Raw genomic sequence first — 121,896 nt, forward strand, 5'->3', positions numbered from 1 at the left:
GTAAAACACATTTTCTATTATTACTCCTTCAGATTTTATCCAAATTTCACGCAAATCGCTACACATGATCTCCATAGTCATGTGATCAAGACAGGTTTGTTTGATTTATCATATTCCATCCTGATTTGCCACGATTGGCTCCTACAGTTTTCAGGAGTAGCCCGCTTTGTACAAATCTCCACAACTCCTCAACGCAGCGCCCCATTGCGATGAAACTGTGCACGCATATTCACACTAGGTTGAGGAAGAAATCCTGGTGGAGACCTGTGCCCAGAAGGGCACTTTTTCTAGTTTTCTTTGCACTCGTTTGTTTATGTCCTGTGTATGCAAGACTGAGAGTGCTATGAGCAAAATAAATGTCATTGTATTTATACTCCATCTATACATATGACAAATAAACCTGAACCTGAGGAGGCCTTTGGATATTTGTCACTTTTTTGTGCAGACTTAATGTCATCCCCCTACTCTATCCACATTTCCAGTCTGTCCAAAATAGGCTAAAATGCCCCAAAATATCTAAAGATGTACAGTATACAGGTACATTTAAAAACTGTATGTGGTTCTGATAATTGTGCCTTTTAATGTTTTGAGAACCACAATTGTATCCACTCTTCCTCAACACATAGTGTCCCTGTACAAAGACACTTAAACTTGCAGTTTCTCAAGCAGAGTTAAAAGTACTGGTTGTACTGGGCAAAGTTGCTCATTGACAATGTTGGAACATTAGCACTGTCATTGTCTAAATAAATGGTGGAGCATCAGTCAAAGAGCTGCCTTTATGATTATATCTGTGGGCTGCCTTATGCAGTTTGGCTCAGCACCAGAGAAAAGGATTTGCATAAGAACTGTACTGGGCAGCACCCAGGAGTGAATTTACGAAACAGAGTGAGAAATGGGGCATTGCTGTTACACAGGGCAGTCACATTAGGCCAAACATTTATCCATGGACGAGTCAAGTCACCTCCAGTTCCATCTCCTCTGGTGAAGTCTCCTCCCTGAATCATGAAGTCTTTGATGCATCTGTGGAATTTGCTGCCTTTGTAGCCAAATCCTTTCTGTTCAACAAGTGGAAAGGGGGGAAATTAATTGTTGAGATCCAAGACACATTTGAATATGAGCCAATGAAATGCACGAAATGAGCAGAGAAGGCGTATGAAAAGTATAAAAAGTACACAGTAATTTAACATTGGGACTTGGGAGTGTAACCAAATGGACCTGGTCGTTCCATTTTGTGGTCTCGAAACACCTTCAGGCTACTGAGAAAGTGTGTGCATCACAGTGCATGTGTTCATGATAACGCTGCCAATTCCTCCGTCCGGGACAGGTGGACTGGGACTTGAATAACCCTGTTGCACGTCTTTTTTTAAAGGATATAAATATGGCGCATAACGGATAATTAGCCTGACGGTAACCGGTTAATAAAATGTCTCCCTCACACTGGATAAGAGCGATTGATAAACTAAATTTAAACAATTGTATTGTTCTATTCTACTAACATCCAATAATACTGGACACAGTATGTTGCCTTTTATACAGACCAAAGACCCTAAAATATCATATAAAAGTGTTGGATTGGGGGCAAGAACCTGTGACATACTAGCCTCATGTCCAGGTGGTGTACTTGTATGTCATCAAGCTGCCTCTCACTACAGAAATAAGAGATAGGCTCCTGACCTACAGTACAGCATGTTCCGCATGGCTCAGAGCCTCAGGCTACTTAGATCATGCCATGGTCAGACCGTCAGATACAGTTGAAACTACTGACTGGAGGTGGGTTATGGAATTTTTATAAATAAAAAGATAAGTCTTAAAAAGAAGAGAGTGGCCACACACTGATAGCCAAATCGACAATTATTTATTAGGACGCAGTACTCTGCATCCTAACAAATAATCGGCACTTTGGCTATCAGTGTGTGATAAGATTTTAGATGTTTCTGCCGTGAGCTGGCACCACTATTAAAACACATTTAGTGCCGGAAGTGCATCAAAATAGAAGCTCCGGGGTGCCAGAGTTTTCTGATCGCTCTTACTCTGAAAGCCATGAACCGGAAACACTTTCCTAAAAAAAGTTGACTTTACTAAGTGACTTCACATCCGATCATCTTAATATATTTTTTTACTCCAAAAAGCGTTCACATTTTGCGGTAGAGACGGATGAGGAGCAGAAATGAAGCGCCAGCATATCGATCCATTCATCACCACGGAGAGCGCCTTGGATTAGGAGATACGAGTCATTCTTTCCGCCGCGCTAACATGGGAGTCAATGACAAGCTAATTATTGCACTGAGCGTTAGCATACGGAAAGCGAAAAGCGAAATGCCAAAAAAAAAAAAAAAAATCTGAATATTCTTATCTCGCCCCGCGTCGCTGGGACGTCGCTAGGACGTCCACAGACGTCATAGGCACTAATATTTCGGGATCCTTATGACAGTCTCACACGTCGTACTGAAACGGTTAAGACTGGTGTGTGTATAGCATCCTCCTGCACAGTCTTATGGAAGTTTTATACCCTGAAAAAGGCATCTTAAGCCAAAACATTGGTCATCTTAAAATAAAGTATTTGCATCATGACTACGAGTTGTGCGAACTCTCCTTTCTGTTCAAGTTCATCTCCCGTGGTCAGCACGTCCCCACTATTGGTGTGCGCTCCTACCGCTTTTCTTTTTGGCTTATGGAAGTTTGAGAATAGATTTGAAAGGATTTCTAGCTTCTTACCTCCCCCGTCGCCAACTGGACGAAGTTCTCAACTGTTTTGGGGACAGTTTTCCCAAAAAGTCCAATAACGATTCTGCCAACTTCTTCATCTCCAATCCTCATGTCAAAATAAACCTAAAAGAAGAAAAAAATTCTTGCTTAAATGAGAAAATATGGAGTATAACTGCATTTTACTCTGAAGAAACTTTCCCTGTAGGTGTGCAAAAGCATTGTAGTCTTAAAACATGAAACAATTTTGCAACACGTTCCTCTGCAGGTTTCCAATGTTTAATTTATTACCATATGGGTTTCAATTAATGCAGAAAATAATCATATCTATGGATGAACCTAAAAGTTTCTTGTAGACTGAAACTTTATTGGTGTCAAAGTAAGAGAACAAGACACAAAGAAAGTTTCACGTTTTGTTCTTTGACCCGTCAATTATAGAACATTTGAAGCTCTCACATGCTTTTTCAAAATAATTTCAAGTGGTTCAAATATAATTTAAAAATCAGTAAAATGGTCACTCATGCAACAACAAAAAATCATTTAAATCTTCAACGAGAACCATGGATTTGTAGGGCTACAAGACGTCATCCCTGTAGCCACTCTATTGGATAACTTGGAATAGCTCGTAAAATGCTGGACCAATGGGAGTAGTGCACGATGCAGCTTCCTGCATTGTAAACGTGGCCAAAATGATTCTCCCCTGTAACCCAAATAACAAGGCAGGTTTGAAAACAGTTTAAGCGTCTGTATGCAGGGAGGATCATACTCATTCCAAAAGAAAACATGTTAAAAATTAATACAGCAGCAGCTTCCAGACGTGAAGCTGGTGAACACTTGGCCCCTTTCGGAAGTTCGGAACCCTGTGCATACCTTTGTATTTGGGATACCGCTAGCCGAAAGGGGCTACTGAACACTCTACACCGAGGGGAAAATAAATGTGTTAAGTGTATGCAGCTGGATTGGGATGGAATTCCATTCCATCTAAAGTAATTGATTTTTGTATTTGGTTTGCAAACATTTTAAATATATATATATATACACATTTTATATATATATATATATATACACACACATTTTTTTTAAATATATATATATATATATATATATATATATATATATATATATATATATATATATATAAATAAAAATAAAAGAGGGGGGAGAGAAAGAATTACCGGTAACCGTCCCCTTCACACTAGTGCCACGAAACCTAGCCTTGGGCTAACGACTTCTCGTGCCTGCAAATAACTAACGTCAACAACAGTAGGGTTGGAGGCATTAAATTGTTAATTTAGTCAATTAGCTTCGTCCTGACCATGACCATGGTCCGGACTCCTGACATATTAGCTATCATCTCACCAACACACAGGCCCTGATGTTAGCTAGCTAGCCTAGCCTCGTCAGCTGGACACTGACGTGGCTGTTGAAATGCTAGCGGCTATGGATGGCTTTCTAGCTCTTGATATGTGATCGTAATGTACGATTAGTGGCTTCAGCTGGTTTGCTGCTCCTACCTTGGCCGAGACTTTGGGTCCTTTCTTCTTCTCGTCGGCATCGGAACCGCTCGGGAACAGAAGGAAAATGACCGAGCCCACGATCACTGTCACGGCTACCAGGAACTTCATCCTCCTCTCGCAGATCCGAACCATTAACAAGGGCAGGGGGAAAGACGGCCTGTTTATTCTGTACGTTTATATGTGCCGTGTGGATGATGGGGAAGAAAGAGGAGGCGTCCCCTCCGGGGTACAGACTAGGAAGAAGATACCAAGGAGATATCAGTGACGTTGCTGATGAATAAGGGCCCATTGGCAACAAAGCACTTCCGTATGCCGATGACATCCCTGATGAATCCTTGACATCTTTATTCTGCACTGCAGGGGCTCACACCACACGCAGCTACGTGGAGCGTCAGAAAGAGATTTGATTTGTACTGTAGTCATCTGTCGACAGGCAGGAAACCACAAGGCGGAATCATATAGTACTGATTCCGCCTTGTGGTTTCCTGACAGAGATGACTACAAAATAAATTGACTAACAACTAGTTTTCAAAGAGATACCTGCCAGCCTAGTCTCCTGCCAGCCAGACGAGTAGGCTACAAAGGCTGAAAGGCATGCATTTACTTTACATCGCGCTCTCTAAACGCAAGTTCTCAGGTCTGGTGTTTGTCCTCGTCGTATTTTCAAATGGATTTGGCCAGGCCCGGCAGGCGGCAGGCCGCCTGGCATCGCCTTATTATCAATTACAATTGATCACCCCCCCCCCCCTTCCCCTCACTGTATATGTATCTTTTCCCTTTTTGCTTCCTATATGATGAATTCCTGTTCTGTTCTTTAGCTACATAGAAATGTCTATTTGTATGTCTCTAATTGTTTTGATGAATTGAACAATGTGGACCCTGTTGTAAACAAGTGTAATGCTTAATTGGGTCGTCCACTCACAGTTAACAGTCTTTGTATTGAGTTTGTGCTTGAAATGTACTGTAAATTCTGCAAACTGTTAATAAATATTTCAATCAATCAATCAATCATTGTTAAGTAAGGACCTCCCTCCTCCCCCTACACAGGTGGGGATGATCAAATTGGCTTTAAAAGAGGGACCTGCATCCCCAGTATGACTTTTTAGTCTCCTCTGAAAGAAGGCTACTGCCGAAACGCGTCGGCGTTCTCAAATAAAGATGAGAAATTGCATCTGAGGCTGAGCCATTTTTACCAGCTGCCATGTAATGGCTGCCTCGGATTGCCTCGTCTCCAGCAAAAAGTCGCAAACTCCGAGAGTCAAACAACACACTGGGACTGGGAATTTGGCCAACAACAAGAGTCACATTGACATTAACCAAGTGATGATCGACATTGACCTGCTTTTGCTGGACTTTGAAGAGCCCAACACTAACACGTACCAATCCAACTTGCAGGTCAGCTGGGACCTCAACACAGCTGACAAGTGTCAGTCTAGTCATGGTTCCTGAGAATGGCTACGTCCACTGCATGAGCAAAGAAGATCTGGAAAACTGAATGTTGGCTGACAGTGACTGATGCACCTCAATTGTATTTTGAAGAGTGATGACATGATATAATGGGACACACTGACACAAGTAAAATGCCAAATATACACAAATCTTGATCTTTATTCTTTAAATAAACTTTCAGTTCACATTTTCAGTTGTTCACGTGTGTACTAGAGAGAACTGACGTGACCTTTGAGGTATAATACTCTATGTAATATCACTTATATATCCTATAAAATTGGATTGGATCATATGCCATACTGTATCTCATTTGGTTGACCAGTTGAAACACCTTTAAATAAATTTTCATTACATTTTCAGTACAATAAAGAATGGGGAAACCAAGCCAACCATCTAACAGAACGGTTTTATAAGATGTGAAGGAATTATTTGAAGATTCTGGAGCATTCTGATTGTATCAAACATTTGGATGGCAAGTGGGAACTGAGCTGTAATTTGATAAATGTGCTTGACTAGCTCTGGTCCATAGCCTTCTACTGAAGCAGTAGAAGGCTATGGACCAGAGCTAGATCTAGAACAGCCATATAGATTGGCATGTGACACCATAACTACTAGACTAGTTACACCATAAACCTCATGTTCTATAAATATATATCAGTGCATACAGCTTTAAGAATGACACCAAGTTCACTGCAGCCAAATACTATTTTTATATACACTTCATATATACATCAAAAAAAGCGAAACAAGGAAAATGAAATGATCTGACTGTTACAAATGTTAAAATCTACCAAAAACATCAGTAAACTTTAATTAGATTGTACTTGCCAATAACAAAACATTGGGAGATGAGGCTACATTCACTTCTGCAGATGCCTCAAGCACAACTGCCACTTACTAGTGCAAAGAAACCATTCTGGTAAAGAGAAGATGCCATAAAACGGTCTTGTGTGTGTGTATATATATATTTGTTACATTATTAAGACTATTATTGCATGCCTTCAGTGGCTGTTTGAGGTATACAAACATTACTGGCAGTCGAACCTCCTACTGAATTGAGGGCATAATTTTATAATTTTAATCTTATATTGCAATCAAACCATCTCTGTTAAAGGATATTTACCTTATTACTAGCGCAATTGTTAATGATAGGGGAATCTTGTATCAATTACTCACGACAGACTTGGAGTGCGTTTGACATTATCGTGGAGTGTGATGACATTTTATTATTCATTCAATTTACATTTGTAGGAAGCACATGGAAACTTGCTATGCTACTCCCGTCCTCCGAAGCTAAGTGGAAGATTAAATATACAGCTTCACCAGGTGCTATTAAATAACTGGCCCAAGATTCATGATTTGAAACTGTTATCAGGAGAACAATTTTGTTTGCTCCATGTGCACTGTGCAGTTCATTAAAATTAACAGTAGCTTGAGTCAGAATGTTTGAAAGTTAGGATAAACATCAAGCATTCATTCCTAGTTTGCCTTTTCATCCAAAAGGTAGATTTAACAAACAAAACATGACAGGTCAAGTATATTCAAGGAGCAGATTCATACTGAACGCTCCTAAAGTGGGGAGTACAAGTTCCACTAGAGGAAATGTTCATTCTAAGCCTCCAATAAAAGACATTATTAGAGTTAAGATACCCGTGTGAGAAGACTTTTTGTGATAATATATTTCCTCCTTCATCCAACCTTCCTAATGCGCCAAAAGATGTACACATGAGCTATACAGAAAACAATTACCGGTAACACCAACATACCACTTAAACCCCTAGAAAAATCCACTGTATTACATTGTTTCTTTGCCATATTCTTCCAGCAACCCGGGGTTAATAATGAGATGCATTGCATTATCCATTAAGTGGTTGGATTTGAAATATGAATAAGCATTTAACATATGCTATAGTCATTTCACAACAATTTCTTTCAAGGCACTGCATACTTAAAATATGCCAGTCAAAAAATGGAATTAGGTGACCCAAATAAAAGTTCTACTCTTTGGAGTTGTGTGGGAGAATGGCTTTAGAACTACTGCCCACTCGGCCTGGGCCGGCTTAGCTGTCCAGGCACCTTGGCTGGTAATCTAGCATGACAGTGTCGTCAAGTTACTGTATATCTATCAATAAAGGCAAAATAGCCCCAAAAATATAAAAAACTGCCCACTCTGAATAGTTTCTGGCCAACATTCTAGAATGTTCATCACCCAGTTGTAGAATGTCTCTCATCCACATTCCATGTATGTCCACATAATTCCAGAAACGGGACGAGAGAAGGGAGACTCGACCAAGAGATCAAATACATGTATTGTGAAAGAAAATGATTGAGAAAAAGATGAAACACTGATCCAGAAATTGAGATGGAATGGGCGAGAATTCCACAACAGTAATGAAACCTACAGCCCAAACTTCAGTGAAAGGGTGGGGGTCTTCACTGGCTTGTTAACTTTGCCTGTTAATGTACTGGTGTGGAAGTTAAGACACGTTGTCCTTGGAGACAGTCTGGGAGTCGAACACCACCAGAGCTCACTTACTCTCCTATACTTTCTCCCTCCCAGTCCTCTGTATGGTCTCAATAAAGGCAGGGGGGTGGGGGTGGGGGGGTGTGTGTGTGTGTGTGTGTGTGTGCGTGCGTGTGTGATAGGGATGACAATTCTGAAACTCCTGCTTAATAAAACAACAAAAAAACAGCTTTGTTGTTTGTTCGGCGGGAATCACAGCGCTCTGGGGATTCAATGCAACCCTTGGATACTCTCAAAATCGCTGTTGTGGTTTTAACTCGGAGTAGACGAGTCCCTCTGCCGAAATGGCATCCCCCAGACCCACGGTCCGCAACGGCTGCTTGCAGACCAGCACCGGTGTGAGGTGGAAGACGACGTTGCCGCGGTGCCACACAGTCACGGGTTGTGCGGGGTCGAGGGTCAGCCTTGCTTTGTCCTCGGCATCGAACGAGCTTTGGAACTCCATTGGCGCCTTGAGCTCCACCTTGCTGGCGTCGACTGCAATGAGGCCGCAGGCCTGGGTGCTCGCCACTCGAGCCCCGGCCATCACGGCGGCCGCCTGGTTCCCCCAGTAGCCGTCCACGGCGGCGATGATGTGGTAGGCGAGGGTGTGGAAGTGTATCCGCGTCAGGTCCGCTTCGGACGTGGGGTCCACGCGGCCGTGCTCGTCCAGGATCCAGAGGAGGATGTCTGCAACTCTGCCCACGTCGGGGATGCCCTTCCAGGCCGGGAGGTCAGCGTGAGGACCCCCTCCGGCTTGAGAGAGGAACAACAGTTCCTGCTCATTCAGACCAATGGAGCTGACGATGGGCATGACCTGCTAACAGGAACACAACAGCCTTGAATGTTGATTAATCATTAGCAATGGGACTTCAATGCTTGTTAACAGAAGAAACAGGAGGCAGTCAATTAAATATGTTTTAAGGGCTTTAGTAAAATATGTAAAAATATGATTGGCATGACCTAACCTGGAAACCAGACAAATCCACTCTGTTGTGATTGGATTCCCCATGGGGCACCAATAGTATGACCAGTATGCAAATATGGGGCGGGTTTATCACCAGAGGCATTTTAGGAATTTGCCCCTTGGAAATGCAGGTCCCACACATAGCTCCCAGACTAATATCTACGCTGTTCATGCCAGGCTAGGCATGACCTGCTAACAAAAAGGTCAACTTAGAGGTGTGCATAGTTTAGCCGCATGGCTCATGTTCTTGAATGAATGGCAATGCAGTGGGGGATTGAGAGACAAGCTTTCATATGCTATCAATCAGTATCATAATTCTACAATAAACAGTTTAGAAGTCATATACAGTACAACAAATGTATTATTAATCCATAGTTGCTGAGGACCAAGCAAGATTTCTGTAGTACCGTGTTTTTGGTACCCTAATCATGCATTTTCTATAATTAGTACTATTTGTAATAGTATAACTCCTTTTTTGCATCTGTCCCTTGTTTGATAACTGCTGTAATGCAATTGCAACTGGCAAATTCCCCCTGCGGAATAAACAATGGAATGCTTAATTAACCAAAACCTGTTTGTAAGCTTGTTCTGAGACACCCAGACCAGAATTAATTCTATAATAACACTATTAACACAGCAATAAACCTATCCACATGTACCTCCTGCATTATGGTGTTCATGTATTCCCTGTCTGTCATGCTGGCCAGCTCCAGGTGAACGGGAACCTCTTTACGGATGTCTGATATGATCGTCACAGCCTGACAAACAGGAAGCAAGATGAGGTTAGACAAGACACGCAGACATTTCACAGCATTTCCGACTTTAGTCTCTTATGAAGCCCTGCAAACTGACACAGATTTGTTTGCTGCAAACATGGATAGGTGTCATTTAGGAAGTAAACATGATGCATTCGGTTGTTTCGCTGGGACTCATTAACTCTTTTGACTACAATGTATAGGGCATAGCAGTGGCGGCCATTTTCGGGTTCAGTCGATCCAGACCCCATTCATTTTCCCCATAGAGATTTCCAAAAATATTTATATAATTATTTTAAGTCTAGAATGAAGCCATCTAGGATCCTGGTTCACAACCATAAATCATTAGATTCTGTGGAGAGAGAGAGAGGAGAAAAACAAAAATGAAAAACGCAAGACAAAGGGTATTTATTAAATATAGTATTATCAAATAATTCAATATTAATACTGATAATAATCAGTAAGGTAATAATAAGAGTTGCACTTTCCTTGGTGCGTTCTTCTACACTAAATCTCTTCACCAAAAACAGCCGATCTACAAGTTCACAACGGAGCATGTACTGTAGATCTGCTATTGGACGATGGGGTTCAAGTGGTTAAATGTCAAGAATAGTTATTTTCAATCTGTCCTAATGAAAACAGATACTCTCCAGTTTTACTCGTGACCTACTGTATCTCAGGGGGTCACGAGTAACACACACACACACACACACACACACACACACACACACACACACACACACACACACACACACACACACACACACACACACACACACACACACACACACACACACACACACACACACACACACACACACCTCTTTAAGTCTGTCCTCCCACAGCCGTCTTCCTCGTCCCTCCATCATGTGAAGTCCAGACAGGACCACCAGGTCCGGCTGGAAGTCCTCTAGACTGGCTGCGAAGGACTCCAGGGAGCTCATGGCCCCGTTAGAAACGTCATGGGAGAAGATGAAGCGGTTGGCCTGGGGAGCCTGTGTCGGACCCCACTGCTCACCTGGAAACCAGGAGAGATGTCATCCGGAAATTACACAGCGATTCACTGCCCTTCTGAGCAGCGTTCATTTTGACAGCAAATTTAGATTTAGTTTTAGTCATGGTCTTTTGAATATAATGTAATTTAGTTTTAGTCATTATATTTAGTTATCTGAAAACTTTCAATTTTAGTCTAGTTTTAGTCGGTTTTGTCGTCATAAAAGTATTTTGGCAGGCTTGATGGCGTCGTTATGGCAGATTGTACACTTTGTTGCATGCTGAAAATTGCAGCTCTACAAGCTCACAACCCGGCGCACTGTGAAATGTTGTGAGCTTGTTGATCTGCTATTTTCAGCAACCAAACCTAACATGATTTGTCTTAGCCATCATAGCTTGGTTTTTCTGAAAAAAAGGTAGTCGACAAACAATTCGACAGAATTTTGACGATGAAATTTAACACTGCTTCTGAGAGGAATTTCTATTGGTAAAAGGTAAATGGTGCATTTATACTGCCTTTATCCAAGGCTTAACATAGTTCATTACATTCACCAATTCACACACACACATTCATACACCGATTGTGGCGGAAGCAACCAACACGGCAACCAACACAGGGATCAAATTTGGGGTTCAGTGTCTTGCCCAAGGACACTTCGACATGTAGACAGGAGGAGCCGGGATTCGAACGGCCGACCCATGGATCATTGGACGACCTGCTCTACCTCCTGAGCCACAGTCGCCCCTATTAGGATTCTTATTTCAGCTTACCAATGTTCTTAGGCGAGCTCAATATTTGCATGGCACATTTCCATTATTTTATCTCATCATAAAACCTTGAAACTTCTCTTATGAGTTTTAGCTCTTGGATCTCAGGTTCGCAGCAACACAAGAGGTGGTTCACCACACAGATGAACTGGTAAACAACCCAGTACTGTGCGTCGATGCAGACTATGGTGTTGGTTTGGTTTTCACCTGCTTTGTACTCCAGGATGAGGTGGTATTCGTCTACCTCCTGCAGGGAGCCTGGAGGGACGTGGATCTGCTCGTCTAACAGCTCATGGAGTTTAGGACCAATCGGGCCACATAACAACACCTGGGGGAGGAAAGCAGCTCCACATTAAGCATGCTGCCTTCAGTAATAATCCAGGCAACAGAGACACATTAATATCATGTTTGTTTAACTACACAGAAAAATGAATTAACATTAACCAACATAACATGTTAGTTAATATTTGCAGTGATTTGTTCATTTCTAGACCCACCATGGCCAGGTGTCTATGGCTTAGCCAGTTGGTCGTTGTGTCCAACATTTTGGTGTCAAACTTCTGGCTGTATTGCCATGGAATTAACTGTGCACATTCATGCTCTCTGAAAGTATGACCTGATGATTTTGGTGACCCCATGGTCTCTCCTCTAGCACTCAAAAACTGGTCTAGAAGTCACACATCTTAAAAAAGGTGCTCGTTGAAAAGTACAGAACCTTGTGTAGCGTATTTCATTAGAAGCAAAATGATACTGAACATATGGTATCATGTGAGAATGTGTGCAGGTTGTTTTCCTCTAAGTGCCATCATTAGGCCAGAATTTCCAGTTACACAAAAGATATCTAGGAGCCCGATGGAAACAAGCTAGGCTTTCCTGTGCTTTGTTTTAAAACTGTAAATAAAGTATTGACTATTCAATCAATCAATCAGAGGTAGATTGTATGATGCAGCCTCTATAGCCGTTACCAAAATGTCCACTTTAAAAAGCAGCCTGCTGCTAGTGAGGCTTCGTGGAATAATGCATCTTCTGATAATCTCTGTTCTCTGTGGTAAAGGTCAACAGTAGCCCCTTTTAGACAGCCTGTTCAAGGCGGGAATGTTGCACCATTATCCCGCACCACTGTTCTGTATAGAAGGTATGGACTATGGACACAGAATGGGAGAATAGGGACGGTGTTGCCATGTCAGCTTATTATTATTAAAAGCAACTTTGGGCTTATTTTTCTGTAAAGCTGCTGGTAAAATAAATGGTAATTGTGGATTGCAAATTATTATTTAAACCAGTGGTTCTCAAATACTTTCATGAAAATGTTTTGTGCCTGCGAGCATATGTGTTGAACGTTTCTAAAATATTCCAAATAATCCACATTTTATTTCAAGAGTTTTTGAAAATAGCAGATCTACAAGCTCTGATGCATATGGGTCTAAAGTGCTCATGTGGCCTACAGTAGTTGCTTCTTTTGGGCGTTTTCCTAGACCTGGTTGCTCATTTCTCTCACAAAATATTTGTTGTAGGCTTATTTCTTTCACGAGAGTTGGCAACACTGAATGGGCGTGGCATTGTTGTTCCGCTGTTGAGCCACTAGTAGAGGTTGTCACAGAACCTAATCAACATCTGTGTAAAAGGCACGGTTGGCAAGGTGGGACAGCGGTGTGGCGTCTAAGGTCCACGCAACTTTCTACGGCAAACCGCTCCTGGCTTCTATCCACCAATTTTATTGGCTTCTATCCACCAATTTTATTTCTGATCCCGCAAAAATTCTGCATGCAAAAATACCTCATTGTAATGTTATGCATTAACATGTATGTGAATGTGTGTGTGAGAGAGAGATCGAGCAAACAAGAGAAAGGGAGAGGGTGCAATTATGTTATGAAGTGGGCTTTGTAACTTAAAATTTTAACTTTAACAACAATTTTAGCATGTTCTGTTTATTTGGAAAACAGCTCTATGTCACTCAGTAAAGGAAGATGCTTCAGAAACGAAGCTCCTGGGACTTTGGTCTGCTACATTGTGAATTGTCAGCACATTTCGTGTCTGCATTTGTAAAATAAAACACATAGGCTTTAGTTGTAATTGTATATAATCTATCGGCAACATCCAAGTATAAGACTAGATGCTGACCCTATTGTGTCACTCACGCCTCTGATACTGGAATGCTGGCAGGCCACGTAAATACGGTAAATGTATACACACTATTACACAGGTTGTGGTTTGCTTTGGTGTAAAAAAAGAAAAGAAAAAAAAAGAAAAGCAAAGCAAGCAAATGACAAATCTTCTTTACATCACAATTGAGGGATTTATTTAAAAAAACGCAAGACACGTACCGAAAGTCTGGGGTAGGAGGCCAACTTCTGTCCAATGAGAGCAGCATTTCCACCAACATACAGCTGGGAGAGGAGAGAATGATGAGGAAGAAAAAGGACATGTAAATATTAAAATGTAGCTATAGAATGGCCTGAGACACCACCAGGAGACTTATGGGACTGTAACATCACTGAATTTTAGGTTCACCAGCTTCAAACCAGGAAAAGTATAACCAACTACCTGCGAGAAAACGCTAATGTTACTGACGCCGAATTGGTTACATTTTCACCAGGAACGGACCATATCAAATATGAATGACTAACTATCGGAAACGACACAGAGCCACCTCCCCGACAATATCGCGCTGGGTAGTATTTTTGGACCACAACTCATATATGAGACGATTCTAAGATGACCCAATGTTATTCTCCACAGAGAAATTACTTCCGTGAACCAGGGGATGAACGAGTGACGTCAGGACTTCGGTACGTCTAGTCTAAAGGGAGTATAGGATGCTTAGTAGTAAAACTGCTTAGTCGTTAAACACAGTATGTAAACTAGATCAGCGAAAAGGTTCACCATGGCACCGGGGTACTCTGCCGCCGCTCGTGCAATCCTCTGAAAAACCTCCTCATCGCTGAAGAAACGCTCTGCAGCCGCGCCCCTTTCCATGTAGTGGATGAACGCCTCCTTCAGGTCCTCTTTGGAGTGCAACACTTCATGGTCCATGCCAGCCCCTGGGTCCACCGCCATGGCCTGCAGGAGGCCTACTCCAGACACTACCACGTCCACGCACGCATTCACACTGGAGGAACGATAGGAGAGAGGAACTGCATATGAATCACTATCACATCACAGGATTCAACAATTTTACACCAGGCATAACGGTGTCTGAAAGGTTAATGCAAGCTTCCCACAAATTGTAGTTATTTAAAATAAGAATAGGAGTAAAAATGTAAAATATCAAATACCGTATATGTACCATATTGTGCTGAATATAAGACTAAGAATACTCTTTACCTGTAACCTTAGGCTGCTGTGCTGCCTCTGGGAGACTGATTTCCCCCGCAGGAGGTATCTAACAAACACTGGAGTAACTAAGAACAGTAGAACACGATCAACTCACCCCACGGCCACTTTACTCCACTGTCGAGTGGGCATGGTGATCAGAGCGTCCCAGGCAGTGGCGATGGCTTGCTCAAAGCTGGGCATGATTTTCTGGTTGGGAGGGTCGGACTGGAAGGGTGCCATGGTGGTGATGTACTGCAGGATGTCTGCTGGCAGGTCCGGGGTGCCGTTGTAGAAGTAGCCCACAGTCAGAGCTAGCAGGGCAGCTACCGAAGCCTGCCTCCACATGGTTCAGCCTCAAACACACTCCTGGAAGGAAAGGTTTTCATGAACAGGCAACTTTTTGCTCATTTAGACACAGTGTTATAATTTTGTCGACTAAAACAAAAACGAAAAATGTTTGTCGACTACCTTTTTTCACTGACGAAAACGAAATAAAATAATAAGCTAATAATAAGCAAACTAAAACTACGACTAAATAATGACAATTTAGTCTTAGTCACACTGCGACGCGTGAAACTAAAACGTTTCAGATGACAAAAATCGGACTAAAACAAAAATGTTGCTGTAAAAATCTATACTATTTGAACAACTAGGCAGATGCCTTGGGATGCCTTGGGAACAAAACAATGCCCATTGAGAACGTATACCCCTCCGGTTATGCAATACTCATGTATCCATTATCATATAGTACTTATGCCCCATCGGGGATCATATAGGCCTGTCTATTATGTCAGTGTACTATGACGTTGATACCATTAGGGATCCATCCACATGTGAATTTAGACATTTTCAGAGATCCACTGATCCAACCGACTTCACACGAGGCACAACCACTCTGTAGGGTCCTCAATGATACACGTGACTTTGAAGCTTGGCTGGTTCTCAAGATATGTGGGGAAAACACGGACACGCACGCAATGATGCATGTTATATTATATACGTAGCTAGTGAAAATTAGAAGTGAGAATGAATGAAGAAAAAAAACAAATACCAGTACCTATAATTGCCTAATAATTAGGAAAAAATTTGATTTTATATATTTTTTTTTACCTTTATCATATCATTTATTATGAGGAGGGCAAGTGAAACTCTGACGTTGTGAATGTGAATAGAATATATTTTTAGAAAACCTTCACTGAACCTTCACCTTCACTTACGTAAAAACATGTCCAAGCGCGTTATGTAATCCTTAAAGTGAACCAGAATGAACTAACTGGTTTGCACGATGTCAGATTTTCACATGTACTGCAGTGACTCAACACCAAAAGCTTCAGGCAAGCATTACCTGCCGATTCCAATAATTATGTGTCTTTTTGTTGAATAGGTAATCTAACACAGATTACATGTGGCCCCCACCTTCACTTAATGTGGCCCTCAGAATACCGATATATTATAGATCTGGCAGTGTGAGCAGAGAGAGACAACTGGAGGAGCAGAGCAGAAGGATTATTTATTTATAAATATTGCTTAATTAGTTTCTATTGGATGTACTAACTAATCCCTAATTTTTGGTACTTCAATTAGTATTGGGGCAACCGTTATACATTATCTCACAATTCTCAATATTAAGTTTTGATATTTTTAAATAAAATAAGTAAATAACCATTACTTATTTTATTTCATCTGAACAGTTTATGTAATGGCAGTAATCTAAAGCAGAACAAAAAAGTAATAAGGGACAGGGTATGGGTTTTCAATAGGGCCCCTAACTCTGTGTGGACCCACTGCTGTCTGTCTCTTACTACAAGAGCAGGAGGGTTCGCCAATTATGTGTGATAACTACACATTTATTTTACACAACGCTGATGGTGAAAACCATCAACGTTGTGCAACATCACTAGGAGGCAAACCATCAGCTAAATATGGTACGTTTTGTCACTTTGAAAGCCTCTTATGTTGCAAGGAAGTTGCAAGGAAGGCTTCCTTGTCTGTCTCTCTCTCAATTCAAAGGGCTTTATTTGCATGATAAAACATTAACATGGTAAAGGACAATGGGGAAAGAGCATCTATTTCCTTCCCCAGAGATTAGGCTATATTATTTGGTACATTTTCTGGTTGGTTTACTACTGATAACATATTGAAAACTGGCCAAAGATGCCAAACTGACTATCAATCCTGGACCATGCAGGAAATGTCCCCAAAAGCTAAACATGACACTCATGGTCACTCCGTCCTTCAAAGATTGCTCATCAATGTATTCCTTTCATTCATTCAATCATTCACAACTCCTACTGCATGCATGCCTGATGACACGAGTTCACAACTTTAACTTAAATTATTGTGCCTCTATAGACTCTAACGTTGGGACCGGGTCTCCCAGTTAACCCAATAGGCTTAGGCTACCCAATACTAAATAATAAATACAACACAACATATATGCATTACATGTAATTACACGCGCTCTCTCCTTTAAATTGTCTTTACATGATCTGACCACTTTGCATCTGACGTAACCATGGTTCACATGTCATGATTATGAAAGTCATGTTTCAGCCAGGGCTATACATCTAGTCAGTCGACCCCAGGCCCAGTACATGGATCCCACACAACGGTATAATGTTACAGCGAACGTGGAAGAGCCTGAATGGCTGCCCCCCCTAAGCTGCGTTGCAGTTCACTGAGGGCAAAATCATAATACTTGTGGCTTTAAACGAACCACACACGCCGGAATAGCACGGATCTAATTTAGAGACGATCGTTACAAGTAGCCCACAGCTTCATAGTAGTTAAGAAGAGCTTGGTAACCAACTAACCATTAACCAACCATCAAGGATGACTATAGTTTAGTTAGCAGGCAGCAAGCAGAACATACCGAATTCAAGCTGTTGGTAGTCGGGAGAAAGGGGATCGTAGTTGAGAGATTATGTTCTTGCAGGATCAGTGTTTTTATCTGGTTGTTGGTTGGTAAAGATGAACGGGAAGCAAGGCATTGAAGTGGAGAGAGGCATGTAGAGACAGTCTGTCCCAGCAGCAGCAGGCAGGCTGTCACTTCAGTGTGTGTGTGTGTGTGTGGAGATTGGAGAACAGAAAATACAGTCGCTTCCGCCTACCTCGCAAGGCGCATGCGCCCCAGGCTAGTGGTCGGCCGTGTTGCCAGATTTTGCGAAAGAAATAAGCAACCAAGTCTATGTGGTGGAAACAGAGCTACACTTTCTATATAAACCACTTGCTTTTACCACAAAAGCACAAGTAAAGGGTTTCAGATAAATTAGAAGCTTGTTTCACAAACAGCGCAGCTGTTGGGTTTCTCTTATCTTATGTAGGCCTACAGGCTGTACAGCCGTACAACCAAAGGGTCTCTTTTCCAATTTCGGAGTGTTGCTTGCTGCTGCTTGTTGCTGTGTATTATTGATTAATGTAAAATAAAAAAATAAATCACACCTGTGTGAAGTGAGTGGTGCAACTCTGTGTGGGGGTCACCAGGGAGTTCACAGAAGTTCCAGACCCACAGGAACAGGCCCAGGGTGCTGGCCCGGTTCCGGTGAGCCGCCCGCGTCCGAAATGGTTGAGAAATGACAGTTACCATGTGGGGGCCCCCGGAATATCCAGACCCCCAGGAACGCGCCCAGGGGGCCGGCCCAGTTCTGGCGACCCGACCTGCGTCCGAAACGGTTGAGAAATGACAGATTTACTGTGTGGGGGTCCCCAGGGGGTCCCTCTACTGTACTGTACTGTACAGTCACTGTACTGTACTGTCACACCCGAAATCACGTAATGGCTGCTAAAAACTCAGCTTCCCATCATGCACCTGTGCACAGTGTGAAGCTCAACAGCGCCACTTCGTCACCTGTTGGTGTTCTAAACAGACACACATATATACACGTATACAAAGGGACACACATTGCTGGGCATTGGAGTGCTGCATCCTATGGTTGCACCACTCAAAAATGATGAATGTAAAATGTCCATCCATCCATCTTCAACCGCTTATCTGTAGTCGGGTCGCGGGGGCAACAGCTCCACCAGAGTGGTCCAGACTTCCCTCTCCAGAGCAACATTAGTGACTTGAAGTCACTGACTTCCTCCTGGGGGATTGGGGGACTCCGAGACGTTCCAAGGCCAGTGAGTCGATGTGTTTCCTCCAACTGCGCCTTGGTCTGCCCCGGGGTCTCCTCCCAGTGGGACGTGCGTCGAGGAACTCCCTTGGGAGACTCCCGAGAGGCATCCTAACCAGATGCCCGAACCACCTAAGCTGGCTCCTTTCCAGGCGAAGGAGCAGCGGTTCTACTCCGAGTCTCTCTCGTGTGACTGAACTTCTCACCCTATCTCTAAGGGAGATGCCAGCCACCCGTAGAAGAAAACTCATTTTGGCCGCTTGTATTCGCGACCTTATTCAGTTATTCTTTCGGTCATGACCCACACTTCATGACCATAGGTGAGAGTAGGAACGAAGATTGTTCGGTAGACAGAGAGCTTTGCCTTCTGGCTCAACTCTCTTTTCGTCACAACAGTGCGGTACAGCGACTGCAAAAATGTAAACTGCACATGAACCGCAAAAAAGGAAGAAAGTAGACCAAAGCCTGAGGCAGATAAACCGTACATAACCGCAAAAATGACCTTGCTTTTGCTGAATTGACCCCACGACAAAAACTCCCATAGTTCATACCAAGATTTGTGAACTGTTGTGATCAAATTAAAAGGTTAGCCAATTGACTACAACTACAATTCTGTACCGAGTAGACTGCCTAGATGTACTACTAAACAGCTGCTATACCTTTAAACACATTTTAAATATGAGGCTTTTGTTGTATAGCCTACTATTTAAATCATTTAGACTAGAGAAAACATTTGTCCCAAAGTTACTGGAAAAGATTGGTGCTATTTGTTTCAAAACGTATATATATATATATAACTTGTATAAACGACGTAATGTGACATAATATAGCTCTGTGTAACACAATGCTGTACCCCCCAACTGTATCATACTTTCCCCATTTCCCCTGTTTTTATTATATTTCGACACTTGCTTGCTTTAACAATGTAAATGTATGCTTTCTCATGCCAATAAAGCACATGTCACATGTTTTGGGCTTTTGTTGCCCAAAACATGCGTCTAATACATGAGCACTTTAAACCAATAATGTGCATTGGCTATTTTCAAACAATTCTTGGGAATAAATAAATAAAAATAATATTTACAAGCTACTTTACAGAAAAACAAGCTAGAAGTCGTTTAAAATAAGCAGACGTGGCAACACTGGTGGCCGGAGTCCAGGCATAGGGTACTTTCTTTTTCCTCATGTTATGTTGTTATGCACAGTCTAATTTCATACAAACTCTTATGGGGTTTCATTGTCTGCAAGTCTTCAGCTTTTTTCTCTTTCTGGTGTCTTTTGCACTAACTATTATTTTTTACTTTTGTTTTATGCATGATCCTAATTTTATAATTGCATTTGTTCTCTGTGTAAAGAACATTGAATTAATTGCCTTGTTGGAATGTGCTATAGTATAGCACATTATACAAATACAACTGCCTTGCCTTACCTTGCCATGCCTTATCAAGGAATGCTAAATAACATGACACGGTATTGGATCTAGGCTACTTGTAGATCTGTATGTTAAGAGGAAAGCGCTACATTCACAGTACTATATCATCATAAATAATCATTTGGATTTTGTGTTTCACTATCCTCCTCCTACATGAAACGTCAAGTAACATATTAATCAGTTAGGCCTACCAAAACCAGAGAGAGGAGCCTTACATGATAGATTAACAGGAGCATGGTGTAAGTAAATAAACATGTAGGCCTACTCAAGTACTGTACTTGAGTAAAAACCAGAGGAATACTTACTTTAGTCAAGTGGATTATTAAAGACATGCTGTACTTTTTTTTCTACTCCACATCTCAGTGGCAAATATTGTACTTTTACTCCACTATAATTATTTGAAAGCTTTAGTTATACCAGTTAATTTGTAAATTTTAATACAAAACATTGCATCAACCACGTTATACCGCTACTTAAGCCATTTGAAAATAGCCTATAGCCTACAACGTGTCACCTTGTGAGCTTGTAGTTTTCCAAAGATTATTATACATTTTGAACACTTGTTAAAGTATATTTTGATGCTAATTCTAAAAAGTACATTTTCAATACCAGACCTTTACTTGTAACAGAGTATTTATTTCTGCATTGCAGTATTGATACTTTTAGTAAAACATTTGAGTACTTTTTCCACCACTGAAAGGAGTAATATCTGTAGTGAACCCTGAGTGAAATTCTGTGCATTATTGGCCCAGCAGATAGGCTTGCTGAGGAGCTTGCTCAGGATCACTCAACCAGGCCAAATACACGAGCCAAGAATCAAACCAAAGGTCTTCTCATTCCCAGACGTTATCACTAAACTACAAATGCTTTGCTTGAATTATTTTCAGGCTTGTCAGTAGTACAGCCCAAGGCTGTTCTGATAAGTGTAATGGTTACACTTACATGGGTGACTAAAGTCTGGGCAGTCAAGTGTAACTGAACCTTTCATTTCAGCTGCATTACATTACACAAATCTACCTAATGGTGTAAAATTATTTTTGCCAACTTTTGTCAGTATACTAATAAGGTTTGAGACTTGACATTAATGATCCAATTAAATTATTGCATAATTTACCTCCAATCATGTTTTGCGAATGAACAGAGGATTTATTTTGAATGTGCATTATGGTTCAACATATCAGGGTTAATTACAACAAACAACCCAATATTCATCCCGAAGTTCATCTGAGGTCTTGAGTGTGGATTTTGAGTCGCCCAGAAAGGCAGAAAGGTCTATGAGTGGTTCACAGATGGAAGTCAGGAAGTGTCTTCATTTCCATTTTATTATTCTAACACTCACAATTATTCCACAAACATACAAAAAAAAGGAAGCCATTGTCAACATTGAAGACGCAAAGACATTTTGCTTGGAACTGCTTAAAAATAGTATGTAACATACTGTGCCCCTGAAACCTACTAAAAAGGGACAGACTGTTGTAAATCACCTGTATTATATAAATTGACAGCACCTGTAGTGTCGTCTATGCTCTGTGCCCTTTTTTGAAACACATCAATGACAAATACTGTCCCAAGTGTCTTCAAAAGCTTAGTGCGCTCAAACACTGACAAATGCATCCGTTGCTCTTTGAGTGTGAGAGTTGTTATTTATAATTTCTATAATTTCTAAGTATATAATTAATGCTTAGTGCATCATTATCAGTCTAAAATGTCAAACAAAATCTTCTAAAAGGAAGTAAAGCCCCTGTCTCTTGTCTTCCTGCTCGATAAAATGAATAAAAGCTTTTAACTTGGTTGGCTGCATGTCACTACCATCTCTTCGTGCGTGTTCATGCTTCAGAAATCCAACAGGCACAAGCCTGTGCAAGATGTTTGAAATGTTGCTCCAGTAGCCAACTATTTATCAGTACACACACTGACTAAAACACCTAGCTGCACATGAGTCATATTTGCCTGACCCCATTATTACAATATAAAATATAACATAAGCGGGTAACGTTCAGCTTGCTCAAGGACACAAACCACTTAACCCTAAATTGACCGTGTCCCATGGTGGTCTATACTACACTGAGCAAGCCAGTAGGACCCCACACCTGCTCCATATATGATCCAGGGGCATCACACGTTGCTGCTTGTGCACGGTGACACCTCTGGTCAATGAAACCTCCTCATTCCACTGTGTGCAAATGTAAATGACATAATTATGTCAATTACATTGACATTTTGTAAACCGCGTCTTTAAAAAATAAAAAAGCTCTATAGGGAGGTACTGGGGCCAGTCTGGGACAGAATGGGAGAACTGGGTTTAGTGCAGGTGGTGAAGCTGACCCTGACGTCCCTGGGATAGAAGCCCTGGAGAACCCCGTCCACCACCACATCAGGAAGGTCTGTGGAGGAGAAAAATGGTTCGTCTACATTACAACACTGGGTCAAAACACATTTTTATGGGTCCTTTATTTTTTGTTTTCCTACATTTAATTACCGGTATTATAATTTCAAAATACAACTGTAGATTTAGTAGACAAAAATCTTATATTTAGTAGATTAAAAAACTTGACTAACTAAAACCTTTTAGATGACTAAAATGTGACTAAAACTAGTTTTTATTCAAAAGACTGACTAAAACAAGTCAAAGGCAAATTCAGCTAATTTTGAAAGGCATTGGCATAGCATGGTAATGCGACATGCATTGTGTGTACAATTACGCGTTTCGCAGGAGAAATGCACAGAAGTCCCCCTTTAAACTAAGAGTATTTTATACCTGATATACAGTCCGACAGATATGGGTCCCGTACATATCCCACCACACGCCGATGCTGTTGCTGCCAGCTGGAAGAACAAGAGAATGACTGTCCACAACATTGTTCACAAAAAGAGGGCATACTTCTTTCATATGGCGCCGTTTAATAATAATAATAATATCTGGGACTTATAGCGCTTTTCATGACATTCATGTTTATACTATTTTTAAGTGGTGCAACCACTTCAAGGAACAGCAATGTCTGTCCCCATGTATGTCTGTCTGTTTAGGGTACCAACAGGTGCAAAAGTGGCGTTGTTGAGCTAGAAACAGAGAGAGAGAGAGAGAGAGAGAGAGTATTGCCTGCTAATTACAATGTGGAGAAAATGCCTGCATGCGAGAGACAAAGAGGGAGGTAGAGAATACCACACTCTTACTTGTTTAGCTTTTTACCCCCTTTTCTCTCCAATTTAGTCATTATGCCAACTAATTCCTCCCCACACAAATTTGTGTCTTGTCACTGGCACTGCTGTTGTATCCTACTGACTCACCTGCCAGTGAGGATCCCCTCAATTTGATTCCTTCCCTTATTTTTCTCTCCACCGCCCCGAACACATTCCTTGTTTTTTTGTTTATTGATTATGCCACCTCAGAAAAAAAATCAGTAATGCTTGTCTTGTCTTACCTGTAAGTGTCAGAGTCATCTACCAGAGACCTGAAATAATAATGTCCCGTTTAGTCATTTTTCCTGTCTCAAAGTGTCATTGTTTATTCATATTTTGGGCCATACATTGAATAAAAAGAAAGAACATTTTCCTGTGAAAGATTTCGCATGCATTTCCATTTTTTCATTATGAGAAGATATCTACACAACCAAAACCTTGGAAAGTACACAATCAAAACATCTACCAAAGTGTCATTGCGCTTTAAGAAGTAATGGACATTTCTTCCATAAATCATTATGTTCCCCAGGGACTATTTTAGGATAGTTTCCTAATCAATCTGTGCTTTTACATGGATGTAAAGGGCTTTGCATCAATAAATGCCTCCTCATTTCCATCTCAGTCTAGAACATGAAAGGCAGCCAATAGAACTGCATAAATCTAGCAAATGCTCTCCATCTACAAATAGACAAGCTAGATATAGTCCTGGGATGCATCTTAAAACTTTGGTTGGAGTAGGCCATAAGCGTGTGCTGCTCTATAAAGACAAGCTTCAGGAACTACTTTTTAAAATGTCCTGAAAAAAGAAAGACCCGGAGGTTGACCGATCAGTGTCAAAAGGCCAGTGACGTTCTCAGTTGTTCTCATACTGTTCCAAATTTGTAAGGGACTGACCAATATATGAGCTGAATCTTATACAGGAAGCTTATGTTTATAGCATTTAACTCGCTAAAACGACACCCTGCAAATGTTCCATCCCAATGTCCTAATGTTGCAGATAAACCACCCTTATGTGAGGGCTTACTCCATGCTGCTAAAGGCTAATAAACAATACAGTGGTTTTGTTTATGGTACATCTGGTAGAAATTTTGAGGTAATTATCCTCAGTTTCTTAGACTACTTTCTGTTACCATTTGTCTGAGCTGTTTTTTTTACTCAAAACAAACCATCCAGTTCTATGTTGTTGGTACTGTACTTCTATTTGGGACATGACATGAAATAATTTCCCGTAGCACTACAGTACCCGTTACTGTTCAATCTGTGTGTTTATCGAGTCGGAGTGAAAGACTTACTCCAGACTGCTGATCTTGGTGCCTGTGTGGAAGTGTTTTACGTGCAGGAAGTCTAACAGCACTTGAGGCACATCTTCATTCTGATACAGGATGTCCTAGACAAATTCCAATCACAAAGAAGTTTAATACAGAGCATGCATTAACTTTATGCGACACTCGATCCACAGCATTATCTCAGCCATTAAACGTCATATCTACTCAATGTCTGACATATGGGGCTTTTTCATGGTCAAAGGTTAAGTCAAGAAGGTCCATTATTAGTTAATACATTGTCATAGATCAAATCACACACTAATCATTACAATAGTTCCACCTCACTGCTAAACTAATAACATAAGTCTTACTTAATGCGTTGGTAAGGTTTTATCCAATAGCGTCTCCTGTTCTGAGATCCTACTACCTGGATGTAGTCTTCAAGTTCCTGTCTCCTCTGCTCCAACGGTTTGGTCCTCAGATGGGGATTCCTTTTACTTGGGAAGTCTGGAGTCTGGATAATCTTCCTCAGCTAAACAAAAACACAGAAACCCTTCATATACAGTACACCTTACTGGAACCTACAGACCTTTAATACGTGTACATCTTATTGGAAACCTTAAAAAATTTACACCTCACTGGAACCATTAATACATGTACTGTACACATTACTGCACAGGTGGGCAACATTTTTGGTCTCTGGTTTCCAAGGCTGACGATACCTACCATTGCAGCCAGACAGTGAAAACCGCCATTACTTATGTCTTATTAGGCTATGGAGAAATGTAAATTATATTTTACTGTCAACACATCACTGTTGAGGTCTACAACACATGTTCTACAACAACACATGATCTTGTCTGAATACAAATCATAAATGAAACTTTGGCTCTTTAGAATTCAGGATTACAAAATAATGTTTCCCAGTTATCAAGGTTTATTCACACACAAAACGATCTTCTGCGTCATGGCCTTAGTCTGATAGTGTGAGAGTTGACACTGGGAACTAGCTACCAGGCCATCATAGTCAGGTTTCAGTTCTTACAGATGCAACAAGGCCGTCGTAATATGACACTGCTGATTGGTACTTTTTACTTTCATGTAAGAAAACAGAATAGACAAAATTCATGGCAACTCATGCACTCATCAAACACCATTCTGGTGAAAATTCACAGCAATCAGCAATGTCTGTTGACTCATCCAACTGAGTCAGGACAATGCAGTGGTCACATTAACTTTACAATCAGGCTTTGTGAAAACAGCCGTGTTGATTCCGATTGAGATTTCAGGTCCTTCATCCTTATAAAAGGAACTGGTTGGAAAAGTCTTGTCAGATGATTCGTAGTTTGTCACTGTGCAATTGCTACAGATGAGATACCATAAATACATTTTCCATTCTTCCTGAAGTCATTCTCAATACGGTTGTCTCGTCTCGTTAGCCGTGTTCGAAATGTAGCAGTAGCCGAGTACTAAACGGGTTACACACCTGGACAACTCATGTTTTTTGACACGGTCGTTCCAGGTTCATTTTGCGCTTATGGATCACACTTGACCAATCATAGGAGTTATGGTAAATGGTGCATTACATTCACCCATTCACACACGCATTCATACAGTAAAAAGTAACAAAGCTCTTAAGATTCTTCCACTTTCAAAGTCAAGTGCAGCTTCCTTGTTAATGTGTAGTTCTGCTGACACTATGACTTGATACAATGATAGCTACACCAGCAGAGTCAAGGAAGACTGACACAGTACACACACACACACACACACACACACACACACACACACACACACACACACACACACACACACACACACACACACACACACACACACACACACACACACACACACACACTTTTCGTTTCAGTGAACTGTACATGTCACTTTTTTTGCTTTCGTTTGGGTTTTTTAGCCTAGGGGAGGGGGGGGGTTGTATATGTTTGTGTGTTTTCATTGTGTACATGTGTAATGTCATGTGAAGAAATGTAAAAATAAAGTTTACAAAAAAAAAAAAAAAAAAAGACAGGACAGGACAATAAACAGTGACCATACTTTTCTGTGGAGGGTCTGGAACTCGCTGGATCTTCTGAGCACATAGTGCTTCCTCCCATTAAACAAGATCTCCACTCTGAAAAGCTGGAGAAGCAGACAGACGGAGAGAGAGTGAGAGAGAGAGAGAGAGAGAGAGAGAGAAGAGAGTGTTTTCAAGTTAATTGCTGTTGTAACCTCTGTGCCCAGAGACACATGTGTTGCGATGTATTTCAATTATGATGTGATTTCTTATTTTCTATTAATCTGCTGATCTATGTTCTATAAGAAGCCATTGAGTTATTATTTCATGTTCATGATATGGCTGTGGTGCATATTATTGCTGTGAGTATAGCAGTGATTGAGAAACCCCGCCGGCCAAGACTAACCTATCAAGCTAGACTGATTGAGTGATTGGCACTCACAATGTTTGTGGCACCTGGAGTGTGGATCTGGCAGTTATTGGGTTATTTCCCAAGTCTTGCTAGTTTCAATTGGATCTTATTGGATACTACCACTGGATGAAGTGAACCTTTCTATTGTGGATTATTGGATTTCTTGGAACAAGACATTCTATTAAAGGACGAACTGTGCAAAAGAGTTAAAAGGTGGTAAGAGGAGACTAACTTAGCACACTCACAGCATAGACTGGTTTGCATTTTGCCCCTTTTGGAACCCTCGGTTACCTTTCTGAATTTTGGACGGGGTCCCTTTTTTTAATAATGGGATGAAACTAGCCCCTCTCGGAACCCTCCATGAAGCTTTTCTGAAATTTGGATGTCACTTTATGTAGGGTCCCTGTACGTATCTATATTTTCGTATGGGAATGTTGGAACGCGGACATAAATATGCTCGGTAACATCGTATCTGCGGCGTTTGACGGCCTTTTTTTGTTTGAGTTATTCTGAATTTGTGAACTATAAGTAAATCTCTTTGTTTGACCGATTTGGTCGCTTTGATTCTTCTTGTTTATTTACCGTTTATTGTACCGCCTCCCGGTGTGTGGTTGGCTTGTGCCGGCTACGTCCCTGCCTCTGATCTGCTCTGTCATAGCTATAGCGCCACTAGCTAGCCAGATAGGCGGTACAATGAGGTGTCAATAAACAAGGAAGGAAGAGAAGAATCAAAGCGACCAAATCGGTCAAACAAAGATTAAAAATACTTAACGGCTTCCGCGCCACAGGAGATATTCGCAGCGGTATTTATAGGTACTTTAAAGTTCACACATTCAGAAGCCCTCACAAGAAAAAAAGTCCTCAAAGAGCGCAGAAGGACTTATTCGAAGGTGTTTACGTGTATTTATGTGTGCGTACCCGGTGGCAGGGTGGAGGTGGAGCAGGATCCAATGCTATCTGGGTCGTCAAAAATGTCAGAAACTTCAGTAGCATTGGGTTCTGCTTGTAGGGCTAGGATGAAACTAGAGTTACAATACCCTTCATTGACTCCCCATTCATCCAATTTGCGTTTGCGATCTGCTTGTATTAAACTACGTTAAACTTACCAAAATTGCAGCTCTAGGCCAAGCTTGATTTATCCTCTTTCAATCTGCCAAGCTTTTGTTTCATAAAAATCCACCGTAGACATGTTATGAGCTACTTTCTGTCAAGAAATCCTGTGTAGGTGATTCTTTTTCTAAGTTTTGGTGTTTGGAAGCACTCGTCGAAGTCACTGAACGGCCCTGCGTACCACCTGTTTCGAAATTGCACATAATGCAGGAGGCAGCAGTGCGACCCGTTAATAAAAGCGAGTGCTTCCAAACTCCAACACTAGAGCTGTGATGTTGGTTGAGTTTAACGTTGTTTAAGCTTTACCACTGTCTGTTCACGGACTTGAGTGTTGATGAAATGTTTCAAAGATGCATAAAGTTGCAGTAGGAGACCGCGGAAACGTGTGCGAAGCAGCGTTGCCGTTAAGTATTTGTAATCTTTTTTTGTAAGTTTTGGCTTCTATGAAATTCTATCTTCCTCACATCCCATGTCCCGCCTCCCAGGCTCCCACAACACAACAGCAATAAAAATCCAGCATGTATTGTACGTGGTTGGCCAATCAAAGGCAGTAAGTAGGACATGCACCTAGCCAGTCTCAGTGCGGGAGGCGGGACATGGGAAGTGAGGAAGAGAGAATTTCAGAGAAGCCAAAACTTTGCGTCCTATGGAGAGTGGAATAACTAGGTACCGCCATCCAAAATTCAGAAAAGGTAACCAAGGGTCCCAAAAGGGGCTAGGTTTGCATTTTGCTTTCTTTTGGACAGTGCCAGGAGGACACTACTTGATTTTCAGTAAACCTTTTTAGGACTGTTATATTTTATTTCGTTTAAGGGCATATTGTTATTCAAAGCTATATTTAGTTTTTGGGCTTAATACATTTAACCTTATTTACCATTTTATTCTGAACTGACCCACCACCTCCCTCATTTTTGCTATATTGGCACTTCAATTATTGTTGCGAAATTATGCTGACTTTCTGGCCTTGACAGCCCATACATCCAAACAGAAAAACTGCGTTAAACGACGTTAAACTCACTTTGCCACTCATTTTATGCATACCCTCTATAATTGCAGTGGTTCTCAACCTTTTTCATATCAAGGTCCATTATTTATTCTGTATTTGAGGCGATGGACCATTCGAGATTTTAGCCTCTCAGACCTAAAACGTAGAATATTTAGTTGTCGTTGGATAAGCCTTTGTCCACAATTCCATGCTGTATTGACGGTACCATCAAAACAATAATGTAACTCTTGATTTGGTTTCATGTTAATGCTCTCAAGAGTTAACTTAAAGATCTATAAGGGTCCATTTGGTTAAGAACTCTCCATCTTTTAGCTGGGGACCACCTGGAACCCCCTCAAGGATGACTGGTGGTCCCCAGTCCTAGACCGGACCACTGGTTGAAAACTAAGCACTGCTCTGTTGTGATCATCACATCCATTAGGGGGAGACAGAAAGCGGCACAGAGCCACTTAACTAGGAATTCAGTGTTGTCTTGGATACAAGACTACCGGTACACAAACTGAAATGCACTGAATGGCAAATATGATACAATATAAAGCCACACGGTGACAGACCCCCATTCCGAAACACCGCCATTCAGAAACACCGCCTTTCAGAAACCCGGTTAGGGTTAGGGTTAGCCACACTACGGCACACGGGTTGTCTTACAGAATCTATTCGTACTCCTAGAGCTTAGCTGTGTTGTTGGGTTAGATGTTGCGTGTGGCCATGACATCACTCACACACACACATACTCAGTCATTCAATCATTGTCTGTGCTAATTCTCGGTCTCTCCTCCCCACTCAGACTGACACACCCAGACTGGCATACCTGCAGCAGATTCCCCTAATTGTCCTCTGCTGCAGCCCTCTCTATAAAAGCCAGCCAGCTCAGTGTCATGGCAGACACAGACCCAGCAACAACTCAGTCCCACACTATGTCAATACTTGTTTTGAGTTTACCTTAATTTACTTTAGTTTGGCCTGGGGATGGCCGGCAGTCTTTGTTTTCGTTATTAGTTAGTTGGTTGTAAGTTAGGGGAGGGGGGAAACAGCTTCGACGTCCCTACAGGGGGTGGCCTGGGCCCCCCCTCATTCTCCTGTTTTGGCCCGCATCTCCAGGTCTTCCTTTGTTCTAAGTTGGTAAAGTACCACTGAAATGTATATTGTTTGATATTTTGGTTGCTCACATGTACCCAGTGATTTGATCCCTCTGTGGGGAAGTTGGTTAATAAAAACCGTTAAACTTGTGATTTTGTGATGTCCTTCCTTTATGTTGGGGTCTCCAATTCGAGCCACTTGTGTTTCTTATATACTTTGTTTGGAGACCGCAACATGATGGGGGCTCGCCGAAACTATAGATCTGTTTAATTTCCCTAACTTTGAAATTAATTGAATTTGTTGGTGTGCATATTTGAATTTTTTGGATTTGGTTTTGGTTTGGATTTATTTTATCCACCTTAATCAATTAATTGGCTTTAGGCTATCTCTTGTTTGCAAATTATTTTCAGTAATTCATTTCAGTGTTTAACTTTATACTGAGTTTCTGAATTTTGTAACTTGCCTAAGTTGGTGCACATCCCTAATTAGGACATCACTTGTTGAGAACTGGTTTGAGCAGGTTTTCTTTTCTTGCTGGTCTGTGTCTCATCGTTTTGGCTCATTTGCCTTATATTGTAGTTTTGCGAGTGTTTTGTGGTGGTCTTTGACCTTAAGCCTACACTGCTTTTTGCAATCTTATTTTGCGCTTTTGTCGCTTTGCGGTAAAATTTTCCATACAATTGGTAAAGGCCATAATCCAAAATGGAGTTTAAATTGGAGGATTTTGTTAAGCAGCCTTCCCTTGATATTTTCCATATTTGCACAAAGGGGGATTTACTTGATATTGCTGATTGCGAACGCAGTGAGCCACTTACTATGACAGCAAGGGCTGAATGTCTGTGTGTCTGTGTGTCTGTGTGTCTGTCCCGCTGTTACACCACCCGCCCGCCACCAGAGGGCGCAGCTGTAGCACACACACACACACACAGGGCGCAGCTGTAACACACACACACACACACACACACACACAACCACACACACACGAGCTGCGTTCGCTTCCCGCGTTTGCGCGTCTTACTTGTCACTACAATATCAAAGTCCCAAGTACTAGAGCAAAAAAGACAAAGCCTGAGTTATGGGCAGCATTGTTTGACCAAGGTGTTTTGCCTGACCCTGGTATTGCTGCTTCGCCAGTAAAACTAACTGAGTCTGATGAAAGCATTAGGAGGTTGGAATTGGAGCTAGAAGGGCGCCGCCTAGACCTGCAGTTTAAGGAGCAGGAAAATGCAGTTTGAATTAGGCAGATGGAGTTGAATTAGGCAGATGGAGTTGGAGGAGCAGACCAAACGAGAAATACGGTTGAAAGAGTTAGAGCTTAACCATGCCTCTCCTCGTGTCATTGGTGCCCCTGATTTTGATGTTAACAAATGCATCCGTATGATTCCTCCATTTAATGTTAAAGATGTGGACAAGTACTTTACTCTTTTTGAACGTACAGCTGATACTTTGAAGTGGCCCAAGAAGGTTTGGCCATTATTGTTGCAGTGTGTGCTAACTGGGAAAGCCCAGGAGGCCTATGCCTCGTTATCACCAGATGACTCTCTCGATTATGAGAAGGTTAAAGGTGCGGTACTCAGGGCTTTCGAGTTGGTTCCCGAAGCCTACAGGCAGAAGTTCTGCAGATTAAAAAAAACTGACCATCAAACATTTGCAGAGTTTGGCCGAGAGAAGGAGGCCCTATTTGACCGCTGGTGTCAGTCATCAAAGGTCACAGAATTTGATCAGCTGCGTGAGCTCATCCTACTAGAAGAGTTTAAGAACAGCCTATCAGATAGGATTGCAACCTACTGTATGTTAATGAGCAAAAGGCTACTACTCTTTCTGCTGCAACTGTCCTTGCGGATGAGTATGTGCTCACCCACAAGGACAGTTTTGACAAGACTAATGTGTCCTCGGAGCGTGGTTACAATCCTCCATGGCGGAAGCCTAACTCTTCCCACTCAGACAAATCAGACTCTTCTCACACGGCCTCAGCAAAATCCTTTGCTAAACGGGAGAGTTAAAAACCGTTAAACTTGTGATTTTGCGATGTCCTTCCTTTATGTTGGGGTCTCCAATTCGAGCCACTTGTGTTTCTTATATACTTTGTTTGGAGACCGCAACATTAGACAAGAGAAGAAACATCATAAACCAGCTTGAAGACATTTAGGTTTTTCACTCTCAGATTTATCGACAGTGACTGACAGGCTTGTGACACTTAATGACAGACACTGTGGGTCAATGTCATGGTCAAGTTACTGACTTAACAACCATGATGCCTTAACACTGATCAGTGATCATGATGCCTGGCTTTTACAGTATGCATGCACAAGAACTACTCTGCTGACTCTGCTGATCTCATAGTGACACAAATGTACAGACGGTGTACTGTGTACAATCTGTACACAAATCTTTCTTATTAACAACCAAAATGTCCTGGTTAATTAAACCAACACAATGTATCCATTCAAAATTCAAATTTGTAAAATGTGATTTAAGAATTTATGACAATTTATTTTAGAGACAATTTCCTGTTTTGCCTACAGGAAAAGGTATACATTATGTTTTATTGTAAGGCAGGCTTATTAATTCCTTATTTTAAAACAAATGAACCAACCAATATGCCATAGCCAAAAAAACACCAGTGATTTGAAGACCAGACAACCAAGACTTTTAGTATGTCCCTAGAGTGCAGTATGTGTGACATCCACAGCAAATTCCACAGACTTCTGTGAATTCCTGTCATTTTTGAGTCTAGGTGTAGCTGCTGCAGTACTGCCTAAACATGGTTTACCATGAGAACTTGACAAACACACGCTTGTGCCCTGCAGGCTGCATACCATTACAAATATGAAAAAAAGAAAATTCCGTTTCACTGGGCTCATCATATTAGAAAGCTCTGGATTTAGAAAGTCTGTTTTCCCCTGAAGATATGCCCAACACTTGAACGGTCCAGGCCAAAAACTATACTTTTTTCAATAGTGATCACTGATCACTAGCTGATCAGTCAAAAATATGCTATTTTTTATTAAGCTTTATTACAGTTCAGTTCAACTGAGTGACATATGTTTAGTTCAACTGTCCAATAAAACTATACCAAACGTTATTCTACAATGTGATTATTTAATTTTAGCTGGCCAGCCAACTCCCGTAGCTTTCCTCTATGCCTGCCAGGCTGCCACAGTTGTCAACAAAACTTACCTTACCTGTCGAACCATTAACTGTCAACTATATCACGCGTCGTGGACACGTCAACCTTCACATTGCGTGTCTGTCTACAGTACACACGTTAGAAAGTTTCAATAACCAGAGTCAATGTGGGATTGTGGGGCATTATATATCAGAATCAGATCATATTCGCCGACAAGACATATGAGATAAAATCACACCGCCGTGCGTGTCCTCACCTTTCTCAACTTTCCAGAGTCATCAACTTCCCTCTCCAGCGCAGGGATCGAAACCTCTATCATGAGGGAAATCTGCTGCAGCATCATAAGAAACCTTAACAATGAATTAGCTACTATCTATCCGTGTGAGATCAAATCTGACACCACACCATAAGGGTGTCTTTCCTCGCTTTAAGCACTTTGTTTTGTGTTGTTGAGGAACTGAAATGGAGTGGTTTGATGATTCTCTCTCCGTGAGAAATCCTCCTCGGCTGCAGCAACACTGTGTTCCAGCTCCACCTACAAACTAATGAATGGGTGGGCAGCTGGCACGCCCACGCTCCTCCTGACATGTTTGACAGGAGAAATACAGTGGTTCTCAGTATTTATTTTTGTCAAGGAAACCTTGCGGACCACCATTTAAAAAGATTTTGTGCCAGGACCAGGCACCCCATAATCCCATTAGACATGTGTGTTGTTGTATCAGATCTACAAGCTCACAGTATCTCATCGCAAAGTAATACATTACTACTTTATTACTACTTACTACTACACTACATTAAATGTAGACCTATGCTATTTTCAAATAGCTAAAGTATTATAGGATTAAATAGCTTTAACTGAGTTTATGCTATTTGTTATTAGCTGTTTTTCTGGGCTTATACCCAGCTTTGTGTGCGTCTGTACCCCAGTCCCCAGTCACTAAGTTACACAAAAAAGAGAAATAAAGCTATATAATATAATATATCATAATATAGACTATAAAAAATCATACAGAATATATAAAACAGAAAAAGTTTGAAAAAGCAATAGACCGGGCACTCGGGAGTAAATAGAGGAATAGCCTTTATTTAATTAAAAGACAACTGCCAACATGTTTTGACCATGAAAGGCCTTTAGGGCAAAAAGACAGAAAAATAACAGAAAAAGTTGACTGAAAAAGATCAACTCTATTACCATTAAGTTTCAGAGCAGGTGAAAAGTTGATCGTTCAACATTATAGAAAACATGTTAGCCTATTGCAAATATGAGGTTTTTAGGAATTTGCTTTGGAGCATCAGCAGTGTCAGGTAGCCCAACAACATAAAGGAACAATAGTACAATACACTAGCTGGTTTACTGACAAAGTACATGTCCATACAGGACTTACACAGGTACATTGAACAGACACGGCAAACATGAGACAAGCGCTTCGGTTTCTTCAACATTACAGAGACTGAATAGGCATACAGCATGAGACAGATAGAGCATGGAGAGCTTTAGTAACGGCTTATAATAAAGCCTTTGTTCTGGAACAGACAACATCACAAACCCTTTGAAATCTAAAATCACTTCCTGATGTACAGGAACGCAAAGTAAACCCATCATCCATATACAGAAATACGGATGTAACACTGAGATCTGGTTCCCAAACTTTTTAACCCAAGACCCAAAAGAGGAATTAGACCCAAACTAGTGAAAATAGCAGATCTACAAGGCTACAACGTGTCGCTTCACACCACGTAGATTATGCTACTTTCACAAACTTCTTAAAATGTTTTTTAAATGTTGTGATTTTGTTTGTTTAAACTTTTTCAAATCTTCTAAATGTATAGGACCGAAGAACGTGAGTATTTACCCGTGACCCATAAAAAACACAAAAATCTGTAGTCTGCATGTTAATTTACAGGTTTGACTCACTGGTGCAAAGTTTCAACCTGAATGTTCTCAGGAAACGTTTTGTTTTGGAGTCAGATTAGTTTACAATCCCCTTGAGGGTAGGACCAGTTGTTCTTTTTTATCCTTTGTGCATGTAAATAAACAAAACTTAAACCTATACTGCACACTCAAACTTGTATTACAACTTTTAAAACATCAGATTATTTTCTTCTGAGTTTAGAAACATTTGTTTCATACTGTGGTAACACTGGTAATTAAAGTCCCTACCATGAAACCAAATCTCCTCAAACGCGAGACTAATTTGCAGTTTACAGTCTCACTCACTCTCTACCATGAGAGAAGGATCACAACCAACACGTTAACAAGGCACTAAACATGTGCATGCTGAGCCACAGCAGTCACATTGCTGTCGTCATATGATGTGATTTACAGAGCACTGGTTTCTTTAACTTCTGATGGATTGAGCGAATACTTTATGAACCGTTTTCAAATAGTACAGTGGGACGATTATACAATGATGCTATTGTTTCCATTGTGGTCCTGTGTGTATTCCCTATTCAGTGTATCCTGTGTATTCAATTCAGCTGCTAACTTCAACTAACAAGTTTAGCACGGTTTCAGTCACTCTGCAGAGCAGTGGTCTGCAGGTCTCGATCAGGGTGTGAATGGAGGATCTGTCTGTCCAATAGAGTTCATCTCCATGGTGACACAGAGTCACATGTGCTTCCTGTGAGCATGTGACCTGTGATTTGTGTCTTTGCTTCCTGGTTGATTCATGGTCTGTGTCTTATTTAAGCAGCAAATAAAGCAACTCAGTCAGCACAAAATGTGTGACCTTCTCGAGTCACAGTCCAGCAGAGTAAAAAAAGAAAATAAGTCAATGTTGATGTATGAGCGTGGGTTGCTTACGTCATGATGTGTGTGTGTGTGTGTGTGTGTGTGTGTGTGTGTGTGTGTGTGTGTGTGTGTGTGTGTGTGTGTGTGTGTGTGTGTGTGTGTGTGTGTGTGTGTGTGTGTGTGTGTGTGTGTGTGTGTCAGTTGCACACGTGCAACTAGTGTGTCAGTCTTCCTTGACTGCTAGTGTACAGCTCTAGTGTATCATTGTATCAAATCATAGTGTCAGCAGAACCGCACTTGTACACATTAACAAGGAAGCTGCACTTGACGGAGTGGAAGAATCCCCCCACACACACACACACACACACACACACACACACACTGCAATAACTTGCACGGACAAGGACATACATACTGCAAGACTACACATATACAGTATGCTCATACTGTAAAGTATCTCTCACACATATACACAAAAAATTATAAACATACAGTACTTTACCATGACGTAATGTGGACCAAGAATTATGACATGAATTTGGGGCACAATGACACATTGTCCAGCAGCAAACTCCTTGGTCAGCATAACTCCTACGATTGGCTGACAGGGACAACACTGGGCCAATCAGCAAGGGTCAGAGGCTGTCCTCTCTGTTGGCTACTGACAAACCCATCAGCTCTCTCTCTCTCTCTCTGCACGCGCAGTGCCATGCTGTTGTTAACTTGACCACAGAATATTTCTCTCTAACTTCCTCTCCGTTCAGCACACAGTGTCCAGTTAAGGGTCTAAACTGAGCCTGGCACAGGACCAGAACAAAAGAATGTGCACGCTAATACAGTTAGCGACAGTGGACACACACACACACACACACACACACACACACACACACTAATCCTAACACTGACCGGACACTGACCCGGCATTCACCCATTTCCAACCTATCATCATGATGATGAGTTCTGGCATTGATAGAAAGCCAGTAGTTTCTATTAACTTGGATTCCCAAGTGCTGATGTCAGTATAGGTGGACGTTTCTGAATATTGTACCATATTATAATGAGGCAAATGAGCATTAGTGAGGACCAATAAGAAGATAGGTTGAAAATGGGCGAAGTCGTCCTAACAACTATCACAATCTAACCATTGGGGTAAAGACATACACATAACACAATGTATCAATAAATGCTAGAAATAAGCAATACTCTAATAAAAAAAGCTCTAAATGCCATAACAATATTCAAAGCTAGAACTAATAGGCCTATACTTCCATCACTGGAGATATGAGAGGGGGTTGATGGGCTTTGATCTCAGAGCAGCAGCAGTGGAACATGGTATAAACATAGTTTATATATATCTTTAATGATACTTTATAGAATCAGTGCCAACAAAATGGACTAGAATTTCAACTTCCAACTTCAAGCTACTGTCCGACTCCTTGTAAATATATATTTTGGATATAGGCAACACAATAAGCCTATGGTTGGAAAAACAACCATAGGCCTATTGTGTAGCGGAGCCTATATCCAAAATAAAGATACTTCTAACTTGAAGTTGAAAGTTGAAATTCTAGTCTGGTTTGGGTCGAGACATTATATATTGTACACTGACATGTATTGTGGGGGTCAGACAGATCCACATCCACATCTTGACTTGATGTTTGTTAACATCATTTCATTGCTATGAACACGAATCCATTAAGGTACCTGCCTAGATTACCACCTAGTGGTCATAGTATGTAACTGTAGGCCTACCTGGTCTGGAGAGAAACTGGTAAACTAGACTAGAAAAGACAGGGAAGCAGGAGAGCTGAAGAGGGAGAAGATTAGTTATTGTCCTCCTATGTTTCATTTCATTTGTTTTAACACCTTTTACTACCGTTTTGATTTGGACACTAAAGCAATTGGGTAGGGTTAGCTTTGTTTGGTGGCAAGCAACGTAGGCTAATTACAAATCAAACCAGCAATACAAAATCATTAAAGGACAACATTTTTAATACGGGTCTATTTTATTTTATGTGTATTTATCTCACAGTCACAGAAGAGAACATGATCATAAAAAATATAGGCATACTACAAAACTAGACTAATACCAGCTTACAGGCAGCTATTTGTCAAAACGACATATTTATCTATACATTTCCAGGTGTTTCTACTTGACGAAGATGATCTCACAGTATAGCCTATAGGTTTAATATTCCTAGAATTGTTTAGCGCAAGTGCAACTTTTAATCCATCCATCCATCCATCCATCCATCCATCCATCCATTCATCCATCTCACATCACATCACATATTTTATAGTATCTAGTAACCCCTGTCCCCTGCCTAACCTTAGGGAAACTGAGGTCACCCCTGTAGCCTACAGGCCTACTATCACGGTTCTGTGCATATGGTGGCCAAAGCATCCCTGGAAGAACATTGCTACCCTGCTGTTGTTTTGTTCTGTGTGAACGATACGATGGAGTCAAGAGCCCATAGCCTGGGCGGATGGTCATACTGTGATTGGCTTGTTGGTTATTATCAGAGGAGGAGAGGACACGTCACATGTCAAAATACCGCGGTATGTTAAAATAAACCAAGAATATTGTTTTTGCTAACGGCGAGATTAATTGATTAGACATAAAATGTTTGTTTCGGTAAACAAAAAAAACATAAATATGTTGTCACTTTGCATGACGTCACAAGATTCACAACCAATTAACCAATGAGCGCGGCCGTCCAGGCCGGCTATGGGATCTAGAGAGTCCACACAGCACTGTTCTAATTCTCCATCGTTGTGAAGGAGATTTCAGTCCAACAATGTCTGCCAGCTCCGCGTTCAACGATGAGAAAGGAGGCTCCTCCAGCGTCGGGGAGCCCGAATACGGCCACGACCCGGCCAGTGGGGGGATTTTCTCCTCCGACTACAAAAGGTCTGTTCTCGTTTGGTTTTTATATCAGGCCATGATTTTGTATGTATTGTATCAGGGCAGCTTATGGGGGAGGTGCCGCGAATGTGTAATTTCCTGTCCTGGCAAGATGCATTAACATTATATAGGAAATGGGCTCCATTCATTACATGGCTCTAAATGTTATTATCTAAAAATAACAACGGCCTAAACTTTCTCAGACCTCCCCGTGATTGAAAGACGGCGGTCAACTTCAGAGCCTCAGCCAACGTCTGAGCCGTGATTTAATTATTTGCACACACACAGAGGGGAGCAAATAGCCTAAACCTAAACATTATTATTATTATTAGTAGTAGTATTATTTATGCTATCAATTGGTCTGTTGTTGCCATGTCTAGATTATATATGGAGACTTATTGACGTCAGTATAGGCACTGCAGGCAGTGGATCTTGCGTGATTCAGGAGTAAGAACATTAAGCAGTATAGCAGGGCGGCTACTGTCGTTTGTTTGTATTCAAGCTGGTGAAGCTGCTGTAGCTGCACTGCATTCCAATTTTGTATCGTTTGTTTGTTAATTTAATAAGAGGATGTGATTTGACTGTGTGTTGTTTTTCGGTTGGTTGTAGTAGTAACATTCAAACGGGCTCGTGATAACAGGCCTCGCGCTAGGGCAGCTCGTGCCGTTTCAGCACCAACCCTGTTGGACAGCGCGACTGCATCATAACATAGACTAGAGTTATAAGCATCAGACCGATTTAACCGAAGGCAAGAACTGAAGGTTTCATTTGGAATATTTAATTTGGCTTTTATTGCATCAGGCTATGAACATTAAAATGTTAATTTCAACAGAGGCCTGGCCAAGAAAAGAAATAATAGACTTGGCTACTGGTTGCAAAAGTCACCTCCAGCCTTGGTCTTGGGAAGTCACACGCAGCACCACATGGTTTTGGACTAATTTAGAGTGAATGCACTGAACTGCACAATCATCAGAGAATGTAAAAAATCTATATATCCTTAATGGATTACAGGGGTATATATATGTTATCCCCATGGGTCTGCATTGACCAATTGACCTATTGATTCAATAGAAAGATGTTATTGACTTTTTATTATATTACCATATTACTGTGAATCTTGCCATTATTCAGGAGGAGCAACACAGAATCATTGTCTTTCTTTACCTATACGTGTATATATTTGGTTGTTGTTTTTGCTGCGAGAGTGAGGTCTAGCCAACACCAACTCGGGATTCCTGGATCGCTGCCCTCCACAAATTCCTATCCAACATCAGGTTCTTGAGCTCTGCAGTGTTGTTAGCCCATAGGGTCAATTTACTTGCCTCAAGTTCTGGGTGCCTGACACAGTGCCCTGCCACCCTCAATATTCACTCTCTGACTTTGTCCGTGACCCGTGGTAGGTCCCCATAGAGGTCCACATTTCTATTGCAGTCCGTCCATGTGACACCTAGTGCCATTCATATTCAAACTAGTGAGTGAATAATGCATGTCATATCTGTCTTTGACAGACAGATATGATGTGATTTGACGGTGTTGTTTTTTTCAGTTTGTCCTGCCTGCCAGGCCTCGTGCTACATGTTTCAGCTTCACCCCTGCTTCACTCCTGTTGTTACACTAGACTAGATGTTGCTGTGTGCCTGCATGGTAGATTAGAACAGCAGTCTGGTGGTGAGGGGGTCAGCTACAGCACAGCAGTGCTTCTCAACCTTTTTAGCTCAATACCCAAAAGAGAAATGTGATGTCTCCCTAGGGGCTGGGACCCAATTCCCAATTCACCAAAAGTGAAAATTGCAGATCTACAAGCTCACAACACGTCTCTTGCTATTTTATAAATGTGCTATTTTCACTATTAAGTGTTTTAAAAAATATATATAATGTAGGCTAATTCATGACATTTATTTGATTGCTGCATTTATGTATGACATTCTTTTGTTTCATTTCATTTTTTAATTTGTTTTTAATTCATGAACTTTTGAAATAATAATAATTCTAAACAAAATGTAGGAAACAAATGAATGGGTATGCCATCACGACCCATACAAATTGGTCCTCGGCCCACATATGGGTCCCGACCCAGTGTTTGGGAATCAGTGAACTATACACAGCTAGTGAGACAAAGCCTTTTGACCAGCAGGGGGCGCCTGCTCACTGGATGTCCGGGGCATCAATGGGAGTGCTCTTTATTTTTTATTGAAGATTTGTTGGTTGAATCTAGCCTGGTTAGGTTGAATCCCCATCAGCGGCTTGAGATCAAATGGTGAACTTTGTGGCGCTCGGGTGGCACATGGGTAAAGTATCTCCCCTTCCAGTGCATCCGGCTTGGCTGAGCATCTATATTTTCCTTGCTCGGTGGAGGGAAGCGGGCGATGCACTAGTGACTCCTATATGAGCTGCGGGGTGGCACCTGCGGGGTGCTATGTCCCCCCGGTGTGGTGTGCCACATGCACTGGCAGGTGAGCCAGTAGGTTACATTAGCAGCATGCATGTGGCAAATGGCAATGCAGAAATGTGTGTGGAGGGTCCACTAAGGCGTTTTTAGTTTTAGTTTTAGTTTTTGAATTGTTTTCAATGGGAACTGTGTTTATTCTGCGCTGTGCATTCAAGTATTATAAGTGCTATCTAGAATTTTTTTTAAAAGAGTAAATGCTGAGTTGTCTCTCAACTACTGTTTCTGCACTTAAAGGATAAGTGCTCTGTTTTTCAATCCAGACCTTTTATTATTTATTTAGTCATGCCTGGAACAACCTCGCGATAGCATTAGTGCTGAGATATTTACCACATAGCTGCAAATTCTCACAGTCTGACTGTGTTTAGGCCTTCAGAATCTATGATATGTATCCTTAAAAAACAAACAAGAAAGCAGGAAACTCCCAATGCATGTGTGTATTTGTCTAGAGTAGTTTATTCAGACCATGTCATTATAATAATTTCATTTGGAAATATTTGAGAAATTGATGTTCCCAACCATTAAACTTCTGTGCTAGATTTCTAGGGAGGAGGAATGTCAAACCATGCAACACTGATCAAACCAATAATTTGAATAAATCAATAATCTTGTTGCTATAGCAACATCTAAAATGACACAGATGCTTTCCAGGTTTTAAAGGTTTAACAACGTATAGGCTTTCCTGGTCTTAACACTACGACGTCGGAGCAGCCGTTCTGACCGGATTTGAGATTTAAAAGTTTATTTTCTTAGCCCATGGAGTCCAGAGAAAGTTCCCCTTGCATGACTTTGTCTAAATATTCGATTGAAATCATCTCTGTTTTTTTTTCCATTTGAAACGTTTTGTAAATATGATTTTAGGCATATATCTCTTACTCAGTCTGGCTATAATCGGCACAATCGACCGCCGTCCCCCTTTCTCCCCCACTCGCCTTTTGTTTGCGCTGCTTGATAATGGTGTCTTTTATAAACCGATTCCTCGACATTTCCTTTTCACTTGATATCGTTTCGTAGAGAGGGCCTACACAACCGTTCTATATACCAAATGAAAGCCCCAATTCCGTAGTTTACATGGTATGTTGAATTTTTTTAAATGAGCAAAAAATGAGCGAGTTATGATTTAAAGAAAAGAGGGGTGGAGAAAAAAAAAGAACACACAACACAGACAGCTGGAGACGGCATTGTTCAAGCCTGCATTCCATGTCCAACGAATTAAATCATATACGTTTGACTGGTTAATTAACTTGGAATTTGTTTATTATTTTGATAAGATAATAGGAATATGAATACAATGATTATTATCCATGATGAGGGTGGGATGTTATTGAATGCATGCTTGGTTAGACTCGACCCGACATTTACTTTCCATGAAGCGAGAATGCTTGCCGATGCGCGATACAAAATAAAAAGTGTTTGAAATAATTCCAACCAGATAGACCTCCCGAACCTCTAAATGTTAAAGGTTATCCGTTACTATTGCACAAAATAATTTCACAATAACATACTGTAGGTACATTAGTAGACCTCCCTTTCATTTGTATTACAAAAACAGTGATGTGCGCATATTTGTGCGTCTGTTTGTTTGCTCTGCGGTGAGATGTTTTCACGAGCTGATAATGTGGCCAAATTCTCCCGAGACACATTGAGTACAATAGTGTCACTCTGCCCATTAATTCTGCCAGTTTATTGTTATATGGAACAGCTGCCAGGCTGCCTCTCCTGGTGACATCACAGGGTGGACTAGTTGCCCTATTGTTCGTGTTGACAAATCAGACAGCCAGAACTGTACCACTGTCAACACTCACAGGAGCAGAACTGAGTAAATACTGCTTCAGGCTGAGATCTCCCTTTAAGTCAACATAGACGGACAGACAGACAGACAGACAGACAGAAAAAGAGAGGAGTAAGAGATGAGACAGGAAAAGAGAAGGAGAGACAGTGAGAGAGGGAGCAAGAGAAATGAGCTTAAAACACAAACAGAGATGTATGCAAGCTGGTTCATGTCAGAACAAAATAAAGATTTGAAAGGGGTGCATAACTGGTTTGTATGTCCACTGTGTGTAATCACACAGTGCATGCATGGTTCGATTGTGTTCGGACTCGGAGTGGGAGTGGCAGATGGATGGCGGATGTGGCGAGTGCTAACGTGGTGACTGGGAGGCAGCTCTGCGTTTATGTGTCATCACTGCGAAAGAGAGAAAGGGGGAGAGGACAGAGACAGAGGAGGGAGGTGTGGGTGGGTGGGTGGAGGATGCGTGTGTGTGTGTGTGTGTGTGTGTGTCTGTGTGCGTGCGTGCGTGCGTGCATGCGTGCGTGCGTGCGTGCATGTGTGTGTGTGTGTGTGTGTGTTTGTAATATGTATGTGTGCGTGTGTGTGTGTGTGGGAGGGGGGATGCTAACGTGGCGACTGGGAGGCAACAATGTATTTGTGTCATCATCATCATCACTGTAGCAGAGATTAGAACACATACCAGCTCCGCAGAGACAGAGAGAGACAGGAGTATCAGAAGGAATAGCACCGCCTCAGAGGAGAATGCATGGCAGAAGAGAGGAGACAAACAGAAATTCCATGCCCCTCCTCCTCTCTCTCCTTCTCAACCCCCAGTCTCTCCCCTCCTCCTCTACTCACACTGAGCTCACCGTCGCCTCACTGGTTCCATTTCATCTGATACATTTCACACAGCTGGCCGGTGCCGTTGTCCAGGGCGACTAGGAGCGAGAGCGACCATAAAACAAGCTGCAGTTCCTGGAGCAGTTCCTGCAGCCACAGTCCTTACGCGGCTCCACTGCGGTCTGCTGACTGACTGACGAACCCTGCTGTCAACAGGCTCGCAGCCACTCAGGCACCCTGGGAAACGTCACCGTATAGAAGGCAACATCAGCGTTGAGAAATTCACACACTGGATGTGATTCAGCCAAAGGCAGAAGAACGCTCATAGCAGGAGACAGGATTGGATGTGTGACAAAGTGTGTCCGTGACGGAGCTGTAGGATTTCACGCATGAGACGTCTACACATTTCTTGGATCACTGGAACAGCTGCGAGATAAGACTCAACAAGCTTCACTGAACTGCTGTCCACTCCTTCCCTGGATTCTACAGGTTGCTATGTTTTTAGATGGGGCCCAGATTAATATCTTGTTCCTTCCTCTCTGCATTATTGTTTAATTTAGACTGTTCAGTAAGAGGCAAACAGAGAACGGCGGGCCCAGGAGGAAGGCTGTGACGATATCCGATAGGGTCAGCTAAGGTGGCCTTACGTGTCAGCAGGAACCCTCCAAACCCAGTTTAGAATGATTCTGGATGTGTGACTCTGTCTGTACACGGCTTGCTCGAGGCGACTTCTCCAATGAGCTTCACACATGCCTTTTCTTTTTTCCTGTATACCTACACAAGTCTCGACTACATGACCCATCGACGGATAAAACTTGTTTTCTGAATCGAGGACCAAGCTTTTTGACACATTTCAAACTTCAGTTAATTTGGCGGTAGAGAAAGTTTCAAAGATGACTCCCATGCAGAGGCTGATGCAGCTGCCGGCCAGCGCGGCCAACATGGTGAAGACGGTGCAGAGCCACGTCCAGGGAACGGACGAGGACAAGAGCCCCGTTCTGTCCCCGGACAACGCTCAGCAGAACTGGTACAACGCCATGCACGAGCCCGACGAGCTACGGCAGCTCCGGCCCGTAGGAGGAGGAGGCGGAGGAGGAGGTGGAAGTTTCGGCGGCGTGTTTGGAGGAGGAAGCAGCGGGGGAGATCAGGAGACGACGGGGGAAGACGGAGGAGAAGGCGGACTCAGCGGAGACATTAACAGTACCCAGCCACTGCGGTAGGATATATGGAGACCGAACGGGACTCCAGGGCCTGCATAAATCCCCTAAACCCTACAGTACACATTCAATATTAATTCAGCTGATTCCACCTGATTTCCACCTTGACTAACGGTGTTTACAAGAGAGTAAGATTTAGCTCCTAGATGGTTTCAACCCAGCGGATAAACTTGCAGTTCACAAGGGGTTTAGGCTTCATACACCTTAAAATGCAACTGGTAAATACAACCTCAAATTAAATAGTCATACTTGAGTGTCCAGTGAGAAATGTGGCCTAATTCAATTATGGGAGGAGGGTGAATAAGTAATCATAGTAAGGGCACATTAGTCCTTCTTCTCATATTGAATGTTTCTGAAAAGGCTTTTTATATAATTTATTGCTCTCACAGAAGCAGACTGAAATCATTTTCACTCAGCCTTGACAGCTGTGCAACAAAAATGGTTTACTTTCCTAGGAGTGTCATCAGCATTAAATATCTGTTTGTGTACTACAAAGTGGCAAAAGGGAAAGCGTGAAATGTATATTATGCAACACACTTCACTCCACTGATATCCTTTCACCAACAAATGTAAATCAAATATATGTCTATGCAATAAGCAAATGGACCTCTAGTTTATATGCAACTATATACAGCATGAATCCAATAATTCTATTTCATTCATTAAAACCATAATACAATATAGATTCAAAGTAAATCTAAATGTACACAGCATTGATTAAAATAATACCAAGGAGCTGGAAACGATAACCTACTACTGTATTGAAGTGTTCAACTGTAGTGGCCTAAGTGAACAGAGACTGTGTGGTGCCGACTTCTTGACGTGGACTCCCAGTAACGTGAGCAGCAGTGGTATTATTTGGTAGTTAAATAATTCAGGGTTAGATGGAGACAGAGACACAGGACACCTGCTGCTGCAGGTATACAGTTACAGCATAGTCTCATTGTGACAGTGACACAGTAGGACTGTCATTTTTCCTTAAGGTAGAGGGAACGTACTTCACAACAATGTTACATACTGACCATAAAGTACCTTGTGATAGAGTATGCAGGGACTGATTCACAATTATGTGTACGCTTACACCGATTTTACATTTGAATTGATTCACATGTGCATGCATCGCTGTGACTGTAAACATGTTTCTACAGAAGTACTGAACCTTTTTGACTGCAGTGTAGAAGTTTCATCTTTCATTCGCCGATTCACATCACTGGCAGTTTCCTTATCCTTTTATTTTCTCCGCCGGTCCGGGGGAGATTATGTTTCCTCCCCTGTCTGTTTGTCTGGGACTAATCTTGCAAACTACTGGACCGATCAGCACCAAATGTTATGCGCAGGCTTCCAGTAGGCCAAGGAAGTACTATACATGTTCCACACATTTTAATATATTGGAGTGATATGTCATAAAAATAGTATGTGTGTTTCATGTCATCAGTGACTGAGCCAATAAGCAATTTCGAATGGTACTTGACCCACCAGCCTATTTGGGGACCACAACGGAACGATGCAAGTTGTGAATGCATCCACCAACCGGTTATGCAATACCTGTGGTACCCATTACCACCGTTACTCTATAAGCGGGCAGCGGCCTACTCGGGGACAATATACAGTATGTAATGTAAAATACAGTACACGATGAGATTAATACTATATATGATGAGTTTGCCGGTGGTAACCACTTTCATTTAGATGAGAGATCGTTTTTTGTATTCATCGAATAGAGAGAGGTAGAAGAGCATAGTATACAATGCAAGTTGGGAACAATGTATGCCCCACCTGTTTATCCAATACTATTGTACTTAGGGAACCCATATCTCTGTCTTTCACTTTTAAGCCCAGATGGAGAATTCTATTCTGTACATCTTTGACGTGTTTTCGTGACACCCACCTCTCTAGTATACAGTATGTGGACATGTTACTACTGCACGTTACGCTTGACGCGTCTCACGGCCCACCATCCAAGCAACGTGTGACGCATTTGTGATGCCCACCGCTCCATTTTGGGCATGCTACATTTGACGCTTGTTTATGACACCCCACGTCTCCATGTATGGTCATGTTACGCTTGTGACACCCACGTCACAAGCAGTCTACAGTAGACCCAGGACATAGGATACGATTTCATATAGGATGGCATTTTGAAACACCATAACCATATTTAAAGGACCACTTCACCACTTTTCAACCTATCTTCATATAATAGGTCTTCACTAATAATCATGATAAAATGGCACGATTTTTTCTACTCCGTCTGTGTCTCATAGGAGGGCTGTGGGCAGTTTAGAAACCGTCTTCCAGTGACATCATCATTAGGCAGATTTTTTTCATTATCGTGAGAACGATGGCTTCCATTTTCGCATTGCAACTTTTCAGGACTAGAAAGCCTGCAGTTTCTATTAGCTTGAATTCCCCATCGATGATGTCACTGGAAGACGGTTTCTAAACTGCCCTCCTATGAGACACAGACATGATTATTATGATTATTAGTGAGGACCTATTATATGAAGATAGGTTGAAAAGTGGTGAAGTGGTCCTTTAACTATATTAATTCAGCCTGTTGCCTTGCTAGCTGCTGCGTCAGGCTGAACTGAAGTACCGTGGGTCAACAAACAGCTTTCCCCCTCCTCCTCTCTCTATTAGATGCTCTTCTACCCCTCTCTATTCCATGAATTAAAAAATACGACCTCTCATCTAAATGAAAGTGGTTGCCAGTGGTAACCACCGGGAAAACTCATCATGTACATTATTAATCTCATCGTGTGCTGTATTTCTTACGTTACATACTGTATTCAACCACCTACCTCATCGTGACCACTGAGTTGTTTCAACACAATTCCTACAACAAGGAGAGATAAAGTCAGTCTGGAAGAGGCATGAGCCATTGGTACATTTAGGCCTGACGTCGAAATAAAAAAAAGTCTTCTGAAAGAATATATATTCAAATATTTGTGCCGTATTTTCACTGGTTTTTCAAAAATAGCAGACCTACAAGAGTGGCGCACTACGAGCTTGTAGATCTGCTATTTTTCAATAGCTAAAGTATAACATAATGCTTGGTTAAAACACCAAAAGGGGTTCCCGTCTAGAATGGGCTAGTACTGTCTGTCAATCTACAAGAGAGACGAACCACTGGTATGTCAATCTAGGTGTAGGAGATGGGCCACTGTTATTATGCCTGCACTGTAAAAGAGAGATAAGCTACGGCAATCTCTGAACTACTGGCACGTCAAATCTATAGCAGAGAGATGAGCCACTGGTTTTTGAATCCACAATATAGAACCATCACGTGAATCTAGAAGAGAGTTGAAACACCGGTGCAGTATGTCTGGATGCTGAAAAGGTATAGGTAATAACATTTTCTGATTGAAGCCATTTGAAGGAGACTGAGAATGATGAGACGGTTGAGAATGGGAGGCACAGGAAGGAAAGCAATGGTGGGAGTTAAAGGGATATTTCACTTTCAAATAAAATAAACATTAAAAAGAATTATGAAAAATTCATGAAAAAAGTAATGTATTAATGGAAAGAATCACAGCCCCCTCGTGCATTAGAAGGACCTTCTAATGCGTTAGGGCCGGCCATGATTTTCCATGACTCTTTTCAGTAATTTTTCATACATTTCTTTAATGTTTATTTTATTCTTCATGTGACCACCGCGCTCTGACTTTAGGTGCGTTACCCGTTCAAAACATATCAAATAAATAACGGTAGTGGGTCGCACACACCAAGACTGCAGTTCAAAACATTTATTTCATTTTTGAACAGGGACAAACGTTTCGGCTATCCAGCCTTCATCAGTGTGCACTGATGAAGGCTACACATGAACACATCATCTTTTCAGACATAGATTAGTAACAGAGATAACATCTTTGACTTGCTGCTTGAATCCTAAAATAATCCATTACTATCTGGCTTTTCATATCAGCTGTCATGTGATAACTAACGTTGATTTATGTTGTGAATTGATTCTTTGTCTGATAGAGATAGTCAATTATTTCCACACACACGCACGCACGCACGCACGCACGCACGCACGCACGCACGCACGCACGCACGCACGCACGCACGCACGCACGCACGCACGCACACACACACACACACACACACACACACACACACACACACACACACACACACACACACACACACACACACACACACACACACACATGTATCAATATTTATAGAATGAAAAACATGGTTAGAAATGGAAAGACTGCAATCTGCATCTATGGATTCTATGCTGTTGACAGCAGAGTGGACAGCTGTCACAACAGATACAATCACAGTGGGACCTTCCTGCCTCAATGAGACATCTAATCAACCATCAATGTTCAAATTGTCAACACGTCGAGGAACATTATGTAAACAGAGTTGTTGTGAAGGGCGTGGACAACAAAAAAGTCACATACTGTACTCTTTTCGTGCCAGTGAGACTATTTTGTCTAGATCAAAAATGTCATCAAACATTCATTGAAAGTCTTCTTAATCATTTATTTGCTGGTTTATTGGATTTTTATTTGCTGGTTTATTGAGTTATCTAGGAAGGACAAGAATAGCCTAAATGAAATTGTGAAAGTCTCCTCCGAGATAATTGTAGCAGACTTGTGCTCCCTCGTGGGAGAAACAGGTGGCCTAGAAAGCAGAAGGAATTATCGGCCAATCTGACCATGTTGTGTCCGGTGAATTCACTATAATGCCCACAGGCCAGCATTGCAATGAATGGGCCCCTTAGGAGACCAGACCACTACACTAAAGGCCATTCCTTCTGCTGCCAGGCTATTAAATGCCAACATTATTGATATGAACCATCCATAACAACATTGCGGAAGTGAGACACATGACATCAGTACATTCATGCAATCAATGCTCTCTTCTTTCCAGACATGATGACCTGAAAGAGATGCTGGACAGCAACAAGGACTCTCTGAAGCTGGAGGCTATGAAGAGGATTGTAGCTGTGAGTATGAGGCAGTGGTGGGAAAAGTACTCACATCTTTTACTTAAGTAAAAGTCATTAATACTGCAATGTAGAAATACTCTGTTACGTTAAGTAAGAATTCAAAATGTACTTGAGTAAACGTACAAAAAATTGGTATCAAAATATACTTAATACCAAAGTAAAAGTACAGTACCCTGTACCCATTATGTAGAATGTCCCATTTCACAAGTTACTATAAATGCATCGCATTGTGAGTCACAACGCATTGTGAGCTTGTAGATATGCTATTTTCAAATGGCCGAAATATACACGTGAAGTGTGTTTTGTAGGCTAATCATCAAAATATCTACAAAGTAACTAGTAACTAAGGTTTTCAAATAATTGTAGTTGAGTAACTACTACTAGTACAATATTTACCTCTGAGATGTAGTGGAGTAGAAGTAAAAGTACTGAATACTCCAGTATAGTTTTTTTTTTTAACTAACAAAAAACAAACAATATCTCAAAATTGTACTTATTCCTGTATAAGTACAGCACTTGAGTAAATGTACTTAGTTACTTTACAACACTGATATGAGGCTAATATCAAGCACTATGAAATATATAATAGTAATTATTCATGATACACTATACTATATATAGTATAACGTCCTAGAAGTAGAGCTTTAGACAGACTTAGATGTAGTAGCTCCAGCTTTCAGATGGAAACTGCAGTTAGCTGTTAAATATTAATCCTGCGTGTCTCTTTACTACTTCTGAAGCTCTTGTCTTGTACCTTCATTATTCCTTCACAAAGGAGGAGAGAAGAGGAGGCTATACGGGGAGTAAAAGAGCAGTGTTTATGTTTAATTATACGTAGCTTAATTTATAGTCATCATTGATAACGGCAGCAGCCTGCCCCGGCTGCAGTTCCACACAAGTTCAGCTCTGAACTGCACCAGTGTTGTGTCGGTCACGAGCGAACGAACGGCTCAAATGAACCAGTTCTTTTTGGCGAATGAAATGAACTAGGTCACTTCAGTGAAAGATCCGTCCAGTCCTTTCAGTTGCAAATGTGATGTGCCTCTTTCCTCATTGCACAAGATGGAGGGCGGGTCCGGGCTCTCCCGCAGAAACAGGCAAAGGAGGAGAAGGAGGTGACTGACTGACTGACTGACTGACTGACTGACTGACTGACTGACTGACTGACTGACTGACTGACTGACTGACTGAGAACGAAAAGGGATTATCGTTCACTCTCTGAACAAAGTGCTGTGACCGGTCCCCCCGGGTGTCTACACAATGATGCCGTTGTGAGCGTTCTAAAGACACTAACCCAGGTCTATGATTTCCAAGTATGAATTAACCCAAGGCTTAAGTCATAGATTAATATGAAGTGAGGTTAAACTCAGGGACGTCGCTGACGATTTGGTTGCCCTACTCGCATAATATTTGTGCTGCCCCCCCCCCCTCCTGACGAGAGTGCTGCGTTACCTTAATTAGCTTCAGTGCAATTCTGTCGACTACCAACTTGAAATCCAGAGGGTCATATCTATTTTTATCCACTCTTAAAAAATAAAAAACAAGACAGAGGAAAAACTGTACTGTGTGTGTGTGTGTGTGTGTGTGTGTGTGTGTGTGTGTGTGTGTGTGTGTGTGTGTGTGTGTGTGTGTGTGTGTGTGTGTGTGTGTGTGTGTGTGTGTGTGTGTGTGTGTGTGTCGCACACAGATGATAGCCAGAGGGAAGAATGCATCAGATCTGTTCCCTGCAGTGGTGAAGAACGTTGCCTGCAAGAACATTGAGGTCAGTGAGAACATTGATTACAATCTGGTTCATTTATTTTCAGATGGTTCTCATTCAGCTGGTGTCTTTCCATGTAGTTTTGTTTTGTTTTGCTTTAATATGTTTACTGGCAGAACACCTGCACTACATCACCCCCTCATACACAGATATGCATTTATACACGAATGTGTAGGATAAGCTAAGGCAAGCCAACCCATATTTTTGGTTGTTTATTTCATTATAATTAATTCCTCTCAAGTTCATAGTAGAGTTCATGGGATTACAAGTTAAATAGTTAAAAAGATAAAAGTTCATGCAGAAGTGTATTTAATTTTGTATGTAATGTTAGTGTTTTCTACTAAAATAGTCACTGTGTTCCTTGCCTGCCACATACACATACAGAGCTATGGCTCCACTGCACCACAAGGGGCTATTACACTCAAGTGAGCGCTACAGGATTCTGTCAGTCATTGAGGAAGCCAGTATAGTGAACGATGCACTGCAGGCTGGGCAGAAACGTGTCTTAATCATAGGTCTTAACTCCTCCAATACTGAGAAAGAGATAATGAGATAAACTTACCTTTGCACAGGTAGCCTTGCCCGAGATAACGAGATTTGATTTATTGTGGTTTATCCAGAAAAAAAGCATTTTTTAGCTAACGGCCGGACGGACGGACAGACGGACAGACAGACAGACAGACAGACAGACAGACAGACAGGAGACAAAAATTACATGGCTTTATGTCTCTCTCTGTATCTCTCTGTAGGTGAAGAAGTTGGTGTATGTATATTTGGTGCGTTATGCAGAGGAACAACAGGACTTGGCTCTTCTCTCCATTTCTACATTCCAGAGAGGACTGAAGGTAATGGAGACTCACAGTTGCAGTAATTACATTCAGAACAAGTTTGCTCATTAGTTTTAATGAGCAATTGTGTTTCACTTCTTAACAGTCAGTCTGTCAATTACATTCTGAACTTGAGGTGATCTCTATGTAAATTGAAGACATCGTTAAAATAATAGATTTCAATTTAGAAAGAAAATGTACGGTCCAAAGTTGCTATCCTCCAATAAGAACCAGACTTTGTTTTCATTTATTTTTGTTCAATCGGCCCTTTTGGAGGAGCTAATGGTTGTCAGTTTTGTTATTTTTATAATTATGATTCAAAATCGATAGGTTCTCCTAAATTCTAAACAGAACAATGAATGTGTTTAATTTCTGGTTTGTAGGATCCAAACCAGTTGATCAGGGCCAGTGCTCTGAGGGTTCTATCCAGTATCAGAGTGACCATCATCGTCCCCATCATGATGTTGGCCATCAAAGAAGCTGCTTCAGACATGTCTCCTTATGTCCGGAAGACTGCTGCCCACGCCATCCCTAAACTATACACGTAATTATACATATACTATACTTACAGCTATTCTGGAGATCATATCATATTATACATAAACTATACAGGCAATCCAGAGATCAGATCAGGTTGTACGTGACCCATAGCCTGGCTTGGCCAGCCTCATAGCGGAGATTCACTTAAAATTTCTCCCCGCATATGAGTCTGGTGTCGGGCCCATTGGCAGGGTCGGGCCCATTGGCAGAGAGTATGCGGAAGCTGGCGAAATCAGAAAATGACCAGAGCCAATCAGTGACTGTGTTTCAACGGCTGTCCGTACAACAGTGAAAAGCAGCCTCTGCTTGGTTCATATGGCAACATAACATTCATGCTAAAAGTTTACACAGAAACGATAAGAACAGCAGTTATTTCAGATAAGTAGAAACTAAACAGACCTTGTTGTTTTTATCGCGGTATCTTTCATGCATGAGGAGAAGACTAGTGCACTTGTGTGGTGTAGTCAGCTTTTTGTCTGTCAAGGCAACTACTAACGCCCACTTTTCATGCTGCCTACTATGGGCCCGACTCCAGACTCATGCGGGGAGGAATCTTCAGTGAATCCCCACTATGAGGCTGGCCAAGCCAGGCTAGGGTGAGGTGGTGTAGGGCTAGATCATATCATATCATGCGGGTGGTCTGAGGAGGATAGCTGGAAAGTCCATGCATTCATTCATTCATTCAACGGGAACCTCCTCAGGTGAAAAGAAGCGGCTGTCAACTCTATCGCTAACAACTGGGTGTATTGGAAGAGGCATGCGGTTGTCTACATCCTCCCAGGTGCAGGTTGTTCAGCACAATAGTGGATAATTACCGGTGTCCGAAATTAGAGAGAAAATTAAAATAATAAACAGAGTTTGTTTTTAAATACAAATTATATAAGTTATTTTGTTGTTCCGTAAACTTTATTTGTGAGTAGGGCTCAGAACATGTTTATGAGATATATTTCTTATTGCATTCTCTCCACTGGTTCCAACAACCCTTCAACTACCGATTAGCGTTGTCTTCTGATCAGAGTTGGACATCATCTACTACACTGACTGATCCAAAAACGTTTCATTTTAATGCTTTCTTCAGGGACCCCTCAGCTGAGAGAGATAAGAAGCAGGGACCCCCACTACATATTAAATTCACGTTTAACGACCTCAATACTTTGTAAATTTGGCCATTTGGTTCGGTGCTCTTTTCTTTTAAACCTGTAGGCCTACACCAAATCTCTTCATCGAAAACGCATCAAAGACGTGTTGTGAGCTTTGTAGATCTGCTATTTTCGGGCTAATGTTCCCCCAAGAATAGGGATGCAGTTGTGAAGGTTCAAGTGGTTAATGTAAAAATTAAAAAATAAAGTCCCTATCACACAAAGATTTGGCATCTCTGAGGACCCCCTGTTGAAGAGCCCTGGTGTCATAGAAAGCATGAAAGCATGTGTAGAGTTCTCCTGTGACCCCTAGGGTAGGTACCCTCACAAAAAACATGCAGTAATCCTAGTCTCTAACCTACCTCCCCCTGGCCAGCCGGGGCGCCTGATGGAGGGGAAAGGAACTGGTCGGAATAACGTGTTCCTTCCACGCGTTACGTCCGGCCCGGGGAAACTCCCCCCTGTCAGGTGAAAAGAAGCAGCTTGGACTCCACATGCATAGAAGGAAGCATGAGGTCATTCCGCTGCCCCCCAGGTTGGCAGAGGAAGTGTAGCACCCAGGATTACATTAGATACCTATAATTGACACTGGGTGAAAAAATGGGTTACAAAATCGTGGGATAAAAAAAAGAAAAAAAGAAAAGAAAGCATGAAACATTATGATATATGTGCAGAATGCCTCCATGTGTCCCTGTGTTCTCCTCAGTCTGGACCCAGAACAGAAGGACCAGCTCATAGAGGTCATCGAGAAACTCCTGGCTGACAAAACCACGGTGGGTTCATAACTATGTTGATTTTGACAGCAAATTTTGGTCTGAGGCTTCGTCCGAATGCATTGACTCATCCCCGACCTACTTCCTACTCCCCATATGGGGATCCAGATTTAGTGGATTACAATAGTGAAGATTTCGGATAATGCTCCCTATACTGTATATACAGTGCACTATAATAGTGAACATTTTGAACACTATACTCCCTATATGGGGATTCAATAAATAATAAACTTTCCAATGATTTCCAATTTATTATTATTATTATTATAAATACATACCGGTAGTTAGGAGGTTTTTATGCAATTCAATAAAATAATGTTATATAAATAGATTTTTTTAAATGAATGGATGGAAGGAATGAATGAATGAATAAATTAATTAATGAAAATATGTTTGTGCAGGCATTTAGGCCTATGTTTATGATAACATTGGTTATTCTTATAACATATAACATAATTATTATAATGATTATCGATAAATAAATAATAACATTAGAATACACAATAGAGGCCCAGGCCGTAGCGTAACGGTCTGGGCACCGGACTGGTAATCCAGTCGCAGTGTGCCGCGGGTTCGACTCCCGGACCCGACACGGCCTTTACTGCATGTCATCCCCCCATCTCTCTCCCGTTTCCTGTCAGCCTACTGTCTGTCCCTTCAAAAATCAATAAAAGGCGTAAGCCGCAAAAAAAATATCTTAAAAAAAAAAAAGAATACACAATAGAAATACAAAATGGCGGAACCCCCCCAGTGCACTATATGGGGCATAGGGGATGAATTAAGTGAGTCTATTGAAAAAGAAAATAATAATATATTTTGTCTTAGTTTTAGTCATCATAGCTTAGTTTTTATTTAGTTTTCGTCAGTGAAAACAGGTAGACGACAAACATTTTTCGTCGTAGTTTTAGTCTTGACGAAATTATCACTGTGTGTGTGTGTGTGTGTGTGTGTGTGTGTGTGTGTGTGTGTGTGTGTGTGTGTGTGTGTGTGTGTGTGTGTGTGTGTGTGTGTGTGCATGTGCGTGTGTGTGCGCTGTAGCTGGTGGCTGGGAGTGTGGTCATGGCGTTTGAGGAGGTGTGTCCTGAGCGTAACGAGCTGATCCATAAGAACTACCGCAAGCTGTGCAACCTGCTGATTGACGTGGAGGAGTGGGGCCAGGTGGTCATCATCAACATGCTAACGCGCTACGCTAGGACCCAGTTCCTCAACCCCAACATGAATGTGAGTGTGTTCTCCTACCTACATACGTCACGTCCAGTACGTGTTCAGTACAGTCTAAATACATTTACTTAAGTACTGTACTTAAATACGATTTTGATGTATATTTGTACTTTACTAGAGTATTTCCAATTTCCAATACTTTTACTTCTACTCCCCTACGTCTCAGAGGCAAGTATTGTACTTTTACTCCACTACATTTATTTTAAAACTTTAGTTACTAGTTACTTGGATTATTATTACAAAATATGAAACACTTAAGCCCTTTATACATTGAGCTTGTATTTGTATACCGGTACATTTCAAAACTTCAAATGGCACATTCTGCACAGTGAGTGCTTTCTATTTTTGATATATATTTTGTCATATATTTTGATGACAATATATTTGTACTTTTACTCGAGTACAATGTCACGTGGTTCCTTGTTTGACCCGGCAAAAACTCGGACGTGTGTCTCAAAGAATATGATTATTGGCAGAATCATGGAAATCATTTTGAATATTTGACGGCTCCGTTTAACATTTTCACAAGAATGGATGTTGCAAATACCTGTCATCAGGAATGGTGAAAAATGTACTTTTTTTGTTCATTTAATTAAAAGTATCAATATAGAAATACTGTTACAAGTAAAAGTCCAAAATTCAAAATGAAGTACAAAGATATTGGTATCAATTAAAACTGTACTTAAAGTAACAAAAGTAGAAATTATGCAGAATGTTCAATTTCATAAGTCAAATGTAAAGAATCTTTTGAAAATAGCCTCCTTTTCCTCTTTCAAACTCTTCCTCTTTTTCTGCTCAAATCATTTTTTAAGTCACTTGAAGCAACTATATTAACTTTTATTTGGGCAGATAAAACACACTGCTCATCACAAAGACCAAAGATCCCCAAGATGGCGGTTTCGCTCTACCTAATATGTTACTTTATTATTGGGCTGCAAATCTCCAAATGATAAAGAAATGGTATCATTCCCCTGATATCATCTGGTGTAGTATGGAGGCGAACTCCTGCGTTAAATCCTCTCTCCCTGCTTTACTTTTTACCCCCCTACCAACACAGTACTCACAATACACCAATAACCCTGTAGTCCTCTCTTTAAAAATATGGAATCAATTCCGACAACACTTCGCCCTGAAATCTCCCTCGGCTCTTATCCCCATTTGTAACAACCATTTGTTCTTACCCTCTACAAGTGGAAGGAGACGGGCTTGGTCTCTTTTAGAAATGTATACAGTGAAGGATTTTTTTTTTTTCACAGTTTTGTTTATTCAAGATTCAGGATATACAGTAAATCAAATAATGACAGTATATGTGACACACCCATATGGAACACATCAAATAGATAACATGTAAAATGTTGTGAGCACCATACACAAAATATTGTGTTAGCATAAAATAAAAATACAAAAATAAAATAAAAAGTTGCATAATCCTAACCCTGAATCAAGTTTTGAAACAAAAACAAGACAAACGTACGACAAGACAAGGCAAGACAAGACAAGACAAGACAACATGGCATGGTCATTGGTCACCCTTCCAAAACATAATGTACGTGGCAGTGCATCCACACATGGCTCCTAATAATAAATATACTGAACAACCCAGCTGCGTCAGGAATCTAGCATGCTCAGATCCAGGATTAAACTCATTCAATCTGGAATAGCTTGGAACTGCAAGTCAGTGAAGGATTTTTTAGCTCGTTGGGAGGTATTGCTACTATACCTATCATATAACAAATTTGAGTCTGTTTGGGTTTTTTCAACTATGTAACTTTGCCAGCACCCACTTTACATCCTTTCCTACTTTACCCAGTAAAAACATCTTAGAGACTATAATGGCCCCTTCAGACTCTTTTGAACAACATTTCTTCAATCTATAGCTCTCTTGTTTCTTCCCAAACATCCTCACTTTTTGGACTGAAGTATACATGGGAAAGAGAACTTGGCATTGAGCTGGGGGAGGATTTGTGGAGCGAGGCACCCGTATGTGTTTAATTCAATTTAAAGTAGTCCACAGGATTCACTACACTAGGGCCAAGCTGAGCTTGTTCTCTGATACAACAGACTCCTGTACTAGATGTCATCTGTATTTTGATACCCTGTCTACGGTTCTTGGTTCTTCAGTCCCTCTCTGCCCATTGATTGCTATTTTTGGTGTGTCTCCTGTGGTAGGCAGACTCAATAAGTACCAGAAAGATTTGATTGCATTCGCTTCTCTTATAGCTAGACGGCGCATATTGCTACAATGAAAGAGCCCTAGAGAAAATAAAATTTGCAGTCAGAGGCTCCTTGAATGGTTTCCACAGAACCTGGGACCCTTTCCTCGCATATATTAACTCATAACGCATTGGAGAAATAGCTGAAATATAGTGCTAAAGTGGTAAATGTATGTTTTGTAATAATCAAAATCTACAAAGTAACTAGTAACTAAAGTTTTCAAATAATAAGAGTATGTAATATATAATAGTAATTATTCATGATACATACATTCATGTAAGTAGCCCTGTAATAAGTGGGATAATGTCTGGCTAGCTGGTCATTGTTGGGAGATAATTCACCCGTTGTTGGGTGAATTATATATATACAACATAACTATTACTACAGTTTTCAAATAATTCCTGTAAAAGTACAGGAAATTTGAAATATTTCAGTAAAGTAAAAACAATCCTCAAAATTTCACATGAGTAAACAGTAATTGAGTACTTGGTTACTCTACACCCCTGAACAGGAGACGCTCTTAGAGGAGGGTGACAAGGCCTTCTACGGCTCCGACGACGAAGACGAGGACGAGGAGAACGATGAAGAGAAGGAGAAGAAGGTGGAGGCAGCGCCGCTGGCCAAGAGGAAGCCGTACGTGATGGACCCAGACCACCGTCTGCTGCTCAGAAACACCAAGCCACTGCTGCAGAGCCGCAACGCTGCGGTGAGGACAACGCTCACTTTATACACTATATTTAACAGCAATATTAGGCTAATATAGGTACCAACATGTATGACAAGTATGAATAGTATGAATAAGTATGTTATAGGCTATCCATCTATCGATACAGACAGACAGACTTTCTGTCTTCACAGACACAGTGTGTCTCATTGGCTGTAATACAGACCTTCTGGTCGCAACCCCGTTCATACTGTATGATGTCCAGTCGGCGAGAGAGCCAAATATCAAACCTGCTACTTATTCAGAAACGCTCATGAAGGCATCGCCGCATCAGCCGCCGGATCTTCTCAAAGAGCCTTTCACACACAGCGAGCAAAACCTTGGTGATCAAAGACCAATCTTTTTTGGTGCGTTTTGTCGGTGAGTGCCAAAAAAGCTCCCTGACAGCATAATCGGAGCAAATATCGTGCAATGTGCAGGGGCCATAACCGTCGTTCAGAACTTTCCAAATTTGTGTATCACTGGACCCCTTTAGTCGTACAGAAACAAAAAAATCACACTTGTGTGAAGTGAGGGGCGTCTTATCATCATACATCATCACATTCCGTGCTCAGCCAATCATGTGGTACAAACACACACACACACACACACACACACAAAGCTGTGCACAGGAGGGGCTAGCACCCCTCAAAATCTGCTGTGCACATTTGTGCTCCCAAGAGAAAGATGCCAATCAATGTTGATTGATGACTCCCATGACTATAGGGTTGTGATCCTTTTAGGATTTTAACGATTCCGTCTTGAGAGTGTATGCAATTCGTACACTCTCAGAGCTATGATGGTCCATGAAATTTAAACGTTTGAGAACCACTAGTATTGTAAATGTACAGTATAGCAGACGTGAAGTCCACATACCAGCAGTATGAACCTCTTGCACATGCACATACTGTAACAACACAAAATGTTCCAGGTGGTGATGGCGGTGGCTCAGCTGTATTTCCACCTGGCTCCTAAGGCAGAGGTGGGGGTGATTGCCAAGGCTCTGGTCCGTCTGCTGAGGAGTCACAGGTCAGTTCAATGCTCTACTGTCTCTCAAAACCATATCTCAATATTAATAGTCATATTTTCATTACATTTACTGTAGTTTACAGACTTATCCACGGCAACATAATAGAAGAGCAACTGTAAACACAGGTTTTATAGCAATTGGAGTGACGCTTATTCGTTTACACCCAAATCTGTGGTGGGCCATGCCGTTTCGACAAAGCTGTCGCCTCTTTTTAAAATATTTTTGGAACAGCTTAATTAAATATATCCAGGGTGGTGATATTTGACATATTTAGTGCCAGAACGCTGGTTTCCCTTCCAATAAAAACATTTGCACTTTGGCTACCAGTGTGCGCAGACACCTTTCATGTCTCTCGAAGACTGGTCATTTGGATGTTTTGTCAAATGTATCAATGTCATTGATTTATGGTGAAATTTGCACCACAGACCCATGCACGTGTTTGGATCATGGCACCCGTGATTTCAAAATACGTTTACACACTTGTTCCAACAGTGTTATTATAATAAAATATATCCTTTCACCTGTTCGACAGCAGGGACAATATCACTATAGCATCATTTTACATATTGTGTTGATTGTATAGGAATCAGTGCTAGTGTGTGGGGCGGCACATTTTCAGTCGTGATATTTTATTTTGCTTTAATCCATGCACACACACACACACACACACACACACACACACACACACACACACACACACACACACACACACACACACACACACACACACACACACACACACACACAGATTTGTGTCAAAAGGGTCAGTCCGCTAGCTGAATTCCTATTTATTTATTTATTTATTTAGTAGGTGTTGTCATGGCTCCAGGCACACAATAACGAAGTCATCATCAGTCAGTGCAGAGGAAATTGCAGTATTACTCTGCCAAACATTATGTGTTTATTCATCTCTGGGAGTAATTTATTCCCTTATATAACCTTTATTCAAAGTAGAGGAAAACACATTTGGATGAAAAATGTGTTTATGGAGAGAGAGTCATCATAGTAGCAGCACAACAGCTTTTGAACAGAAACACATAATAGTTGAAATAGTGAGGTGTGTGTCAGGCCAGGTCAAAATAAGCGTTTAACTAAATCCGGGAAAGCATCGATGTCAGTTTATCATTTTCTGCGTTGGCTAATATTGAAAGTGTGAGAACTACCGATTTGGAAGGCATTTTGTAGAATTAGCCTCAGATTGTAGTTCACCCAAAGAAATACTTATTTTCTATCAATTACACATCCCATAAAGCCTTGAATTGTAGAAGATTGTGTTGTTGTTGTTGTTGTTGTTGTCGTATTCCTAAACCTAAGCCAATAATTTGATAACCTGCGCAGTGTCTCAATTGGCCTGCATTTCAGTCAGCAAATTGTTGGCTCAGGAATGCGACAACAATCTCTGTGAATTCAAGGCTTCATTGGCCATGTAGAAAAGAAGTATTCTTTGGGGAGGTGAACTACTAATGGGTAGTTGTCATTGCTTTCTGATGTAACATTTAAGGTCCCTGCACACAGAGCTTGTTTTTCAGATTTTTAGCTGCGTTTCTCCATTGGTTTTCCGAAAAACGCTTCCAGTGTGCAACCACCTTTACTGTATATTTTCTGTCATCCTCAATAGAGATAGGTATGCGCATGACATCATCATCATGCAGGAATGCCTACTGAGTGTCAAAAAACTACTTTCTGGCCTTGACAACCCATGCATCCAAACAGAAAATTGCCTGATTGCATTAAACAACATGAAACCATGTTAAACTCACATTGCATGTTGCTTTGCCACTCGATGTGCCATTCACTTTAAGCATGCGCATACCCTCTATACATCTCTTTCTCTCTCCCCCTGTCCTCTGTTTCTCCATATTTATTTATTTTTTCCCCTACTACACTTGATAGTTTTACTCAAAAGGATGGTGCAGTGCAATGTGCAATGAGTGAAATGTTTGTGTCTGCAAGAGTCAATACTTTTCAAGCGGTTCTTCGGAACTTAATGCATAGATCCATGTGTTGCCTGGATGAGTCTGAATAGAATCATTGTTATTTGTCAGTTAGGGGTGTAACGATACAGCGATACCATATGCATCACGATACATGGTTGATGATATTGGTTAAATCATGGCAATACGAAAATGATTTGAGATCGATACGGTAACTATTTAGCATTAAATCTGTGTGAAACGGATATTGCCGGTTATAAATAATTAAACACAGTGATTATCTGGCAAATACATGGACATTGTATTTATTTTTAACACATGGACAAACCCGCACCTTGACAGTGTACACACTGTCGAGTACACACATTGCTAAATACAACGCACAAGTACTTAGTATCGATACAATCTATTATTTGCAGTGCAAAATTATTAATGAATTCTCTCTTTCTCTCTCTCTCTCTCTCTCTCTCTCTCTCTCCACAGTGAGGTTCAGTTTGTGGTTCTGCAGAACGTAGCTACAATGACCATCAAGAGAAGGGTGAGCTTCACTTTTAATAGCTTTTTTTTAATGATCATTACATTTTACCTGATGATCATGATTAATTGTCACACAAATATCTGATTAGCGATTTAATTGTTTTTGGCGTTGAACATAGAGCGTCGCAGTCCCGCCCCCTTTCAGAACGACGAGGGCACCTGGGAATACTTCCCCATTCATTGATCCCATATACGTTTCAAAAAGTATTTATTTAAAGACCGTTAAAGCCTCGGACAAGCCTGGGGACGAACAGATAATTAGAAAGACGAAAAAAAAGTGCAGGGTACAACACTTCTTGTTGTTTTTCTTCTTTCTAATTATTAGTTCGGCCCAATTGTTTTTGTTGATTGTCATGATTGGTCAACTCGGCTGTTGGCTTTGTCCGAGGCTTTAAATAAATACTTTATGAAACGTCTATGGGGAATTTATTAGTGAATTAACCTTGCAACCTTACACACCTCCGCCCCTTGGCGACACCTGCATCACAGGCCACCGTTCTCACCGTTACCCCACTGGCTTCCTCTAGCTACCGCCGCAACACAACAAATAGTGCCCTATACAATTTGGCGCCGCTGACTGTGTGTGTGTGTGTTGCATCCTTTGGCCGTCTTCTCCTACCAAATTACACCGTTTGCACACATCTCACCATGCACTGCAGCAACAGCTTGCCTGTCCACACATCAACCACTACTTTGCATTCATATTCATGTCATATTTACAGTACTACGGCCTTCACAGTGACCGGGATATTGTGTGTGTGTGTTTGTGTGTGTGTGTGTGTGTGTGTTTGCGCGCGCGTGTGTGAGAGGGACGATAAACAGTCAGCAACACGTTACATTTCTACTTCTACTAAAGAAAGAGGCAGAGATGGAGCCATAAGTCCATATCCATAAATGCGGGGACATAAATTGCGCAAAATACTGTTAAACATGACGGCAGCAGCCTGCTCATGCATCCTCCTAGCTGTTGTGTGCTAAGCTAATTATCATACAGAACTAGCCCAAAATTTTAGATTCTCGTAGAGGTTTTTTTTCGATTCTGACGAATCTCTCTACGAGAGTCTAAAAGATAACTCCGCCCCTAACGTCGAAGAAGCAACCTTGATGCCTTTAAATCACTCTTACCTTGTACAAATGCAAAATCTACGCTGCTTTTAATGTTGCCCCACTTGTTTGTGACGTCTGCGGAACCATATTAAACACCTGCGGGGCTTATTTTTCAATAAAAAAGGTATTTTAATCAACTCTGTCTCGGAATCTGGCGGCCATCTTGCTTTTCTCTCCATTGTAAATGCGCAAGAGAACCCTGGCCGCTAGGGGCGCGGGCAATATTCTGTTGCGCCGTTTACCGCATTTACAATGGAGGATTCAGAAACTGAGTTGATTAAAATACCTTTTTTATTGAAAAATAAGCCCTGCAGGTGTTTAATATGGTTCCGCAGACGTCACAAACAAGTGGGGCAACATTAAAAGCAGCTTAGATTTTGCATTTGTACAAGGTAAGAGTGATTTAAAGGCATCAAGGTTGCTTCTTCAATGTTAGGGGCAGAGTTATCTTTTAGACTCTCGTAGAGAGATTCGTCAGAATAGAAAAAAATCTAAAAAAAATCTAAAAATTTGGGCTAATACAGAACCACAACAGTCAACACGGCTCTGACCAGGGTTGCCACATTGACTGAGAGGGAAACAAGCAACCAGTTCTATGAAAATGTTAACAGGCCAGATCAAGTCAGAAAATAATAATAAATAAATCTAGAATAAGAAACAATATTGCTGACTGTCAAACATCATTGTCCAATGTTGTTTTAGAGCAGTGGTTCTCAAACATTTTCATGTCATGGACCACTAATATTCTATATATTATTATATATATATATTATAATATATATATTTACTATATATATATACACCGGTATATATACAGTATATACACACAACGTATATCTAGGTGTGCCCCGAGATTTTTAGGCTATGAAAAGTGTGCCCTGGGACAAAAAAGGTTGAGAAACACTGCTCCAACGCACCTACCCTTTTTCACACCGCCCCCCAGGCAGGCATCTGAAACAATTCCCCACACTGAACATAATTTGCTGTTCATATATTCAGAACGGGTAAGGACTAGTATTTATAAATTAGTGTAAGTAGCCGATCTGCTATTTCCGCTGCTTTTGGAAAACGCCCCTGCGTTTGAAATTTGTAGGAGCATTGTTTTCAATAAAAAAGGTGTTTTGATCCACTCTGTCTCGGAATCTGGCATTTTCCTCCATTGTAAATGCGCAACAGAACATTAGCCCCGCCCCTAGCGGCCAATGTTCTGTTGTGCATTTACACTGGAGTAAAATCCAAGATGGATGCCAGATTCAGAGACAGAGTGGATCAAAACAACCTTTTTATTGAAAACAACGCTCCTACAACTTTCAAACGCAGGGAGTAGGCCAAGCTGAGAAGTGGTGCAACAACGTAAGCACCTTAGATTTTGCGTAGGTACATGTTAAGAGCCATTATAGGTCTGCGAGCCAAGAATTGAAACACCAATGGGCGCGTTCGGAAATGCGCCCTGAACGCACTGGTGTGCTCTCTTGTCGTTTATTCAGTGCACTCAGTGCGTTGTCGTTCGAAAATCCAGTGCGCTGCGCACCGGGTGTGCCGAGTGCACGCACTGAGCAACCCTACCCTCAGGGTAGGGTTGCTCAGTCAGTGTGAATGGTGTGTTGTAACTGGTCGTTCGTAAATAAGGCACACTGAACGCACTCTGTGACGTCACCGCCCACCACACTCAACAAACTGACCACATTCCCGGTGCACATAGCCGAACGCGCCCCATGAGTAATGATCACTTAGACTCTCGTAGAGAGCAGACGTCAGAATCGAAAAATGCCTCTATGAGAGTCTAAATCTTAAGCTACTGTATTATGTGGAATACTCAGATCTGCCTTCTCGATATCTTTACAGGGAATGTTTGAACCCTACCTTAAGAGTTTCTACATCCGCTCTACAGATCCAACCCAGATCAAAGTGCTCAAGGTACTGTTCTTTGGCGCTGCATTGCGCTTGCTCTGCATTGAGTTGATTGATTGAATACTTTATTAGACAGAAATATAAACAGTACAGGATACAGCTAAACACTTGGTTAAAAGGATAGCACCAAAATAAATAGTCCTTGCGCTCTTGTTTCCATTCGGGTATATCATCACAAAATATAAAACACATCTGCATTTTTTGAGGACCTAAACTTATTAGCCATATTTTACTACTTTGAAAAACATTTAAAAATAGGCACGTGAAGTTGTAGATCAGCTATTTGAACAATTTTAAATGTTTTCTTTTTAAATAGTACACAATGGCTAATAATAAGTTTAGGCATAAGGGGTAAGGCAAAATAGGGCCTACAGTATACCAGTATTTACCCATGAAATGTTGTCGCCACGCAGATCCGTTCATTTCATGGAGATAGGTAGCTCTGGTCCATAGCTCTAATGTTTCAATGACAGAATCATAGAAGCATTAGAGCTATATGGACCAGAGCTAGGAGATAGGTGACGGCCAGTCGGCCACTGTACAGTAACTCCTTATTCCTTGGCGGAGGAGTTCTGAGCTGACTGCAGTGTTGCCTGTTACTCCAAAAAACTAAATCTAAGTCCTGGCAACACACAAATCATGTTACACAAACACATACTACGTCTCGAGTCAAAGTTCCAAGGGGAGTGAGTGACCTTTTGTGGAATGGTAGCTAATATTATTACCGAAATCAAGTTAGTCAAGTCAAGTTAAAACTCTTAAAAAGTATCTCTCTCAGTCAGAGAGAGTACTACAGACATGCCATCATGCATAGAGGGGGTTGTATTTCCCTTTTTTGTCATAATAGGTGTCTTTCACACCTCTGAGTGTGAATGTTTAATGATCTCTGACTGGGACCAGAAGGAAAACAACTAGCATAAACATAACAGGTTTTTTTACAAAATCTCATTGCTTAATGCTTATACATCTTTCTTTGAGATTTACATTAGACAATAAAAAATCCGATCTTTTGAAAATCATGTGATCGGGTAATATCGGGTAACATGTTGCTATAGTATTGCGTTACTATCCAATACTGCGCTTTACGTTAGGTTACGTCATCACGTGCCATTGGACCTGTGGTATTGTGTAACTTGTAATGTGTTCTGTGTTTGACAGCTGGAGGTGCTAACCAACCTGGCCAATGAAACAAACATATCCACTATCCTCCGAGAGTTTCAGGTACGCACGCACACACACACACACACACACACACACACACACACACACACACACACACACAGACGCACGCACAAACACACACACAGTAAATAAATAGTGTACATTTGGATATACACCTCTGCTTATTAACGCACATACAAGTCAGTCATAATTAGCCTTAATAAGCTAGAATAATTATAATAGTAATGACACTGATACAAGTGTATCCACCCCACCCCTATAACCATCTGTCCTCTTCCCTCTGCCTAACCATAACCTCCTCCCACCGCTATAGTAATCTTAGCCACTCGTCTCCTGCATTATGCCTAACGTTAACCTGTTCCGTGATAGCATCCCACTTCTTTTAAATGTTTAAATGTTGTAAGGGATGAATTGAATGTCATTCGCAGCCTGTCTTCACCAATCATGAGGTGACTGTTTCTGTAAGACTGTGTGTGATGTTGTAGTTGTGAGTGTAGTGAGAGTCTTTGGGAGGGAAAATGTCATTTCTGCATTCCAGTGTGGGCAGGACTAGTGTCTGGGACTGATGTAAAACAACGTATTGTCAAACCTCTGACAGATGGTCAGATATATGTGCCCCAGCACATCACTATAATGTAGTACCACTTGAAAGTGTAGTAGAATCATAATGATGTGTTTATATATTTGTCTTCAATTCTTCCCATTTTTCTTCTTCTTCCTCATCATCATCTTCTTCTTCTTCTTCTTTCCTCAAATTATTTCTTATTCTTGTTGTTGTTGTCCTTATTCCCATATTCTAATCTTCTTGGACTTCCTCTTCCTTCCTTCTTCTTATCCGTCATGCTGTCAGACCTACATTAAGAGCAACGATAAGGACTTTGTGGCCGCCACCATCCAGGCCATCGGCCGCTGTGCCACAAACATCGGCGAGGTGAGGGACACTTGTCTCAATGGACTCGTCCAGTTGCTGTCCAACAGAGACGGTGAGTTCCACCTATACGTTCTCAACAGCAGTTTATTTGTGTTGTGGCAACGTAGTACAAAGTGGGGTCCGGGGACCCCTAGGGGTCATTGAGGGAGTTCCAGGGGTTCCCCAGCTATCGCGTTTGCGATATTGTCGGGGAGGTGTCTATGTATAATTTACAATTTTCAGTCACTATTTGATACAGTCTGTTTATGGTGAAAATGTAACTAATTCGGCAGCAGTAACATTAGCGTTTTAGCATGAGTTGATGCTTCATATGATATCCGGATAATGTTTTTATTTTTGGAACACAGTTCTTAATTGACACGATATAAAAAAGTGTATGGGAATTTAGAATGGTGAAAAAAATAGGATGTGTAGGATGTGTAAATTACGTCAGACTTCAGTGCTCTATTAAGTTCCAATTTATCGGTATCACAGTGAAAACACATTTTAAAAGTTGTAAAGAAAAGTTATCATGTATATTTATCAATAAAATATCAATAAAAAGTGTGTGTGTGTGTGTGTGTGTGTGTGTGTGTGTGTGTGTGTGTGTGTGTGTGTGTGCGTGTGCGCGCGCAATGCAGAGCTGGTGGTAGCAGAGTCTGTGGTGGTGATAAAGAAGTTGTTACAGATGCAGCCAGAGAAGCACAGTGACATCATTAAACACATGGCTAAACTTACAGACAACATACAGGTGAGACCTTCCACGCCCACAATCCTTCATTACAGTTCATTGTTGTTGTTGTGTTTCAGGACCACAAGTATCATTACCTCTCTGGCTGAAGGTTTTTGTGTTGAAGCATAAAATAAATCACTCAAAGTATGAACTAAATACCTAAACAAAATTGAATATTTTTCTTCTTATTTTTCGTAGTAGTAGTAGTAGTAGTAGTACTATTAGTACTAGCACTACTAGTTTAGTTATGCTTTATTGAGTAGTAGTATTTACTTTCAATTTCATTAATTTAGGCATGTAACAATTTATCGTAAACCGATTAAAATCGATTCAAACTGGTGACAATTTAAATTGTGCGTCTTTTCCAGGTTCCCATGGCGAGGGCCAGCATCTTGTGGCTGATTGGTGAATACTGTGAACACGTGCCTAAGATCGCTCCTGACGTTTTGAGGATGATGGCCAAGTCCTTCACCAATGAAGAAGATATCGTCAAGCTGCAAATAATAAACCTGGCTGCTAAACTCTATCTCACCAACTCCAAACAGGTCACTATGCAGAGTCTATGCATTTGCTTAAATATTAGTAATAGACTTTCTGCTGTATTGGACACTACAGTGTCTGGGTTTATGTGGTTAACACCAGCTGGCTGAACCTGTTTAAACTTTTTGGTTGATACTGGTCTTATTTTTATTTTTTATTTTTTTGCTCAAATGAAAGTTGGATGAAAATAGATGTTAATCTACTCTATGAATTGAATGTCATTCACAGCCTGTCTCCACCAATCATAAGGTGACTGTTTCTGTAAGGCTGTGTGTGTTGCTGTAGTTGTGAGTGTAGTGAGAAGAGATCCTGCTGAACTGGTTGAATCATATTCAGTACCCTGTAGTGAGAGAAGGAGTCCTGCTGATCTGCTTCATAATAGAGTACCCTGTACTAGGGCTTTCATTTCTACTGATTTTTGAGTGGTGCAACCACTCCTACAACCAGCAATGTCCGTGTACCTGTGTACCTGTGTGTATGAGCACGAGTATGTGACTTAATAATACCAGTAGGGGGCGCCAGAAACAGAGAGGGGTATTGCTGTGCCTGCTGCCTGCTAATGAGAGAGAGAGAGAGAGAGAGATAGAGAGGGGTGTGTGGGGGGGGAATTGCACCACTCAGTTCACACAGGTGTGATTTTTACTAGTTGCCTAGTTTACTACTCGACTAGTTGTTTAACTATAGGCCTACGTACCTACTATGTAAAAAAATTAAAATAATAATAATAGTTGTACATTTCAACACTGTGTACATTGGTGATGGACTATAATCTAGCTGATCTTGTGGCCTACAAAAACGGGGAACTAGTACCAACAAAGTCGACTAGTGGATTTACTAGTCGACTAGTTGAATAATCGACTAGTTGCTTAAAGCCCTACCCTGTACTGTACATACAGAGCTAGTCGTGAAGTTTGAGAGTTTGATTGAAACCTGTGTCACTCACACATGTCATCTCGCTACTTGCTCCTCCTTCTCTTCTCTTCTCTTCTCTTCTCTTCTCTTCTCTTCTCTTCTCTTCTCTTCTCTTCTCTTCTCTTCTCTTCTCTTCTCTTCTCTTCTCTTCTCTTCTCTTCTCTTCTCTCCTCAGACCAAGCTTTTGACCCAGTACGTTCTGAACCTGGCCAAGTACGATCAGAACTACGACATTCGAGATCGGGCTCGCTTCATTCGTCAGCTCATTGTGCCCACAGACAAGAGTGGCGCACTCAGCAAGTACGCTAAGAAGCTGTTCCTCGCCCTCAAACCTGCTCCCGTCCTTGAGTCTCCTTTTAAAGGTACTATTTGACGTAAAAAGCATTGGGTGTGTGTTTATACGTGTACAATAATATGCAGATCTTACCTTGATTATGGTAATACTGCTGTCTATGTACAGTATAATATTATATGTGTATCTACAAAACCTTAATGTGTGTCTGTGTTAAGCTGGACGCATACTCCACTGACACCTCTCTTGTTTTTTGAGTGGTGCAACCACTCCTACATCCAGCAATGTCCGTTTGTATCATGAGCACGAGTGGTGTGCGCATGCGTGAAATTGGAACGAGAGAAGTATGTGACATGGCTGCCACCTGCTGGACGCAAACGATACAGAGAAGAAATTGGAACGATACAGAGAAGAAATTGGAACGATACAAATTGGAACGATACAGAGAACCAATAGACGGGAGTTGCACCACTCGGTTCACACTGGTGTGATTTTTATTCCTATATACAACTTTTCGTCCCGTCACGTCTCACATTTGCCATTGACAATGAAAGGAGAATTTACATCATATGTCCCTGAAATATGATGTAAATGTGTGGCATCAGAAACATTAAATACCATTGACAATAAAAGGAAAATGTACATCATATGTAGACGAGCATATCGGCTAACCATCAAAAGAATGCAGTTGTCATCTTATGGTCATGGTGAAAAGTTTTTTTAAAACATTGTATCATGGTTAAAAGATAATAACATAAGTTGACAAATGAATTCATGAATAATTTTTTTTATTGGATGATGTACGACGACAAGAGCGCCCCTCACTTCACACGGTGACGGGTGTGATTATTTTTTTAATCAAAATCACCCTGCTGCTGTTTGGTCCAGAAGTTGGGTGGCCGCCTGGGTGGTCCCCTTGGTTTCACAGGCACATTATGCAACAGAGAGGGGAGACACGGAACAGAAAGCAGCAGAAAGCAAACAGACCTGACTATGAGTGCCTGGTATCAGTAAAGTAAAGAGTGATAACCTAAAATGGTAGCATGCAGCCACCTTTACGGTCCCGGGCAGAACTCCAGCATTAATCAATTTCACAACCTGCAATTTCTTGATTTGGCCCTATTTTTGTCAGTGCTAATTTTGCTAAACCCCTTATCCCTAAACTTCTTTTACTATTTTGAAAAACATTAAAATTGTTCAACTATTCTACATAAACACGTTGTGAGCTTGTAGATCAGCTCATTCAGCTTATAGATCATTTGAACTATTCAAAAAATATTTTTCAAAATAGTAAAAAAGGCAAAGAAGTTTAGCGATAAGGCGTTTAGCACTGAAGAAAATAGGGCCCTTGTTTTCCTGTGTCCTGTGTTGTCCTCTCTGAACCCACAGTCCCACACCTTTTATATTTGACATCTATTTTAATTTTGTATTTCCATGTCTTGTTGAATGTTAACAGATTGAGACCACTCGCAGTCACAGTCACTCACGCCTCTATCTCTAACCTCTCGATTCCGTCTCTCTGTCTTTCTGTGTCTCTTCTTTCTCTCTTCCTTCCACTGTTTTGTTCCCTGTGTGTTTTGTATCTGTTGCTTCGTCAGATCGAGACCACTTCCAGCTGGGGTCTCTGTCCCACCTGCTGAATGCCAAGGCGGGGGGCTATCAGGAGCTACCCGAGTGGCCCGAAGCCGCGCCCGACCCCTCCGTGCGCAACGTGGAGGTGAAGGAGTCTGTGCGTGCAGTGGGAACAGTAACCTTCAGAGACACACAGAGGGGGAGGTGGTGGCGGGTTGCCTTTAGGGGCCAATAGGGCAGTGGATCCCAAACTTTTCCGGTCGAGACCCAAAAGAGAGATTAGACGTTTCCCCCGGACAGAAACTAGGTGAAAATAGCACATCTACATGCGTGCAACGTGTCTCTTCACGCCACCTTGCGAGCGTCTAGATTGACTATTTTTGAATTTCTTAGATTTGTTTGTTTGTTTTAACATTTATAAAATTATTATTATTATTATTATTATCAAAAACTTAAATGAAGGGAGGGGGGGGTAGTTTTTACTCGAGTCGTAACCTGTGAAATTGGTCCGTGGCCCACAAATGGGTCTCGACCCAGTGTTTGGGAGACAGTGCTCTAGAGGCCTCCGTACGAGGCCCCCCACTACACGGGTGGAATGGGAGTGAGGGTTGCTTCCCAGACCAGGGGCTGTGTCTCAGAGAGAGTGGAGCCCAGGCAAAGTTTATCAAAGCTGGTTTTGGGGGTCACTCACTCACAGAACATCATTCACATCCCATTATATTAACAGGCCTGACCCCAATCATCCAGTCAACATTCATTCGATACTGTTCATCAGCATAATGTGTTCATCAATGTTAACACACATCCTCTGCTTTCCTCTACAGAGGAAGATTAATACACGTCCCTCTGAGACATACGTATACATATGTATGCATATGTGGTGAGGCAAGTACAGTGTACTGTATTTTGTAGAGATGTTTAACATCTCTCTACAAATAGATTTGACAAACCCTGTATCGAAATATTCAGCTCAGTGAGTCAGTGATAATTAGTTTGCCCTCTCTGCTGGCCTCGCCTGCTGCGTTTGGGAAGCAACAACCCCCCCACCCCCCACCGCACCCCAGCCAGGTGACCTAGCTGTCACCTTTTGTTTTGAGCCAGTAGCACATGTTATATAGACAAGGGAACAGAAAAGGTGAATAGGCTAATTACGGTATAGTTCAAGATAAAACACTGATTATACTATTCACAACAGTCCTACAGGAAACAAGATTTCCCACCAGTGACATTTTGGTGCTTTCCAAATTACATTCTCCACTTATTGTAATCTCTGAACGTGTCTAAGCTATTCATACTCCTTTATCTAGGAGCCATGAATCACCCTGCTCTGCTGCATTCCCTTCATTCCATGTGCCATCGGTTCATAAATCAGTGAAATGCAGACAGGAAATCAAACCTTGAGTTCCCCACTTCCTTTAGTCAAGTCAAGCGACGGATACATCCGTTTGATTTGTGTTACAGGAGTGACCTCAAGATTTGATGGAGTTGTCACAATGTTGGTTAAGCTCTCTGACTTACAGTATTGTTTTTTCCGGTGGTGACCCAGTTTGGTCTATTTATTCTGGGACTGGAACCCGCGATGTGCTGTCAGGCTGCATTAGGTGCCTGGACCACTAGGCCGGGCCAAAATAACTGATTTTCAAGATAACAACACAACACGCATTTTAGTATAAATTAAGTGTAACCCTCCTATTTTGCAGGCTTATTTGAGCTGTTTCCTTTTCTTTTTTTTAAGATTTTCTTTTTTTGGGGGGGTATTTTTGCCTTTATTGATAGTGGAGACAGACGAGGAAAGAGTGACAGGGAGTGACATACAGCAAAGTTCGTCAGGATTGGGACTCGAACCCGCAATGCGCAGTGTTGAAAAGGAGATTACTGGAGCACATTAATTAGTTGTCTTTATTTAAGATATACTGTAAGTAGACTGATGTCTATTGATTGTTGGTAGACTCTTGTCAACATCCTGTCAGCTATTTACGCCAGTAACCAATTTAAAACCACAATAATATGAATGATGATAATAATTTCAAAACATCTTCTGGACATTTTGTTTGTAGGCTGACTACTTAATTAACCACTTAAGCCCTATTTTATACTTATGGACAAAGTAGCTATTGTCATGATTTGATTTTTTTTTTACTATCGACATGCCTAAAATATATTAATGCCAGGTTGAAGGTGGTTAACTAATAGCTGTCTTTCTCTGATAGTTTAGCGCGTCTCCTATAGGATAGTGTGGTTACAAACCGGAAGATATAGTTTACAGCTCAGTAATAGACAGCCATATCACCAGTAGATGTGGTTCGCTGCTTAACGACAGTCCACGTGTCTGTCCACGTCTCTCTGTCTCTGAATGCTCCTCCATCACAGCAAGAGGAGCTGAACACGGGAGAGGGTAGGATTGGGCTACTGGGAGAATTGAAAGAGGTGCCTCCTCACTCACACTCACACACACACACACACACACACACACACACACACACACACACACACACACACACACACACAGGAGTGTGGTGGTTTGCTGTGATGAGTGCTCTCTTTCTTCCTGACTGCCTCTGAAGCTTTTTGAACAGCTGTGTGTGACCTCCATCTTTAACCACGTACACCATATTATATAGTGTTGATTTTATGTCGTTTTAGTCATAGTCTTTTGAATAAAATTCCATTTAGTTTCAGTCACATTTTATTTCAACTAAACTAAACTAAACTGTGTGTCCGTATATTAAGTCATCATTTTAGTCATCATATCTTAATTTTTATTTAGTTTTTATCGAGTTTTCATCAGTGAAAAAAGATAGTCGACGGACATTTTTCGTCACACTTTTAGTCGACTTGATTAACACTGTTATACAGTAGGCTATACTTTGTCATACGGTGGTATTGTGCAACGAAAATAGCATAGAAATATATAATGATGACATTCCCAAATTAGGGACGCCAGGTTGAATGTGGTTAATGTAGTATTCATACTGAGGAGGACAGTGGCACGGAGGACACTGGACAGATGAGTCTGGTCTGGTGGGATCATCTTTATCCCAGGTAACCAGAGCTTCTGTCTTTTGGGGACCGCATCCATCCAATGACACTAATTGCTTCGTTAGACATGTGGAAACTGTTTGTTAGCAGGTGAGGACAGTGAGCCACTGCTTCCTCGTGTGGACCAAATGAGACATTACAAAGTCTGTGTTGTTTGTGTGTGTGCACAAAACTGCATGCGTGTGCATGTGGTGTGTGCATGTTCTCATCTGATTACTACTGTCAGACACTTTTCCTGCAACACCTAAATACAAACTGTCCTCTTCCATCAGTCAAAACCCATTCATCTCATTCACTTTAATCCCATGGTTCTCAAATGTTATAATTTCAAGGACCCCCAGTTTGGTATTGTATGCATAAATTAGGCCACAGACCCTCTAACTCAGTGTAGAAATGGACCTTTTGCGAGGATGTAGTTCCAAAGCAGTGGAATAAACTTGCAACCTTTTTCATATCGAGGTCTATTATTTATTTGGTATTTGAGCCACAGAGCACCATTTGATGAGATGTTGCGTCTCAGACCCAAGACTTTATGAATATTTTGCTGTCATTGGATAAGAATTTGTCCACAATACCATCCATGCTGTTTTGCTGTGATACCATAGGAGAGAGATAACAGTCAAACGTGATCAAAATAACAATCATTCTACATTCTCTATTGTGTAGACTTCTTGTAGCCTAAATTAAGTAATGCAGATGTTTAACAATAATATAACTCTTGAGAGCATAAATTGGCCCATACGTCAAGAGTTAAAGGTCTTATTAGGCTCCATTAATTTGGTTTGCACGTCTCCATCATTTAGCTGGGGCCCAGATCACCGATCGAAAACCACTGAACTAAACCACTGCTTGCTTTAATCCACATCGTTCCAAAACCAGCACAATGTCACACCGTATTAGGTAGGCAGAGAAGTGACTACCATGGCAGAATGTTAACCCTCATACACATAGTAGCCAAGTTAGATTAAAATATTGTTAATAAATAAATAAAATAGTGAACATTTTATTTTAGTAGAATATTGTGTTCCTTTCGTCTTTGCTCAAAATTAATTGTTGCTAAACTTGAGGAGAATAGGCTTTATGCACACAGAATAACTCTTCCTACTTCCGGACTTACAATGAACAATGAACCTCTGCCCCAAATTTTCAAGAACGGCCTATTATAGCGCCATCAGGAGGCCACAACCTGCCCTGCCCTGGTGGAGACCTGTGCCCTGAGGGGCACTTTTTCTACTTAAGACTCTGTTCCAAACAGAGTCAAGGTGCTGCTATTGTGCATGCTGGTTCCCTGGAAACACTTTGCCGGAAGTGGGAAGAGTTATTCTGAGTCCATAGAGCCTATTTGGTAAATTTGTGGCGTTTAATAGGCCTATGTCTTTTTCCATCAACTGGAACAAATGACCGAAAAGCCTTCCTGTCTTCGATGTCTTTGCTTTCCTGACGTCTTTTCCTAATTTACTTCCTTTTCTTAATTCTCTCATCTTACCTCCATTCCAATCTTTTTTCTGTTTCTTTTCCTGCATTCCTGCTAGGTATTAACGCTGCTTGAAAGAGTTACAACATTGACCAATGTGAGTTAGTTAGCGGTAAAAAACAGAAGCTGTTCCAGCCTCGAACCCCATAGAGTGCCACACAACCTAAGTGCTTTTTGAACACTTCCTGCCCACTGTACCGTACTGTACCGCACTGTTCTGTGCTTAGCTGAGATGAAGCTGTCCCGACTCCCGACACACCCCTCTACCTCTGTCTCTGCCTCTGCCATTAAACAAGAGATCTCTCTGGACTACGAGACACTCCTCCCAACAATACCAGACTGATCCAAAAGGGGTTCTGTAAGATGGCAGTGCAGTAGAATGATATAGTACAGTTACTTACTGTACGTTTAATCTCATATAGGATCGTATGTTATGTTATAGTGTAGCATAGTATAATACAGTGCAGAATATTATCACCTGCCCATCCTTTATTTGCCCTGCCTGAGGGTGTTGCAAAAGGACAGAGAAGGTCATAAGCTTGCGTTGTTTGGTTAGCTGCCGTATCCTCCTTATGGATATGGCAACTGACCAATTAGCGCCTCACTCTAGACTAGATGGTTTGGTAAAATTGTATTTAATAATTTAATTTACTTACCAACCCAAAACAGCAATGGCCTTGTCCACTGGTAAATGCCACTCAGTCAATCAGACAGACAGACAGTAATCAGACAGATATACAGTTTGTCCTGGGAGGAATGTCTGTGCTCCTCAGACATCACTTCTCTTAATGGAACTGCTCCCTTTATCAACAACTTTAAAACTTTCCTGTAGCTGGCCATGAATGCTTCAGCTGGCGCTAGCATCTACTGTAGCTGTGTAATAAGACATTTACAATATCCCAGGCATCATAGTTTCATAACATGGCTGTTTTTGGCTGTTTCCTGGCTGTGTGCCAGCCAGACTGAGGTGTTCATGGTCATACGTACTTGCATTCCTTTGCCCTTGTCTGCTTCAGTACCAGCAGGTGTGTGTACTGTGAGTGTGTACTAAGTGATGCATCCTGTGTCCAGGTTCCTGAGTGGACGAAATGCAGCAGCAGAGAGAAGAAAAAGGAGAGGAAGTCGGACAAACCATTCTACTCCGACTCAGAGGGCGAGTCTGGACCCACCGAGTCAGCTGACAGTGGTAACAAGAGAGACGGGGAGCGGAGGGGGGTGTGGGGGTAACCAGCAGGGTGGCAAGGAGGCTAACAGTAACTACAGAAACCAGCTAGGTCCTTCCGAGCGAGGTAGCTACAGGTTACTGTTAATTCAGGGAGTAATTGTGGTGAGGTAACTAGAGGTTAACCAGAGGGCGTTATGTAACTAGAGGGTATGTCAAGTGCAGGTATGGGGTAGTAGAAGTAAAGTAGGTATACGGTTAATTAAGGGTAACATGAAGTAAAATAGGGATAAACTTGTTGGTAATAGGGTGAATTGGGTCTGATGTCTTGTATTATTCTTGCCCATGACAAAGTACACTGGAGAACACTGCTACACATCTGGTGCGTGCGTGTCTGTGTGCAGTTGGAGTGTTTGTATGCAGTTCTTAAAGTCACAATTCAACCGTCCACTTTCCATATGAAATAGTGTACCACCTGATGTTTTATGAACTGTGACCTCTCCTCCTCCCAGAGTCGGACTCAGCCAGCAGGACCGAGAGCAGGAGTGGCAGCGAGGAGAGCGAGGAGGGCTCCGAGAGCTCCGAGAGCGACGAGGACTCAGAGTCTGAGGACGAAGAAGAGGACTCGGTTGAGGTTGAGATGAAGAAGAAAAAGAAAGAAACCAAGATAACAGTGAAAGACAAAGAAAGGTAGGAGGTTTTATTGACAGGTCGAGTGCTTTACTGTCTTGTTTTATTGCTCTCTCTGTTTGTTTTTATTGAACCAATAGAAACAGACAGAGAGACATACAGGGTACACAGTTTTATTTGCCCAGTTTTATTCTGGGCAACTGTGATTTCCATCATTTTAACTTCTTCCTCCTGTGCTCTGCCAGGCATTATGGACAAACCAGACACACTGTAAAACCCCGTGTTGATTTAACTCCCCTTGATTTAGACCCCCTTTCCACCGGGTTGAATCAGTTCTGTTCTTTTTTTTTCCTGTCTTAAGAGTGTTTCCATTGAAAACATTTTCTTGCTCTGTACTGGTAACCAAAATGTGTGTGTCACTTTTTACTGGTTGGAAGATGCAGATGCGATATAAACAATGGCAAAGGCAAGCGGAAAAATTATGATTAAAAACAATTAAAGAAAAGTGTAACTGCCACTCACAATGCATGGACACTTTGACCTGTCATATTCAACACATTGCTGTCCAGGAATGGAATCAAACATGGGGCAACTGGGGACTCCTCCTGTCCCTAATAACAATGAATGGTGCTTTAAACTGGTGGAAACACAAGCTGGTCCGTCGATGGTTCCGTGAAAGCACCAAGATTCCAAGGATCTAGAACGGAACCAGTTCTAGAACCAACCAAGTTCATTTGGTGGAAAAGGGGCCTTTAACGTGTTGATTATTCTTATATTTGCTTAGGCCTTGATATTTCTACACAAATACATTCAATTAATTTGCTTAAAAGTAATTAGAAAGTATCCTCATTTGCGCCATTATTTAGAATCAGCATGATTTTCTGGCAAACAATCTCTTACATAAGTACCTCGTGACCTTTGACCCCATACAGCGAGCAGAGCAGTGATGAAGAGGAGAGGAGGAAGATGGAGAGGAAGAGCAAACCACCGCCACCACCACAGAAGAAGAAGAAGGTTGCCTCTGCGTCAGAGTCTGAGGAGGAGGAGTCCGAGTCAGAGAGCAGCCAATCAGAAACAGAGGATTCAGAGTCCGACACTGAAGTAAAAAAGAAGAAGAAGGTACAGATCGGGGTACCCTGGGCTGTCACCATTACGACATTTTACTTGACATTTAATTGTCACTCAAATTAATTAAGATTAACGATTTCATTGTGTTTCTGTCGTTGGACCATTATGAATAAAATTGTCATTTCTGTTTGGCTTTTAGCCTTCGTAAAACTAAAGTGGCAGTGCAGATATGACAAATAACACATAAAAACAGTTAAACACTTGAAAATAAACATGAATGGCCCGTGTGTCCCATTCCTTTCTCAGACTGCCGTATCCAAACCTCCCTCTAAACCAACCAAGAAAGAGACCAAGAAAGAGCCAGAGAAAAAGGAGATGTCTTTACTGGACTTTGACGACTGTAAGTTATGTCACTCATAATGTACTCATAGCTATACCGAGTCTGACCCAGTGCGTGTGTAATGACAAAATAAGTAACACGTTGCTAGACTGGGTGTTTTACATAATATGGAAGGATTCACTTTTTCTAAAGAATTCAGGTACAGTATATGGACATTCTGTTTTTTCTCGCTGTTACGCAATTGCATACCAATAGTAATTAATTCATAAATGACAAAGTAATAAAATAAAAATAAAACAAAGAAAGGAAATATATATATATATTTTTTAAGATATTTTTTGCGGCTTACGCCTTTTATTGGTTTTTTGAAGGGACAGACAGTAGGCTGACAGGAAACGGGAGAGAGATGGGGGAAGACATGCAGTAAAGGCCGTGTCGGGCTCGGGAGTCGAACCCGCGGCACACTGCGACTGGATTACCAGTCGGGTGCCCAGACGGTTACGCCACCGCCTGGGCAAGAAAGGAAATATTAATGGAAAATGATGATGAATAAATATACTCAAATCAGCTCATTATCTTCACCAGGCTGACAGGCCTGGAGGTGGAGCTTATGTTTTCGCTCTGCGGCTCCTGTCCGTGTGTCCATCCGTCTGTGCACAGCTAATCTCAGTCTGTGTGTCCATCCGTCTGTGCACAGCTAATCTCAGTCTGTGTGTCCATCCGTCTGTGCACAGCTAATCTCAGTCTGTGTGTCCATCCGTCTGTGCACAGCTAATCTCAGTCCCTGCTGGATCGATTGCAGTCAAACTCTGCATGCACACTCCCAGTAGCCACTGTATAGTTCAATTGATTTGCAATTGATTCAGATGAATACATACATCTCAGCAGAGTTTGTTTCCTCTCCTCTCAGAATCATAATAATCTGTATTATTGTCATCATGTGACAGGTTTACAGGTGTAAATAAGTGAGTAAAATGATTTTTCCCCCCCTCTCCTCTGCAGTTGAACCCACTCCGTCTCCCCAGTCGACACCAGTGAACGCGTTCCTCTCCAGCAGTCTGGTAACAGATCTGGAAGGATTGTCTTTGACAGACACCGTCATGTCTCCAGCGGTGAGTCTGACAGTGACACATATCACAACTCACAACATAATCATTGTGTCAGTCTGTTCCATCCATCCACATAATGGTATAATCACTTCATATATTTTTTGTTACCACTAGGTAATGGGGCGTTTCTGACTGGACAGAGATCAAAATGATGTTTAAAAATATAACTTCCTCCACCTGTGCTAAATCTTGTTGACTAAAACTATGACGAAAAATATTTTCTACCTAAAACTATGAATAAATTGATTGACAATTTGGTCAACAAATAAAAACTAGACTAAAATGTTAAGGAGGGAATGTTAAGGAGATCCAGTAGAACTATTTTCAGCATGCAGCGTGTAAAATCCTGCCAAAATATATTTTGTTGACAAAATCAACTGTAGATTTGATCAAATATGACAAAAGCGAAATGAAATCTTAACATTTTATATCAAAGTGAAATCACAATGAACACTGCCTCCCCTCCATCCTTCCACACTGCCTCCCATCCTGTAGGCCATCGCTACATCCAGGTCCATGAAGAGCTATGAGCTGCTGCATCGTATCACAGGCGAGGGTCTGTCGGTGGAATACTGTTTCAGCAGACAGCCCTTCAACCCGGACCCTCACATGGTGGCCGTTCAGATCACCTTCACCAACAGCTCGTCCTCAGAGGTCAAGAGCCTCCACATGGAGGATGCACGCCACGCGTCAGGGATGAGGGTGAAGGAGTTCCCTGAGCTTGGTAGGTAGATCTTTGAAGTCAGGTGGTTTTTCAACCCTTTTCATATCGAGGTCCATTATTTTATTCAGAATTTGAACCACGAAGCACCATTTGATGAGATATAATTTATTAGCCCTCTCAGACACGAAACTATCGTTGGATAGGATTTTTGTCCACAATTCCATGATTGATGTGGTACCATAGGCATAGGAGAGATAACAGGCAAACGTTGATCAAAATAACAATTCTTCAACATTCTCAAATTTTGTGGATTAATTTTGTCTTGCAAATTAAGTAATGCAGATGTTTAACAATAATTGAACTCTTGAGAGAGTAAAGTGAAACCGGTTTCATTTCACGCTCTCAAGAGTTAAAGATCTATAAGGGTCCATTTGGTTACCAACTCCATCATTTAGCTGGGGACCACCTGGAACCCCCTCAAGGGCCACCACTGGTGGTCCCCAGACCACTGGTTGAGAACCACTATTTTAAAACAGAGCATGTTACAGAATAACTGCAAACCTTTTTTATTATCATGTGATTATTGGTCTAATCCTAATGTTTCTGGTATGATCAGAGGCGTTACCAGCGGGGGAGTCGGCTACGGTTTTGATGGGCATTGACTTCTGTGACTCGGTCCAGGCTGCTAACTTCCAACTCTGGTGAGACAACACACACCATGGACACTATCGTCCTCATTTCTTAGTAGGGCAGAACCATTATGGATTTTAGGGCAATTCCACAGATTGATCATCAATCAGACAGCACAGACAATGTGCACAGTGGGCTGTAGCGAAGAGAGGATGGAAGCCTGGAGAATTAAAAAACTATTATGATCAAAGATTATTCGGGTTCCATATTTACAGTTTTACAAATCGCTTTGCGACACGTAATCAGCTTGCCCACCGTTGCCGGGGTTATTGCATTGACAACCAAATCTATATTGGCCGGGTTATTGCGTGGGTTAAATTGGCTCTCTTCCTCCCTCTCTCGTCTGGCATCTCCATATATGGGCATGTGACATCATTCACAGCAGAAATCGATGTCACGTATTCGAAATCAACGACTTCCTGTTGGCCACATGGCTGACATTGACAAATATACAATTACGATTTTTAGGATGTAAAATTGTATATCGTCCAATTATGATGACTGATCAGTGTATTCCACTGACACAGCATAATATGATTACATACATTCATTATACAATATAAAATAACAATCCTCCGTTCTGTTTGTTTCCAGCACCAACACCAAGAAGTTCTTTGTGTCGATTCAGCCGCCAGTCGGAGAGCTGATGACTCCCATCTTCATGACCGAGAATGAGTTTAAGAAGGAGCAAGGTCAGTTGAATATTTATTATTTAACCCATTAAGCCCTGAGGCTAAAACAGTTTTCTGAACAACATGTTGCTATATCAGTGGTGCTCAAATGCTTTCATGTCAAGGACCCCCACAATTATGTGTTTGGTCGCCAACCCCCCATCTCAAAATATTTTGTTCTATGGACCCTCAAAAGCAAAGATTGGAGTTAAAAATGTTCGCTTTAAGAAAATTATATTGAAGATTTGCACAAATTGTCACGATTAAAAAAAATAAATAAGCTTGTACAGTAGTGTGGCACAAAGTGAGCTTGTATATTGGCTATTTTTGAATACCCAATAATGATTTAAAAGTCTAAAATAACACGTTTTAATGGGTTAATACTAGGCGTAATAGTTACATGATGTGTTATACAGCTGTCAAAATAAAGTCTAGACCGACTGAACAATATGAAAGGAAACATACTCTTTAATCAATAAATAAATGAAAGCACTGGCAGCGTAATTATCAGCTATAAAAGAGTGGTTTTAAAGAGGATATTGTTTTTACACCGGTCTAAAATCCTTAGGCAGTTTGTTCCACATCAGTGAAAGGATTATCTTGAGTAGTTTCTTATGTTCTGTTTGCACAGTAGCAGCAGCAGCAGTGAGTCTACCTCGAGAGGAAAGAATTTGATTACAAAAAACTATTCAATAATAATTCTTCAGTCTTCAAGCCTCCCTTTGTAATAGTACCCGGTCTCTGTCTTCTTAGTGGGTTGACTACAGTACTTCTAATGAAAGTATGAAAGCAGTCACACAGACTTAGGAGAGTTTCTTCCAATAATAACAACAATGGACGTCAGGGGATGTGTGGTCCTTAATAAGGGCCATTAGTTTGGCTCTGACAGACACGACACAAAAGCAAGGTCTGGTCTCATCTTGAAATAGATGTTGGCATTGCTAGTAGAATTTCTGTAGTTCATGCCCATAATACTGCTTCTTGCTTTTACAAAAACGTAGTGTTTATCATAATTGAGCTATTTCCCAACATATTGGGCGCGTTCGGAAATAGCGCACTGAGCGCACTGTGCAATGCAAACTAACATGCTAAACTTGCGCACAAGCTTAAGTCTTTATATGCATTATGGCTCATAATCTGCTAAAATGACATCCCGGCAGGATCCACCGGGAGAATCTAGACCAGTCAATGTAGAAACAGACCAGCATCTATATCTTGCGCCACCCCTTACCCCTTATCCCTAAGCTTATTTGCGTATTTTTTACTATTTTAAAACATTTTAAAATCCTCCTAAATGCACCACATCTCTGTCTGCGTGCATGCGTGCGTGTGCGTGCGTGTGTGTGTGTGTGTGTACGGTAGTAATGCACATAACTCAAGAACCGTTTGCCCCACCGACTTCAAATTCGACACACGTTCCACACCCCCGCAGGGAGTGCAGTGCCCGGTATCGAGTCGGTCAGACCCACGGTGCGCCATGTCTCTGTCTGTGTGTGTGTCTGTCTGTGTGTGTGGGTGTGTGTACGATTGTAATGCACGTAACTCAAGAACAGTTCCCCCTTGCCGACTTCAAATTCGACACGTGCGTTCCACACCCCCACAGGGAGTGCAGTGCCCGGCCTCGAGTCTGTGGCATACAAAAGGCTCTGGACTGGTTCCAGCATCTGCCTCCACACACAGGCAGACAGACAAATACAGGGATCTCCATGCATGTGGGACACAGACAGATAGTTAAAACGGGTGCTATGACAATGGGGATTATTAGGTTAAGATTAAGTTGCATCGTTCCAAAGTACTGTAGGCCAGTGACTGACGGGCACGTACAGGTCTAGTAGTTCAAATAGCTGATCTACAAGCTCACAATGTGTCGATGTAGATTGGCTAGTTGAACTATTTTATTTATTTATTTGAAAGGGACAATGCTCATTAATCAACAGGTCAGTTTTCACATCCATGTAAATGGGCCAGAGTTTAATAGCCAGAAGCTAATTTACATCTGTAGTCCCTGAGCAGGCTCTTAAAAATTAAGATAAAACTATTCATACAAAAACACATTTTTAAAGCGCAGCTCAAGACCCAATTCTACACTCTTGCTTTTAATTGATCTTTTAAATTCCTTGTTATTCATGTACTCACTGTATTGCATTACTGCTATTACTTTAATGTTTTATGCCATGCCATGCTTTTCTTTTCTTCTCCATTGCTCTGTAAAGCACTTTGAGCTGCATTTCATGTCATGAAAGGTGCTATACAAATAACGTTTATTATTATTATTATTATTATTATTATTATTACATACAATACAGTACAATACAGGATAAATATAAACATTGTACAGGGGACAGAACAACGAGTGAGAAATCACACCAGTGATAAAATAAAGCTGATAATTACTTGTGATTACAGATTTAATTTATTTTTAGCCACCTCTTCAGGTTGAATTTGAAGGTCAAATAGTTGGAGGTCTCTCTTACTTCTGTAGGGAGACTATTCCAGTGATGGGAGGCTCTAACAGAGAAGACTGTTTTACCAAACACACTACGTCTGGTTGGTACTTCACAGTCCCTTCTGGTAGTTGCCCTTGTTGCTCTATCACCACTGTCCCTTCAATCTATGAACTGTTTCAGTGGTGGAGGTGCAAGTCCATTTAAGATCTTAAAAATGCTAAATGTTTAAAGCTGTCAAAATTAAATAAGTTGAAGTTTTATGTGGCAAATTGGCAATGGTGGTAACGGTTGGGCTTTTAGTCAAGTGTTTTTAATGTCTGTTTGTAAAATGATTCTATGGGGTTTAAAGTTGTCTGATTTGTCTGTGACCAGGTTGTGAAACTGTTATGTGTGAAAAAACCATAGCATGCATGAAGAGTTTAGCTGCATCTGTTCTTATTATATGGTCTTATGTGTCTGAAATTAGATACATTTAATTAGATTTTTTTAAATGTCAAGTTTGAGTTTGTGTAATTCCAAGATATTTAACCCTGAATACTACTACCCTCCATAAGAATGTCAATGTCAGGGTCTGTGGAGTTATGTGAAAACCACATACCGACAGTTTTGTTTGTGTTCAGATGCAAACATGAGTTCCTCAACCAATCAGATACAGTACATGGGCCATGGCTGCAGTTAATTTATCTGCTGCTAGTTGTTGTTTAGCGTGTATATAAATAACTATGTCATCGACATACATTTGTATGGAGACAGTTGGACAGACGGAAGGCAGATCATTTATAGTTGAACTATTTTAAAATGTTTTAAAATTGTAAAAAATGGCAAATATGTTTAGGGATAAGGGGTAAGGGGTGGTACAATATGGGCTCCATTTTTGTTTTATTTATTCGGGGATTTAGGAGTGGGGAAAGGGTCCCCGTCCCCCCCCCCACTAAAGTTGGTATTTTGGTTACTTGTCTAAATCCCATAAACACCTCCGTTACCCGTTATATTATGCATAGGTGTGGTTTGGGCGTATTTAACCAATCACCAGTCCACGTGCCATTGCCTTTAATAGATCCCTTATCCGTTGCCCGTTAGTGCTATATTGCTTCATAACCACTGCCCTGAAGTCTCACTGCACTAAACTCCACTATCGACTTCCCAAATGTATGTGACCAAAATAGCAATTTAGGGGAAAGCGTGCCAACACGCCCATGACCACACCTCTAGGCGCAAATACCGGTGTCGGCAAAATAGATAGCGGGTGACGCGGGACGAAAATACCATTAAGGGACAGAGAAAGCTCCTATATTCGTAATTTTCAGGCAGCGGCTGAATTGCGGGCCACGCTGCGGGTAAAGTCTGAGACAAAAATGGAGCCCATAGGCCCCAGATCTTTAGATCAGTGGATCTCAACTACACTAGTAGCTTCCTATTTTAACAAGGAACACAATTACACGTGTCCAACGTCTAAATGAGACCTGATTAGACAGATAAAATTAAAACCAGAGTCAGTAGTATTCTCTTGACAGCCACTGCTCTACCTTCAAATGTGATGGTCCTATCTATCCAAGGTGGTGGCCAATAGGGTAGACAATGGCACGTAAAGCAGTCACGCACGGGAAATATCATTCATCGTCTCCAATCAAACCATAGTCTGTGTTACCATCATGTCATTTTCATGGTTCTTCCTTCTTGGTTCCAATAGAGGCACTGTTAAAGAATGTTGGTAAGTTGACTTTGATAGATCTGTTGTTCCACTTCCCAGCTCTTTGTGCGGCACTTGCCTTCTAGCCAGCTATAGCCTCACACACCAGCAACCACCCTACACCCATCCCCTTCCTCCTGCCTCCCTCCCTATTGAGAGTCGCAGTCCCGGCCCCCTCGAGAGACCCGGAAAATAATTCCCCGTTCATTTTCCTTATAGACTTTTCAAAAAGTATTTATTTAAAGACGTTTACGCCATGGACAAGTGCCAACTCTTGTCATGACAAATCATGACAATAAACACAATGTTTTGGGCCGAACAAATAATTAGAAAGAACAACAAATTTTTAATTGTTTTTCTTCTTTTTTATTATTTGTTTGGTCCAAAATATTGTGTTTGTTGTCGTGATTTGTCGCTTAAAAGGTCTTTAAATAAATACTTTTTAAAATGTCTATGGGGAAAATGCATTGGGAATTATTTCCCGGGCCTGGCGTCGTCATGAAAGGGGGCGGGACTGCGACGCTCTATTGCTTTAGGCTGAGTCCAACACGCCCCCCCCCCCTTGCCCCCTGGGGCTTTTATTTCAACCAGGGGATTGAAGCAGGTGTGATAACGGGTCAATCCATGCTGAATAAGAAGGCAGCTGCTGCTCTAGCTGCTCTCTATGGGTTAATTGGCACTTTCATGCAGTGGTGGAAGAAGAACTTGGATAAGTTATTGATTAATACATTAAGCGATAGTTGATTCACCTTACCGATTCATTGATAAGCAGTGATTTTCCTGAGAACCTGAATTTACTATTACTATACCAACTGCTTAGTAGCACCTGAGAAAGACAATGCTTGTCCTGAAAATATTACACAAATACTATACAAAATGCCACAATATTTCAAATTAAAGTTCAGAATCAGTATTATTAATATTATTATTATAATTATTGTTGTTGCTTTATGCATGTCAGAAAGACTGACTGTATTGAGAAGTGTATGATTCAACATTTCATGGTTTTTATCGTTTATAATTGTTTTAAAATGTTCTAGTATAAAAAAGCAAAGTAGCCTATATTGTTTAGAATTGTTGACTTGTATATCTATAAAACATAATTAACTTGCTCCCACTGAGTCAGTGTATTTACATTTAATTACACTTAGGGTCTCAATTCAATTCAATTCAATTCAATTCAATTCAATTCAATTCAATTTATAATGTCAAAGCAGATCTTTCTGATGAAGATGTCAGCTGCTCTTTGTTATATTAAAGTAGTAATAATAATTCAACATTTTAATGCCATTCTTTTTATTATTCAGACAGCCGGCAATGGATTAAACGCTCTCTCTGACACCTCCAGGGGCCACAGTCGGCTTTCAAAGATGAGGAATAATGCATTGAATTTGACTGTCCACTTCCTGATTGGTTAGTCATTTGCCAGCAGAAAACATTGGACCAATGATGACAAAGCTTCTAGGACAATCTTTGAATGCCCCTAGAGGTGTCACACAGACTAGTTTTGAGAGCGTTTAACCCAGTTTATAGCTACATTAAGTGACTCAGAGTGACAAGTCCTACCTCAAACCCTAACCTAACCATAACCGGAAGCACGGGAGCAGGCAGATGACATGGGCAGCATTGCTCTAGCTAGCAGGTTACTAGTGGCTGGATGATGGTATAATAGTGACTTTATCTCCGCAAAACCAACTTGGCTGTATAATTGTCTAAGTTACAGTGAGAAGAAGCCCAGATGATTGTATACACTCTGACAGAGCTTCTGTGGTTTTTTAACACATTCATGGTTCTTATACTGGGAAAACGCACGTTGTGTCACTTTGACTCCAAAATGTAATAAAAAACATTAGAATGACTTGACACCTGAGAGCATTATGAGTTAATATTAAACATCATCTGCAATCATCTGTTTTCTAAATTGACAGAATTAGCCCTCCCCAACCCGTCCTTGTCCAATAGGCACGTTAGCAGCGAGGAGACAGCTAGGGCACACTGTCCTTCTCACCCATTGAGATGCATGTTAAATTACGGGATTTCTCCATATAAATAATCGATAATTTCAGCAGCAAGAGCATCAAAATGTCTTCTGAATCAAGTCAACCAGGCCTGCAGTAGGCTATGCACTGGACAAATGTGCATGACATAATTTAAATAAATTAGAAATGCGAGGAAATGACAGATGGAACAGTATCCAACATCAACTTTAACGACTGCCCAACAGGAGTTTTCATGTTGCACGGTAATTAGTCATTAGTATTATTGCCATCACCTGGGCAGGTCAGTCGTGTAACTTTCCTGACATTAAGCTGCCTACACTACGTGTTCAACAACACAACCATGCAAAATAACACTGACAGCTATGAGGTGACGAAAGCGTGTCCTGCATAGCAACAGTTGGGTTTTAGCAAAGGGCTAATTGTTATTTTTTTCTGTTTTGTATCTGAAATGTACAAATATCATTTTTGAATGAAACCTTTAGTAACAATTGTATGTATGTACAGTACGTACTACGTACAGTATACACTGTATGTGTTGTGTTGAAACATTCCTAACCAGCCTCAATGGTGTACAGTACTGAAAATAACCCCTATAAAGCTCCGTTCAGACATGGATGGTTAGAGCGGTGCAATTACACATAAAGTCAATGCAAAGACGAGAAGTTGCGCAAATGGGCGTGGCGCGACCTGGCGCGGTACAAATGGGACGAACTGAGGCGGATATATATATATTCAGGTCAGAATGTGTTGAGATAAATGGAGCTGAGCTAACCTAGCCTGGCTCCAGACCATAGACCCTGGCAACTCCACTGACTGCTTCTCTGCTTCAAGCTTCACAGAGCTTCAGTCTGATAATCAGGCTAGAGCTAACCTGCATCTAAAGGCCAAACCACACCAATGCAACTAGTCACAGCTCCTTGCAACAAAACGGTTCTAAGGTCAACCACACCAATGCAACTCCTTGCAACTGCCATTGGGGATAATGGTTGCAAGTAGTTGAATGTTGCAAGGAGTTGTATGGCGAATGATTGGTTTGGAGTGGGCTTTAGAACCTTCTTAAGACACTGCACTTCTTCACTGAGAGCACACACCCTCACTCACTGTAATGTTCACAAAACCATTGATCATACTCACAAGGCAGCCATTTTACCTTTACTGTATGTCACACTTGGGGACCCCAATCCACCCCAAGTGTAATGCTTGTTGACATGATGTGTGCGATGTTGCGTGCAATGTATGTGATGTGTGCTTCAACCACATGTATGTTATTATTACACAGCCAGGAACCACTAAAGCACCGACTGTGTTGTAATCTACTAACCAAATGAAAAGTTAAACTGACACTTCAATGTGTTTATCCATCATTCATTCATGTTAATGAATGTATTTCATGTTGTGGGACCCTCTCTAGGTCAGCTGATGGGTATGAATGAGGTGACGGAGAAGCTGACCCTGTCCGAGAAATGTCACAATGAACACGCCGTTGTCCAAAGAGTCACTGCCGCAGCCAACCTCAGTAGGGTGCCTTGTGGCTCTGATAAGGAGTGTAGGTAAGACACGGATGTGGGAGGTTTGTTGTGACTTAATTTATCCTTGAAAATGCTAGCAGTGCTTAAAAACAACACGTTGAACAGGTTATTCGCCTGGTGCTATAGCTTTATTTATCAGTGGTCCAGTCTACAGGCACTGCAGGCAACAGTATATGCAAAAGTCAGTCACAGTAGCATCCTTTAGGTTTAGCCTTGCTACTCTAAAAGCTAACAGTCCCAGGCCAGACTGGTGGTGGCCCTGCTTATTACTGAGCATTTACAGCTAAGGGTTTACAGCTGAAGCGAAGGCCTGTTAATTCAATCATATCTGTATAAGTGCATAAAACACATTGTTTTTGTTCATCCCACATCTCCCTGATGCCTGACACAGCCATGTGTTCCTCTGTTCCCTCGACTTTACTTCACCTTTGTTTCCAACCTTTGCCGCTGCTACTACTACTGCTGCTGTGACCTCTGAACTTTCTGAACTCTAGCCCCGGTATTCCTCCTCCTCCTCCTCCTAAATTTCCTGTCCACAGGTTTGCTGGGAAGACAGTGACCAGTGGCAGCATGGTGCTCGTCACCGTGGCGACCAGAGAGGAGCGTGGAGCCCAGCTGATGATAAACTGTGAGAAGATGCTGGTGGGGGCCATGTTGGTGAAGGACATCATGTTGGCACTAACGCAGTGACACCTCACCTCCAGCCGCACCCTGTTCCCCTGGCCTACACAATCAGCATTCATTTGACTCTGAGAATGTACAAATGTAACCAAATTGGTTAAATTTGTACACTCTCAGAGTTACAAATGCAAAATGAACATTGAGGATTTTAAAGTGTACACGCCCAAACGCAACTACACACAACAGAGTGCAATGGTCTTTTTTCCACTATGTGGGCTGTGCCGTGCTGTGCTGTGAGATTCGTGGTTAAGAATTATTCTCCGTAATATCATATGCTTGGGCATACATTCTAATGGTGAGAGCTGTCGGTCCTTCTCAGACCCGCTTGTCACCTGGTGCTGACCCGTTTAGAATAGGGCTGTGGAGGCCAGGTTTACATTTTACGTGCACATGATTGTACTGTCAGCTGTCACTCAATGAAGATAAAACGAAAGGTAGTTAGTAGTACACACACACCAGGAGCGACACGAATAAACAAAACGAAAATGCATCGCAATTATTTAAAACTTAAAACTTTTATGTTGGTGATGCCTTATTCATTCAGGTTGATTTTTCCGTGCTGAAAAATCGATCTTTAATAATTATGTTGCTTCATCGCCTCGTTTAGGTGTGCTCTAAGCGCAAAACACAAACATTGTTTTAATTAATGCAAATGAATCGCACAAAATAAACGCTCCCGGTGTGTGCTGACCTTAATTCATGCAAAAACGTTTCAACATTGGTAAGTCAACAATGTTACTAATGGATTTTTACAGTTGAAAATGACATCATTCCACACCACACAGTATAAATTAACCTTCAGCTGGCTAACATAAAAGTTAACAACTGAATGACTGTGGCACTGAGTTACTATAGCAACACCATAGCAACGAACATAGTCCTGATTGACAGAACGAAAGACAAACAGGCTGTAAAAGGCTAGAGCCGCATGCTTCACCCATTAGCTTCACCCATTACACAGACCCGAACGGCTGCACAGCACAGCCTGGCACTTATGGAAAAGAGGCATTACAGACTTGAATTAGCATTTTCATTTTCTGAGTCATGGGTTTCCTCAACAGATATAGAATTATGCAGAAAATAAGATCCGTGGACCGTGATTGGCATAAGCATAAGGCAGTGGTTCTCAACATGTGGGTCAGGACCCGCAGGGGGGGGTCCCCAGGTGACAACTATACTATAAAACTGTCCCCAGTTCAAATGATTATTTTGAGGTGAAAAGGATGAGAACCACTGCTGTAAGGAACCCAACCGTGGAAGTAACTTCTGCGTTTTAGCCTACAAAGAGACGTCGTCAGTCGTCACTAGAAGTGCACTGCATCTCCATCCTTTGACGTTCCGTTTATACAGTAAGCATACTGTCCTCTCCCTTCCTATCGCTATCACATTTACCTACACCCACACGACAAGTTAACACAGTTACATCCATTTTCAAAACACTATAGCACCTCCAATCTGCTATCCTAGTGTCTGTGTTTGAAGAGATATGAAAGTTGAAATTCCCATTGCTGGTTTTACCAAACCACCTTTTAGAAGCTGTTCATCGAAACGTAACAAAATGCAGTATGTTGTAGAAGTATTTGTTTATGACAATCAGACATGGACCTTGTAGGACCAGGTGGTAGATAGAGCAGACACAATTACTGATTTCAACTGTAGGCTTTATTACACAGAAACGTCTGGAGAGAGAAAGTATAGATTACGTAACGGATGATAATCAAACTATTTCAGTTAAATATGTAATGTAGCATGAAGTTAATTCACATTTGGTTTGATTGAGAACTTGATATCTGAATAAGTTCATATCTCTGGCACAAAAACAGATACTGTCATAGGCGTTGACTCCACGAATATGTGCTCAGTTCATAATCCAGTATAACAATAATGTTTTAATGCCAGTTTAATTCCCACATCTGAAACTTTGCTGCACTTGTTTTCTGCTGATTTCGGTATTCACCAAGCTGACATGGCAATGTCATTGGAAGGGACTTTCACATATAAAAACTGGAAAAGTACATTGTCATTGGAAGTATTGTACTATGTAATACAGTAAAACTGTAAGGCGTGTGTGTGTGTGTGTGTGTGTGTGTGCGCGTGCAGACAGATTTTGGTTAACACTTTACTTGAAGTGTACACTGGGGCATCCTGAACATGTACTCAGCTATCACGTTTGATTCATGACAATAACGTGTTCAGGATGCAGGTGGCTGGTCATGTTGAGTTCTAACGAGGTCTCAGCTGAAGTTATTTTATGGCCTTTTAACAACTTAATTTATTTCATGTTTTCAGGGTTAAAGGGTTAGTTCAGCCAATACATGACTTATTTTCAATTACACACCCCATGAAGCCTTGAATTCATGGAGATCTTTTAGTTTTTGTCGGCGGAGTCTCCAGACCGGATCATCGAATTATTGGCTTAGGAATGTGACAACCCCATCCATGCATCATGGGGTGTGTTATTGATAGAACATACGTCATTTTTGGGGTGAACTTACTCCTTAAAAGGTCAGGCTGTACAGTAGGCATACAGAATAGCAGCTTCAATGTTCTTATGCGTCCACATGTGACCTTACTTAATCTAAACCTCACTATTTATTTACTTTACCGTTGGGAAATGTTGCATTTTGTTTGTTTGACCAAAGGATTGCATACAGGTTTGGTACGTCCACAATGGACAGAGCTGGGGAATGGTAGAACCAGTGGATCTGAACTTCAGTCTTCTCACTGCACTGCTTGTCTTGCAGTAAACATAGTTCACTGGTAGAATACAAAACAAGCAGCGCCAGTTAAGAACCTGAAGAATCTGATAAATACCGTTTAGTTTTTTACTCTGTGCATTTGTTGGTTTTACTGTCTTCCCATTGAATCTTGCACATTTCCAGCTCCTTTTAAAAAAGAATGTAATTTATTTGTTTCACCAAATGTATTGTTCCAAATTGAACATGTCTCTACTCTCATGTGTTAGACTGAAGCTCCTTTCTATCTGGCCATTTTCCCCCAGACAAGCTTCTGGTTTCAGAACTGGTTAATTATATCCTCTATGTGGTTGTGAAATGTGGTCTTGAAGTATTACAGCTTTATTTATTATACAAATAAAAATATGGATAAGATGAAACATAATCATGTGTCATGGTTTTTGAGTGGTGCTAACCACTCCTACACGCAGCAATGTGTGTCTGAATGTCTAAGCACGGAAGTACCTTTCTTTCACCAAGTGTCACTGTTGCACAGCCTAACACACACACACACACACACAGTACAAGTATTCTCAGGTCTACAAGCTCACTGTACAAACAGTACAGTACTACAAAGTACAGTACTACGAATAACAGTACAGTACCACTCACTTCAGACGGGTCTGATTTTGACATCAGTCTCGACCAGTGGTGAATCAGTGTTCGTTTTTCTTTAGACTTGTACAGAGGCAAATATTTGACTCTTTGACTGGCCATTTCCTGCTTCAGGCAAATTGTTGTTGGCTTAATAATATATAAAACCATTTACTCTCTGTAAACCTGAGTTACCGTGGAGTAATAACTTAAGATAAGAACTTAATTTTTGGCTTGCTTGGCATTTGACCTTCAGAGACAGGGAGAGTTGCAATAACTTGCAGCCTTTCTTTTTCGACTAAAAAAGTTTTGTGTTTATTTAGTTGAAGGAAATATCGCCACAGAACATGTTTGCATATTGACCCAGTGAATCTACGCTCTATGGCACCATAAAGGCTACTTGATGACAGAGCTATGATGTCATCTGAATAATTATGGTAAGATATAGTTTTTTTATTTTGTATTCTAATGAATGGGAGAATGTTAAGGTTTAACAGAAGAGATCCCTAGGGTTAGGTACAGTAACTCCACACGATATGTTACAGCTTTGTTTATCTAATCAAAGCAGACATGTACTTGATGTGTGTAGCAGAGTTGTCCTGCCTGAATTCCATGTGCCCCCCCCCCCCCACACCTTGGCAACACATTACACCAATTCTCAGAACTCTACACTGTCTTTACATCACTCAATCATCCTACGATTTGTTAAATAGCTCAAAAGCCTTTATTAACACATTTTCTGCCCAAGACGTTGTTTTTTCTTTAAAAATGTCAAAAAGTGGGTCTAAAAAGTGGGCACCCTGGGTCGCCATTTTGAAAGATTAAAAGGGCACAATGTGTTAAGTATGTCGAGTCTGAAATGTGACCATACCATATCATATCATACCATATCAACATATCGTGTTTACCCTGGTAAACACGATCTCTTGTGGAATGTCGATCTAACCATTTAGGAATTGTCCAGGTGTTTCAGTTGGTGAGCATCAAGTGTCACTATACACTGGCTTAAAAAATACAGTAACTGGAAGATGGAATATTCACTTTTCCTTAGGAAATATATATACGCTGTGGCGCCTCCTCTGGTCAGCCAGGTAACCCCACAGGTAACCACCATCATCCCTATAGGCACCTAAAATATTATATTATATATAAGTATATAAGTATAAACAGCTTGTTCAAAATATATTTATCTAGACTACTAAACATATCTAGAAATTAGATTTGGTCTTTTCATGAGACAGAACTAGTGAACATTAGGAAATATATAAAACAAGGCACATAATTGAAATCTATGTGCCTAAAAGGTAGCTGATGAGTTTCCAACATACATTCTGAACACTTTGTTCAGGATCCAAACATCATTCATCACTATGGATACACTGGTAGCACAGTGTTTCCATGACAAAAAGGCTTACTGAACAACATGTGCCACCAAACTGATATGAAAATGGATGAATCAGCTGAGTTCTGTGTGTTTGCTCTGTGGCAGCAGTCGAGCGGCCAGACCTCCAACCAGAAGCAGAGCAGACACCAACAGGATTGGGACAGCACAGCTCGTGTCCACCAGCTTCCCAAAGACCATGTTTCCCATGATAGCGGCTATGCGGCCAACTCCCGTGAAGAAGCCAAGAGCAGAGGACCTGAAAAAGACCGATGACATGTGTGAGTAGTTTATTAGACGTAGATTAAAAAGAGCATGTTAATGCACATGCAGAGACTAAAATGAAACAAGGATGGATAGGATCAGGAACGAGTACATCAGAGGAACAGTGCGCGTTAGATGTTTTGGAGATAAAGTCAGAGAGGCTAGACTGAGATGGCTTGGACATGTACAGAGGCGGGACAATGAGTATGTGGGTAGACGAATGCCGAGGTTGGAAACTTGGAACTGCCAAGCAGGAGGAAAACAGGAAAAGAGGAGATTTGGCTTGGAGGTATGTAGTGAAAGAGGACATGAAGTTAGTTGAAGAGGAGTCAGGGGACAGGGTGTGATGGAGGCAGATGATTTGCTTTGGCGACCCCCTGAAGGGGACAGGCGAAAGGAAAAGAAGAAGATGACACCTTGCGTGTCCACGCCTCTCTATTTATGCCTTGTTTCTCTCTACAGCAGAATAAAAAATAAAATCAATACAGCTATCGTTTACCTTAGCTGTGTGGGGTAAAGCTCTGTTCCTATGACATCCAGTGCATTCCAGGCGATGACAGAGACTCCACTGAACACACAGGACAGGACCAGACTCTGGCCTTTAGTCTGGACCATGTAAATGAGAAACACACTCACGCTGGACATCAGCAGACTGCAGACTGTCACGTACACACACACACACACACACACACACACACACACACACACACACACACACACAGCTAAAGTTAGACATTTACACTGCTAAAACATTTTCTAGCCTAATTGTATAATTTTGGACGGTATCTCAATTTAAAGATGCATTTTCAGTTTACTAAAGAGATGGCGTTACCTCATTTAGTCTTGTTACTGAATACTATATAGCAATGAGTGCTATCAGAATATATAGCTTTAACAAAAATATATAATTAAACGTCCCTGCACACACTGCTGCGTTTTCGGACCCAGATATTGTAGTGAATTTTGGGTGCGCCGTTGTTTTCACTATTATTCCGAAAAATGCACCAGACTGCAAGGACTTAATGCAAAAAACAAGCTCATGGCTTTATTCCCACCTTAAATGACAATAGTAACTTAAAATGTACATGCTCCACACATCTTTGAATCAGTATTAAACTATCAGATAGTTTGGATAACTCAATATTTTGTTATTTTTTATTATTATTTATTTCAAGATTATTCTGATGATTTTAGAGACAGTTCTAACTCGATAGTATTATCAGATTATTAACTCCATGTACAGAAAATCTAGCCACTATCCAGTGATTGACTGGGGGTGGGGGAAGATGGTGAGCAGACTTACAGAGCAGTGTCTTGCCTCCTATGCTGTCCATCATTATAATGGTGAAGATGTTTCCTGGGAGGTTGGAGGCTGCCGTTACAAATCCCTCCATATAGACTGACAACAGAACACACATCAAACATTTAGAGGATTTAGATTATAAATCCATAGTTCCTAAGCTGCTGTACACATCCATGCTATTATGATCATCATCATTTTACTAAATACCATGTCAATATCAATACAGGATATTAGAATAATTATCAAGCCTTTGTTTGCCTTTAGGTGGGGGATGGGGGGGGGGGGGGGTGTTAGCTAAAGTGCCAACGCATCTAGTAACCTCACAGTTGAAGGAACACATCATGAACATGCTATAAGTCTGTATCAGATGCTATCTAAGTCTACAGAAATGCTATCTAAGGGGGTAGGGTAAGTGCTATGGGCCATGATGGAGTCTAAAAAGGTGGGTTTTCAGACTACGGCGGAAGATTGGGAGTGATGCTGCAGTTCTGACTGCAATGGGAAGTGCATTCCACAGTTTTGGAGCCAGAAGGGAGAAGAGTTTGGGACGTGTGGAGCGTTGTCCCGGCGTTTTTAGTGAGGGTACTTCCAGCTTCCCTGCGTTGGCTGATCTGAGTGCGCGGGAGGGTTTGTAGGGTTCAATGGCTGTGTAATGGTGAGAGTGGCCGTCAGCAACACCTGCTGTATTCTTACTATTTTCTGCTGCTGACTCCCTCCCTGCGCTCGAGGGAAATACTGTGTACCAGTGTGAATACTGATTTGTTTGCAGAGGCACTTCCTTCTTGACAGTTCTAATTTCTTTATTTAATTAAAGGCAGGTTATCCAACTGAGATCAGGCGTAATTGATGCAGTCATGCCCGAGGTGATACTCCTGGGTGACAACCTGTATTTCATGGCCATTCCTTGTACTGTTGAGGGAATGATATTGCGCCCTCTGGTGTACCCAGAGCGTCACAACATATTTTCAAACTCCAGCATATTGAACCCTAGCATCTTTATTCTGGAGGGAACATATGACCCGTTGTGAGCTTGTAGATCGGTTAATTGTTGGCAAAGAGATTTGGTGTAGAGGGGGAAACAGAGTACAAAGCCAAACCTCAGTCAAGTATAGAGAGTTTAAGAATCCTCAATAACAGGTGCAATACATTCAGTTTATCGAGTCCTACAGTATAAGGTGAGTGGGACAGAAGGCTACCTGCTGTTTTAACAGGGTAGCAGTTGGTGTGGTTGTTGAGGGAGGAGGACCGAGACATGTTGGAGCAAGGAGAACCTCCATCCTCTGCTCTCTTAAACAGCTCTGGAAACCACATCCACAGACCATAGTACCTACGCACACACACACAAAAGAAAGTCGGAAAAGCATGCACACCCCATACAGACATACATGGGAGAGCATTGATTTATGTTAAAGATAAATCAAAGATAAAGTTAAAGGAGGAAGTCAGTCTCCGGAAAAAAAACAAGCCAGGACTAAATGCCCCAAATCACAGGAGACATAATCAGAAGTAGAAATCATAAATTTCTAAGGAGAGAGAATCCAGTAGCCATATGGTAAACAAGACATGCATTTCTCCTCCTGCATGCGTTGAAAATGTGAAACTTTTCCTTCCCAGCGGTGTGCTTGTCTTCTTGACTTACCCAAAGGAGATGCAGTAGAAGATGATCACCAGGGAGATGCTTCTGGTCCTCAGCTGTCCTCTAAACAGCTCTCTGATTGGTCCCAGTATCTAAAGCAGTAAACACAAACACATTATAAAACATATCATCTTCAAGGACCACGTCACAAAATGCAACGCATGAACTCAACTTTACAGCAACTGCTACTGACTAAAGACCATACTGAAACTCTTTGCGCAAAGTACTGTAGCACACAGCTTAGACTATCAGTTCCTTGTTTCTGTTTTCGTCTCTTTGCATTAACATGCCTCTTGAAATCGTATGGATGCACAGTAAAGGTACTGTATGCACTTTATATGTGCTATTACCTTTTTACAAAGGCCTATGGGTCCGTGCCTCTGTCCTGTATCTCTAGCAGCTGGGGAACTGGTACGCAGACCAAAGATCTGTGAAACACCAACAGATGAGAACTGAAGAACCCAGCAGTTTTTATTTTAAACATGGTCGCCACAAATGCTATTTTCAGAGGCGTGAGCCATGCCCAATCGACTTATTTCTGTGAATGAACTGGTAAAACGTAAATATGATATGCACTGTTAATACTTCAAATGTTCGCAGGACATAATGGATTGGGTCTTTACAGCTCCAGAAAACCTACATCTTTTTCATTTTAACATTTGCGAACATTTATTTGTACAGTGGATTAAGGTTAAATAGTATGGTTAAACAGAATGAGATTCTTACTGGGAATGGCTTGTGTTGGCCCCAGTGGTTCACATGAAACATTATGCTGAACACGTGGACCGCTTCTTTCTCCCGACCAGCCTGACAGACACAACAACTCATCATGAAGATGCTTCTATGTCTGTCACAAAAGCAACTGTATTCCTACTACTACTAATTTTCTACTAATCTTTCTTGAATGATTACCAATTATTCTTATTCTTATGTTATAACCCATTCCCGATCCTACAAATGCCTTCTAAATCTGTGCCTTCTAAAAACTTTACCCCCAAATTAATATATTGTTTTATAGCTAATATAACAGCTTAATGGCGATTTATAACACAATGTAATGTAATATAAAGCACTTTCATGTTTCCCACCTCCATGAGGAACTTCGGGCTCTCTGGTAGCAGGAGTCTGAAGACGAGAGCTGAGGAGAGGCTGGGAATGGAGCAGAGAACCACAAACAACCTCCAGCTCTGGAAGTCCAGACCCCACAGGGGAAAGTGGACCCACGTCCTGGGAATGACCAACCATGCCAGGCCTGGAGAGACCGGACCAAGACCCACAGAAAGCTTACTTCGTCGTATCCACTTGAAAATACCAAAAACCTCTAATGTGGTTGGACGACGGAGGTCTTTCTGCTACAAAGCCCCATCTGATTGCAATAATCTTCCTCTATCTCTTAGATCTATTTAATCCGTCATCAGTCGCAGCTTCTAAACTGACAAGTACAAGCAATGGAATACACTGATGTATTTGCACTGTGCCCTTCTTTCCTCTGTTGTTTAACAGCTGATGATGTGGTGGTTGGTAGGGTGGATGGAAGAGGGTGAGCAAGCTATCTGTGTATAATATATATATATGTATCTGTAGTGTACCGTTTGTAATGTTTCTATGCATCTTGTTCATGTTTTATGGGTCCCCATTGATAATGAGATGCTGTATCTCAAGGGGCCTTGATCTGAAAGAGTGAAAGAGTGCTGTTAGCGTGCATGGGCATGAATAAAGGTTATCTTTCAACATTTCTTTTGCTGTCTTAACAACACCCATACATGTGCCCAGAGTTGTTTCCTGGTGCAGAGAGACAGACAAACCTGCAGCCAGGATGTTTCCTGCCATCCAGAAGGTGGCCAGTGCACTGATCATGGATCCTCTCCTCAGCCGTGGCAGGAACTCCGAGAAGTACGAAAATATGACGGGAATTGAACCGCCAACTCTACAGGTAAGGTATAAAAAAGTAAAAGTACTTGTTAAAGCTTGGATTTCTTTTGTTACACCATCCATGTTGAGCTGTTTAATTGTGTATATATCAGGGACCTCTCAACCCAACCCAACACTTGCTGGAGGCAGGATTTAACTTGACCATTCAGTGTTACAGGTCAGTCTTTCAATCCAAAGTACAGTTGTAGAGTGTGGTGCTTCTCACCCGACACCGCTGATGAATCTCAGAAGCAGGAAGAGCCAGAACTGCGGAGCCAGACTGGCCAGTCCTCCAAACACCCCATTGATAGTCAGAGACACCAGCAGGACTCTGCGGCGCCCCCTCTGGTCAGCCAGGTAACCCCACAGGTAACCTCCCACCATCATCCCTATAGATAATGGGTATGCGTCAGACATCATCATACCCGAGAGGTTATGCGGGAAGCCTACTGAGTGGGAAAGAATACTTTCTGGCCTTGACAGCTCATACATCCAAACAGAAAAGTCCTATCTGATTGTATCTTTGGTAATAATATCAAAGAACACTGTCCCACTGTCTGGAACTTGCAAAAATGTAGCTCTTTATTCGGTCGACGTTTCGGTCATAAGACCTTCATCAGGACAGACTGAGACAATGTCCTGTCTGTCCTGATGATCTAACGCAGTGGTTCCCAAACTTTTTCATGTCAAGGACCCCCAAATTGACACTATTTAGCCCGTGGACCCCCATTTGAAGAAATATGCCAGAGACCCCCATAAGAAAAGATTTTCATGGCTCTAGCAGTGATTCTCAACCTGTTTAATTTCAAGGACCCCCAGTTTGACATGTATTAGTCTACGGACCCCCATTTAATGGCATTTCTATCTCTGAGACCCCCAATTTATATTGTAAAATCAATGTTAATTTAACTCTGAGTGTACAAATGAAACCAAATGGACCCTAGGGGAGGGTCCATTAGCTGGGGATCCCCTGGACCTCCCTCAATGACCCCTGGAACTCCCCGGACACCACTTTGGGAACCACTGGTCTAAACGACCGAAACGTCGACCTAATAAAGAGCTATTTGTATGAGTTCATACTATTACTAACCGAGGAAGATGCTGGCGGTCAGCAGGCCCATGTCAGAGGAGCTGAGGAGGAGGTCACATCTGGCAGTAGGAAGGAGGAAGGAGACACACAGTATTTCCACTGCATCGCTGGCGTTGGCCCAACCACAGGCCAGTAACAGCAACACATGGAACAACCCAAAACCTGGGGACAAGGTAGACATTTAGCTGATGACCTTGTTTTAGTTCTGGATAAGCTGAGATTGATGATGACAGAGGGTTTTTTTTATACAGACTTCAGATCATCTAAAAAAAATCAAACACATCTAACACATCTAAACCGAGAAAGCACCCGTGTCATTTTAGATTTTTGCGTCGGGTATTCAAAAATGGCAGATATGCGAGCTTGCACATCTGTTATTTTTTTACATTTAAAAAAAAATGTTCATAGTGTGAGAACTACTGTTTTAGAAGGCATTTGTAGAATCGTCTTAAAGGACAACTTTCTTTTTTTTCATCCAAGGTTCATGTTTTAGGTTGTTATTAGAGAAAGTAAAAGGTGAGTGTATTTTTTTTTCTCCATTTGCTGCTTTCTTTCGTTTTAGGGATTATAGCCGTTTTTCACAGGGGGGCGGGGGCATTCGAGCACGGGGCTAAATAGGTATTTATTTACTAAATTTTATAGCGATTTTTTTATTTTTTATTTATTATAGTCTTATTAGACACCAAGAGATTATATTTGGCCACAAAAGATCACGGGATCTACTGAATGTGTCAAACTGGCATATTGAGCCTATGACACACAGTGTGGCTTCCCCCCAGTAGGCCTCCTTCACATTCAGTAGATCCTGCGATCTTCTGCGGCCAGATGTAATTTCTTGGGGTCTAGTAGGACTATAGTAAATAATAAAATAATAAATCGCTATAACATTTTGTAAAGAAATACCTATTTAGCCCCATGCTCGAATGCCCCCGCCCACCTAAAGCTAAAATCCCTAAAACTAAAGAAAGCAGCAAATGGAAAAAAATTACACTCACCTTTTACTTTCTCTAATAACAACCTAAAACATGAACCTTGGTTGAAAAAAACTAAAGTTGTCCTTTAATGGGTTAACTCACCTGCTTCTTCAACGGCTTCCTCATATGTTAACTTCCTCTGTGCACTCCCTTCAGCATCACAGGTGTGGCTTACTGTGCTTCTATCAAAAATGGTTTCGCCTAGTATGAAGTGGACGCACGCACGCACGCACGCACGCACGCACCACACACACACACACACACACACACACACACACACACACACACACACACACACACACACACACACACACACACACACACACACACACACAATGTTAGGCCTATTACATATTTTAAGGAAAGGTAGGAGCTATACTGCATCAATAATGCAAGGTCAAGCCTAGGGCTGGGTAATCTGATAATATTGCAAAAATAACAATAATACCCTCATATTGATATTGTGACAATATTGTGGGGATGACTATTGTTTCTTTCACAAAATGTTTACAGTTTTACACAATTCATTTTTGATAAATAAAGGCAATAAAGGCAGGGTAAAGGCAAATAGTTCATCCTTTAAAACCAAGAAAAGTTAACACTTTAATATATGCCATAGCACAATATGATCTAAAATGTCTGATGATATCTAGTCTCATCACAATATAGACACAGTATTCCTATTCTGCTTTCCTTGTAATACAGCCAGGCTCATGGTTACCAGTCTCATGCATGCTGAAGAAGTGGCAGTTAAATTATCAGTAAATGACATTTGGGTGGATTGGACACTGGAGCTTCTCTGCTCTGAGGGTGGAGGGAAGATTAGATAACCGACCTCTCTCCTTGAAATAACCATAAAATACCTCAGGTCAAATAACTTAATTATCACAATTTGGAATTATACCTCCCCTCTCCTAAGTATACAGATATATTAATATGAATATTAATATTAATAATAGCCATAATATTGTGTATTTTCGTTATAACCAAAATACTGAACCTAAGCCCACTGTCTTGTCTGACTCTGTGGGACTTTTCTGACAGCAATTTGAAAAACATCAATGATCACAACAACATTAGAGATCATCACTACCTTCATCTGAGTCTAGGTCTGATGGATTCGGGTCATCATCGCCGACGAGAAGCGGCTCGCGTGCCTCAGCATCACCGGACTGCGAGCGACGAGACATCGAATGTACACTATCTGGAGTCACAGGATTTGATTGGTCACAAGTATCTGTGCAACAGCCAATACCGCCATCCCGTCACACACACAAATACCGGTCTGTATAAACCAAAATGAATGAAACAGCTGGGCTGATTTGGCTAAAAACAAAACGGTCCCGATCCCCAAAACCACTGTTACGAAAACTATAAACAGGAAGTACGTTTAGCCCGCATACAATCAATCAAAGACACTGTATTTGTCGATACAATTCTACTTGGCGATGGACTCACTCGAGTCCAAAATCTGAGTTAAATTCTACATAGTATCACTGATTGTAGTTGTATTTTGTTACACCTGAGCTCAGTCTTCGCGGCGCGGCCCATGGAGCGTAACAAGTACTACACGGAAACTGGTAACCTGTCGAATTCGGTGACTCTCTAAAATCAAGGCAAGCGCATCATCTGTAGCCTGACACTCAGTCTGAAATTTCATTTCGTTTCACTTCATTATTCATATTCTGAATCGCCAGAACATATTTTCTTAATGGGCGTGGCTAGCGATTCAGGGCTGGAGCCAGGCTACATCATCTGCACAAATCGCCATCGAAGTAGCCTCGGAAACCCCTCAAAACAAAACAAAAAAACAATCATATTTTGAAACACTAATATGGAGATTGCAAAACAGTCTATCTCCTAATGTTTTTCATACCAGATTTCATTGTCATTTGATTTTTATTGTATTTTTATTATGGCTATTTAAGTATTTATTTGATGCGTCCTGTTTTATTTAATTATTTGTAATAATACTTAAAATATCACTAGCACTTGTCAACCTTTTTCTTTGTTCATTGGATTTCCCACAGATTAGAAAAGAAGCATTCAATAAAAACGATTTTTTTTTAAACAATGTGCATTTTCCCCCCACTTGACTCTGTCTGAAGTCACATAATTCGATAGGTTACCCACTGTGCTGTCACACTGGTAAGCACAGGGAAGCGGACCCGTGTGTGTGTGTGTGTGTGTGTGAACAAACTGAACTGAACTGGTGGGTGTTTTTGTTTTAAAAGATTTTGAAGATGGCGACCAGTTCGGAGCGCAGTCCACCTCCTTTCCCCGACTCCGAGGACCAAGAAGTGGAGTCCGAAGGAGTCGGCCTCAGCGACGACGATGCAGACGAAGACGACCTTTTCACAAGTGCAGTGCGTGTCACTTTGAACCTTATCGATTATAGCATGTTGATTGATTTACTGCCAACTTCCTGGGCAACCTGGCTGTGCTAGACCAAGAATAAAGATGCCATGGATGGAATCGTGACGTCACAGCCAACCGTCCTCTAGCGGAAGTGCTGTAGAGCGACTGTTGTAGAAAAATGGTCACGCGACACTATCTGTGACGTCACTAACTCATCCGTGGCATTTATTGTAGGCTAAACGTACTACCAAGCGAGCTAACTTTAGTAGCTACTATAGCAGTTAAGCTAACAAGACACTTTTATAGTGGGGAAATGTTCGCTAAGTTGTAAACGTTATTTTCACGAGACACTACTTACACGGCCCAGGTAATACGATCCGTTTGAATTCTAACACGTAGCGAACAATTGCCAATTCATTGTACAACTTCTAACGTTCATTGAACAAATCTGTGCAAGTGATTGTGGTTTATATGTAGCTAACTTTTTCGCTCTCTGACTTTGTTTTATTTTATCGTTTTGCATTATGATTACGCTAATGAAAGTAAGTCTTCACTGACTGATCAAAATCCAGTCTTCATGTTGTGCTGTTGGAGAAGTCAGGCGTGTTGTTGTTGTCATTCGGTTTGGTCTTTTAACTAGCCAGGTAACCGAGACTAACGTTACTTCCTATTCGGTGTAACGGTGTGGTGATTGATTTGATTTCGTCTTTTACTGTTCCATGCCAGCCTTGGCATTTTCCTAAAATCTGACCTTCACCAAATGCATTTTCACCAAATCTAGCATTAGTATCAACGTTTGAGCTTTACGGATCAAGTCTAGGTTGAAAGCAGTAAATCAGTTTGTGTGTAGTTTGTTGCTGTCGGCGACATATTTTGGCTGAGTGTGTTAAGTGCCTTTGTAATTTACCTTAACCTTTGGGTCTGATTTTGTTGACACAAGCTAAGCTCCGACAAGCTCAGACAATGATCACCAATAAGTTGTTGATGATTGTGAGGCTGGATTTTACTCTCAGAATGTTCCCCATAATATTAAAGTAAGAGTAACAGTGTTATAGCTCATATATTTACAAAGGTTAAACGGTCATAGTTTTAAAAGTATCTGAGTTGTAGCTGAATATGTTTAATAATTAATAAAGCATATAACCGTTAAGCACACAGTATTTTGAAGCACCTTGACTTGTGCATCATACAGTGCAGGGACATTCGAGTTCAAGTTGTTATTTTTTATTTTATTTTATTTTGCCAAAAATATATAAATATATTGCCAAAGTTTAAAATGTGCACACAACAATCACACATTATACCAAATATTCATCTTAAATACAGTCAAAGGCAAAAGTACTTTTGCAGAGCTGAACCTCCCGTCGTCATGTGAGTCTCAGATGTGGTCACATGGTCAGAACCCGGATGTTTGACTTCTGGCTGACAATGAAAAGTTCAGAGGCTAGATTGGAAAGTTGCTGTCTTTGGTTTCTGTACTCTGTGGAACTGATTAGTCAGCAGTAACAGATTTACGGTATCTTATGGGGATGTTTTGAAACGGAGCGACTGATATCTATTGGTGGATTCTCTCTGCGTCTGCCTCCTTCACATTACACAACATGCCATTAAAAAATATATATATATAATCATGCAGGGGACTGCATACTGGGAGCAAGCTCTCTTGTCCAGATGAAGAAAGTTTTAAATATGAACAGTCAGAATAACCAACACACAAGGAATGAACAGTGAATGTTGTTTACTTTTCGGAGCACATTTATTATTTTATTTCTTTCCCCTTTTTGGGGGGGGGGAAGCTTTTTATAGGTTTAAACTAAGATGTTACAGGAAATGGCGAGATAGAGATATGGAGAGTGACATGCAGCAAAGGCCGTCAGGATTGGGACTTGAACCTGTCGGGCAACATTGAACCTATAGGTGCTGGACCCCTAGGCCAGCAGTCTGGGCCTTTTTTTAGAGAGTTACCTATATTTAATTTTGTATACATTTTGAAAGATTATTATTATTATTCTGGAAGCGGAGAGGCTTAACCACTCCACTATCAGGACTCAGGAGGCGAATGAATATTCCTTCATTTTATGTGGCTTTTGAAGATTACGCCATATGGCACTATGGCAGGCAGCCAAGTCTGGGATTTTTAATGTTTGTTTAGAGGACTTATGATGTAATTTGTTTTCCAACCAAGTGCATGGTTGGAAAACACTTTAATGTTTGCTTAGGGCAATTATGTCATTTTTTTGTTTGTTTAGGACACTACATTTCAACGTAAGACGTCATGTGGCCCTCTGGCCGATATAAATACAGTGGGTGCCCCTCACTTCACACAATTATTTTTCCTTACTCCGTAGATTGAATCTCCACTGATCACAATGGACACTGCGCTGCCAACGGACCACTTCATAACCAGTCCACCTGACCTCACCATTTCCCCTGAGTCGCCTAACGATCCACTGAGCGACCTTGGCAGCAGCCTGTCGGCTAACGAGCCAGCAGCCAGCGAGGCCACCAGCGAACCCTCGGATGATTTCTTCGACCTGATGAGCAGTGAGGCGGATTCTCCAAGTGATGCCATTCCCATAATGGAAAGTTCCACAGCGGAAGAGAAAGTTGCAGCAGTGACCGAAGTGGCTTCAGATGAGCCGTCGGATGACTTTGTTGATCTGTTGGGAAATGAAATTGACGCTACAGGAGAGGAGACACTAGTAGACGCTGAGGATGTTACTGTTGACCCAACAGCACATGCAGCTGATGTTCCATTTGCAGGCACCGTCACTGATCCCCCGGGTGATGACACACCAGGAAGTGTCGTTGACCAGGAAGTAGAAGAACCTTCCGATGCTCCGATATTAGATGAGGAAGTAAAAGCACCTTCCAGTGCTCCGCTATTGGACCAGGAGGTGAAAGAACCTTCCAGCGCTCCTCTATTGGACAGTGCTCCGCTATTGGACCAGGAGGTGAAAGAACCTTCCAGCGCTCTATTGGACAGTGCACCGATATTGGACGAAGAGGTGAAAGAACCTATCAGTGCACAGATATTGGACGAGGATGTGAAAGAACCTTCCAGCGCTCCTCTATTGGACAGTGTTCCGCTATTGGACGAGGATGTGAAAGAACCTTCCAGCGCTCCTCTATTGGACAGTGTTCCGCTATTGGACGAGGATGTGAAAGAACCTTCCAGCGCTCCTCTATTGGACAGTTTTCCGCTATTGGACGAGGAGGTGAAAGAACCTATCAGTGCTCTTCTATTGGACCAGGAAGAGAAAGAACCTTCCAGTGCTCCGCTATTGGACGAAGAGGTGACAGCACCTTCCAATGCTCCGCTATTGGACCAGGAGGTGACAGCACCTTCCAATGCTCCGCTATTGGACCAGGAGGTGACAGCACCTTCCAATGCTCTGCTATTTGACGAAGAGGTGAAAGAACCAGTCAGTGCTTCGCTATTGGACGAGGAGGTGAAAGAACCTTCCAGTGCTCCGCTATTGGACATCAGCGATTCACCCACCAATGACACAACACTGCCTCCGCTTGTTCCTGTTAGTGAGATCATCGTGGCCCAGCCCACAGTCACAGAAGTGAAAAAAACTGCCATTCAGACACCAATCGATCTGTTCGAAGATGAGCCCAGCGACCTGTTCACAGCACCATTGCTAGCCAAGTCTGCCAAATACCCACAGAAGAGCCTCTTTGGTGAACCAGATGAGGACCTATTCAGTGAACCGCTCAGGGCCACTAATACGGGTCCCATGAAGAAGACTGTTGGTTTTGCCAACAGTGTCGAGCACGAGCACAGGGACAAACTAGTCTCAACCAAACTTGGCGGCAGTGGTCATTTAGGGGCTGGACCCCTGAGTGACGAGCCAACTGACATCTTCACCGAAGAAGCCGTTGCCACAGTGACCAGCGTCGTCAACACCAGCAGTGATGTCACCTCCAAAACGAATGGGGTTCATTCTGAAGAAGACGCAGACATATTTTCTGGTAAGGTCCCTAGCAGCATGCATGCAGACATGGTGTAGGAGAGACTGACATGTATGGACAGCTGAGAGGGACACGTGCAGGAGAGATGGACAGTAGGAAACCATTGAGGGAGATGGTGTAGGAGAGACACAGTAGGAGATGGTTTACGAGACAAATGTTAGTAAATCTGAGAGGGAGACAATGTAGGACAGCTGAGAGGAAGACTGTATAGGAGACAAAGACAGGAAGCTTGAAAGGGAGATGGTCTAGGTGAGACTGACAGTGGGAAATCTATGAAGAAGACAGACGGTGTAGGAGAGACAGACAGTAGGAAAGCTGAGAGGGAAGGAGAGGCAGACATTGAAGCAAAATTCCAATACCCAGAATCTTGGCCACTCGCTCACTTAAACTCGGTCACTCCAGCATGTGAAATTGGTGACCTGATGAAATTATGTGACAATCGTGTAGACGTCACATAACATCAGTGTCTGAACGTAAACCATTGTAGTTTGTCCACAAGATGGTCACATATGTCGGCAGGTCACCAATTTCACTGTAACACCACCATGCTGGAGTGACCGAGTGTGAGTGAGCGAGTGGCTGAGATTTGGGGTATTGGAATTTGGCTTGAGAGGGAGATGGTGTTAGGAGAGACAGGTGGTAGGAAAGCCAAGAGGCAGTCGATGTTGGAGAGACAGACAGTAGAACAGCAGATAAGGATGTGAGTAGGAGAGACAAACAGGAAAGCTGAGAAATGCCGTGTAGGAGGGGAAACAGGAAAGCTGACTGTAGGAGAGAGACAGTTGTAGTGGGATCTGACCAGCAGGGGTACAATACATGAGTCACAAGATGTTTTATCATCTGATTAAGGGATAAATGTGTTGTTGCATCATGTTGCAATCTGACCCGCTCACAACTCACAAGGTCACGAGTTTAAAACCTCCCCTGTCATTGTGGGGGAAATGCCATTGCTGCATGCCAATGCTGGGAAATATAACGTTCTATAGGTGTTTTAATCAACAATATACAAAAAGATATTGAAACGTATTTTGGTGTTGTTGTCGTGGTGTTTGTTCAACAGAAGCTACAGTGGAGTTGTCTCTGGACAGTCCCAGGAATGACAGAAAGAAGGAGACAACCAAACCCTCTGTGTCTGTCCCCTCCCTGTCTGCTGCTACAAGCCTGTCCACACCTCTGCCTGCCACCCTGGAGGAGGTATTCCATTCAGTTTTAATGTATTATATTGCACTCTATTATTATTTTACTCTGTTGTACTACATTACATTATATAAAGAACAAAGTCTGACAGCACTGCGGTGCTGCTCGAGGCTGTCCTCCCATGGGTCACGCTTAGGGTCAGCATAGATTTCGTTATATAAGAACCTTGTTCCAAAAATAAGCGACAGACTATTAATTATTTGTACAGCTGACCAGTGACCACCCCCATAGTCAAATACTTGACTAGTCATCTGGCTCTTATTGGCTGAAGGTATTTTAGTCAGGTGTAAGTTGAGAAACATTATCAAGTCAGTTTAATCAACAGCATTACTGTTAAATCCAACAGTTATCCACAAATAATCACAAATAATAAAATATAGTGACTGTGCCAATGTAGATTATTATAATAGAGACAATACAAAAATGACTGCAACTTTGAACCTGTATCCTCCTGTCATCGTATTGTGAAGAGGACGTGAAAATCAGTCATGACTCTTTAATTAATTCAGTCTGTCGAGCTTGCTGCCAACCTGCATAAAATTGGGAATTAAAATAAATTTCTTCGCTAATTTTTCAGCTGGAAGAGGATGAACCGGAAGATAAATTTGAGACCAACATCTCTATCACCAACCCTGAAAAAATAGGTAAGAACCGTCTGCATTATTAGATATTCTACAAATGCAGTTTTATGTATGACCCAATCTTCACTCATCAATGTTTCAATACAGAATAGCTTATCATTGTTTCAGTGACTAACAATATATTTGACAAATTCAAATGTCTATTCATTAAAGAAAAAGTTATACATGCATTTTCATCAAATATGATACAAACTAGAGTGTTACTGTGGTCTCAGCAACTGTGTGGTGTTTATTTCAGGGGATGGTATGAACGCCTACATGGGTTACAAAGTCTCTACACAGGTAGGACTCTGTCTTGTCAACAGCATTTAACTTTATATGCAAGATACCATTATTTATCCTGCGGGTTAACCCAGATATACGGTTAGGATTCACGGTAACGTGTTACTCTCAGAAAAACACAGCCCTAGTTCTGTCAGACCAGGAAACTCCAGCATAGTGCTTATAAAACACTTTACACAGCGCATGTCAGTGGTCTGTTATTTTGAACTGACAAAAACTGACATACACTGAAAACGTTTTTTCCCCAAAAATATTTAGAGTGGCCAATTATTTTTTCCCCCTTTCCCCCCCCCCAATTTAGTTATGCCAATTAATTCCTCCCCCCACATATTTCTGTGTTGTCTTGTCACTACTGTCGTATCCTACTGAATCACCTGCCAGTGACGAGCTCCCACCGGGAGCATATAGGGCCTTCGTCCTACTCCTCCTGCCCAACACTCCCTGCTGACACCCCAGCCTGTAGGATTACATGAAGTGGCAATTATCACCCTCCCCGCCCGGCTTCCCTCCCTCCTGAACACAGGCCAGTTATGTTCGCATAGACGCCCGACAAAGCCAGATGCACCATGGTGGATTCGAACCCACAACCTGCCACCCGAGCACTTATACATAATTGAGATTTTGACTTGAAATCCTTTTTTTTTCACCTGCAAATAAGCTTCAGGATCATCGCTTTGGTTTAAGGACAGCAAGAGTCATGGTCAGGTTTTTGGCATGAAGTCTAATGGGGAAGAGTTCATATTTGGGAGTGAATCTGTAACCATGTTTGGGTTGTCTGTATCTCCAGACCACGCTGCCCATGTTCAGGAACAAGTCTTTCACAGTGAGGAGGCGTTTCAGTGACTTCCTGGGTCTCTATGAGAAACTATCTGAAAAACACTCAGCAAACGGCTTCATTGTCCCTCCCCCACCAGAGAAGAGTGTTCTGGGTAAGTGGAATGGATTTTAACCTGGTTGGGAGACTAGCATTCAGACACCATGGAATGTCTTCATAATGTATATCAGCAGTCACAAGACACACACGCACACACTTGTGTGTGTGTGTGTGTGTGTGTGTGTGTGTGTGTGTGTGTGTGTGTGTGGATCTATACAAAGCTTCACTATTATACCGTAGATCCATTTGGATCTATATATTGTGTAGATCTATGAGGTTGTTTTCAAGCTTTTAGCTTGAAATCAATTTGAAGAGAGTTCATCAATTTTATTTACACCGCACATTTCATACATTGAAGCTCAATGTGGTTGACATTAAAAGACAACATCGAAAACATTTTCTACGATGGGTTGGTCTGAGATCAAATGTCGTTTTGGACAGGAATGACCAAGCTGAAGGTTGGAAAGGAGGATCCTTCATCGGCAGAGTTTGTTGAGAGACGAAGAGCTGCGTTGGAGAGGTAATGTGAAGGAGATTAAGTAATGACATTGGGAACAGTTTAAATATTAGACCAGTGATTCCAACTTCTGCCCTGGGCAACAGGAACACCAAACTAGCTGGTATAGTCCCTTTCTCGTCATACCACAAGCATAGCACTGCTGAACTGTGCAAATATATGTTGCACAAACATATGCGCCACATATTGTATAATTATGTATATTTCCTGTTCTTATCTTGCACACTGTAATTTGCACATTGATACTGCCACTTGCACATTGTCGTTTTCCTTGTAAATTGTTTATTATCCTTGTTCTTGCACCTTTGACCAAAACCAACCTCCTACATTACTGGGAATAAAGATGCTTCAATGAACGGTGTTTCCCCTCAATGCGACGGAGCTCTTTGTTTTGTCGATAAATTAGTTTTGACGTCTCCTCTGTCAGGTACCTCCAGAGGGTGGTGTGTCACCCCTCCCTCATCCAGGATCCTGATGTCAGGGAGTTCCTGGAGAAAGATGATGTACGTTTATGTTTTTGTTACATTGCTAGATCCCTAATGTACAGACATTACAGTCTTAACTGAACCTGTCATCAGATCTGGAAGCCTTTCAGTAGACAAGTATCGTACACTGTATGTGGAACATATTGAAATACTGTTGATTGTTAATATGATCCTTAAAGACATGCATACATACACACACACACACACACACACACACACACACACGTATATGTCTGTGTATGGTATATATTATTTGTGTGTGCAGTTGCCCAGGGCGGTGAACACTCAGGCTCTGAGTGGTGCAGGTTTCATGAAGATGATCACCAGGGCATCAGATGCTGTCAGTAAGATGACCATTAAGATGAACGAGTCAGATGTGGTGAGTAAAGTAGATCTACCATGTTGTAGTTTGACGCCTTGGTCATTTTGAGCTGGCTCTGTAGGGTTTGTCACTGTCACCACCATGTTCCGTTCCGGAGGTCTAGCGTAGTGGAATTCACTTTTTGTCTGCCCCAAACCACAAGTTCTCCTTTTAATTTCAAACTATCATTCATGTTTAAGGAACTGTGGCTGACTGCACCATGCTGCATGCCAACACTGGTTAACATCATGTATACCTAGTTATTAGTGGAGTGTGCAGGCTAGCTTTGCATAAATGTCATTACATAAATTCACAACTTCTTTCAAAACCCCCAAAAGTTTTCAAAGATACCAAATACTGCTGGTTTTCCTCCTACCAGATCAAACCAGTCCCTTATTAGACAAATATATGTATCATGTCATGGTAGGATAGAAATTCAGTATTACCAGTCGTCCCTGAGGAATAGAGTTGAGATCCACTGTTCTACAGTAAATGTTATCAGTGACGAGTCTGACGACTCACAATAGACAGATGATAATGGTGCTATTTTGTTTTGCAGTGGTTTGAGGAGAAACTACAGGAGGTGGAGTCTGCTGACCAGCAGTTCAGGAAGCTCCATGGAGTCGTCGACTCTCTGGTTGGCCACAGAAAAGGTTGGTCACACCCCTTTACTGTCGCCTTCATCATTCATTGGACCTGAGCGTTAGTGGCAGCATAGTTTGTACTCACACCTTATGTTTGTTTCCGTGCCTCCTGTCCAGAGCTGTGTCTGAACACGGCAGGGTTTGCTAAGAGTGTAGCGATGTTGGGTAGTTCAGAGGACAACACGGCTCTGTCTCGGGCGCTGTCCCAGCTGGCCGAGGTGGAAGACAAGATGGAACAGATCCACCAGGACCAAGCTGCTAACGACTCCTTCTGCCTCGCTGAAATGCTCGCAGACTACATCCGCTTGCTGGGAGTTGTCAGGGTACGCACGGCAACACAATGATGTGGTACACCGTGTTTGTTCATTTCATTCTGAGAGTGTGCATAAGGGTGAATTAAATGTATTTACGTTTGTACACTTTCAGAGTTGGATAAATGAACACTGAGGATTTTATTGTGTACTGTAGGATAGGATCGTATGATTTGTTGTGTTGTTGTGTTGTGATTTAGAATAATATAACCATTGTGGCACAGCCATTTATGGCTTAAGTGTCCACGGTTCATTTCCAGGCTTGGGACCTCTTTTGTGTGTCCTATATTTAACGTCTCTTTTGCCCTATAAAATTCTACTAATACTATGAAAAATATATTGATGTCCGTCTTGGAATATAGGATCTAGGATCATATTATGTAGATGTACTATACATATTGACTACCAGATCAGTCTTAAACTATTGTTAGGTTGCAGTACATATATTTGGTGACGTGCTATATAATCAAAGGTTGGTAGAGTATCCAAAACCTGTATGTTATGTAGTTGTGTAGCACATTACTGCCCAACTCTGTATATGGTGCAAGATACTGTACTGTGTTGGATAGGATTCATGAAATCTGAGCGATATGGGGAGGGTTAACCGCTACCGTACAGTAACGTATAGTATATTGTGTACGTATCCCTCAGGGTTCGTTTGACAACAGGATGAAGGCATGGCAGCGCTGGCAGGATGCCCAGACCATGCTTCAGAAGAAAAGGGAGACTGAGGCCAAGCTGCTTTGGGCCAACAAACCTGATAAACTACAGCAAGCCAAGGAGGAAATCTCAGATGTATGACGCAACTCATGCTGCTCACATGCATAGTTAATTGGTTATTCTTAACTGGTAGTTAAAATGTCTTAAAGGCACTGTTGGGTAGAAACGCCAGGGTGTTTTGACTGAGAAATGTGATTTAAAAACTGCAACCGATTGCAATTTTTATGTAGGATGATTGTCACGGCATGGGTTGGGTTGGGTTGGGTCAAATGAATGCCTTTTAAATAGAACTCCCTGTTTTTTGTAAGTGTTCCTGAAGACAGACAAATGCGTCTATTTCTTTCTTCATGTCTTTAGTAGAGTTGAGAAATTCTTAATATTTTTCAACACAGAACAAATGCAATCAATTAATTAAAGTGTGTTTTCTGTTCCAGTGGGAGGGTAAGGTGACTCAGTATGAGAGAGACTTTGACAGAATATCTGCAACTGTACGCAAAGAGGTGCTTCGCTTTGAGGTAAGATGAATTGTAATGCTTTACAAACGTTTATTGGTGAATGCATGGGTTTTACAATGCAGCAGACAATTATAACATTATTAAGGAATTGTCATAATTAGTTCTTGATTATTTAGTTAATCCACAATGTTTCTCATGCATTCAGTGTGTGATGACTTGTCTTTCGTGTTGCAGAAAGAGAAGGCGAGGGACTTCAAAAGACAGATCATTAAATACTTAGAAGCTTTGCTTCAATCTCAGCAACAGGTGAGTTTCTGTTAATTGGAGTTAATTATCAAATGTACAAGAATGTAGCACCAGCTCAGTGGCCTTGTGGTTAGTGTCCTGGGAGGTCGGTTTCGATCCCCGGCTGGGTCATACCAAAGTCTCTTAAAAATGGGACCCAGTGCCTCACTGCTTAGTACTCGGCATCAAGTGTTGGATTCGGGGTAAGTCCCTGCGACATACTAGCGTCATGTCCAGGGGGTGTACTTGTACATCATGTCCAGGGGGTGTACTTGTACATCAAGCTGCCCCACGCTACAGAAATAGGAGATAGGCTCCTCAGCCTGCCCTATGGCAAGGCTTACTTAGTTTTACAAGAATGTAGGAGTCCCACACACTGGCCTCACTGTCACGTTTTCAAATCACTTGAAAGGTTTTGGAATTTGGATATAGAAACTTTGTTAGGCATACATTTCAGTTGTTCATTTTATGCAATGAATACAGTACACAAGGGTCGACTGTTACGTGTATTGGGGATAATTCATGTAATGACACATTTCAGACACATTGTGTACTTGCAAATTCACACATTTCTGTTCACTGAAATTTGTAATTTGAAGCAAAATATGTATTTGTATACATGAGAAGGCATTATTATTGATTTTTAGATTTTTGGGCAAAACCATTTTCCGTAATACCAAATCTCATATATACTACCAAATGTCACAGTAGATTTGTAGACCATTAGGCTTTTGATTATTATAACGATATGCTATATGCACATTTCCTGCATTATATAGTGCAAGGTGTGTGCCATATTTCAAAAATTCTCAAACAATATGGTTGCTATTTTGTCACATGCTAAGCGCCGTTCACAGTACACAGAATATGATAACGATGACAATGAATGTTGTTAAAAACTACAGCATTTTATGAACAATAAACATTGACAGCCATTCAAAGTCCATCAGAACTAGAAGGACAACTGGGATGCATGCACTGACCCTCTGACAGTTTTGTTTTGACCAGAGATGAGGAGTCTATTATGTATAGCCAACGCTATACACGTCCTTGGTGTGAATACCCATATACACGGCATTTATATGCACATATTTTCGAGAGGTCTAAGTCTGATCTATACTCGTTTGTCGACGACGTTGTGCACTGAAAATGGCTCATTTTCAAGCTCAACACGTTGATGCGTTTTGAGCTTAAAGATCGGCTATTTGACCAAACTTGGTATCTGTTGACATCTAGGAACGGCATTGTGGCACGCACCAAAGGCAGGTCAACTAACCTTAAAAAACCCAATTGGCAGGGGACTATGGATGTCTCTAGTACTCTACGTTCTTTTATTAGGCCCAATTGATCTCTTTTTTTTTTAGATCTGGATAAATTAAATGTTTTTTTGTTTATCTACCTTTTTCCTGTCTCCTTTTAGCTGATGAAGTACTGGGAGGCTTTCTTACCAGAAGCCAAAGCCATTGCCTGATCTCTCCTGTAGTGTCACGTCTCTAATTCTCCTGAACCACAGGAGGAGCTGTCTCGTCTTCTCCTGAGAAGCTGTCACTTCTTCTACACTTTACCTCTCTGCCTTCAAACCAAGGATTATTTGTGTGTGCGCGTTGTAAAAGGGAGACGTAATACAATCAACCTGTTTTTCTTTTATATATACTATATAATCACCTTTAACATACAGCTCTGTATTCTATTGTATTAATTGTATATTTTTCATTTAATCACAAATATTTTCTTATTAGATAAAAAAAAAAGACAGAGAAATATTCATATAGAGAAAACACATACACACACAAAGTCAAGGTGTAGTGAATGATTCCACAAATTTCCACAAGGGATAAGAGAAAGAGAGTTGTTCTCAGGATGTTTTCATGATTTGTTGTAAATCAGATTTCTGACATCAGCATTGTTTAACTGTTTACACCAGGCTGCTGTCTTAGTAGATATGGACCATATGAATCTATTCTGTATGCCCCTGTCCCACCTGTTAATCATCTGGCTGATCACTCTGTAAACTCACTAAATCTACAAACCACCATAAACGGCACATTTAAATGTGTTCATGGATCCACACAGGAAGTACATATTGAAAGAAATAGTTAGGTTTTCTATGTTAACCGGAATGCCCAAAACACTCTCGCCCACATTTCTTTTTCGCCCCCAAAACACCCCCTCCCCCCGGTTCTTGTATTCTTGTATTTGTTTTACTGAGAATAAGGTTAGAAATAAGATTAGGGTTAGGCATAGTTTAATGAGGTTAAGTTTAGGAATAAGATTAAGTTTAGACATAGTTTACTTAGTTAGGAATACCTGGTGACGACTGTTCCGAGGTTGACGGATTTGACCCAGTGCGAGCGTGTTTTGGGGCGATCTTGTTTTGTATTCATTTCTTATAATTTATCGTGCTCACAATTAAGACGGTGCCATTTCATTATACTTATTCTGTCTCGGAGGCGGGCTGTGGATAGCTCAATCATGTCACCTGCAGAGGATGTCATCGGTCCATCTGCAGACATTTCAAGTTAATGAAAGCTATAGCCTTTCTGATCCTGGAATTTTAGCATGCTAAAACAGCAGCCAATGTATCGATGAAATGAATAAGAATCCACAGGTCACCTCTGAGACACAGACGTTTCCATGTCACACAGAATTGTGAAATGTATACTCTGCATGTATACTGGGGAGCCATTTTATTTTAAAGCCATGTGTAAATGTAATGCAGTTTAATAGTCTCTGCATGCCATCAGGATAGGAGGGGTGCATTAATGCCAGGTGTACCAGGCGTCCTCTCAATGTTTATGGGGACCCAGATGAAGGAAGTGGCCAATTTTATATTCAACTGAATATATTCAACTTATTCTATTGCCTCTTGGTGATTTAAAGGGATTTGATAAGAGGAAAAAGAGAGGAAACAAAATGCACTTCCACTAGACAATTTTATAAGCACTAGTTGTACTTCTCTTTTACAGTAAAAAAAGAAAAAAACTGCCAATGCTGAGGGGAAGGGGGCGGGGATGAAAAGTGTCATACATGTATATTGGTATAGAGTACCCTTCCCTACAAAGGCAGACGGTAGTAACTATGTTTTGTCTTTCAAAGGTCACGAGTGTGTTTACATTTCACATCCATTATGCATATATATATTCTCAGTACTAAACAACAAATGCTGCTCCAGCAGTAAGTTTGGTAGGACAGGAGATATTTTTTTCCCGCTGAATTTTAGTTCTCATGCAGTTACTGCTCTGTGGCTTTGTAGGGCAGTAATGGATTGTACCATTTCTCTTGGTATAAGGTCCACTACTGGGGATTTTAGGCTGAACTGTTCTAATTGTAAGCCCCCCAGCTACAGCTTTGTGTGGCATTCTAGGTCAACCTATTTTTGGGTATTATGTTTTTAAGTATGATTGATTTCTGTTGTGCAAATGATGACACATAGAACCACATGAGTCTGTGCCTTTTTAATTCTGAATGCTGTTTTCTTCACCCTGTGATGTAAATTTAAATGTGTTGGGAGAACCCTATAGTTGAACTGCTTATGTGTTCCTGGCAGTGTGTCAGTTGAAACTGTCTAGAAATGTACTCTTTGGCACAGGGATTAATGGGGCATTTCACTCATAGTATATCTTAGCGTTAGTGAACATCCAACAAAGATTTTCCAATAGGGTTATGCTCATCAGCTCCCAGAAGTATCTATTATGATTTCCCTGAGCTGTATTTAACACTACATGGAATAAGGAATGGTTCTTGTCATTTTGAGAAAAGCTTTATGATTTGTGCATTTACTGTACCAGAAATGTGTTTTGGTGAAATGCCTCTGGAAATTCTGATAACCATGTTTTTAAATCGACGACAAAACTATGGCCCAGCTAGTTCACAGATCTGTGGTGGGATGTTATTCGGGTTGTTTGGAATCACAGATTCAAGCTTTAATTCCTGCTTCACGTTCATTTTCTGCTGTGTTGCAATGATGCTACACTGTTACTGTTTGTCACGACTAAAACATTACTAATTTTTGACATTTCTTTGCACAAAATGTTTTTTTTTTCTTTTCTACAATCTAAAAAATTAAACACATTTTCAATAGTTGTGGCTGGATATGTGAATTATCATGGTTTTAATTTGTGGGGCTGAGGATAGCGTTGCCCTTGTCACTGTTCAAAGAACATCAGCATGTTCAATTTTAGTTTTAGTTTAGCTGTTCTTTACCCAAAACAAATTGAGCTTGGGTGGAATGCCTGACTTATTTAGTTTTGTGTGGTGGATTTTATATAAACCAATCCATTTCCCCATATCTTGTGTAGGCCTACTTGTAAACTCTGTAGACAAAGCTAACAATCGTCAGATAGCCTATCTTCTGTTTACATGACAATGTAAACTGTTTGTTTTGCTATGTTATAATGACCTCCCAGTTAAAGGAGCAATCAGTGATCCAAATGTATGCAGCCTAATAACTATATGCAGTGTATGTGGAAGAAGCTGTTTGGAGCTGGTGACATCAGGTGGTGTTTGAGTGGCGCTAACCGCTCCAAGGAAGGGCTTTGTGTGTAGGTCTGTATGTTTGGAATATGGAATGTCTGTAGCATGACCTATTGACCCCTGTAGATGATTGTGGTCGGATTCGGGTCACACTGTTGAACAGCAGGGCCATTCGCACTGCTCCGTTCACACAGGTGGGATTTTGTTTTCGCCATTGGTCCATCCTGAAGTCCTCATCTCTGAGGCCGTCTCCCCGGAGGTCAAATATGAAATTAGATAAATCCACAGTGACAAGCATCAAGTCTCCACATGGAGCGCATATCTCCACCAGGCTGGGTTGCCTAGCCATGGGCTGTGTAAGCCATGGGTCGCATCCATCATTCAGGACCCAAGGAAGCTGTAGGGAGAAACGGCATACATGTCCACAACATGATCAGAAGTGAAAGTGCATTTGTGCTATAGATAGAGGCCACTCAACATGCATTTCTAATTTGCGGTTGTATGTTGAAATGTTTTTGTAAAATGGGCCCCTCCTGCAAACTGGATCCACCATTTTAGATTACCTGATCAGCACTAACATGCTGTCTGGGCCAAGGAAGTCTAGGCTACCTCTCTGTGATGCATTACTTTGACAGTAGGCCTACCAGTACCTCCATGCAGTTCTTTTCACCTTTAGTGTAAATATTTTTGAAACATTTAACTAAAATTGTAAGACACTGTGACTGTTTCTCCCTGCGAACAGGGAGAAACCATCATACGTCATAGATTCCACTGAGGACACTTTTCCAGTTATTGTACATTTTCTTT

At 41.4% G+C, this 121,896-nt stretch overlaps 6 protein-coding genes across 11 annotated transcripts in view; 2 read left to right on the forward strand and 4 right to left on the reverse strand.

The window, feature by feature from the left end:
- The window catches only part of ppib (peptidylprolyl isomerase B (cyclophilin B)), a 7,267-nt gene extending 2,838 nt beyond the window's left edge, over positions 1–4,429 (reverse strand). Inside the window, exons 1-3 of the mRNA XM_083763146.1 lie at positions 4,218–4,429; positions 2,716–2,829; positions 962–1,055 (exon numbers count right to left, since the gene is read on the reverse strand). Of these exons, the coding sequence (XP_083619272.1) occupies positions 962–1,055; positions 2,716–2,829; positions 4,218–4,352 (343 nt within the window). The 5' untranslated portion in view covers positions 4,353–4,429. The remainder of the gene's footprint in view (positions 1–961; positions 1,056–2,715; positions 2,830–4,217) is intronic.
- Positions 4,430–6,355: 1,926 nt separating this feature from the next.
- adpgk (ADP-dependent glucokinase) lies at positions 6,356–18,024 on the reverse strand. Of its 2 annotated transcripts, none has more exons than XM_083763740.1 (8): positions 17,843–18,024; positions 15,086–15,336; positions 14,539–14,764; positions 13,980–14,042; positions 11,863–11,983; positions 10,716–10,912; positions 9,799–9,897; positions 6,356–8,989 (listed from the first exon to the last, which is right to left on the reverse strand). In XM_083763740.1, exons 2-8 carry the CDS (start codon positions 15,313–15,315, stop codon positions 8,426–8,428), a joined length of 1,500 nt encoding a protein of 499 aa, XP_083619866.1. In that variant the 5' UTR covers positions 15,316–15,336; positions 17,843–18,024; the 3' UTR covers positions 6,356–8,425. The 2 variants fall into 2 exon arrangements, with proteins under 2 accessions (XP_083619866.1, XP_083619865.1); XM_083763739.1 differs by having other exon boundaries at positions 6,356–8,992.
- Positions 18,025–21,413: 3,389 nt separating this feature from the next.
- Positions 21,414–34,198, reverse strand: snx22 (sorting nexin 22). Its single transcript, XM_083762631.1, has 7 exons — positions 33,974–34,198; positions 27,021–27,104; positions 25,390–25,494; positions 24,990–25,084; positions 23,940–23,969; positions 23,276–23,343; positions 21,414–22,901 (listed from the first exon to the last, which is right to left on the reverse strand). The coding sequence occupies exons 1-7, from the start codon at positions 34,058–34,060 to the stop codon at positions 22,771–22,773; spliced, it is 600 nt and encodes a 199-aa protein (XP_083618757.1). The 5' UTR covers positions 34,061–34,198; the 3' UTR covers positions 21,414–22,770.
- A 10,724-nt stretch (positions 34,199–44,922) lies between these two features.
- ap3b2 (adaptor related protein complex 3 subunit beta 2) lies at positions 44,923–92,041 on the forward strand. Of its 3 annotated transcripts, none has more exons than XM_083764172.1 (27): positions 44,923–45,626; positions 50,512–50,587; positions 52,278–52,352; positions 53,099–53,194; positions 53,560–53,720; positions 55,562–55,628; positions 56,667–56,849; positions 59,575–59,769; positions 60,698–60,795; positions 63,214–63,268; positions 66,220–66,291; positions 67,444–67,506; positions 68,318–68,450; positions 69,019–69,128; positions 69,479–69,655; positions 70,738–70,924; positions 72,453–72,583; positions 78,011–78,125; positions 78,614–78,791; positions 79,664–79,850; positions 80,106–80,199; positions 81,142–81,251; positions 81,744–81,972; positions 82,529–82,613; positions 83,197–83,294; positions 90,822–90,960; positions 91,434–92,041. In XM_083764172.1, exons 1-27 carry the CDS (start codon positions 45,304–45,306, stop codon positions 91,627–91,629), a joined length of 3,633 nt encoding a protein of 1,210 aa, XP_083620298.1. In that variant the 5' UTR covers positions 44,923–45,303; the 3' UTR covers positions 91,630–92,041. The 3 variants fall into 3 exon arrangements, with proteins under 3 accessions (XP_083620298.1, XP_083620300.1, XP_083620299.1); XM_083764174.1 differs by having other exon boundaries at positions 91,479–92,041; XM_083764173.1 differs by having other exon boundaries at positions 72,453–72,571.
- A 3,820-nt stretch (positions 92,042–95,861) lies between these two features.
- On the reverse strand, positions 95,862–106,825 carry sv2 (synaptic vesicle glycoprotein 2). Its single transcript, XM_083763994.1, has 14 exons — positions 106,774–106,825; positions 104,602–104,712; positions 103,611–103,709; positions 102,535–102,696; positions 101,671–101,833; positions 101,339–101,460; positions 100,622–100,785; positions 100,260–100,340; positions 99,884–99,961; positions 99,537–99,625; positions 99,094–99,224; positions 97,898–97,993; positions 97,094–97,253; positions 95,862–96,589 (listed from the first exon to the last, which is right to left on the reverse strand). Exons 2-14 carry the CDS (start codon positions 104,696–104,698, stop codon positions 96,406–96,408), a joined length of 1,626 nt encoding a protein of 541 aa, XP_083620120.1. The 5' UTR covers positions 104,699–104,712; positions 106,774–106,825; the 3' UTR covers positions 95,862–96,405.
- On the forward strand, positions 105,699–120,696 carry snx1a (sorting nexin 1a). 3 transcript variants are annotated; one of them, XM_083763993.1, is made up of 16 exons: positions 105,699–105,874; positions 108,215–109,240; positions 109,319–109,844; positions 110,905–111,038; positions 111,619–111,685; positions 111,921–111,964; positions 112,752–112,893; positions 113,280–113,358; positions 113,783–113,858; positions 114,106–114,219; positions 114,761–114,854; positions 114,963–115,168; positions 115,808–115,951; positions 116,311–116,391; positions 116,566–116,637; positions 118,037–120,696. In XM_083763993.1, the coding sequence occupies exons 1-16, from the start codon at positions 105,752–105,754 to the stop codon at positions 118,085–118,087; spliced, it is 2,979 nt and encodes a 992-aa protein (XP_083620119.1). In that variant the 5' UTR covers positions 105,699–105,751; the 3' UTR covers positions 118,088–120,696. The 3 variants fall into 3 exon arrangements, with proteins under 3 accessions (XP_083620119.1, XP_083620118.1, XP_083620117.1); XM_083763992.1 differs by having other exon boundaries at positions 108,215–108,763; positions 108,821–109,844; XM_083763991.1 differs by having other exon boundaries at positions 108,215–109,844.
- The last annotated feature ends 1,200 nt before the right edge of the window (positions 120,697–121,896 follow it).

The sequence above is a fragment of the Protomyctophum parallelum genome, assembly GCF_964188405.1.
Source record: "Protomyctophum parallelum genome assembly, chromosome: 4".
NCBI classification, from domain to species: domain Eukaryota; kingdom Metazoa; phylum Chordata; class Actinopteri; order Myctophiformes; family Myctophidae; genus Protomyctophum; species Protomyctophum parallelum.

Bases quoted from the DNA above. Each gene is read 5' to 3' on its own strand.
- adpgk (XM_083763739.1), bottom strand. From the start codon at position 15,315: ATGTGGAGGCAGGCTTCGGTAGCTGCCCTGCTAGCTCTGACTGTGGGC. The intron at 11,984-13,979 runs GTACGTGTCTTG...TTCCTCCCCCAG, and splicing joins CCTCCTACCCCAGACTTTCG to GTGTTGTTATGTGGCCCGAT. The intron at 9,898-10,715 runs GTGTGTGTGTGT...CCTGTTTGTCAG, and splicing joins GGGAGGACAGACTTAAAGAG to GCTGTGACGATCATATCAGA.
- snx22 (XM_083762631.1), bottom strand. From the start codon at position 34,060: ATGATGCTGCAGCAGATTTCCCTCATGATAGAGGTTTCGATCCCTGCG. The intron at 27,105-33,973 runs GTGAGGACACGC...CTGCTTCTCCAG, and splicing joins ACTCTGGAAAGTTGAGAAAG to CTTTTCAGAGTGGAGATCTT. The intron at 25,085-25,389 runs GTAGTAGGATCT...GAATTTGTCTAG, and splicing joins AACTTGAAGACTACATCCAG to GACATCCTGTATCAGAATGA.
- ap3b2 (XM_083764172.1), top strand. From the start codon at position 45,304: ATGACTCCCATGCAGAGGCTGATGCAGCTGCCGGCCAGCGCGGCCAAC. The intron at 69,656-70,737 runs GTCACTATGCAG...TTCTCTCCTCAG, and splicing joins ATCTCACCAACTCCAAACAG to ACCAAGCTTTTGACCCAGTA. The intron at 78,792-79,663 runs GTAGGAGGTTTT...GACCCCATACAG, and splicing joins ACAGTGAAAGACAAAGAAAG to CGAGCAGAGCAGTGATGAAG.
- sv2 (XM_083763994.1), bottom strand. From the start codon at position 104,698: ATGTCTCGTCGCTCGCAGTCCGGTGATGCTGAGGCACGCGAGCCGCTT. The intron at 100,786-101,338 runs GTTTGTCTGTCT...CGGTCTCTCCAG, and splicing joins AGGAAACATCCTGGCTGCAG to GCCTGGCATGGTTGGTCATT. The intron at 99,962-100,259 runs GTAAGAATCTCA...GGTGTTTCACAG, and splicing joins GCCAACACAAGCCATTCCCA to ATCTTTGGTCTGCGTACCAG.
- snx1a (XM_083763991.1), top strand. From the start codon at position 105,752: ATGGCGACCAGTTCGGAGCGCAGTCCACCTCCTTTCCCCGACTCCGAG. The intron at 111,039-111,618 runs GTATTCCATTCA...CTAATTTTTCAG, and splicing joins TGCCTGCCACCCTGGAGGAG to CTGGAAGAGGATGAACCGGA. The intron at 113,859-114,105 runs GTACGTTTATGT...TTGTGTGTGCAG, and splicing joins AGTTCCTGGAGAAAGATGAT to TTGCCCAGGGCGGTGAACAC.